At 40.2% G+C, this 132,073-nt stretch overlaps 1 long non-coding RNA gene across 1 annotated transcript; it reads left to right on the plus strand.

The window, feature by feature from the left end:
* The first annotated feature begins 15,668 nt into the window (after positions 1–15,668).
* LOC122803423 lies at positions 15,669–118,766 on the plus strand. The gene is made up of 3 exons (XR_006365117.1): positions 15,669–15,786; positions 25,478–25,593; positions 118,618–118,766. It is a non-coding gene; the product is annotated as an uncharacterized LOC122803423 (long non-coding RNA).
* The last annotated feature ends 13,307 nt before the right edge of the window (positions 118,767–132,073 follow it).

Raw genomic sequence — 132,073 nt, forward strand, 5'->3', positions numbered from 1 at the left:
AAGAATCAATCAGAGGAAGTTTGGAAAGATTGGGAAGTGAGAGTGGAAAAGCAGTTTATAAAAGAAAGATGGTAGGACCTATGTACAGCTCCCTAATATGCATCAAAGTCCAGAAGGTTTAGGATCTTTGCTTGGAAGTGTCTGCATAGGTATTTTTTATACTCCAAGCAGACTTCAAATATTTTTCCTCAGGTAGACAGCAAAGTTTGGAGGAGTGATGGGGAAGAAAATGGTAACTGGGAACATGTGTTTTGGGAGTGCAAGGAGTTGGCAGATTTTAAAAATTCCCCACAGAGTACTCTGTCAGAAATATTGGGTGAGCAAATGTCTGTAACTAAGGAAATGATTTTTTGAGCTGGGGCACAGGATCTGAATTGCCTGGACATAGTAAGGGCCTTGTCAAGTTTAATTCTGTTGGTTGCCAAACAGAAATGACTACAAAATAGAAATCAAAGTCTAAACCAACTGTATTTGAAGTATCTAATATAAAAGAGATAAAAATGGAAGAGGGATCTTTAGAAAAGGGTAGGGGCAAATTAAATAGAAATAAATGGAAACTGTAGAAACAATACATGCAGAATAATGTTCAGGAGGAGGAGTGAGGTTTAAGGGAAGGAAAGAATTGAGCAATTTATGTAATGTTGGAATAAACGAGAGTTATATAAAAAAAGAAAACATACATGTAATGTATAATGTATGTGAAAGAAAAATGTTAATGTGGTTTGTTTTCATTTATATTAATATTTGTCTGTCTTGTCTTAAATGCTAATTTAATAAAAGTGTTTATGAAAAATTTGCTCTGCACCTCTTAAAACCAGAAGCATTTTGAAAAAAAGATGGTGGAATATAGTCAGTAAATAATGGCAGTCATTACATTTATAGACTTGGCTTACTTCAGAAAATACATGTTAGTTCAAATTCTCTTCATCTTTTAAGTTAATGCCAATAGTTCCAGTATTTAAAAAGTGTCCCCGATTTGGGGCTTTTGTCTTGGTTATTTTTGGTTTTGTTCCTGATGTTGGACAAAATAGCCTGAGAGCTTTTGGGCAGCACTGTGCCCACACATTTTGAATACTGTGATTTATGGAGTATATGTTAGGAGCCATGTTTGGCATAGCAGCAGCAGTAGCACAACAGCGTGTGCTGGAAGCAGCCATCAGATTGACTGCTGGCAATGCTGAGCATCATGGCCACCCGCAACAAGGAAATACATAAAAGCAACAACTCACATATCAATGTTTAACAGCTCAGGAGATAATTGACTAGAGTAGACAGGGAGACAGTACAGGTCCTAGATTAACTCTCTTGCCTTTCAGCAGAATCAAGGGGCATTTCTAGTATACACATTCCAATGGACATTAATGTATGTTTGGTGTTGATCATCCTAGCTACATGGACCTTCCAGTGATGTAGGGTGGGGATATTAGTTTTATCACAGGCTTCTGCCTTGCTAATATTTGTTCTTTGACATTATCCTACAACATGTGGCAACCCTTATCTTATAGCCAAGGACAACAGAGGAGTAATGAACACAATACATGCATTATATGAATCTACATGTTTTGTTTAGGTCCTAGGCACCATAGATTGCACCCATGTTGCTACTGATTCCCGACCTGATTCACATACACATACACACACACACACACACACACACACACACACACACACACACACACACACACACACACACACACACACACACACACACACACACACACATTAATAAGAAGGGCTAGCACTCCCTAAACTGCCAGGTAGTCTGCAATAGCCGGGGCATTATGCATAATGTGTCTGTGTGCCACTTGGGCAGTTCATATAATTCATACATTGGTACATATCCAGCCTATAGCAACAGTTCATACAAGGTGACTTCCCATGAGGGCATCCTGTTGGTGCACGCACATTGCAGACAGAATGAGCTATACAGACAGCTATCATGCATGCTGGAAGCAAGCCAGTTATAATGCTTTACCCCATGTGTTACAGATGATGCCAAATATTCCCTTGAGCAGTGAATGATAATCCCTTCCCAAGCTACAGACCATGGATGAAATGACATGCAACATGGCCCAAGTTGAAATCAGAAACACTGTGGAACATGCATTTGGACTTTTGAAAGGTAGATTCCACTGTTTAGAGAGCTCCAGTGGGGGATTAGAATGTAGTCTTGAGATATGCAGCAAAATATTTGTAGTGTGCATCATAATATACAACGTGATCTTCCATAAGCAGGCAGTGCAGCTGGATAACACCACTGCAGAATATGCTGTACATGATGTAGCAGCAGTAGCAGTGTAGCCAGCAGATAACGGTGGAAAGCAATATAGCAGTGCAGCCACAAACAAGGCAGTAATGAAAACAATAAATTCAATAAATTGCTGCACTGACAAAGTTTTGACATCTGGTCCAAAACTATGGACCATGACACAAATAACACAGAATAATATATTGCATGCTGTGACACTCAGGCTATTTAGGGTACAGTATGGACTGACCTCAATGAGCATCAAAATTAGCATACCCACACATTTACAGAGTGGACAAGACACAGCAAACTTCCCTTGTACAGGTCAGAGGGACATACCATCATTTGACTGCAACACTAAAAAGTGAGGTATGCTCACATAATGTGAAGTCAGTGGCCTTGCATTCTGGGTGGCTGTTGAATGCCAGGGATTACATCCTCCAGTAACTATGCTGGGATGCCAATATATGACTGCTGCCGTTGTGTATGGTGCCAGCTGTTAATGATTACATCCTCCAGCAAAAACATTGGGGTACCACTACAAGAACATTGCTGACAGCCAGTGAGCTAACTCAGAATTCCACAGCCAGATCAGTCCTATACAAAGGATGGGTGGGACTACAGAATCTTACTGGAGTGTCCTGAACAGACATCTCATGGGTATTGTCCCACAAACTTTGCCAATGATCAGGGTGCCAGGCAGTGTGCTAATGCAGTTCTGATACTGCATCTGCAGCAGTCTGTGTCCTCTGATGTGAAACATGCTGTGCATGTCCACCTCATGTCTGGACCCTGCCACAGACCACATTACTGGTGGAGGCATTTTGAATGGCAGTTATAATGTGTCATGTGGTTGCACCTATAGATACAACATTTGCCACTGTCACAAATAATTTTATTTATTTATTTAATCAATCATTTATTTATTTATATTAGTTTATTGGGGTAGTGCATTGATCAATGTTGACCATTTCAGACTCAGCCCAGAATTATTCAAATATTGCTCTTATAAACTTAGAAATTTGCTGGAATAACAGGTTATCTGTTGGCATGCATTTTCTGAAGGACATGAAGTTTAAAAATCAAATGTCTGTCATTACTTAGTAACTTCAATACCCAATGGTTTGCCAGAAAAACACAGATTTTATGGGAAACAGACCAAAAATCCGGACAGTCTGTGAAAATCTGGACAGTTGAGAGGTATTTATAAGTCTTCCCATTGTTGTCTTGCAAAATGACTTTCCAGCCTCTCTTCCCAATCTTTTCTACCCTCCTGTGAGTAACTGAGCACTGATCGTGCACCCAATACCTTGGTTCCTTTGCCAGTTTGCTCCAAATTCCAATCCCCTCTTGCCTATTTCTGTGCCCCTTCTTGTATTTATCCCTATTGGCATAGTCTCCTTTCTCCATTTTCATGTTGGCTTAATTATTAGAATACTTTGATAGTTTAAGAATATAATACTTTTAAAACTGTTACTATTTACCTTAAGGATCTGCATCCAAAATCCCAGGCTTTCTTTATTTCTTGAACTTACCCCCACTTCACCATCATCCCTTCCTATATGGAATTATAACCTTATGCTGTGTTTTATATATGAGCCTTAAAAATATCCATTCAAATCAGGTAGTCCTAAACCACCTTGTTCTATTGGAAGGATCAGTTGGTCCCACTTAACTCTTGCCCTCTTCCCCTGCCAGATAAATTCCTTCAATTCTTTATTAATTATTCCCCACAACTTGTCCTCTGGTTGATAAATATGTCTGACCCCTATATAAAACTAAAGGGACTGAAAACATTTTATATCCATACCTATAAACATGTTTCTTAGTTTTTGTATTACCTTTTGTTTAGTCTCTTCCCACATATCCTTAGCTGCCATAACTGAAACATTTTTAATCCATACCCCTAAATACTTCATCTTATCATGTCTCCATAAACATGAGTACTGTTGAACCAATTCATGTGTGGGTATATAATTTATGATTGTAACCTTCATTTTATCATCATTAATTTTATATCCTGAAAGACTTGCGACTGTCCCAAAATGTTCCAAAACACTGACATGTCCTTTTCTGGATTTATCAGATGCAAAATAATATCATCTGCAAATAAAGCCAACTTTTCTTGATTTCAGTACCAATTGTATCCTTGCATTTTGAGTTCCTTATTTTCTTTGCCAATTACTCTAAATATAGAGCAAATGACAAAGGGGAAAGAGGATGTCATGTTCCTCTATTCAAACGCAACCTATCAGAGAAGAACCCTCCCACTTAATTTTTACCTACAATCCTTCATATAGCCTCTTAACTAACCTTATGATTGTATCAGGGAATGCAAATACTTTCATTGCCCTTCTCATAAAATCCCAATTTACTCTACTGAATGCTTTGTTTGCATCAGGACCAACCAAAAACAGCAATATTTTCTTACATTCTACTACTACTTACATACTACTACGGCTTAAATATCAAAATTGCTGTTCATCGAAATCGCTTTTCTGGGGGGCTGCTGCCCCACACACCCCACTAATGATATATACCAAGTCCTAGATCACATTACAGTGAGGAAAGGGCAAAATTCCTGACCTTCACTGTACCACAATCTCACAAAAAACAAATGATGAATGGCAATTTCAATATTAAGCCATTCAAAATGTATTATTTTTGATAATATAATATAGACCCTTTTTAAATTGTGCTGTGGAGGAGCTGGAGATAATGAGGAATGTTAGTTTATTCCAGGATTTAGGGATAACATTTGAGAAGAGTGATTCACCAGCTGTGTTATTGGCTTTTGTGGTATCCAGGAGATGTTTACTGCTGGATCGGAGGACTCTAGAAGTGGAGTATGGCTGTAGGAGATTTTAGAGTGCAGGGATAGTATCATGTTGTTGGAGAATTTTGTGGGCAAAGGTCAATTGTTTATAGTGCAAAAGTTGGGGGAATTCAAGCCAATGAAGTTGTTTAAGAGATGTGCACTGATGAGACCTATGATTGGCATCAGTGGCAAATTTGGCAATTTTATTGTAACAGGATTCAAGCTTGGTTAGATCAGTTTTTCGAAGGTTGGTCAGAACTGGGGAGGTATAGAGGGGGACTGACAAGAGGTGAGTGTGGGCGATATTAGGTTTTGCGGTTCTAGTTAGGAATTGTTTGTTACTATAAAGTAGTCCTAGCTTCTTATGAACCTTTTTAATGGTTTGAGCAATGTGGATATCGAATCTCATGTTATCAATTTCACTGCCTAGCAGTTTGGTGTGGGTTATTGGGTGATAACAGTTTTGTTCCTATACTCTATGATAAAGGAAACATAACATGAGGGAGATCTTGTAGGGTGGAAGACAAGGAGTTTTGTTTTATTGGGGTTGAGGATCAGTTGGGTTGGTGAGCCATGATTTTACAGCTAGGAAAGATTCCTGGGTAATGGTGTTGAGGTGCTGTAATGAGGGGGATGCACATATTAGTGTAGAGTCATCTACATGTTGAATAACAAATGCATGAAGAGTGGAGGTGTGGAGATAGTTAGTGAATAATGAGAAGAGTAGAGGTCCTAGGATGGAGCCTTGAGGGACCCTAAGGACACAGGGAGAAGAGAAGAGAGGTGGTGTTGCCACCATACAGCCTGCTGACATCCTGACAGATAGCTTTGGAACCAAGTGATAGAAGAGCTACAAAAGGTGAAGGAGGAGAGCAAGTTGAGTAGTTTGTTGTGATTTACCATATCAAAGGCCTTGGAAAGGTCAGAAATATGGCAGATACATAATGACCATGGTTTCTGAAGTGGCTAACTGTATTTGTGAAGGTGATTAGGGCTTTAGTGGTGCTGTGATAGGGGCAAAAACCATGTTGTGTGTTTGATAAAAGAATATGTGTGACAATAATCCATGAGTTGAGTATGGATGACTCTCGCAAGGATTTTGGATAAGGGTGACAGGATGGCGATTGGATGATAATTAGTAAATTCTGTGCAGTTGCCTCCTTTGTGTAAAGGAATGATATGGGAGATCTTCCAAATGGTGGGTACTAAGCCCTCGGATAATGATCTATTTATGAGTATGGTTACTGGGTATGCAATAGCATCTGATGCAATTTTGAGAAAGTCGGCTGGGAGGTAGTCTGCAGCTAGGGTGGTTGGTTTGAATTTATGGAGTAGTTTTTTATGGTAGTTACAGACAGTGCTTGTAACTTGAACTGGTTGGGACACTTTTGTGAGCTGCTGCAGGGCTGGGGGACAGAAGTGGCAGGGTCATTGGGAATGTTATGAAATGTTTCAAGGGACTAGATAGTGTCAGTAAAGTATTTATTAAGTTGGGTTGTTATGTTGTCAGAGGAGGTGGCTGAGGTAGGGGGTGGGGGTACTTGATTTACCTGGCGAAAATATGTTATTGACTGTGGCCCATAATTTTTTGGATTATTGTGGTGTTTTTCTTGAATGCTATGATAGTAGCTGATTTCATCTAGTTTTACAAGTTTTTTGCTTTGTTTCTAAGTTTCAGAAATATGTCTTGTGGTTTGTTTTTTTGTTTTTGTGAAATTGTTTTCAGGCCTTATCTCTTGCTTTGAGTATGGATCTACATTATTTACTTAGCCAGGGTGCAAAATTGTTTTTTACTCTAATAGTTCTAGAGGGTGCCTGACAGTTTAATATGTCCTAAGAAGGAGGTATTAAAGGAATGTCTCATCAAGGGGTAGCTCTCTGAGTGTTTCCCAGTTACAGCTCTTCATAGCAGAGATGAAGTTATTTGTGTTAAAGTTTTTTTTTTTCAGAAAGGTAGGCTGATGGGCACTCAGACCATCAGGAAGGAAACCTGCCTGAGGGGAGATGGAGTGGTTATTGAGTAGACACCAATCAAGGATAGATTGGCATTTTGAAGTTTTATCAGTTCTTGAGGGGGATGAGATGAGTTGGGAGAACCCATGCAGGTTAACATGGTCTGTTGGGTTCTCAGAAGAACAATCTAGCCAGTCAATGTTGAAATCACCCATCAGAACTGTCTCCTGTCCAACAAGGTTAAATATCAGGTCAAGATAGTCTCACAGGCTAAAGACAACCACAAGATCTTCAACAGCTATGTCTGATACCTCAATGGCAGCACACATTAGTATGCTAAACTGGCAGTCACTGGTGCCACCTTTCTTTAAGCAGACTGACATAGTGAATTTGCTGACTTACAAATTTAGCTCAGACTTCACCCCTGCATTCTCCCCTACCTCTCTCCCTGAAATACCTACTAGCATATCCCCCAACTATTAACAGGGAGCAGGTGCTGGCAGGGCTTGCTAAGGTGAAAAACGCAGCCTCAATGGGCCCTGACAACATCCGAGGATGCCTTCTAAATATCTTGAAACATGAACTATCAGGAGCACTTGAGTCACTTTTCATCTGTAGCCTCAAAACACGCTTTTTACCACAAGAATGGAGGACCACAATGGTTATCCCACTTCACGAGGATAGACCATCAATCAGCCCCAGAAACTACAGACCTATTAATTTGACTAGTCTAATATGCAAAGTCATGGAAGGAATTATCATGGAAATGATAAACAAAGACACAGGCAACCTTCAGATAGTGGACCCAACCCAGCTTGGAATTGTCAAGGTAAGGTCATATCTACTAAACCTAATGGACTTCTTTGAGAAGGTCACCAAGGCAATGGAATATGGGGAGAAGGGTGCATGCTGTATACTTGGACCTGGCTAAGAAATTCGATACAATATCCCACTCAGGTACAGTTAACAAACTCACCGAACTGGCCATAAACCCCAACATAACTCATTAGATTGACAGCTGGCTCACAGACGGGATCCAGGAAGTCAGGAGTGGTGATACCACCTCCACCTAGAGACCTGTCACCAGCAGGGTACCTCAGAGATCCATGCTGGGATCTCTCCTATTTGACATCTATTTCTCAGAAGTAAAGGCTAATGTCAAGGGCCTTTGGTTGACCAAGTTTGCAGATGACTGGAAATTGGGAATTATCATAGATTCTCCCCCACATGACACAAACATCTTACAAGAATATCTAATACAGACAAATGACTGGTAACAAAATCACAGACTAAAACTCAGTGCCAAGAAATGCATTATAGTGCCTTTAGGGAAAACTGCCACCCAGGCTTATTCCTCCACCAATAAGACACCTCTAAGATTTGACCCTGTAGGCAGGGATCTGGGAATATATGTAGACAGTAATCTGGCTTTTAACCAACATGTGGCCAAAGGTAGTAAGAAAATCATTCTATGTTGCTCAAAGCATAAGTAAGGGCATGGCATCCAGGTCCAAAGAAGTCATAGTGCCACTTTATTTGGCCTTTATCAGTCCCATCATTGAGTATAATGCACCCTTTGGCATGTACCTGACCAGGCATATGCAACAATTGGTATGGTCACACAAAGTTCCTTACCAGGAGAATCCAGGGTATGAACGCATTGTCCTGTATGGATCACCTTAAAGCCCTATTTTTATATTGTGTCTCCTACAGGTTGCTAAGAGGTGATCTATGCCTGGCATACAAGGTATCATCGGATCCAGCTCTGATGGACCTGTTGTCCATCTGCAAAACTAACAGCATCAGAACAACCAGCTCCAAGGATTTAAATTTTGTTTGTGACATAAATAAGACATGCTGGTGAGACAGATATGTGTCTCAGAGGATCCCCATGCTCCGGAACAGGCTCCCCATCCATGTGAATCAGATTTTATCCCTTAGCCTACTTAAGCATAACCTTGACCAATGGGTGAGAAATCGGAAATTCACCCTGGGTCTGGCCCCCATGTTCCAAACCAACATACACCCCTCCACATAACCTCTAGAAACTGCCTAATATACCTCTTCTTAATAAACGCCCAAGATACATAGTGACACAATTTGGTTGGATTGCATGGCTAGGCTTATGAAGGCCTTGTATATACCTTTAAACATATGTGTACATGCTAAAATATGCTTTTCAGTTTAACTAAATGAATGGCTTATTGATATGCCAACATTGATATGAAAAACGGTCTACTTTAACTTTCTGCTACCAAGTTTCCCATGCCCACTATTCAGACTATCAATATCCTACCAATTGTTACACTGTGAAAAGTCTACTTTTTTCATAAGGAAATTCAGCCCTCTGTACCTCCAGTATGGGGGGGGGGGGGGTCTCTGCTCTTGTATCCTCACTTTCTAAATATATTACCTATGAGATAACTCCCAGCTAACTTTTATATCACTGCCAGTATTAATACTAGGATTTTCCCATATTCCCAAAGAAAACTATTAGGAGTCATACTTAACAACAGACTAAAATTTGACCTACACATTTCTAACACAATCAAAAAGGTTTACAAGAAAATGGGAACAATGTATAGAAACAAAACAATTTTAACAGACGCTGCAAGAATAGCCATAGCTAGAACCCAACTTCTCTCCTCACTCTTATATGCATCCTCCATACTTACCAACCTCAAAAAGTCAGAACTAAGTAAATTAGAATCATGTTATAATAAGATCGCCAAATTTTCAACAGATTCCACACATTCAACCCATCACTGTCAATGCGTAAAAAAATCTTTCTTGGTTGAAACTACCTCATATTATGAACAATAACCAGTTAATAATGGCTCACAAAATAATACACAATCCTGACAACATACCTTCCCTAAAAAAATCTTCTACAACCCTACTCTAACATTTGTACTCTTCGATCATCTAACAAAGACTTACTCCAAGTAACCAAAGTATCCAATACAGCAGACAACTCTCTTGACTCTAACTTTGTTTTCAAAAATTGGAATACCCTTCCCTTCCACATAGTATTAAATCCATAAGCAGTCTTAATCATTTTAAAATATCTCTCAAAAGACACTTATTTGAGTCCTGGCTTTGCACATGTAACACTCCAGGTTAATTATTTACTTACTTATACAATTTGGCTGTACGTACTAACTCTGTTAACATATCCCTTCTAACAACACTGTTTCTCTATAAGTAGTTACATTCCCAGCGGCAACTCTCACCATGGAAGTATTACTAACTATGCACTGCTTTGCCTAAGTGATTCTCCCTGCTTAATTTCCTAACTAATGTTATGTTCCTCCACATATATAAATTCAACCATATATTTGTCTATATTCAAGTGTTTAAAGTCTTGTTCTATTTGATAATATGTATACATTTTTGTTTTTACATTTACTTGTTGTGATAATTTGTATGTAAGCTTAGACTGGAGCTTTTCTCCTTGGGCCTCTGCTGAAAATGGGCACTATTCCCAGCTGAACCACCCCAGTAAACAAATGTAAAATAAAATAAATAAATAAATGAGGTCACACAAACTTCAACAAAAGGCCATAAACCTATTTCACTTTTCTCCAAGTTTGTGTGAACGTGATAATACACTATTTATTATTAATTCATTAACCAGCTAAACCTTCTGGACACAAATCCCTTTCCATGTGCGACCAAGGAATACTGTCTGGGTAAATGACTTATTCACAGTCAAACAGTAGTGAAATGGAGGTTGACAACATCAAACTCTAGAAATACATGACGAATCTTGTTAGCAGCTTATAGACTTAATTCTGTAAGCTAATTGTCAAGAGCTGTAGATTCAGAGCTTCTAAATCAGGGACTGTAAGGCTATAGGTTATCTGAGAAAATTAATGTAAACAGATCATTTTACCTAACTTTTTTTGATGCTCATATGGGTGGTAAAATAATGAAGTTAGGATTCTAGGCTGTGGCATGAATTATCAGCAAGTAAAAGCAGCCCCCCATACACTTTTAAGTAAAATAATTCTTCAGCCATTCCTTCATTTTCATAAGTGTACATCTTTTACGTGTTCTCACCACTTTCTACTTGCAACTCTCTTGTTTCCATAACTTTATGAAATATAACTTTTAAAGTCCTAAATGACTAGGGTCAATTTATTATCTAATTTATTATCTACAATAGTTACTAACTTATTATGACTACTCGCTACTCCCCCCCCAAAAAAACTTCAGGGTAGTAACATTCCCATCCATCAAGGATATTTTATTTACAGAAATGTGATCATATGTCTTAATATCTGACCTATTATCGCTCAAGTTTACCTCACTATGAAGAGATTTTTTTTTCATTTTGATTCTTTAAAAGTCCATGTTCCTTGCTGCTCCACGTTGAAGTGATCTGTCACACATTCACTGATAGTAAACTGGCATCAAGGTAAATAATGCTAAATCATATTATTGCTCAGAAACAAGTCTTCATTTGCTATACAGTTAATGATAAGAAATCTTTGTGTAGGCTTAATTCTATTATTTATTTATTTTACATTTGTTAACTGGGAAAGTCCGACTGGATGTAGGTCCATTTTCAGTGGAGGCCCGGGGAGAAAAGCTATAGACATACTTTACATGGATACATACAGTGAAATATTACAAAATGGACATTTGTTCAACAATAGATGCACACATATTCAAGATTTTCTAGAATACACACAGGAAATATTTAGAAATTATTACCTTTTAAGGGAGAACACATACATTTTTAGTAGTTCACATACATTTTAGTAGTACATAGTTGTGCCAAGTTATCATCCTTACTTTAGTACTTTCCAATAGGTAAGAGACATGTAATCAGTTTTCTGATTACAATTATTAAAGTATATACCTTTAAACAGGTTAACTTTATGAAGAAAATCTGGGAAAGGCGGAAGTAAACCAAAGGGAAAAATCATTGCTTTATGCCTTAATCATAGCAGTTGAGAGGTATGAATGTGATTTATTTTTGTAAGGCAATATTTACTCACAAGCAGTGCAAAGAACTGAGTCATACCTCTCAACTGTTCAGATTTTCACAGACTGTCCAGATTTGTGCCTCATATTTTTGGTTCATAGGTAGGTACTAGGCTATTGGCCCTAGAGCCTATATAAGGCTATATAAGCCTAGCCAAAAAAGTACCCTGGCTTTCACCACCCAAGAAAATTATTTTCCTGTGCCCCTGTCGAGCAGAGCCACAGAGGTGATCTCCGGGGTGAATTTCCTATTTCCTATTCAATCATCAAGATTTTTCTTGAGGAGTACTAATGAGGAGCTTTGTTTGATATAGATAAGCAGTTTGTTCCAGAGTATGGGAAGTCTCTGGGACAGGAATCTATCCCTCCAGCATGTTCTGTTTATTTCAGTGACAAGGTTTAGGTCCCTTGAGCGTGTAGCTCGGAGGGATTGGGATTTCTTTAAGAGGAGCATGTCCAACAGCTCTGGGTTTGACATAACTTTGTATGTTAGGCTGAGATCGCCTCTGAGTAGGCAATATGCGACGAAGTAAAGCTAGAGTTTTTTGAGACGGTCTGCATAGGGCATCTGTTTGAGGCCAGTAATCCTCTTTGTGAGGTATTTCTGCAGCCTTTCCAGTTGTTGTAGATGTCTTTTGAGGTACATACCAAAAGGGGCATTGTACTCTATAATGGGTCTAATGAGTGACGAGTAGAGGGAAACAATGACCTCTTTTTTCCTGGATGAGAAACCTTTTCTGATGAGGTGTGCCACATAGAAAGATTTCCTGACTACTGTGGTGATGTGATTATCAAAGGAGAGACTACTGTCCACCTGTGTCCCAAGGTCTCATCACACTTTTGGTATTAAGTAGACCACCACCTATGTGGTAGCTCATGGGTAGAGAGTTTTTACCAAAGGGAATGACAATGCGGTTTTTGGCATTGAGCTTGAGGCCATGGCTTTGACACCAGGCATCTGTCTCCATGAGGCCCTTTTGTAGGATGTCCACATCATTAGGAGTTTCGATTATGGCTCCTAGTTTGCAGTCATCTGCGAACTTCATTAGCCAAAGATCTTCTGTGTTAGCCTGTACTTCAGAAATGTAGATACCAAACAGGAGAGGACCCAGGACTGAACCCTCTGGTACTCTACTTGTCACTGGTTTGAAGTTGGATTTGATGTCTGCTACTTTCATACTGTGGGTTCTGTCAGTGAGCCAGTTGGCAGCCCATCTTGTGACATAGGGCTTTATACCTAGTTTAGTGAGTTTATCTATAATTCCAGAGTGGGGGATGGTGTCAAATGCCTTGGCGAGATCTATATAAGCTGTGTAAACCACCTTACCCTCATCTACGGCTTTGGTGACTGCTTCAAAGAAGTCTATCAGGTTTAGGAGACATGATCTGCCTTTTACAAACCCGAACTGGGTGGGGTCCAGAGTTTGTAGATTACCAATGTCTTTGTGTATAAGATCCATGATGATACGTTCCATAGCCTTGCAGACCAGGCTCGTTAGGCTAATGGGGGCGGTAGTTCCCGGGGTCCATGGTGGCTCCGCCTTTGTGGAGTGGGATAACCATCGCTGTGCGCCATTTAGTGGGCACAAAGCCTGAGGTGAGGCTATGATTGAACATGGTGCTTAGGTGGGGTGCCAGTTCATTCTGCAGTTCGTGTAGAGCGCAGCCTGGGATGTTTTCAAGTCCCATGGATGCTGTGTTCTTGGCTTTATAGAGTGTGGTTTTTACCTGTGCAGCCGTGATTACAGGAACTTTGCATTCTTCCGGTATAGAGATGGGCCCTTTAGGGGGTGAGAGGGGGGTAAAGTTAGCAGTAAGCCTATCTGCCAGGATGGTGGCACTATCAGTTGGTTCTGTATATTTTGTGCCATTGTGCTGTAACTCAGAGCAGATCTGAGTGTTGCCATTGAGATTCTTGACATAGCTATAGAATGCTTTGTGGTTGTCTTTAGAATCAGTGACGATTTTGTTTTTGCAACTAGCTTTAAAGGATTTTATGAGGGATCACAGCTTCTTACTGAGGCTGACCAGGGAGTTCCTCCAATCATGAGGTTTTACTCTTTTTTGCAACAGTTTCTTTCTTCTGTCTGCCCCTCATAAAATTTGTGGTTTTCTGGCAAATCACTGGGATGATCTGAGGACTGAAGTCGCCTAATAATGGCATGCATTTAAGTTTCAGACTTCACATTATTCAGATAATTTATGTTAACACAAACCCTGTTACTCTAGCAACTTTCTAAGTTTATAAGAGCAATATTTAAAATCTGTCCCTATTTTTTGGGCCTTTGTCCCCAATTTTGTCAGGCTTTGTCCAGATTTCTTGCAGTAAGACCTATATTCTGTCGCATATTGTCTACTCAGAGGCAATCTTTGCTTAACATGCAAGGCCATGTCAAACCCAGAGCTGTTGGACATGCTACACTTAAAGAAATCCCAATCCTTGAGGCACACGCTCCGGGATCTAAACCTTGTCATCACAATGAACAAAACAAGCTGGAGGGATAGGTTCCTGACCCAGAGACTCTGGAACAGACTGCCCATACATGTCAAGCAGAGTGCCTCTTTGGCCCTCTTCAAAAGGAACCTTGATGATTGGGTGGGAGATAAGAAATTCACCCTGGGGATTACATCAGTCGCCCTGCTAGAAAGGGGTCTAGGGAAGTAAATACTGTGGGAAGAAATAGCCTGGGAATTGTTATGGCTAGGCTTGTATAGGCCCTAGGGCCGATAGCCTAGTACCAATCTATGAACCTGTAAGAGGTTTAGAGGTATGATGAGATTTATTTATGTTGATTATCAAAGTTTCGCTTTTGGGCGGCCACGGTGGTGCAGTGGTTAGCATTGCTGCCTCACAGCAAGAAGTTCTCCGGTTCGATCCTCAGCTGGGGTGCCTTCTGTGCGGAGTCTGCATGTCCTCCCTGTGGTCGCGTGGATTTCCTCCGGGTGCTCCGGTTTCCTACCACATCCCAAAGACATGCTGCAGGTGGATTGGACACTCTAAATTGGCCCTAGGTGTGCGTGTGAGTGTGCCTTCTGTGGAAGGTTGGGCGCCGGGCTGGCAACTCGACACCGTAAAACTCCACTGCCATTCAATGTGCGGACAAGGCGACCCCTAACCGGGAAAAAGCCGAAAGAAGAAGAAGAAGAATCAAAGTTTCGCTTTTATCATGAAACTTGTAAACTTGTTCCTGTCATATTAAGGTCTTTTGAATCATATATAGGTTCACAGTTTTCTGTATAAGTTAAAGAAATTAAAAAAAAATTATATATATATATTTCTTCAAAAATCGAGGGCCATTTGCCAGTGCTTTTCTGTACGTGTTTGTTCAGGAAGACACACACCTACCCAAACGTGAATTACTTTGGGATAAGAGGGACAGCATGCAACATTAAACCCTGGGATATGCACACGAACAAATGACCACCGGTAACAGTCATCAGCTGCATGCTGATTATGCATAGATCGGTGTGTTTTGGTTGCTGGAGCGCGCACGTCGTCGTCGTGTGGAATACAGGGATCAAGTAACACCGTACTGACAACTATTTTCCTCGTGGCCGACGAAAGCTACTTTCCAACCCGGAAGTGCCTGAGTTGCAGGGCTATCTGGGAATGTGATGGGAAGGAAGCACAGTGACGTCAGCAAAACATCCACCGGGAGGTAAGGGCGGTGATGGGATGTGGGTGATAAACAGTGGGGAAAACGGAAACAGGAATCGGGTGGCTTGTGGGAAGGAGAGGTTTTGTTCCTCACCTTTGCAGGTAGTGTGTCCCGAGGTAAGATGTATTGCGTGGATACGGTCTTTGCTATAGCGGAGATGTGATGCAGTTAGGTACCGTTATTAGGAGAAATAAACAAGTGAGGTATTGGGCGTGCGAGAATCATAAAAGCTTCGATCCAATGTAAATGTGTGTATTTTAAGTTTTAAATACAATATTGCAAACTGTTGGCTTATGGAATGTAGATGCATCGTTTTCTTGCGGATGAGGGAAACTGCAGGATTTTGGAAAGTGCACGGGAAGCTCTGAAGATTGTGGAATAACCTTGCACAACAGTCACTCTTGTGCATTAACACTGTAATTTTAACAAATTTATACAGAGGGTAGTTGTGTCTGTAATTTTAACAAATTTATACAGAGGGTAGTTGTGTGTGTTTTCTTTTACTGTGAACGTTGTGTCGCACATGGAGTTGAGTAAGTGGTGGCATAGTAAGTAGTACAGAGTCATGTTTCGTTATGCAGTGTTATTGCCACAACACACACAGAGTATTTGTTTAGAAGGTCTGGAAGGATGCGCATCATCAGACAAACTTAACTGGCTTGCTGATTTTTTCCTGTGGGTTTTAATAAAATGTGACCTAAATCATTGTCATCGGAGCTCTTGATTTTTTAACCGTTTCTTATGTGTATTTGGATGTTAAGTATACGAGGTAGCCTTTTCTCGTCTGCTGTTGGGTTCCGGGTTGTACGTAGCATGGTTTACAGAATATCGAATAATTCAGCAATTAGGATAATTAGTTGGTTACTACTATTCCTGCTTGACTAAGTTTTCGAACAGTAAATAAAATCGTAATTTATCACTTTCTTGGAATGCATGGTGAGGCATTTGAATGTCTTATAAAGCAAAGACCGAGCTTGCCTTTAAACATCACAGTTGCTGTTTATTTATATTTTAAATGTTGCCAGCAGTCTAAAGGAGTTGATGTGGTCAGCATTTTGGGCTGAGAATAATTTACAGACTTTTTCTAGGTGCTGTACCATACTGTCAGAATAGCCCTCCATTGTCTCTTGAATGCTGCTGCCATAAGACATGGGCTTTGCAACTTGCCCCTAGGTTGTGCTGTGCTCAGTGTAACCCACTGCTTATGTTTCACTTTTTGTAGTTAGCTGTATTTAATTTTAATGCCTGAGCTGATCTGCTCATTTGCTTGCCCTCTCTTAAAATTGTTGCCAAGTGCAATATGTTGTCCTTATTTATTGCTTTTCTGAATTATTGTACATTAAAATGCTTTTTGTTCATGACTGCTCATTGTAATTGAATTCTCATCTGATTTTCTTATGCACTTTATTTGTTGATGTATTTAAATGCAAATACAGTCTCCAAGTTTAGCATTGGTATGTGTTTATAATAAAACTTAGTGTTACACTGACTTTGAATGTAAGTTATGTTTTATTTTTGTGCATGATATGCTTGAGAAATACAATGTAAAACTAATCAGAAATCATATAATCAAAACAATGTATAGCATTCTCATGTTACTATTGTATATATTCTATGTGTTGTTACTACCTATGCTTGGAGCTTTTCTCCCCGGGCCTCTACTGAAAATGGACATATATCTAGTTAGACTAGCCCGGTCAACAAATGTAAAATAAATAAATAAATAAAATCCCTGATTTTTACATGCAATCTGTCTGCAGTATACTTCAGTGGTCAGAATAGTAAACTGCACATTTATGATTGCTGTCTGTGTTTTAGATCGTGCATGCTGTAGTCTCTCTTGTGTTTTCATTTTTAGTTATATATATCAGTGTAGTCTTTGAGATTACTTTACAGTTGCTTTTGTTGATTAGGTTAGTGGTTTCTTTTCAGGGGAGATCCGAGGTGATATTGATACTACTAGAGAAAATGTGGCTATGACATTGGGGAACTTACCCTACCCTTTTTGATCTTTTACATTCACTTGAACTAGCACTAACTCGAACAGATAGGACCTTGGTTTAACATCTCATCAGAAGAAAAACACACTTGAGTACAGCACCCATCTAATGCTGCACTGCAGTGTCAGCAGTCCATCTACCTGGTATGGAAATAGTACATTAACATTTGGTGCAGAAGGCCTTGGGTTTTACCTGTTGAACCGCCAACACTGAATTTCACTCACAGGTACATACCCAAGTTCAAAAATTTGCCACTTGAGTTAATAAGATGTGGCAGCACACATTCAAATTCTCTATTTCATTGACTAGAGAATGACTAAGACATTGCCATTTAAGCAGGAGTAAGGGGAATGGTTCAAACAGTGGATCATTAGAACTAGGTTATGGCAGACTGGCTGCAGTGATGGCTGGGTTCTAAAACATTTAGAATTTTACCTGACAATATTGAAACTTGTCTATTTATTTTATTTTTAGTTTATTCTTTGACTGGGTTAGTATCCTTCTTTTAGGGGAGACCTAGGGTGGTATTTATACTACTGGGGGGTTGGTCAGGATATCCGGGAGCTTCCATTACTTTTTGTTAGTGGGGGACCCGTTTTGCAGGAGAATTTCCTGTTTCCGTTCCAGGTACAGAGGCAGCCCAGAGAGACAGGTGGAGAGAGAAGGAGATGGTAGAGAGGTGAGAGAAATGGAAATATTGAGACAGAAATGGAGGAGAAAGCAAATATTGAGACCACAGTATCTGTGCAGGATTGTGAAGAAACGTTTCTAATAAGTCTGTTTGATGGAGAAGAGTCATGAAATGATGGATGTATAATTACAACCCTCTAGTCTGGAGGGTTGTAATATGATTTCATTAAAGAAATGCACAGTGAAAAGAAATGCACAGTGAAACAGAAAATTGATATGTTTCCTGTGGGAACGCTATGGAGAAAATACAAAAGGGTTATACAGAGACAGTCCTGAAGAGTAGTGGTGAGATGTAAAAGAAAACATATGCAGAGAAAGTAAAAGAGGGCAGAATGGGAGCAGCAGAAAAGAAGGCAGAAGAAAATGAAAAAGGAATACTTGGAAAGGATTCAAACTTAAAAAGAAATGGACAAGTATGAAGTCTGGGACTATTTAATAACTCCTTTGGGTGTAAAAACACATAATAGTATTTATTCTTGTTAACAGAGACCTTTTTATGAAGTTTTGTTTGAAACTTTTTTCAACTGGAAATTTATCTTGGAGATTATGAAAAAAAGAGACTACAATCCATGGAATCTTTATATGATAAAAGTATTTAGCAGGGAAACTAAAAAGAAAACCATTTCGAACAGAGGTAGAAAGAGACTTTGAAAAGCCATTTGAAAGCTTTATGAAAAACAGTACTGGATAGTGCAAAAGTTTGATAAAGGAGTTTATGGACTGATGTTTGGGATTGCAATACTACATTAAAAATGGATAAATATTACTAATGATAAATGTGGAGGGGGAATAGGGGACTCAACTGGGGACAACCCAAAACATGTGTTTTCTTGTAAAAAAAGAAGGATATTTTAATAAGTAACTGTGACAAAAGAAAATGTTATTTGTGGGGAAACAAGACCTGAGGAGGCAAAATGTGAATTGAAATGTTATATAAATGTAGCCCAATTGGACATTTTTGGTTGGATTGCAAAATGAAGTAAAAGAGAAGAAAACGAGCACAGAGTAGAAACTTTAGAAGTAGTATAAATAGAGGAAAGATGAACAAATAAGAGAACATAGAATGTACTGAAATAAGAGATGACAAATTGGGAGGTAGTAAAACAGGAAAAAAGAATTCTGTTGGTAGAGATAGACAGAAAAATAAAATTTAAAGGGTTATGTACAAAAGAAAAAAGTAAATGGATGAAAAAGAATATATACAGCTAATGATTAGGGTTGGTGTTATGGCTAATGTGACTGACAGACCCAAGGTACAGTGTTTGATTCTCACCTATGGGAGGGAAATTGGCCAGCCCAGTAATTAGCTAGGAACTTATAAAGCCACAAATCTAAGGAGAAAGGAAAATGACAATTTTTAGTGCTGTATGTAAATAGTATTAAGAATGTAGTGAGAAGAATAGGTATTTTGGAGTGCTGTCATACATGCGATGTAGATGTAATTATATTACAGGACACAATATTTTTAACAAATGAAATATTACAAATATAGAAACTACGAGGAGGAAAGATGGTCTGGAATTTGGGAAATGAGCGATGTTCTGAATGGCTGTATTCTGTAGAAATAAAGCTATTCAATGTAACTGTAGCAAAAACTGAAAGATTAACCATTGTAGCTAGAGTAAGTGTATAGAATTATAACATTGTGTGCTTATAATCAAATCCACTCTGAAGGAAAACTCGCTGTTAGCCAATAATACATCCTTTATTATAATTCCATAAAAACAACGTTACTACTCGGAAAAAAAAAACAATAAATGTCCAGTGGGTAACAGAAAAAAGTGTTCAGCGTATATCGGATCAAGCGCTTTCATCCACCATACTGTGGATTTCATCAGGATCAATTAATCAATTAAGTAGGTCTTTTTAAATCTTTTTTGGCGCCAAACTCAGTACACACACAACTTAACAATTATCAATTATAATATAATGTAATATAATTATATGCAATACGTAATAACTAATATACATTATAGTCAACCCATACTTGTCCAAAAATGTCTCATTATATCAACTAATATATCATAATAATCTCTATCTCATTGTATAGCAATACATATGTTCTATATGTTAAAATTTTTCACTGGGGATATTTTTACAGAAACAATAACCTACCCGGTCACTTATTTAAAATTGTGTGCTAAAAATATCTTTAATATAAAATTGTACATATATTACAAACAATACTATATGTACAAAAGTATTATTGTATACCAAAATATGTACATAATAAATACATATTGTAATATATATATATATATATATATATATATATATAGATCAATTTAAAAATTCTTTCTAAAAATGTATATACTGAATGTATAATAAATATATAAGAAAAATATGCAAAAATTAATATAAAAAAATCACACTAAAGATTATGAGCAATTTGTGTATATAGCCATTGCATCTAAAAATTCATTTCCAGGGGAAAGAATAATATCAATAAAACCTTATATGCCTTCTGATTATCCCTTTATCTTTACTTGTATCACCTAACTCAGACTGTGCTGGGAAATTGTAAAAACTATAAGTTAACATAAAATTAATATAGTATAATAAAAAGTATAATACAGGAGGTAAAATGGCATACATGGTATAATACAGGAGGTAAAATGGCAAATATTGATGGATGCATCTACCCTACCTGGACTAAATGAATACATAAGCATCAAACCAATTCTACAAAAGATGTTACAACTAGAACTGTCAGTAGAAAATGTATTATACTTTTTATTATACTATATTAATTTTATGTTAACTTATAGTTTTTACAGTTCCCCAGCACAGTTTGAGTTAAGTGAAACAACTAAAGATAAAGGGATAATCAGAAGGCATATAAGGTTTTATTGATATTATTCTTTCCCCTGGAAATGAATTTTTAGATGCAATGGCTATATACACAAATTGCTCATAATCTTTAGTGTGATTTTTTTTTTTTTTATATTTTTGCATATTTTTCTTTTAGTATACATTCAGTATATACATTTTTAGAAATAATTTTTAAATTGATCTATATATATTGCAATATGTATTTATGTACATATTTTGGTATACAATAATACTTTTGTACATATAGTATTGTTTTTGTTTGTAATATATGTACAATTTTATATTATTTTATATTATATTTGAGATATTTTTAGCACACAATTTTAAATAAGTGACCGGGCAGGTTATTGTTTCTGTAAAAATATCCCCAGTGAAAAATTTTAACATATAGAACGTATGTATTGTTATGCAATGAGATAGATTATTATGATATATTAGTTGATTATAATGAGACATTTTTGGACAAGTATGGGTTGACTATAATGTATATTAATTATTATGTATTGCATATAATTATATTACATTATATTATAATTGATAATTGTTACGTTGTGTGTGTACTGAGTTTGGCGCCAAAAAAGATTTAAAAAGACCTAGTTAATTGATCCTGATGAAATCCACATTATGGTGGATGAAAGCGCTTGATCAGATATACGCTGAACACTTTTTTCTGTTATCCACTGGACATTTATTGTTTTTTCTTTCGAGTAGTAACGTTGTTTTTATGGAATTTGCGTGCATTATGGAATTATAATAAAGGACGTATTATTGGCTAACGGAGTTTTCCTTCAGAGTGGATTTGATTATAATTCTGTGTTGCGAGATCTGCATTTTGACATTGTGTGCTTATAGTAATTGTAAAGAAAGGGAGAGCTTATTTCATCAGGTTTTAGATTTAGTGAACATATGGATATAATAATGGGAAACTTGGCAAGCATAAATAGGAAATGGTATCACTTGCTAGTTTTTTTTCTTATAAGTTAAAACTTTGGGACAAAAAATTCATGGGCTTGCAAAAGGAGTATGTGTAGAACTGAAATAGATTTTACAATCTCAGAATGTTTAGTTATAGGAGAAGGGTTGGTACTAACAGGTTTCTGATAATCTAGCAATATGACTAGAGATAAAAGAAAAACAAGGAATATGTAAAAACAGGAATAAAAAGGATAAATGGGAAAACATGGAATTAAGGAAAATGAATAGTAATACATTTATGGAAAGATATTACTTTAAGAACATTTTATAATTTTTTTTCTGAATTGTGGATGATATTTAAATATGAAAAAAATGTTTTTACAGTGAGGAGACCCTGGAGAAGTGGAGATATGCTCTAGAGGAATGAAGGTCAGCAGGACTAACACATAATATGTGTGTGTGAATGAGAGGGAGGATAGAGGAATGGTGAGGATGCAGGGGGTAGAGTTGTTGAAGGTGGATGAGTTTTAAGTACTTGGGATCAACAGTTCAGAGTAATGGTGATTGTGGAAGAGAGGTGAAGAGAGTACAGGCAGGGTGGAATGGGTGGAGAAGAGTGTTGGGAGTGATTTGTGACAGAGGGGTACCAGTAAGAGTGAAAATAAAGGTCTACAAGAGGGTAGTGAGACCAGCTGTGTTGTATGGGTTGGAGATGGTTGCATTGACAAAAAGGCAGGAGTCGGAGCTGGAAGTGGCAGAGTTAAAGATGTTTAAGATTTGCACTGGGTGTGACAAGGATTGGCAGAATTAGGAATCAGTATATTAGAGGGTCAGCTCAGGTTGGATGGTTTGGAGTCAGAGAGGCAAGATTGCGTTGGTTCGGACATGTGCTGAGGAGGGATGATTGGGAAAAGGATGCTAAGGATGGAGCTGCCAGGTAAGAGAAAGGCCTAGGATAAGGTTTATGGATGTGGTGAGAGAGGACATGCAGGCGGTTTGGTGTGACGGAGCAATATGCAGAGGACAGGAAGAAATGGAAACTGACTATCCACTGTGGTGACCCCTAACGGGAATAGCCGAAAGAGAAGTTGTTTTACAGTGACAGTATGATGTAAGAAAAGTAGAGAGAGAAATATAAAAGCGTATGATGCATTGAAAGGTTTAGAACATAATGAGAGGTTTTGGACAAAAGGTTTAGAACATGAGAGGTTTTGGACAAAGAAAATTGTATGAAAAGATCAATAAAAATAAGTATTGTTATATAAGTTAAATTATATTTTTACAAGGAAAATAAGTATCAAGTTACTTAAGCGGATTAGTAAAGGAAGATGGTAGTGTAACGAGAGAAATAAAAGGAAAAATAGAACTCGGCAAAAGATTATGAATAGTGTAGTAAAGTATGTGCAAGAAATGTTTTAAAAGAAAAAAAAAGAAGGTGGTGTAAAAAAAACATGGAAAGTAAAAAGTTAACAGAAAAAAGTTGGAAAAGGTGACTCCTTTTAAATTAGCTAGATAGCATTTTAGGACATGTAACTATAGATTTGGCTGCAGGACCAGATGAGATGAGGAATAAAATGTATAAAAGTTTAAGGGATTGGCGAAAGACATTTGAATGAATGGCTAAATTAAGGTTTTATGTATAAAGAATTTTGTAGTGGAATACTTTAATATGGAAGAAGGGATGGTAAAAGACAATAGAAATTTAGACAGATTAGTATTGAATAATAATGATTATAAGATCTTTATCTATGTGACTGTTGAAGTAACACCTCAACCCTTTGTGGAAAAATGGGCTGTGGATGGATTGAATAATGCGAGAGAGAGAAATGTGAAACTAAAATGGAAAATATTATAGGAGATTATCAAGTGTAAAAGGGAAGGGTTGTCAAGAATTGAGAAATTGTGGATGATTTTATGAGTAGAAAAGAAGCAAAAATCCATGATAGGAGACCATTACTAAGGCACGTGATATTATTTGGATGTGGAATCTTATGGGTATGAAAGTTGGGAAATTGTTTGCCAACACATAGTAATACTAAAATAAAATTACTTGTAAATGGCTAGTTAAGCCAAGAGGTATGTATGAAGAGTCATGTAAGACCAGGATGTCCAATGAGTTGTATACACACTGCATTAGTTATGAATGTGATAGTATGTGAAGTAAATAAAATGAAAGAGGCAGGTTAAATAACACCTGGAAAGTTGAGAATTCCAGTTCTGAAGACATGTACAGATGAAATTATAATAATTGCAAAAAAAATACTTAGGATAAAAGAAGTAGTAATTTACACAAGTGAGTGTCAAAGTGATGGTGTGCCTTTTAAATAAAGAGAAAAGTAAACGTTTAGGTGATGTATTTAACGACAGAGTATATATTTTTACATTGAATTAAATTTATGTGTTGGGTATAACATTTGGGAATAAAGATGCAAGTAGAATTCATTGGGGAAAAACAATGGAAGAACTAAAACAAACCTGTCTTTTCTGAAGAACATTTAATTTATTCAGAAAAAAGGCTTATTTGATATATTCAGTACTGATGGGGAAAATAGCATACTTAGCAAGTGTATTTATGTTGCCAGCGGTATTTGAAAAGTAATTACCACATGTATTTTGTTTTTGTTTGTTTATATGGGGTTCTGGGTTAAGTCCATTAAAAAGAGGAAAGGGGGGGTATGGTGAATTAACCTAGTGGTATATACTGCTTCATTAAATTTGTGCAAAGTGTTAAAAGTGGATATATAAAAAGATGAGAGATTAGTAGTAACATTGTTTAAATGTAAGTATGGTAAAGAAAAAATATGTAAATGAAATATGCTACTATATAAAACCTTGGGAAAAATTAACAGATGAAATCAATTTAAAGGTACAAAATAAGAAGCAAATGTAATCAGAAAGTAGAATCTTTTCTGGAGACTGGTAATAAATAAATCGCTAGTAAAAGGAAATATGCCATATAAATATAAAAGTGCTAAAATGTGTTTATGGTATCAAGAAAAAAACTACAGAACATGTGTTTTTTGAAATGTAAAAGATTAAAAAAGTTATGGGGCAAAATATGGAAAGATTTCTTCAAATATATAAAAGAACTGGGTAAAATAACTATGATTAGATACAAAGTCAAGAATATGTTAATAAAAAGTTATTTTGTTGTATGGAATGATAGAATAAATGAAATTATTTAATGGTAAATGTTTCTTAACAATATTAAGTAAAATCAGATGGTGATTATGGAAAAAGGAGTGAGTGTCTAATAGGGATGAAAATTTAGTATGATTGTAAAGGAAGTTATGAATATGTGTAATTTATATATTTGTAAATATGAGTTCTTTTTGTATGTAAATAAAGGACCTCTACTCTCTTTCAATAGACACTGAGCTTTTTTTTACATTCACCTGAGCTACCACCAAGTCAAGCAGATGGGGCCTTGGTTTAACATCTCATCTGAAGGAGAAGTTAATTCCCCTTTCCACAACTGAGTGAGAGGTAAGAATATTTATTACAGTTACCATTATTATTCTGAGCGTGAAGACTTTGCTCTCCCTTCAGTAGGTTGTTCTAATGTGATGAATGAATTAATATTTCAAACTTGCATTCGTGCAGACTGTTCTGCTGCCGTCAACCTACTTGTTTTGCCTAGACTAAAATCCATGGTGAACATCATGGTCAAGAGTCCAGCAGGAAAAAAGAAAAACACTCTCTTGCAGAGAGACAGGGAGATCTGACATTACATCTCCATTCCCCACTCCCTATTGAACTAGGCTGAAAGACATTACAGATGGGAACTCTGTGGCAATGGGCTGGCTTTAGATGAAAGAATTCCCTCCACCATATCCGTGAGGGGCCCTGCCTGATGGTGCCACTAACTCTATCTTTTGGGCCCATTTGTTCTGTTAGGGTGAAAGTCCTTTAGGGCTTCCCAGGCAGGAACAAATGAGCTATTTGCCCATTCATTCTGCCAGCTGTAGCAGTCACGTAGAAGGGAGCAGGTCAGCTAGTTGATCCCTTGGAGTGGTCTGCCCTTGCACTGCACACAGACTCATTATAGCTGCTTGGGATTTGGGAGGAAAAAGTGATATTCCCTATACACGCCCTGGCTAAGCCAGCGAATAACAGAAGTCTCTGCCCAGTGCAGTAGGAGCCAGAGGAACCACAAGTGTGGGTGCTAACACCTAGTCACCACTAGCTGTCACCAGTGCAGTTGGCCTAGCAGCCTGTCTCCTGTCAGGGATGAGAGAGGTGGTGTCAATTGCTCAAAGTAATCCTCCCCTGCCCACTTCCTCATACATCCATGTCCATACCTGGATATTGGTCATCTAAGTTGTAGTCAGGACTTCATCCTTCTATGCTGTGCAGGTGGGGAAAATATGTGAAGAGTTCTTGATGCCATAGCTAAAGTTGCATGTATGGGTTGGACATTTAATGCACTGCTTTAGGGAATGAAGCTGCTGGATTTATAGTACAGTACAAATGTACTCTGTTTCAAATGTTTACTAAACATGTTTTCTAGTTTAAGAAAAAAAGCTGCTAAGCTTTCACAAAAATTTATTAACAGGAAGACTGTTTACAGAGTAGGAATTGACTAGATTCAAGTACAGTCCTGAATTCAGAACACTATCTGGCATAATAACTACATTAGAAACTGTTTTTTTTTTTATTCAGTCATTAACTGTCAGGAAAGATTAGTTAGGAAGTAACACCAATAATGGAATGATTTTATTTTCCTTGAGTATTCCTGGATTCCCTTGTTCGTCTCTGTAAGATGCTACTGCTATGGAGTAGTAGAGAGATTGCACACTTTACTGAAATGACGGCCTTTTTTGTAACTTTTATGTAGGTGTTGGTCAGGAATAATAGTGATAATAATATAAGTGAGTGCTTCATTACACTGTATCACCCTTTTTAAAATTAGCATTTGAAACACCTGAAAGATTAGAATGGAATTGTGTTAAACTGTGTATGTCCATAAAAATTGTGATATCTTTGTAGTTACATAAAACTGCAAGAACATATGCTGGTGAGTAGGTATGCTGTAAACTTGTCTAATTAGCAGTGTAGAAACTCTGGTAATTTGCAGCATACATTAGTATCAAATGAAATCTCTTGTGTACTGAAGATTGTGATGTCTGCACATTCACTTTGGTAAGACTCCTGATCAAAGCTGTTGACAGTTAAGTCTGTGTTGGGTGGGTGAGTTTCCCTGTGATGCATTTTCCCTGTGTAACAGTTATCACTGTCCGTTTTACATCTGTCTCTCTGAAGTTGATGGGTAGTAGAGGGAGGAACTGTTGCACCTCGGTATTTTAAACAGCAGAGTCCTCTACCTTATGAGTAGCATATGTCCTTTGTGAGTATCGGTGTACCTTCTCATTTTGGGTTTAGCCTGAATGTTAAGGATTAGTGGATTTTCAGTAGTGTTACTTGTCTGTGAATGGTGATATTGTAGTATGCAGAGGAATTTTGTAGAGTAGCTTTGTGTATCTTAAAAAACAGTAAGACTGGTGTAGCTGCATTTGCTGAAGCTGTACAGATTCTGCAGTTTGGTATCTTGTATAGTCATCTACCAGAGTAATACTCACTCACGTAAGGGTAAAGGTCAGGACTTGTGCCTCTGCTGCCATCCTCACCCTGGCTTATGTTTTTTTTGATTGGAGTGTTGCTTGACATGAAAAATAATTTATGCAGAGATTATTCACTTTCAGTGGTAGTTCATTTGCCTTTTGTAATACTTTAAAATGAGTGTTGAGTGTTTGTTTTTGCTGAGTACAGATAAATGTAGATCATTTTCCTTCCCTGCGGCTGATTGGCATCTGTTCCCCTGATAGTCTCCATGTTCATCAACAGGTCTACTGGACCCACCCTAGCCTCTCCTGTGCTTGACCTAACCCTAGTCTAGGGGAAGTGAGGAAATCAAGGATGCTGATGCAGCATCGTGCTGCATGCCAAGGAGTGTGCTCCAACTCCTTTTTCCTTGATAGCTTTGGTAGCTGTTTGAGCACTGATCTTGAGAGATTTATGCATGTTTCTGCAGCCTTCCAGCTGAGTGTCACTGCTTTTGCAACATGGAGCTGCCAGGCCCATGTGCTTTATATTACAGTCAGCTTTTTAGTCTGCCTCCCTTCCACCAGAATGGATTAATGGACTTCGGCTGCTCACTCCCATCCTCTACTTGTGGCCCCTCCAGCTGCTGTGCTGCTGAGTGAGCATGGGTCTGGGGAGCAGTAAGGGCTTTAAGATCCCTCTGTGCCATGGGGCCACCCCTTGTAAATATAGATCTTAACTGTTTTCCTTCTCATGCATTCGTGTCTTATCTGCAAGATCATTTCAGTGGAATGAAATATTTAGGAAGTAGAAACAGGAAAGTGTGTATATAAAACACGCTAAGATTATACTTCACTTAAGAAGCAAAGAAGAATTGGATCCACTTGAATTTTCATTAGAAATCCTTTTTAGTGTCAGTTTATTATGCCAAAGTATATAAAAAGAATTAAAAGTATTAGAAATGCATGTTATTTTTATACTGTAATTGTAGTTAGAAAAGCACTAGATATTGTAGTTAGAAAAGCACTAGATATTTGTTTCAGATAATTACTTTTTACTGTGGCGAGACCTTAGTAACACTTGAATGTTTTACATGTTGCAGTTTCATATTGTGATGGATCTGATATGAATTTCATCTTACCTACATGGCAGTAGTTATCAGTAGTTCATTTCTTTGCTGGAGTGCCTGCTTAGTGAAGTCTACATATTGTCCCTGTTTTTTCTTATAGGTTGTTATGGTCATTTCCTATCTCATGGCAACTTTAAGATTACATCCGTAGTACTGGAGACTGACACATTCATCCATGCATACTGAGGTCTCAGTTGTAGAGAGAGCACACTTCTTGGTGTGCCTGTTAACATCCATAGCTATATACTAGGCTAATAACCACCAGAGCCTTTTTAAGAATAGCCGTGTAATCCAACCCAGTTGTCTCTAAGTATCATGGGCATTTATTAGGAGGGGGAATGTGACTTAGGAAGTTTCTAGAGGTTGTAGAGGTATGTTAGTTTGGGCATTACTGTCTGCCTCTGCCCATTAATCTTAATCACTGAGGCCATCTCCTATCTCTGACATACAAAATTTTGTCTAGGTTGGCTAGGCTAGGTAGGCTAAAGAAAAAAAAAGTTCTGGTACTACTTCCCAATCTTATTCTGTTCAGCACAAGGAGTGCATTTCTATGATTCCTTCCAAACCAGGGACATAGACTTTTTTCTTCCAGATCTCATAGTTTCAGGCGTTAGTCCTAACAGTGTAATTCCCAACCTTTTAAAATAACGAAGCCTGTTCTAGATCGTTTCAGTGGCTGAAACTTCAGCATTGCTGCAGTGTTGTATGTCTCAGTGTTGTCACTCTCTGCCCCTAAGTCTGAGTCAGTGCTGCCAAGAGCTTCGTTGGTACTGATGCTTTCAGGGTGATGTCAACACAGATGCTGGCGATGATTGCTTGAAGAATGATGCCCAGACCAAGGACATTGGTGCCATTGTTGACACTGGATCCTTTGATGCTGTCGTCATTTCTGAAATGCCCCTCTCCTGTATTGGGGCACCTATAAAATAGGTGACTTAAGTAGTCCTCATTTATGTATTTATTTGCTTGTTAACTGGGGTAGAACACTGATCTCCAGGACCTTTTGCAGGTTCAGCTAATGGTTACAAATTGAGATAATGGCTGATGCAAGCACAGAACTCTGTGTTCATCAGAATGTGACATTTGTGCTATTTTACTCGTTTCTGCTGTGTGACCCTATTGACCATGAAAACACTGGATGTGACATTGTAGAGCTCTGTTGTAATGGAGGCCAGCAATGATTAAGACACGACTTCTCTGCAATGTGTTTGTGTGATAATCTGCAGTTTGTAATTGGTAGCAGTCTAGAAGTTTCAGAATGTGTTCCTCACTACTTTGAGAAGGGTTTGACATTGGAATGTAGTGAGAACACTGCCATTCAGAAAACGGCAGGTAACTATAGTAATACCTGTACATAAGTTACCAAACTGGATCCGGTAAATTTGAATTTTGGAACTTTTCATGTTTTTAGAAACTTTCCGTTAGTGGATTTTGCAGTATAAAAAGTCAGTCCAATAATAATTATAGACAGAATCTGAAGGAATAGTTTTGTTGTTGGGCAGTTGCGAACTAACACCACGAGATAGTCAAAAAAATCATAATGAAAAGAAAGAGAACATTGAGGATAAGAAAGCGACTAGCTAAGCTGATTCTTCACCAACAGACGCATGCTAAAATCTAATTTCATGTGAACTGGAAATCTGTATATGTATCTATTTATTTAGAATTAGTATTGGTTTTACAGTGAATATTCAACCAGGAAGTGTGTAACTGCTCTCAGTATACAATTTTAGCCATGCTGATGCAGTTGTGTTGCTCTACTTTGCAAGTTACTTAGTAAAGTATTTTTTTAACTTTTTTATTAATGTTGTCTGGCTATAGCATCCCTTCTTCAGTGGTCTGAAAGTATACCACAGTAAAACTTGGGGTAGACCCACAACAGTCCCAGAGTATATAACGCTGACTGCCTTGGTGTGAAATAACTTTCTGCATCAGACTCCCTGCCAGGTTAGCATTCATCATCGCTATGGTTCACTCCAGTGCTGTTGTCCATTTTGAGACTGGCATCTGCAGTGCAACCAGACACTCTTGCCTATACCTTTAGCTTGCAGCCTGTCATTAAGTAGGATAGAGAGGCCCAGGGCCTTTTGTAGCCTGTAACAATATGTTCAAGTTCAAAACAACTGTCCTCCTTGTCCTCAGTGACTCCCATTCTACACAAATTCTCAGAAAGGAAGCATGTTGAGTCATCTACATGATATCCTGCAGCTCCCCTTTCCCCCAGCTTGCACATCGATGACATCAGAGTTTGGGGAAGTCCTAGTGATAAAACAACTAACAATTCCACTGAAGCCAGTAAAAGAAACTAGTCTCTGAAGAAGTTCAAGGATATATTAAGTGAATGAAAGCACTTAGTTAATGTAGACCAGTTTTGGAGACTGTGTTTATTTCTTTTAGTGGCTTTAGCTGAATTGTTTTGAAGTTCTAATGATGGTGCATCCAAAGGGAGATAGCCAACAGACCTACTGACAGAGGAAGGTCCAGAAGACCTACCGGGCCATCTAGTTTTCCTGGATAGTCCCTTAATTTGTGAACATTAAATTCCTGATCCAGTGGTGTCTGTACTGATTAAAGCAGGCTTTTTTTTTTTTTTTTTTGCTAAATTTTACAGAGTGGAGTTTCTAGTCAAAAACTCTCCAGCCAACCATGCTATAAATGTTCCTCATTAGGATCACTGCTGCAGCTTTATTGGTTATATCCTGGTAAGGAAATACTGTCCTGCAAGTTTGCAAAGCTTTAGGGCACCTTACACATGCCTAAACCATTAGTCAGCTCAAGCTGCGCTAGCTAAAATGACAGGTTTGGGCCTAAAGTTGCTTTCTGAGGGGGGACTTCCATATCTTTTTATGACAGTAACTGAACTTTTGCTGTGAAATATGTATTTTAAGCTACGAAAGTGTTTTTATTGAATGCCAAGTGATTTTAGTAACTTTTAAATAGAGATATTACTTTTTTTACTTTTGTGGAAAAAAGTTGTCAAACTGAAATTTTAAAACTACCTATTCTGAGGTAAAAGTTGTGTTGGCGGTTGGTGTTAGCTTTTGAAGTGCTTTTTACTATTTTTCAACAAAATAACTTTTATTAATTACATGTTTACTGACTACTACCAAGCTTCACTGGGAATATGGCATATTTTTTAAACAAAAAACATCTTTGCCTATGTCATAAGTGATTATAATAATTTTGCATTTATATAAATGAAAAAAATCACATTGACATATTTTAAGTTGCGTTATACATTTTAAAATCTATCCAGTCATTGTTATGCAAACATTGCAAAGCTCATTCAATTTCTGCCTTCTCTTAAATGTCATTCCCCCTCCAAAACATTATTCTGCATGCGTTGCTCCCACAATTCCCATTTTTTCTATGTAATTTTCCCCTACCATTTTCTAAAGATCCTACTTTCAGTTGTTTTATCTCTGTTACTATATTCACTACTACTAGAGCAGTTGGTTTAGATTTTGATTTCCATTTTCTAGGCTTTTTGGGAAGCCACCAGAATAAACTCTGTAAAGCCTTACCAAGTCTAGGCAATTCTGATCCTGTATCATAGCTCAAAAAAATAATTTCCTTAGTTACACTAGTTTGCTCTTCCAGTATTTTTGTTAGAGTAGTCTGCATGGAATTTTAAAAGTCTGCCCACTCATTACACTCCCAAGAATATGTTCTCAGTTACCTCTTTCTTCCCCATAACACCTCCAACATTTGCAAACTATCTGAGGAAAAATTCTTTAGAGATTTAGGGTATAAAATACTTATGCAGATACTTCCAAGCAAATATCCCAAATCTTTTATATTTGTTGCATAATTGGGAGTCATTCATATATCTACCCATTATTTCTTTGTGAACTGCTTATCCAATCTCTATTTTTCCAAATCCTTTCTAACCTCTGATTCCTATAGCTATTATGCATTATTTTGTATGATCTACTAATTATCCCATTAACAGCAGCTTTTTTTCTAAATTCTACTAAACTCTACCAGTGCTGGTCTTTAGTTTCGTATCCACCTATTTCTTTCTGCCAGTATCTGCTATTAGTCCTTGCTAGGGAAGTCCATCTCTAGCCAGCAGTCCAAATGAATTCTTGGCCTCTTCATATTCTATTACCTTTTCCTCTGTAATTATTTGCTCCCAATACCTTGGTTTCTTTGAACATTTACTCCAGTAAATTCCAGCCCCCTCTTGCTTATCTTTGTACCCTTAATTGCAGTCTTCCCTATTGGCAGACTGTCCTTTTTCCATCCCCTTGTTAACGTACTTAGAATGCTTTCTGCTACTTTATGAATATAATTTTCTGTGTGATTATTGTGAAGACTTGATATTTCAGTGTTGGGAAAATTCTGAGAATTTCATTTTCTGGTTTTATTGGGTATAAAATAATATCATCTGCAAACAGACTTTTTTTTTCCTTGACTACACTACCAATTATACCTTTGAATTTTTGAGTCCCTTATTTTGTTTGCCCGTGGTTCTGAATATAATGCAAATAACAAAGGTGAAAAAGGAAATTCCTGCCTGGTTTCTCTGCTCAAGCAGAACTTAGACAAGAACCTCCCCACTTTAATTTTTGTCTTTAATCCCTTATGTATATTTCTTAATCAACCTTATAATTTTATCACGGAATGCAAATGCTTCCATTGCCCTATTTTTAAAATCCCAGTTTATTCTGTCGAATGCTTTCTCTGCATCAAGACCAACCAACAACAGCAGTATTTTCTTATGTTCTGCTTCCCTCTGGGTTTTCCTTGTTCTGTTAATGTTGTCAAATATTTGCATCCACTCCAAAACCATATTGCTCCATATCTATCAATGTTGGAATCACTTTTGCCATTCTTTTAACTGTATAGACATAAACGCTTTATAATAGTGTAGAATCAAAATGGGCCTGTATGAAGCTGGATCCAATGGGTCTTTACCATCTTTAGTTATTACAGCCACTAAAGCTTTCTCTCAGGATGTTGATGCTTCTTGTCCTTTTAAAATACTGTTAAACAAATCTTTCCGGATCACTTTCGTTCCTCTTAGCTTCAAAACTTCCACAGGAATACCATCCATCGGTTATGCATCACCATTTTTATTTCATTTACTCTTGTCCTATTAGTACTTAAGCCTAGTCTATTTCTAACCTTGGCATATTTCATTTTTCAAACACCAAAATTGGAAAAACTGTTGCAGGAAGACCAAAAATGCCACAGGAACGACAGCGTACTGAAGACAACTTTAATAAAAATCCAATAAAACAAAGTTGTAGTAAATTACTACTTCCACGGTAAAACCACAAGAACCAACAAATTCAAATTAAGCGCTTTTCGTCTGTGGTGTACACAGACTTCTTCAGATGAAAACGCAACGTGAATTCAAGAGTATTTAAATATGATGAAGTGGTCACATGATAAATGTAACCCTGTCGTTAACCCTTTAAAAAACAGAACGATTCTGACTGATTTTTGAAGACACGGTGTGTGAGAAAACAGCCACTTACTATGAAATAATGCAACTTGGATAATAATTAAAAAGTAAAAAGTAATATACAACTGTTATTAATAATTCGTACTGAGTGTTGAAAGTTAAAAACCAAAATATATCTATTACTTTAACCAAAAATACTGTGTAGTGCAAAAACTAGAAACATAATAGAACAAGTGAAAATGGAACATACTCGTGAAATGTTAATAATTGTGTGTATGTACACCATCAACTAACTTGTGACTTCTAAACTTGTAGTGGGACAAAAACCCGAATGGTCATATTTGCGTACAAATTACTGTCAAGTAATGTAATCAGTCCACTTATTTGTGGTCCACCAACCTTAGTATTCCATGCGATAGGATCAATATCTAGTCACCAATTGCACTGTTAGTAAAGGTGTTATTACACACCTGCACCTTTCAGTATTTAGTGTTTAGAATAACGTATATCACATATAAATTATAGATTATAAATTGTGCTTCAGTTCTTGCATTATGGCACTTATTTAAATGGCTATTAATTGATATAGCAGGCCTACTCACCCTTGGCTTATGCTTATACTTAGCCAAAGATGACTTTGCGTTACATTTGTACGCAAATATGACCATTCGGACTTTTGTCCCACTACAAGTTTAGAAGTTACAAGTTCGTCGATAGTGTACATACACACAAATTATTAACATTTCACTAGTACGTTCCATTTTCACTTGTTCTATTATGTTTCTAGTTTTTGCACTGCACAGTATTTTTGGTTAAAGTAATAGATATATTTTGGTTTTTAACTTTCAACACTCAGTACGAATTATTAATAACAGCTGTATGTTACTTTTTAATTATTATCCAAGTTGCATTATTTCATAGTAAGTGGCTGTTTTCTCACACACCGTGTCTTCAAAAATCAGTCAGAATCGTTCTGTTTTTTAAAGGGTTAACGACAGGGTTACATTTATCATGTGACGACTTCATTATATTTAAATACTCTTGAATTCACGTTGTGTTTTTCATCTGAAGAAGTCTGTGTACACCACAGACGAAAAGTGCTTAATTTGAATTTGTAGGTTCTTGTGGTTTTTACCGTGGAAGTAGTAATTTACTACAACTTTGTTTTATTGGATTTTATTAAGGTTGTCTTCAGTACGCTGTCGTTGTTCCTGTGGCGTTTTTGCTATTTCATTTTTCCATAGATATTTCCTTTTGTACTTTTTCTTCCATATTTCTCTAGTTTATACATATTTTCATAAAACTTTCGAAATATCTTTATTTATTTTCCTCGTTGTAGGCTGCCTAAGCTTTGCAACAACCCTTTCTACTTTCTGTTGCCTGAGCTGTTGTGCTAAGAGGTTTAAAAAAAAAAAAGTTTAACAGCAGTCTTTCTAAACTCATGCATACTATCAAGGTAGTCCCTTTATTTTCTCTACAATTGTGTTTGTTCTTGTTCTGCGAGCTTCCCCCTATTCTACAATACCTTTTTCAGTCTCTCTGAATAATTTGTTTTACTTCTTAACCATATCTCTTACTTTATTTCCACCCTATCCCACTCCCTGTATATATTTTCAGAAGAAATTTCTGTCCTCTCTAATAATTTCCACTACCCATTCTTTGAATTCATTATCCCCTCCTCTCCCCATCAAGATGGGAGTCCCTCAAGGATCATTACTTGGTTCCTTACCATTCAACTTCTTTACTAATCTCCTATACTTATCCTGTCCATAGTCTTCACTCAATATGCTGATGACTCCACAGTCAACACTACCTCCGACAACCTCTTGGATGTGTACACCCTTAATTCAAATCTGTTGAAAAATGGCTCTCCAATAACCAGCTAATCTTAAATCCAAAAAAGACTATGCTTTTGATATTTCTTCCCAAATCCCTTATCTCATCCCTCAACAATGCCACTATCATAGCTAAATCACATGCTAAGCTTCTGGGAGCCATCCTAGATGACCAACTCAAATTTGACATACATGTGCTCATTTGCATCAAGAAAACCTACCAAAAACTAGGTCTGCTTTACAGAAGTAAAACATTTCTAACCAACAAGTCTCAAATCTCCCTTTCTCATGCATAGCTTCTCCCTCGTCTTTTCTACACCTCAAAAATCCTTACCAGCCTGCAGACCTTCCTCTTAACAAAGCTAGAAATAATCTAATAAAGTTGCCAGATTTGCTGCAAACCAAACCTTTAAATCCCACCACTGTTACTCTCTCATGACCTTAAACTGGTTAGAATTTCTATACCAACTGCTTCTCTCTCAACTACTGATCATGTATTCCATCCTCTAAGCTCTCCTTCTGTCCTGATATCTCCATTTGTCTACCTCTACTCCTTTCCCAGGACACTGAGAAGCACTGACTAAAATCTTAGTAATTTACAAGCCAGAAAGTACAATTGGACAAAATCTCTACAGTTACTCTCCTTCTCTCTCCTGGGGAAAAAAAAAGTTCCCTAGGCTATTAGAAATATAAACCACCCTTCAAGTTTAACAAAGTCAAAAAAGCCCAATATTTTCAGGTTTTCTTGTTCTGTTTTACTTCATAAATGTAGTTAATCATTTGCAGTCCCATATTTATTCTTCAGTTTCCAAGTTGCTGGTTTCTTCCTGTTGATCGACATCTCCCAAATCCAGTCACTGGCTCATTTCCAACATACTCCTGGTTCTTCTAGTCAACAATTGCATTTTTTTCTCTCTCTCAACCATTTTTTTCCTTTGGAAAAAGTTTCAGTGGCCTACTCTCTCTATGAACTTTATAGTCAGTAGAGTAAGAAGCAGAATCCCCTTCTATTTGATAGCTCATTTTTTGTTGGGCAAACTTTTGTATTTCCTCTTTAGCATATTTTGCATCAAAAAAATGAATGCACCCCCCCCCCCCCCCAGGAAAAAATATTCTGAAGCCGGATACAGCAGCTTGAATCTCACAGCTGCTTCACGACAATCCCTGATTGATGGAATACATTTTACTTCTGTTCTGCCTGGTGTACAGTGAGACTTTTCCACAAACACTCTACTGTCTCTTACTTTTAATAGATTCAACTTCCTGCTGGTAGGATTGCATGTTCACTGTTAAAGGTCTTTGGGTGGCGCAGTGGTGCAGCGGTTAATGATGTCGCCTCACAGCAAGAGGTTCTCCGGTTCGATTCTCAGCTGGGGTGCCTTCTGTGTGGAGTTTGCATGTTCTCCCTGCGTTCGCGTAGGTTTCCTCCTGTTACTCCGGTTTCCTTCCACATTCTAAAGACATGCTTCTGGAGCACTTCTCCCCGGGTCTCCGCTGAAAACAGGATCTATGGAACCTAGTCGGACTTTCCCGGTCAGCAAATGTTAAATAAAATAAATAAAATAAAAGGTCTTGGCTGCTTTCTTATGGCCAGGTTTGGAGCATGCACACAATGTACCCTTTCAGTTAACACCTCCTTCCTTGGAATATCAGTCCAGTTGCTTACTTGTGCTTTAATACAGTCTGTCATTTCCAGTTTCTCTGGTACAGCAGAAAATCTGTTTTTCCCTATGTGCTCTGCCCCCTAATTCTGCCATGTTTTTGAAACCTCTCTTCTTGAGTAGTCTTGTACTTGGCCAGCCTTTTCTTCATTTCAGCACCTGACATTTTTACAATTTTTGTCAGCTCATCTGAATAGCTGTTTAAAGCTCTTCCATTTTTTCCAGCCATTTGTTATTTGAGTTGATGGTTTCCTTCAGTGTTTATTTTAATCTGCTCTGAACACATTTGACTTAACATCCAGTAATCTAGAGGAAAAAAATGTCTTGCACCAGAGCTGGAGCTTGAACTGTTTTTTTGCTGAACAACTGCATGATTTTTCCTAGCCAATGTTTTCTCTTCACTTCTTGTGATTAATTTTCTTTCAGATTCTTAGAATTTCTTTTTTGTTAGCATCCAGGCATTGCACTTATTGCCAGTTACTGAAATTTACCCAAAAGACAAGTTTACTGGCCGTCTTGTCCGAGTATTTTATTTCACATTGGAAGAGCTGAAATTAAGCTGTTACTCAGTTTGCAGCCATCTTAGAAGTCAGAATTGGGCATCTTTTTTGGCTTCACTATGGAACAACCTACCAGTTCATCTGTTCTTCCTCTTGGAAGCCAGAAAAAGAAGCAAATTGGTAAATTGCCTTTGCCACCACAGCAGGTTGCAAAAGTGCCACAGCCATAGATATGTAACTGTGCTGTGTCTATTTTTTGGTTCATCGGTCCATTCTTCCTGTTCTTTGATGCCCTCTGGTGTAGTTGCTACAGCTACCCTGTACCAGGGGATAGATGCATCCTCTGAGGTTGTTGGAATGACCTTGGTGGGTAAGGGAGACCCCTCTTGTTGGTCTTGGGAGAAGGAGCAAGGAGTCCCATTTTGCCTAGCCAAAATGTTGTACATATCCATAGGGTGGATTTTCCTGACAAACATGGCTTCTTTAGAAATTCATGTCAAAAGAAGAAAAAAATTATTTCTTCTCCTGTCTCGGTCACTTTTGGACAGGAGTGATTAACTGGGCTTGGCTCAGGCTGTTGACCCTTCCAGTTTAGCTGTTTATGGTAAAAGATTCTTCATTTTCTACAGAGATTCAAGTGAACCACAAAATTATTAAGAACGAGGAGGTTATGTTTTATCTCCTGATGTTTCTGATAGATTCCGAGGAGAGTTTGTCTTGGCAGTCCCTTTAAAGGATTCTGTTTTTCTGTAGCTGTTTCCAGAATAAATCTGTTGATCTAATGGTAACATAATGATATTCCACTGTTCCTGAATTTATTATGATTTATTACAATTTGACTTTCTAGAACCTACCTCAGTTCTTCCTATTCTTTCAGCATTGGAGAATGTTAAGCTGACCCCAAGAAAGCAGATAGATTCTATAACCTTCCTCAGTCTTAACACTCATCCCAGATTTGACCCAGAAGCTATTGCTTTAGTGAAAACAGCTGCTGCTAAGCATCTGATTAATACCAATCCCTGCCATTCTGACAGAGATGGTGAAAGCTTTTGATAGATTTGGGGATGTGTATTCTTTCTGCAACGTTTGTTTTTAGAGTTCTCAGCTGTCGAACTTGTGCATTAAAGTTTGTTTTGCTCTTTTGAGAACATAAGGAATATAATGACATCTGTTTTGTCTTTGGAGGAGGACTGCCTTGTTTAGCTTGCTTATGTTCTTTAATTTAAAGTGTACTTCTTCTGGAAGCCCTTGTGAGGTTTTGCTTGCTTGCATTCTCAAAACCTTCCAGATGTCAAAACTAAAATTCTGAATTCTCCTATGCATAGGGGAATTCGTTTTTGGATAATCTGTTGCAGTGGCCCTTAAAAAGTGTGAGGAGATCTGATTCAAGGTATCTTAGATCTTCCTTCCTTCCTTCCTCAAGTTGAGATTTTATGCTATCCCTACAACCATCTTTACAAAACAAAGTAAACTTAACAAATTGCTAGTAAGCAAACATTTAAAAGAGTGATGACGGGGAGGTTCCAAAGAGAAGTGGAATCCACCTTACAAAGGACAGGGTTACATGTCCAAATGACTGCCTGCAAAACACCCCTCCCCTTCTCACCCTGTTAAAGCCTTAATCCTTCAAGAATGCCTGAACCTCCATTTCTCTGTTTGGCAACAGATGGTTTCAGACAGAAGTAAGAATTTAAAGTTCTGTGACTCGATAAATCCACAGTTTTGTTGTAAATGTAGAATCCCTGACTTAGTGCTTTTACCCATAACATTGGGCTTCTTCAGAGTCAGTTGCACTCAAAAAAAATCAGGACTTTTATAGTCCTAAACAGGCAATCAGCCAATATAAAACAAATCCATTAAAATCAGTGTATGAAATTAACCATTTAACCCAGCCCCTGCTGCAAAGGAAAAAAAAACAGCACAAGAAATACTATGATAAAACCACATCTTAAAACAGAAAAAACAGTTGTTATAACCTGTCTCATGTAAACCCATTTGAATACTTTGTCCAAGGAAAGTTAAACATATAATCATCTGTTAAATAAACTGGGATTTGTGTTTCAAAATATTGCAATAGAAATGTTTTCATTTAATGCCTGGTGTTTTTGTTGCATTCAGGCGCAACTGCCATAGACGTTCTCTCGTCTCTAGTAAGGGTTTAACATCACCTCCCATGTCTTTTTTGGGCACCCTGTCAATGACAAAAAAATGTTAACTTTTTGTAGTTGCCACACTTCTTACTGTGGTTAAATAAAGCACTTGTAGGCTTCTTGTTTTTTATGTCTAAGAAAATACACTGTCCTATACTGTCTGGATAATGTTCTTAATTTTCATATTTGAATCGTTATACTCCAGCACCATTGCCATAGAGTTGTTAGTAGCAAGTGCATTAATCTCAATGGTATTAGATGAACCAACACTTCTACTTGAATCCAAGAGAATAGGTCTAAAATTACTGCTTCTTCTCATTTCGACATCCTTACTGAACTTAGTCAGTAAATCCATTGGGTACCCTCTATTTGTGAACATGTAAATAAGCTTCGGCAGTTCAGAGGGTGGCCGAGGTGGTGCAGTGGTTAACATTGCCGCCTCACAGCAAGAGGCTCTCCTCTGCTAGGGTGCCTTCTGTGTGGAGTCTGCATGTCCTCCCTGTGGTCGTATGGGTTCCCTCCGGTTTCCTCCCACATCCCAAAGACGTGCTGTAGGTGGATTGGATACTCCAAATTGGCCCTAGGTGTGAGTGCATGCGTGCCTTCTGTGGAAGGTTGGGCGCCGGGTTGGCAACTCGACACCATAAAACTCCCCTGCCAATTATGAGTCGACAGGTGATCCACTGTGGCGACCCCTAACCGGAAAAGAAGTTCAAAGTCATCCTGGCTAATGAGCCTTGACAATCGAATCATTTGACCGTTCACCACATTTTTCTTTTGAAACTGAGGGTGGCAACTCTCATAATGTAAAAGAGTTGCTCTGTTTTTTTTTTTTTACGGTAAATGTTCGAATGTATATGGCCATTCTCTTTGTACAAAAGAATATCCAAAAAGTCAATCCTATCTCTGGTTAATTGGATAATTAATTTTAATGGATGTTTGTTTTATATTTGCTGATTGCGTGTTTAGTACAAGTCTTGATTTTTTTGAGTGTAACTGACTCTGAAGAAGTTCGATGTTATGGGTGAAAGTGCTAAGTCAATGATTCTATATTTACAATAAAGCTGTGGTTATATCAAGTCACGGATCGTTTTAGTCTTACTAGTGTTCATTCACCTTAGGAATTTCAGACAAAAGGTTTGTTAAAGTAATCGGTCAAGATTATAAATGGCAGTGGGAGTCTTCCCTCCATTTCATGGGACCCCCCCCCCCAATCCACCAGAATAAACTTCTCTTTCCTCTTGTCATTTGGCATCTGCTGTTTCAGAGGGTGATGGAAGCAGTCCCCCTCCTCTTTTTGGAGAAGGACTTTACTTAAGAATGTTTGTTTCTGGTGATGGAGAGAAGATTCTTGGAGATCGTTTCTGGATCTTTCCTTTCTGAACCTGTTTGTGATAGTGCCCATGTTCAAAATGTTATCCCTTCATAACTTGTCACCCATTATCCCCCATTTGAGTTTTCTGATGACCTTGGATTTAAAAGATACATATGGTTGTCTTCCTGTAGTTATATTTCTTAAGGTTTTCTCTGTCTGGCTCACATTATCACTTCTCTGCAGTACACTTTTGAATGTCCTTGGAAGAATGGATAGACTAAAGTGTCTGGCGCCTGTGATGGCATACTGCAAGATATTCACATTTTTGTTTTATATGTCTTGCTTTTCTTTGCAGATTCTTTTTCATACTGTCTGGTATCTCCCCTATTTAAGGGATCTGCTACACAGACTGGGATTCCAATAGAACATACAAAAGTCTGTTTTACTGGGGTGGCTCCTGGACACCTCAATTCAAAGAGCTTTTCTTCCACAGGAAAAAGTAAATCTGTTACCAAATTTTTCCAAGTTTCTGTCTCAGCCAGGGAATTTTATCAGGATTCTGAATATCATGGCGTCTGTGCTTCTCGTGATCTCTTTTTGTAAAACTACCCATGAGAAAAATCAGTGGTACTTGATATTGCGACTACACAGATTTCAACACCTCCGATAGATTCCAGTCTTAGGAAAAAGTGTGTTTTTGATGGAGATGCAATTTTTTTCAGAATCCTGGTCTCGTTCTCCCTTCCAGCTCCAGCACAGTCTTTTCCCAGCTCAGACTTGGCTTGGGGAGCAGTATCTGTGGGAATGGAAGTGCAGATCTGTGGAACAGAAGATGGACCAAAACACAAACGTAAGAGGTGTTGACACTTATAAATTCTGTCAACTCTGGCCATCATCTGTGGTCTCTGGAACCTTTACAACTGTTTACTGACAGCACCACAGTGATGTGGTATGTAAATGGGGAGGGGGGGCACTGATGATGATCTTTTTGCAGACTAGCCATGATAGCCTGGGATATAGCTTTTCAGCACAATCTCACTCTACAGGCAGTCCAAGCAAAACTGTGTGGCAGACGAGCTGAGCAGGGCCAGGAAAACGCATCTCAAATGTAAATTGAATCCACTGATTTCCTGGGAATTGATCCAGCTGTGGGGAACACCACCCCAAACAGTGCTTTTTACCTCCACTCACAACAATGCAATTAACTGCCTGGATGATAGACTTGTAATGCCTTTTTGCCACCCCCCCCCCCCCCCGGTGTCGTGCAGCAGGTATTAAACGAGACAAGAAAACCTGCTATTTAGAAAATAACATATTGGTAAATGAAAATGTTTGTTTTCTATTTGGTGTCAAAGAACCAGCACCAATTCAACTGTTTTAGTTCTCCAAGGTTCATTCATTGGGCATTTCAACATATCTGCCCATGTGAAAATGTTTTTGAAAGAGGCTTTGCATACCAAAACTCCTGCTGTAAAATTGAACTAGCTCATTAGACTGGCTTGAGGTTCTTAACAGAGCAAAGAGTAACATTGTTTTACATGTTATCTGCAAGGAGATTAATATATTTTGCAAGCTTTTGTAGTGCGTCAGTCTTGTACCGTTTTCCACAAAGATGGTTTCCTTAAGAACTATCAGTTTCTTTGCCTTAAGTTGCATCCGAGTTTACTTTGAGCAAAGCTTTCCAACTTCCTGTTTTTCTTTTGTAGAACATAAAAATGAGGGAGATAGTATACTTCATACCTAGAATGTCTACAAAGAACTCTGGTACTATCTTGACAGAACAGAATCCTTCAGAAAGTGTGATAATTTCATTTCTTGTAAGGTAAGAAAGGAGAACGGCCTGTATCAAAACCAAACCATTTCCAAGTGATTGACTCCGATAGTTACTTTTTGTTACACCGACCACAGCAAGCCACTCCCAGGCAGGGTGAGAAGGCTCATTGTACCAGGGCCTTGTTTTTATTTGTCTTTTTGGAAAGTGTTGGATTATAGAAGTATTCCAGAAATAGCAACTTTGTCCTATGTGTATACTCTTACAAAGCAGTATAAACTAGTTTCCTTCTCCAGATCTAGGACAGGATTTCCTAGGACCATTCTCCAAGGACTCCCTAGTCAGTTTAAGCTGTGGTAATCTACCCATATTAGCTAAGGCTACTACGTCAGCAATCCTGACGAAAAACGCAGTACAGTGTAAACATACCCAAAAAAGATGTTTGAATGGTTACTGTTGCAGTAGCTTCTTTCTCCCTCCTTCCATCCACTTTATTTTTGGATGCCTTTGTTATCAGGGTGAGAGCCCTCCTTTTTTATTTTGTCAGAGTTTTAGCTTCTCCCTCTTTCTGACATAAAAGCTGTGTAGTGCTTTGTCCCCAAACCTGTCTTTAGTCAGCTGTGCTTGAGATGTCATGGTTGTCCTTAGAATTTGTGAGACGGCCGCAGTCCACTTCTAGTTGTCCCTGAGGCTTTGTCCAACTGTCTTCATCTGGTGGCAGTTTGTGGTTATCTGTCCCTCCTCTTGTCCATGTGGAAGTGAATACTAGTTGTAGACATGGGTTACATGATTCCTTTTAATTCAAAGCTGTTCTTATAATCCTTGCCCTTACTGAATGTCCCACCCCATTATAAACAAGCAACAAGAGAAGTGGTCTTAATTTGCCTTCAGGAAAGGGCTGTCTTGACTTTCTGCTTTGGTGAGTATTCTAGAAGTGTATTCCAAGTTTGTTTTCTTGCTGAAAGACTATCAGGCCAGTATTAGATCAGAGTGAGCTTACGTTTGGTCCTTGAGTCTGGATGTGTACTTCGGACATCCTTTGACACATGGATCTACTGGCAATTTATTATGTGTAGCTGTGGGGTTCCTGTAATTTTGAGTGGGATCCAGTCACTTTCAATTCAGGAGTCTTCCATAGAGTTTTACTTCAGATCGCAAGGTTGTTCACAAAGTGCATACCTCCTGTAGCAGCCCTTGGTAGACTGCAGGAAGCCTGAATCCCCCCTTCCCTTGATGACTGGCTCCTACTGTTATTGCACTTCAGCCTCTTGCAACTTTTGTGCAGTGTCTTACTTCATTTTTCCACAACCTAGAGATTATTATCAGCTGTATAAAGTCACAGCTAATACCTTCACAACTGCTGACATTCATCAGCTGCAACCTGAATATCAAAACATGCAGGGCTTGTCTCCTAATGGACAAAATGTAATTGCTGCAGACCAAAATACTGTCACTTCCGATCTTGCCAAATGCAGTGCTTCCACTTTGTCTCAAGGTACTGGGTGTCAGAGCTACCTTTATTGCTATGCTGCCCATGACCAGTACCTTAGAATATTTTAGTGGACCATAAGAGTTTAGTAGTCTTGGATTGCAGAGTTGTATCCAGGCAAATTTGCATTTACAAAGCCAAGTAGAAAAGAAGTACCTACAGAAAGTGAAAGTGAATGAGCAGTCCCTTTTTGTGACCCCCCCCATGGATGTGCTAGTCCTAGGGTGGGTGGGGGTATTACAGTGCGCAGACTTCAAATTATTGGGACATCTTCAGAAGTCTCTACCTATCAACATATAGGAAACCTAAAGTGGTTCTCCTGACTCTTCAGTCCTTCAAATTCTGCCTTCCCCGTGGAGTAATTGCTATCCATTTTTTGACAAAATGACAGTGGTATGATAATTCGACAACAACGGAGAAACGTGTTTGTACCTGTTACTCTGAAAAGCTGTAAAAACTTGAGAATGGACTGTCTCAGACATCCACTTTCTAACATTCTGCTAGAGTTGGTTATTTGGCAGACAAACCCAGCTGGTGCTTGCTGATATCTCACAAATGATTCCTCCGTACATAAGTAGTACAGAAACATTTCTAACTTTGGGTGGAAACCTTGCAGTGATCTCTTTGCCTTTCCTTCCAGCACTATACCCAGTACCTTTTTTTTTATCTTATCCTGGCACTGTGGATACCCCACCAGGGATATCATGGTACAGTAGTATTTCCATAGGAACTTTCCCCCTCCATTTCTTCTGAGAATCAGATTAATACAGAAATCAAAACTTCAAAGTCAAAGATAATTTTCGTAGCTCTATTTTTGGCCTTGGTGGTAGTGCTAGTTCCCCTCCTGCTAAACCCTTTGCCATTGTGCCCAGCAAAAGCACTGCTAAAATACACTTCAAACTACACCTAAACTCTGCTTCTGTGCTGCTAACTGGATGGTTTTACATTTCCAGTAGTGGCTGGTAATAGTTTGCTTTCTGAGTGAGTTCCATATATCATCATCATATTTTCAGAAACTAAATGCATGTAAAACATTTAGGGTTAATAAACTTTTTTTCCTGTCTTAGCCACTGCCAAACAAATGGATTCCATTTCTGCTCCTAGTTCCCTCTACTCGACTGTCTGTCTTCCATAGATCTTTGATTCAGAACTTGTCTGAAGTCCACATCTGCAGTTTCTAACTTTGGGAGATTAAATTCAACCTCCCTGACCTCCTTGCAGGTTTGTAAAACATTTCTTATGAGTATATTCTTTAAGAAACCTAGTACTACCTTGGGACTTTAGTTATGTAGTAGAAAAATTAATCCGGTCTCCATTTATATGTACAGTGTTGGCAGACTGTTTCTTTTTTCTCCCTTGTTTTGCCAAGAGGATATCTGAGGTACTGTATGCATTGAGTGTGTAACCTTCATATTCATTCTTCCTGAAGGACAGTCTTTTTTTTTTATTAAGATAGTGACAGTCTACTCTTCACCAGTATATACATTTGTGCCAGTATTTTTCCTTCTGTATTCCTTTGAACTGGTGTTGAATCTTTTATGTTGCCAAGACTATCAACATTTTGTCTTTTTGGTCCAATAAAAAATTGAGTCTGAAAGTATATCGAAAGCAGCCATAGTCCAATAGTTTTCACTTTTATGATCAGCTTTGTGATACCAGGAACATTAACCACAAAACGGAGTACTGCTACTTCAGTAGCTTTCTTGGTAATATTTTTGCAGTAGTCTTTTAACACATTTGCAAGGCACTATATACCAGATATAATGTCTTTGTCAAGGTCTTTCTTTGGCACTGCTGTAAAATGTATGTTCTCATAAGGAAGATCACTGGAATTGATGCTTACAAATGTACAAGATATACCCTACACCAATCAATTACATTACATTGACCATGAAACAGTGGCAAACCACTTTTCATCTAAGCCATGATAAAGGACAAATTATTATCCCAGGGATAAAAATTCATTGGGTGATATTCCATGGTGAGACTTCACTGCTGCTCTTTTGTCTTGCCCTTAACCCATTAAGCTGTCTACTTAATAGATTAGGTCTTGGTTACAGTTTGTCTTCCAGAAAAAAATGTGTAATGACCTCCTCTTTTTGTGGATGATTTTAAAACTGTGTAGTTTGAGATGAGGAACTGAAAGCACAATTGCAAGTGGTTAAAACGTTCTCAGATGTTATAAGCTTGTCATTTGGTCTTGACAAATGTGCAAAAGCAACCTTTTAAAAGAGGAAAGCTGCAGCACCAAGAAAATGTCAGTCTGGGAAAATGTGATTTTAAAAACTTGAGCAAGAGGGAGTGTATAAATATTTGGGAACTGATGAAGGATCAGCATGAACAAATGTGAATAAAATGTGGTACGGAATTATTTTAGAAGACCAGAATTAGTACTGAAAACTGTTCTTGACATCTAAGAATGAAGTCCAAACTATAAACCAGTTTGTTCTTCCTGTTCTTACAGTTTTGGGGTGATTGGCCCCCAAAAGGTATTGGATCAGTTGGACAGGAAAACAAGACAAATACTGTCATGCTTATCAGATGATTTATAAATATCACTGTATACCAAGATTATCCCTTTCTGAAGGAGGTATGGGTCTTCTCGAAACTGATTACATGTATAGATCTGCAATCGTAGGACTGTATACATATCTGCTGACCTCACAAGATCCAAACATAGAGAAAGTTTTAAAACATGAGGAGAACAAGTCTAAGATGACTTCCCTGCTCAGTTTAGCAGAAGCATATCAGTGTCAATCCAGGAATGGAAATCAAACCAGAAGTAGATAAAAAAAAAAATAGGCGGCAGCAACTAAAGGGGCCAAAAAGCAAAAGAAAGAATACAGGATGAAGGATCAGATGAGAAAACAAAAAATGTGGAAAATTGAATAAATATCGTTGCAAGTACAGAAGACTTCTGCAGCAACCTCATGCCAATCAGGATCTAACACTGGAATTGTTAAGGAGAGGTAAATTTAAACCAAAGTATGAAAGGTTAATATTGGCAGCCCAGGATAGTGACTAAGCACTCCCTTGATTTATAAAATCCGTTAAACATGTTGGAGAAACAGACAAATGCAGGTTTTGTAAAACAGGATTGGAAACAGTTGCACATCTTGTTGCTGGGTGATACACTAATGGTAGGTCTGCATACTAAAAGGGATAGTAATGTAGCAAGACTGTTCATTGCTGATTGTGCAAACAGTATAATACTGAAGTGGCTGAGAAGCATTGGAAACTTGAGCTACAAAGCATTATAGTAAATAATGGAAGTTTACATCACATGGAATCGCTCATTACCAACAGTTCAAAAAATAGATGCAAGAAAACCAGATATAGTAGTCCAGGAAAAGAAGACAGAAGTAACATTGCTACACTCAGTGATTACAGCATTTTATGTAGAGAGAGACCGTCATAAAATATCAGGATTTGCAAGCAGAAACAAGGGCAGTTTGAAAGAAGTATACCCAGACAGCTCCAGTAGTAGTAGGAGCAATGGGTCTCATAAAAACTAATTTACAGTCCTATTTAAATATATTACCAATAAATGTAACTCCATATGAATTGCAGCAGGAATCCGTTCTGGACACATTGCGGATGCTGGGAAGAACAATTTTAGCTAACATCAAAGATTGAAACAAATACTATTTTCCTGAACTTTAATCATACTTTGACTAAGAATGGGGTCCATTCTGGTCATTGTATTAGAACTCGAAAGTCTTGGAGAAATTTAAAAGGAAGATGGTTGGGTCTTTGTCTTGCTGTTACTGATGATGAATCTCTTAACAGTTATGAAAGTGAAGTACTTAAAATAATGATGGATTTGGAAAGGCTAGATCATTCTTTAACATATCTGCTTGCCTTCCTTTCTCACAGATGAAGGTTTCACTTGTCATTTTTCTTTTAATAATCATCTTCATGCAGATCTGAAGAAACTAGGCAACATAGTGCAGTAAGAAAGGGGGATGCTCATGATGGCCCATTTCTAATGCCTGCAGTCTCAGTCTTGCTGTTACAAAGGGTGGACTTGCCCTTCTGGATCTATCATTATGGATAGCTAATAACTTTAATTTTCTAGTGACATAAATTTGCCAGAAGAACGTCAGAGATGGGTGCACTCTGTTACTTTTCCCATAGCTCCCAAGCTCCATTCTCCAGATTGTGGAATACTACCTAACTTATTAACTGCTTCAGCTAAAAAGCTCACAGCATGGTTTAAATGTGCTACTTTATATTTGTTTAAAGGTCTTTTGACAAATTTGATTCACTGGTATTTAGTGTGAATACTTTAAAAAAGATAGCGTTGTCGCCTCACAGCAAGACATTGACCTGTTCGATTCTCAGCTAAAGTGTCTTCTGTGTGGAGACATGCGTGAATGGGCGTACCTTCGTTGAAGGTTGTACGTCAGGGCTGGCAACTCAGTACGTAAAAATCTGCTGCCAGTCATTAGCGGACTGGAGTTCCGCTGTGGTGACCCCTAACTGGGAAAAGCCGAAAGATACAACAACAACTTCTTTAAAAAAAAAAAGAAAAGAAATTTCTTGATATGTGAAGATCTTTTCGGAGTGGGTCAGCAGGGAACATGAAATTTTAAGACTCAAAATGAGGAGTCCTACTTCATACTGTGATACAGTTAGGAGGTATGATTGCTTAATACCTACTGATTCATTAAAGATATAGGGGGTATTTTTCCGTTATCTGGGCAACAGCTGTAATCAGCATTTGGATGGTTAGCCTGCGGTCATAAAGATCACACTGCTGCCGCTGAGGTTTATACCAAAAGTTATACTTCCCTTGCAGGTTGTCACCAAATGTATTATTTATTTAAATAGCAATGTGTATGCATCCCAGCTCTTAAGCCCCTTAAAGGAAAGGATGAATGTGTTCATTTTTACGTTTTGTTCATGTTTCTTTCCAGCTGTGATAGTGAAACACCGGTTAGGAGCACTGTTGATGGACATATACAGTCTGTGACTGAATATTGAAGGAAATCTGCCGTAGATGTTCAGACTGAACCTTTCAGCAGTTCAATGTTGGCATTCCCTTTTTTTTTTTTTGATGTGCTAAACAGGAACTCGGTGCAATCTTTTATTTGTAACAGAAGGCAGCTAGTCAACATGTCAGTGGTACATATTGGAAAATATTTGCATGCTAAACCCTTGTCATACTTATCTAAACAAACATACGTTAGGAGCACAAATAGGCAAATCTTCTGTGGTTACAGTTGTTTCGTCATTAGATTAAGCCAGTATTTTACTTTCATTTCTACACATGTTTTGGGAACAATTCTGTGAAACAATACATCAGACAACAGGTTTCCTGTTTCGGAGAGGATTGCAGCTCTTCACTTCTTTCCTCAACAAGCAGAGACAAAGCCAAACTAATGATGGACCAATGCTCCCTATTATGGAGAAATTTCAAATGTTGAGTTCACTAAGAAAGTCAAGAAAAAGTTGCATCAATGTGCATCTTCTACAGATTTTCAGACACGACATCTTGGTAACATTCTATCTGCTTATGACCTCAGTTGCTTCAGTAACGGAAAGGTACCAAATAGGGTTACTGTCGGAAGTGAATTGCTCTTTTTTTTTTTTTTTTTTTTTACCTAAATAGGCCACAGAGAATAACCTTAATAGTCCATTCAGTAACTTATTTTTTTCTTCATCGGAATATTCTAACCAGGAGGAGCATCCCCATTATATAGACCTGCAATGCCAGTTAAAGTTTTACATTGAGTAGACTGAGGTTATCCACAATGCAGATGCTGCTTCCTTTCACAAGGAGACGTTTGGGCAAAAGTTTACTGAGCTTAATTTTGCCTATTAGCTGACTGACCATGCAGTTTTACCATAATAAGCATAACAGACCTTTCACTATAGTATCTAAGGCATAGTTCACTTAAGCAACCAAATCCACCTGTTTCCTCAAATTATGTTGGCTTTGTTATCTCAAGGAGTGATGTAAGTAGATGTCCTTCTGTGTTATTGTTGCAGTATTCTTTGCTATAGAGATCTCCTGCCTAGGGCAACCTGATGTTTGATCAGCATACCAAAGCCTTATGACCTTGTATGCAATGTACATCACACATATGCACCATGCAGAAGATGTAGGGCATAAAAGTGACATACAGATACATTTACCCAGAACCACTTTGCCACCAGGCAAACTCCATTATTGCTGGTTGATCTGAATGCCTTGTTGCTGTGCTGAATACCTAGCCATCAGATAAGTGCCCTGTTGAAGTTGTCCCCCCCCCACTTTTATTTCATGTTAACTAAGAAGGGAAAATGTCAGTGTGCGAGACAGATTCCCCATAAGGATCTTTACAAACAGTGTATATTTTGTTTGGGTCCCAAGGCCATACCTCTTGTAGTAGCTGTAAGGCAGTTGTGTATATGATACTCGGAAGCTGTTTGTCTTCCCAGGTTATTTGTCTTGAAAACCAACGGCTTAAACAGTTAACCCAGGGTAGCATGGTGAAATCCAATAACCCTGAAATACTCCCGCTAGGTAAGAAGGACATGTAGTTTTGGCAGGATTCCTTAGCAGTCCAGCCTCCACCCGACATCTGCCTGGAAGCGGGTAATAGCTCTGTAGACCATTCGGCATCTACATGGGATTCCTCTACCATGACCCCATCAGAGGGAGGCTTCCATAATCTGCTGTTATGGTAAGATTTACCACAACTGTACTTTCCACCTCCCCAACAAGACGGTCATGAATTCAAGAAAGTTTGCTCTCCATGTGCCTTCTTTTACTGGAAACAGTTTTGGACATTTCAAAGATAATTACTTTTCTGGTGGTAACAGGATTCGCAATTCTCACTCTTTTTCCCTGTTGTATTTTCCAGGGCTTTTCTGGTTATTGTAGGCCTTAAGGATGTTTGTCTGTATATTCCAGTTCAGAAAAATCACAGGTGTTGCTGAAGATTCTTTGCCTTGGGATTGACTTTTAGTTAACACTGTTGCCTTTTGAGCTTTCCACTGCTTTGAGTTTTCAAACATTACCTTCTACAGACTACAAGATGTTCGCATTTACCCCTTTTGGATTATTGCCTCTGTCCAAAACACCCTTGCAGCTGTTCAGTTCATAGCTCATCTTTTCAGTGGCCAGGGTTTTGAACTAAACTTGATCGTGTTTAAAGCCTTGTGACAGGTTGGTGATTCCTAGGGTGTTCTCTGGAAATTTGATTTTGTCTTCAGCTTTCCTTACTCTGGACAAAGTATCATCTTACCTGTCTTAACTTAAAATATCCTTTAAAAAGTATGTCCCACAGTAAGAATTTTCTATTTGCAACATGCAAAATATCTTAAGTGGTACCTGAAATCTCTCTGGGTCCAGCACATCCATCCCTTATCTTTCCAAATTCCAGTACTCCGTCTCCTCAAGAAGACGCTCCCTATTGTGGACCAATCAAATCTTGAAAATCCAGGACACCCCCCACTCGCAACAGATATATTGACTGACACACAGACACACACACACACACACACACACACACACACACACACACACACACACACACACACACACACACACACACACACACACACACTTCTACCTGTTTTGCCAAGGTAAGCAAATTTCTGTTAACCTTCCCTGTAAATAAACCCATACTGGTCTTAAAGATGGTTAAGTCTCTCTGACTACTGTTGAGCTAAAATGTAAGTGTGTGTGTGTGTATCTGTATTTTACATATATGTATGCATATCTATGTGGTTTACTATCAAAATTTCGACAATGTTTTTGCGAGTAATCACTTGCTCGAAAAATGTTGGACCGTGTTGTTAATTTCGACAATCACAGTAACGAAACATGAAAAATGTCAACAAGTCGACGACTTGTTGACTTTTTGAACTTGCCGGGAGATATGTTGATGTCCAACACACATTTTGCAGGGGAGCAAGCCCCCTGCACCCCCCACACCCCCTGCTATTTATATATTACAACTCCAGATCACACTACAGTGAGGAAAAGGGCAAAGTTCCCATCCCTACTGTAGTGCGATCTCCAATCAATATGTCTGTCTCGCAACAGTGAATGCAGACTAGCATTCGCTGTTGCGGGTTCGACATTTCGAATCGCTGTTTTGCAACTTTGAAAACTTGTTTTTCGACATTCGAAGTTCACAAAACGGCATTCGAAATTTTCAATGTAAACCTATTTATGCTTATATATTTCTAGATATACATGTGTGGGTTCCTTTGATTTGATCGACGTCTTTTTAATGGACCGCATTTGGTCATCTGTGCAGAGAGTTGGCAGGTATGTGAGACAAACAATCCCCTGGGTAGAGGAATACTCCTTTCCACAGGGATTGTGCGAGCTCAGTTAGTATATATAGTCAGCAGAGTGTTTTTTTTTTTTTTTTTTTTTTTTTTTTTTGAAGTAGTAGTTGCATATGTAGAGAAGCAACCTTGGTGCATGCATAGTTTCCATTTTTGACGCAGAGTGGTTTACCTTCAGGATGCTGTCATTCGTGTTAGTTGAACAATTGAAAAGATGGATGTTAAAGTGTCTGTGACCAATATTGAACTAAAATACATTTGGCCCCCTTGAAAAAGATATACATATAATTCAGCAGTTTTGAGTCAATGATTGCAAGACTAGTGTTTATTTTCTGTGACCTGCATGTGTGACATTTTTTTTAGATCTTAAGAAAAATATATTTCAGTCTGTAATCATTCACTGATTTATGTTGGCAAGATCTGGTTCATGCAAATACGGTTTGTACAGTATCATTTTCTCCAGTCTTTGAAGGGTGCAATGACTTCCCTCAGAGCAGAAATCATTGCTCCTCAGTCATTGCCTTTTGCTGAAAATTTTCTCTCCTTTGCAGACCACTGATAACACCCTGCTGTCAGGTTCATGGTCAATAAATCTCATAATTTTTTTACCTGTTTTAAGACATAGGTATCGCCATCCTAAAGCATAAAGAATACTTTTGTAAGTAGTGGCCAGATTCCTAATCTTAACTGTTTTATGGTAGCACAAGAAATGAGCACAATGGCTTCTTTGCTGGGTTTTTCCCACCAGATGACTTTGGATTCTTACTTGTTTCAAGGGCATAGATTTCCATGAGGTACAAGGAGGGCTTTACTTGCTTTTGTTTCTGTGCATCCTGGCATTTAGTAATCTGATGAGAGGTCCGTCTTTGGTAATTTCTATTTTTTTGTGCCACAGACATTAGGATCTTTTGACAAATTAAACTTTCCCAGCCTACCTTCACATCTTCCCCCATCATACACATCACCAGTGTCTCTCTCCAGCTCGTTCTTACCATAATAACACTTTGGGTAGGGAAGGAAGTGACTCTAGGCTGTTCTGGTGTTTCTGTGGTTTTGAGCACCGATACAAATACATAAGTACCCTGTTTTTATGGCTTTCTTTTTCTTACATTAATCTCATTGAGTGTTACTTGTGTTGACATCTGAGTAGTGGGAAATTTAGCTGTTTACATTTCTCCTCCTTGCTGGGCATTGACCAATCATTTCCTTGGCTTCTGACACCTGATGGACATATTAAGTGCCTTTTTTTAATCCTCAGCAAGACATTCACAGCTGTTCTATTTGTATTAAGTAGTGGTACTAAATGTCAATACAGGGATGCTACAGAGAATTTTCCTCTTTCAAGGAAACTCCACTCTTTAAAAAGAAAATCTGTTGCTTTCCTTTTCTGTTATTATGTCCTTTATTCCAAAAAGAATATTTTGTATAAGGAAAGGATGGGCTTAGCTAGAGTTTATATTAAAAAGGAGCCTGTTTATAGGTCACACAGGCACTGACCTTTAGCCGTCAAGTCAAGTCATCTGTGGTGAAGAGCCTTGTGTGAGGCAGTCCTCACCTAAGTTCATAGGTAGGTACTAGGCTATTGGCCCTAGGGCCTATACAAGCCTAGCCAAAAAGGTACCCTGGCTTTCGCCATCCACGAAAATTATTTTCCTGTGCCCCTGTCAAGCAGAACCAGATTTTTCTTGAGTGCTAATGAGGAGCACTGTTTGACATAGATAGGTAGTCTGTTCCAGAGTATGGGAAGTCTCTGGGACAGGAATCTATCCCTCTAGCATGTTCTGTTTATTGTGGTGACAAGGTTTAGGTCCGGATTAGGATTTCTTTAAGTGGAGAATGCCCAACAGCTCTGGGTTTGACATAGCTTTGTAAGTTAGGCTGCGATCGCCTCTGAGTAGGCGATATGCGACGGAATAAAGCTGGAGTTTTTTGAGTCTGTCTGCATAAGGCATTTGCTTGAGGCCAGTAATCCTCTTTGTGAGGTATTTTTGCGGCCTTTCCAGTTGTTGTAGATGTCTTGTGAGGTACATGCCAAAAGGGGCATTTTACTCTATAATGGGTCTAATGAGTGAGTAGAGGGGAACAATGACCTCTTTTTTTTTTTTTTTTTTTTTTTCTGTATAAGAAACCTTTTGTGATGTGTACATCAAAGGAGAGACTACTGTCCACCTGTGTCCCAAGGTCTCATCACATTTTCGGTGTTAAGTAGACTACCACCTATGTGGTAGTTCATGGGTACAGAGTTTTTACCAAAGGGGATGATAGTGCACTTTGTGGCATTGAGCTTGAGACCATGGCTTTGACACCAGGCATATGTCTCAGTGAGGCCCTTTTGTAGGATGTCCACATCGTTGGGAGTTTCGATTATGGCTCCTAGTTTGCAGTCATCTGCTAATTTAGTTAGCCAAAGACCTTCTGTGTTAGCCTGTACGTCAGAGAAGTAGATACCAAACAGGAGAGGACCCAGGACTGAACCCTGTGGTACTCCCACTTGTCACTGGTCTGAAGTTTGATTTGGAGTCTGCTACTTTCACAGTGTGAGTTCTGTCAGTAAGTCAGTTGGCAAACCATCTTGTGACATAAACTCACTAAACTAGGTATAAATCCTTATCTATAATTTCAGAGTGGGGGATGGTGTTGAATGCCTTGGCGAGATCTAGCTAGGTTATGTTAACCACCTTACCCTCATCTATGGCTTTGGTGACTACTTCAAAGAAGTCCATCAGGTTTAGGAGACACAATCTGCCTTTTACAAAACCGAACTGTGTGCGGTCCAGAGTTTGGAGATCTCCAATGTCTTTGTTTATGAGTTCCATGATGATACGTTCCATGGCCTTGCAGACCAGGCTTGTCAGGCTAATGGGGTGGTAGTTCCGGGGTCTGTTGTGGCCCCCTTTTGTGGAGTGGGATAACCATCGAGGTCTGCCATTCAATGGGCACAAAGCCTGAGGTGTGGCTATGATTGAACATGGTCCTTAGGTGGGGTGCCAGTTCATTCTGTAGTTCGTGTAGAATGCAACCTGGGATGTTGTCAGATCCCATGGATGCTGTGTTCTTGGCTTTGGAGAGTGAGGTTTTTACCTGTGCAGCCGTGATTACAGGAACATTGCATTCTTCCGGTATAAAGATGGGCTTTTTAGGGGGTGAGAGGGGGGTAAAGTTAGCACTGAACCTATCTGCCAGGATGTTGACAATATCAGTTGGTTCTGTATATTTAGTGTCATTGTGTTGCAACTCAGAGCAGATCTGAGTTTGCCATTGAGATTCTTGACATAGCTATAGAATGCTTTGTGGTTGTCTTTAGAATCAGTGGCAGTTTTGTTTTCATAACTGGCTTTGGAGGATTTTGTGAGGGATCTCAGCTTCTTACTGAGGCTGACCAGGGAGTTCCTCCAATCATGGGATTTTACTCCTTTTTTTTTTTTTGTGCAACACTTTCTTTCTTCTGTTGTAGAGTTTGTTTATGGCAGAAGACCACCAGATTGGCTTCCTTTCTTTGGAGGATAGCATCTTGGATGTCCTTCATGGATGCATCTGCAGTCATAACAAGTGGGTTGTCCTGTCGTCAGGCAGCCCTGGATGTCGCACTCCACCCGGCGTCATCTCTGTTGGTCTTAAAGCATCAGCCCGATGTCAGAAAAAGTTAACAATTGTTTAACCTGTGGGAAACAAATACCTCATAAAGATTTCCACTCTTACTGTCTGCCTTGTTTAGGCCCAGCCGCAGCCTGTTCAGAACAGTTTTCGGTTCTGATTTTGGATCCTCCCCAATCTAAAACTGATCAAAGTACAGCTGAACCTATTCTTACAACTGAGGCCCCTGCTACAACTCTTGAATCGACCTCAGAAATTTTACCCACTACGGTGGTTGACTTATCAGACACCATCCCCTTGGATGTCTCTACCCCAGCACGTGGTGCTGCCAGCAGCCATGTCCATTAAGGCCTTAGCAGCCAAGACTACCAAAACAGTGCCTGTTAAACCCCCACATCCAGGCCCTCTTCTAGTTCTCAAATGCTTTCTTTGGCAGAAGATTTAATTTCTTTAATTAGAGGATCTCAATCTCACCCAGACAGGGCCTCTCAGCCCCAGAGAAGAGACCTAGGGCAGAGCCCCTGAGCCAGTGTCTTCTGATGATTCTGCTGATGAATCAGACATAACTGACCAGCCAGAGGCTCCCTTCTCCAATTTTGAAGATTCTGATGCTGAAGAATCCATTCCAGCTGCTTCCCCACCAGAAGAATTCTCCTTTGAAACCTTGCATGCCATGCGAGAACAGTTCAATGGCAGCAACAGGATTTTTCAGACTCCAGAAAAGACTTGGGACCTTTCTGCACCTCCCACAGCACAGGCCCTTAGCTATACCTCCTGTTCTCTCTGTGGTGGATGATGCTTTCAATGATGTTTGCCAGATTCTTTACCCCAGCCCCTGCCAAACCAGACAGATTTTACAGGGTGCCAGATACTCATCACCACCTTTACAAGGCCCCACTTGCAGACCCAGAAACTATATCCCAGGGTCCCAAGGCAGTAGCCACAGCTAAAAACCCTATTTCTTCTGAAAGGGAAGCAAGGTCATTAGACGGATGGGGTAAAAAGGTCTACACTTCAGCTACTCTCTCAGCTAGAGCTTTAAACTGTCAGTTTCACATGATACAATACCAAGAGTTTATGCTTGATCAGTTAACTAAAAAACTAACCACTGATGAATCTCTTGATAAGAAATATGTATTAGAGATGGTAAATAACATACAACAGGTTAGCAACCATTCCTTAAAATGTGGCTATGATGCACTGGAGGCTTCATTTAGATCAGCCATGACAGGCACAGTGATAAGAAGGCATGCATGGCTAAAGGAACAAGCTTTACCGGATCATGTTAAAGCTAAGTTGCTAGATGCTCCTATGGACAAGACAAGTTTGTTTGGTACACCTGCCCAGCAGGTTATGAAGAAAATGGAAGAAAAGGCAAAATCTGTTCAAACTGTTAAAGATTTCTTGCAGGTTCAACCCCAAGGTTTAGCAGGAACTGGCCTGCCAAAATTGGTCCTTTCCTGACTCCACAAAATTTCAAAGGGGCAGGAATAGACGTTCCAGAGGCAGAAACCAATCCAGAGGAGGTGCCCAGTGGCAAGGTAACAACAGAGGCACAGACACAGCCACTGCCACTACATCAGCACAACCACAGTGACTTAATCCTAAAACCAGGGAACAAATAGCAGCTCCTCTAGGCGGAAAGTTAACCTTATTTTCAAAGAACTGGCACTACATAACAAAAGACAAGTGGATTTTACAAACCATAGATCAAGGTTACCGGTTTCACTTCCACTCTTTACCAGTCAAAAGAGGAATGCCAAATCTACCTCCAAATCAAAAACAGAGGCTCATAATGGAGTTAGCAAACATGAGAGCTGTGGAAAGAGTGCCAACAGCAGAACAAGGAAAGGGGTTCTATTCCAGACTATTCCTAGTTCCAAGAAAGGAAAAAAGTTGGAGACCAATTCTCGACCTGTCCACCTTAAATACATACATCATTGTCCCAAAATTCAAAAATGCTGACCCTACAGCAACTTCTTCCCATGCTGGGCAAGGAGTCTTGGCTGGTAACTCTAGATCTCAAGGAGGCATACCTGCACCCATTCGACCAATCTGCAGAAGATACCTCAGATTTCTTGCAGGATCAGAGCACTATCAATTCTCAGCATTGCCCTTTGTCTTATCTAAGTATTCACAAAATGCCTGGCATCAGTAATCGCCATTGCAGACTACAGGAATTCAAATTTACCCATACCTGGACGACTGCCTGCTACAAGGGACAACAAAAGCAAGCTGACAACAGATTTACAAAGGGTCATTTACTTGCTACAAGGACTGGGATACACAGTCAATTTACAAAAGTCAAGGCTGATACCATCCCAAACAAGGACATTCTTATTGGACACAGTACAACAAATGGCATTCCTGACTACAGAAAAACAAAAGAACTTCCTCTTTACTTCTTGGCACTAACAAAACTGAACAAGTTAACAGCAAGAAAAGTTCTGCAGGCCTTGGGCTTCATGGCATCATGCATAATCTTGGTCCCATTTGCCAGACTACATATGAGGAAACTACAGTGGTACCTAAAGAATTTATGGTCCCAACACAGACACAGTCTAGAAACAGAAATCCCACTAATTCCATGCTTAAAACAGGAGTTCCTATGGTGGGCTCAGGCATGCCAGTCAAACCCAGGCCTACCCTTTCGCAGATGTCAACCAAGCCAGACCATCACAACAGACGCTTCAGACCTAGGATGGGGGCCCACATGCTGGACAAATGCGTGCAAGGATTGTGGACACAGGATCAACTTCACCTGCACATCAATCTAAAAGAAATGCTGGCAGTAAAACTGGCAATCCAAAAGTTCAAACCATTTCTCAAAGAGGGCCAGTTGATGATAAGGACAGACAACACCACAGTCATGTGGTACATCAACAAACAGGGAGGCACTCATTCATACCCCTATGCAGAATGACCTTGGAGCTGTGGACCCTGGCACTCAGCTACAACATTCAGTTACAGGCAATATTTGTACCGGGAAAGACAATACTCTAGCAGACATATTAAGCAGAACCACTTGGATGCCATGGAAGCTGCACCGGACATCTTCAAGACCATCTCAAAGAAATGGGGAATGCCACAGATAGACCTATTATCACCTCTCAATCACCAGCTCAAAAATTCTGCACAAGGACATTCCACCCACTAGCATGGAAAGTGGACTCACTCTCCTTCAACTGGAAAGGCCTAACAGCATATGCATTCCCACCTCTTCTTTTGATACACAAGGTACTACTAAAAATCAAGGAAGAACGTCCAAGGATAATCCTGATAGCTCCAAACTGGCCAAGACAACACTGGTACCCACTACTGAAGAGCATGTCTCGAACAATATGTCCTGATGCCTTTGATGTTAACTGAGAACAACTACAGCATCATACATCCAAACCTAAAAACGCTGCAACTGACTGCATGGAACATCACATAGCAGCAGCTAATCCAGAACTTTCCCAAAGAGTTAAAGACATTATTCTTGAAGAGACCTTCAACAAGAAGGAACTATGCTGGAAAATGGAAAAGGTTTGTCATTTGGAGTACGGAAAGAGGAAAAGATGTGTCAAACATAGATATGCCTAACATTCTGGAGTATCTGGCGAACTTCTTCATTCAGGCCTGTCCTACTCCTCCATCAAGATACATGCATCAGCTATTTCAGCAGAATACAGCTTTGATCCACCTGTTTTTCGCACCCTTTGCTCAGGCAGTTCCTCAGAGGAATCAAGAATGTAAAACCTCCAAGGAAACCACCATTACCAGCTTGGGATTTAAACTTTGTGCTAGAAAAGTTGACACTATCACCCTTTGAACCAGCAGCAACAGCAGACCTACAACACCTGTCATGGAAAACTGCTTTCCTACTGGCAATTACTTCAGCAAGGAGGGTTTCAGAACTACAGGCCTTAATGGCAGTGCAACCCTTCCTAATCTTCCACCAAGATAGAGTGTCCATGAGGACTAATCCTACATTTATGCCCAAGGTGGTATCCAGAGTGTCTTTAAACCAGGCAATCCACCTACCTACCTTCTTTCCCAACCCACAAAACAGAGGGGAAAGAATACTGCATACCTTGGATGTACATAGACAGCTACGCTACTACTTGGACAGAACAAAAATAGCAGAAAGACTGACCAACTTTTGTAGCCTATGCAACAGGAAGGGAAGGAAAAGCTATTTCCAAACAGACAATCTCCAAATGGATAGGAAATTGCATACGATACTGTTACTCCTTCCATGGAAAACCAATTCCACAGAACATAACTCATTCTACAAGGGCAACAGCCACTACCACAGCCTTCTTGTGGCAACCAAAGACATTATTGAGGCGGCTACTTGGACCTCCGTGCATACATTTGCCAAGCATTATAATTTGCCTCTATATTCCAGATCCCGAGCAGGGTTTGCCACTGCTGTACTGCGATTTTATCCTCCTCCCTAGTTGGCTATGGTATTCTACCCACTTGTTATGACTGCAGATGCATCCATGAAGGACATAGTACAGTTTTGTACCTACCATAAATGTAGATGTCCGAACTGGATAGCATCTGCAGTCAGGATTACCCTCCCTCCTTCTGTGGTACTCCTAGGGTGTTTACCCTCCTAATAGCTAGCTGTTGGGGAGTCTTTTATGGTGTATTTGTTTGTATATATGTACATACATGCTTGTGTTTATTTGGAAACATTGGCATCTATCCAAATTTTAGCCTGCAAGAGGGCTACTGGCATCTGGGGCAAGAAACACTGAGGAAAATGGCGTCGGCTGATGCTTTTATACCCGAAGACCAACAGAGATGACGACAGGACAACCCAGTTGTTATGACTGCAGATGCTATCCAGTTCGGACATCTACATTTATGGTAGGTACAAAACTGTACTTTCTGTTAGGGATAGCACGATCCATGCACTCGTGTAAGTGCTTATAAAGTGCATTTGTGTAGGATTCAACAGTCATACCTCTATTGTCCATCTGCATGGGTGTCATGACATTTGCCACTTCTGTCTTAAGAAGTGTGAAGTTGGCTTTGGAGAATTTTTTTACAGTTTTCCTAATGGGGTGGGGGGTGGGAGCGGGATGTGGATGTCTAGGGTGATTAGCTTGTGGTTGGATCTGACCAATGAGGAGCTGACCTTTGGTGTGGAACACCGGTCACCCAAGTTGGTGATGACCAGGTCTAGGATATTGCTGCCCCTGGTGGGGTTGTGGATAAGTTGATCCAAGGCGTTGGAATTGATGATTTCCAGAAAACGTTGAGCAAAAGCGTTGGTAAACGAGTTTTCCCAGTTAATGGTAGGGTAGTTGAAATCACCCATTATTAGAGTGTTGGGTTGCACCTTGATATTTTCCAGTGTATCAAGAAAAGAGGAGTGGGAATCCTGGGGCATGGTGGGGCGGTCTGTAGCAAGCTACAATCTAGATTCCGGTTTTGCTCAGAGTTAGTTGAACTTTGATTAATCTCTGATGCATTATGCTGAGCAACTAGCTTGGAGGTGTGGATATCCCTTAATGAATACGGACTCTCCTCCACCTTTAGTGTTTCGCTCCAGGTTTGGTGGCCGAAAGGTGTGGTATGATTTATAGCCTGGTAATGCAGGGGTACTCTCTGGAGCTTTGAACCAGGTCTCTGTCACTGCACAGATGTCAATGTTCTCCATTTTACGGAGGGTCTCGAGTTAGTGCATTTTGAGGTTTAGACTTCTAGCATTGAGTAGCATTACCCTCTGATTTTGCTTGCTTGTACCTGTTACGGTGGTGAATTTGTCATTTGAATCTTGCCTAAAAATGTCACTATAGGGGGTGGCAAGAGCCTTTGCCAGTATCCGGAATCCCCAGGGCGACAGGTGCAGGCCATCACTGGCAAAGCAGCGTGGTCTGTAGATCATGTCATCCCAGGCAGACAGATACTGGATTCCCTTAGAATGACACCAGAAGCTTAGCCAGTTAAGTTTAATAGTTAAAAGATACTATTGGTCTGTTTGGGTTGGGAGGGTGGCCTAATGGTTAAGGTGTTTGCCTTACAAACACTAGGTGCAGGGTTTGAGTCTCACAAGGGATAATTGGCTAGGCTTAAAATGGCTCGCAAGGGCAGTTAGCTTAGTACTAATCTATGATCCTATGATTGTGAGCCTGTAAAAATCCCCTTGGTAATTGCAGTTGTCTGCCACTTCAGCTTTCCCTGGGGATCAGCCTGCCACTCTCTTCCCACAGGCCTTTTGTCCACACAGACAGCTTTTTCAGCTTTTCTGCCATTTAACTCCAATTTGTTAACGTGTGTGCATCAGACACTGGACGCTTGGTTGTAAACTCAATTACCACTGCCCCATGGCTTGGTGTGCAAAGGCTCCTCACATTATTTCCTTCCTGCACTACTTTTTCTCTGGTGCAGCATTCAGACTCCAGTAGTTTCGTTGCCATCTGCAATGTCCATCTTTGTGGTGCTAGCTTGTGCTTGTCAGCTGCTGTTAATGCTGAATTTACCCAACATCAGCCTCCCTGGCCTCTGTGGATTGGATGTCTTCTTCCGTGGTTTTCCAAACATGCTTTTTGACATGGGGTTTCAAAGTGGTCTCCCGTTTCAGACACCATGCAGGACACTTCTAGTAGTGGCAACCTGGCATTGGTTTTCCCCATGGCTCTGTCACATACCTTTTGCACTGTAGTGGAAGAAAACCTGTTTGTACTTTGGGCCTTATGGCTACTTTGCCAAGCTGGTACCCCTAGTCTGCAGCTCACATAGCATTTCACCCTTCTGGTCCCTTTACGTTTTTCATTCCCTGCTCCAGATCATAAAAGATTGCTAGAGTCCTAAAGAGTCCAAGCCCGTCCAAAGAGATACAAGAAATGAGTCATCAAAACCAAGCACTTAGAGCCTGATTTAGACTTGACTGCAGATTTAGATGATGAAGGGACCAGTTACCCCATCTAGTGACCTATGCTTAAAGGTTTCCTGCAGCTGATGCAGTAAAAAAGGGATTGACCCATGACCCACTCAAGTGGCTTCTCATCTTGTGGACATTTTCCTGGATACCACAAAAATAGAACAAGAAAATACAACACTGCAGCGCTGTCTTAAAGAAAGCAAACTGGCCATTCTAGCCTCTGAGGAATTTTTTTTTTTTTTTTGGAAAAGGACTTCAAAGCCGGGTGTTACCATATTCGTGATTGTGTAGGCCTGCTGGGGCCGCATTGAGTGAACAGAAATGGTCTTGGGGTCGCATATAAAATATATCATATAGTTAACTCTTTCGTTGCTCCGGAAGACCACAGTCGACGACCTGGCTGTACTGTAGGTGCATTTGAACAATGAATAAATGTAATAAATGTCTAATATTTGCCTTAAAATTCTAATTCTCATTCTGATTCTCTAATCTAACAGTTAACTCTAACATCTTAGTTAAAATATATATATATATATATATATATATATATATATATATATATATATATATACACACACATATTTTTTTTTTTTTTTTTTTTTTACAAATAAACAGATATTCACTACAGCACTAGCATTTATCACTGGGAAAACCATTCAAGCAGTCCCAACTACGTAAAATGTCAACATCAGCAGTCCTACAATACTATAATCCACAAAAATAACCCAACAAATTTGCAATAAAGTAAAGAATTCACATTACTGACTTAATAAAACAATTCTGAATAAGCTACAAGAGGGTCTCATCCAAACAAATAACTGGTGCCAGAAATATGGCCTCAAGCTAAATGCCAAAAAATGCATCATCATCCCCTTTGAGGAGAGTGATGTCCCCACAAATTATCACATTAATAACAATGTTGTAAGCATGCAATAAGTCATATGGTACTTGGGCACCCAGGTTGATAGAAACCTGACTTTTGACCACCAAGTTGTCTCCGTTGTAAGGAAAAGCTTTTTACATGGCCCACTTCATTAGTAAGGGTATCTCATCCAGGGACAAGGAGGTCATAACATCCCTGTATTCTTCCTTTACAAGAGACATTATTGAGTGCAATGCCCCTTTTGGCATGTGCCTCAGCAAAACGCCCTGCCAAAAGAAAGACTACAACCATTTCTGACAAAAAAGGTCAAAGGACTAAGTTCACTTAGTTATCCAAACAGACTAAAAAGCTTCTTTCTTTCCTCTGTCTCTCACTGGCCCCTATAAATTTCATCATTGGCTTGCTTTCCAGGCTAAGAAAGATCCTGCCTTAAGAGACGTCCTCTACCTCAGAAATACTGGTTATACTTAAAACACTCACTACAAAGACCACAGCCTTCACTGCAACATAAACAAGCCACTTCTTATGGACAGGTTCTTGACACACAAACCTTCAACTTCTGTAAAAAGCTCCTCTCGTTATCAAACAGTGTAGTTCAGCAACACAATGGCTGGATGGATAGCCATAAATGTAGTCCTTGGTTAAGTAGCATAGCCTTCATCAAACCAGATGGAAAATCCACATACTAACCTTTCCCAGCTGGATGGCTAAGATCTAATACTGGTTACTGAAGTCTAGTTGCCCAAGAAGAGGGGCATGTTTACCTAAGAATTCCATTTTCAAAATTATATTCAGTATACATATTAAATATCTCTGTCTCTTATACACACACACACACACACACAAAAAAGCCCCTACTTGTAAAATAGGCGACCTCCGTTATCATATGACACCCACTCACTGAATGAAATTGTCGAAGTCAAAATATCTGGAAAAAAAAATCATAATAGAGATGGATTTATCCATGCAATTTCCAACCACCAAAAGGACCATCAATAAATCAACAAACAACTGTTCAGCAAAAAGTAAATCAATAAGAAAGCCATAAACTATAATGCTACATACTGGTGTAAACATATAACTTGTGTCAATCCCCAGGTTAATCCATACCAAAAGATTGTTTCAGAGCTTCAGCTATGTACAAACAGCTTTCTCCTAAAAACTTAACTCATTGATATTTGCCTTGCTGTAATTATAACTGTAAAAAAAAAGATGTTTTTAAGTTTATTCTGTACCTCAATGATTCTCACTGTTACGAGATGTAATCTCTGCCATATTGTATGAGTACTACATCCATAATTTGCTCTCTGTCTCTCTCATGTATTGTATTATATTGTTTTGTGTTATTTTTGGAGCTTTTCTCCCCGGGCCTCCGCTAAAAATGGACCTGTGTCCAGTCGGACTTTCCCAGTAAACAAACGTAAAATAAAATAAATAAAAATAAACTTCCCTCCAATCTAAAGCCATTTGACATTCAGACATTTTAATTTGTGCAGAAGTTACTCACAGACTGACAGTTTACTGAGCTATAATGCTGACCTTCGCTTTTGAAAAAAAACAATTCCCAGGCTTTGTCAATGGCTCAAAGTGTAGAGGATTATTTATTTATTTATTATATATTTATTTATTTTTGGAAAACCTCTTTAAAACTGTTAAATTGATTACACACCCAGCAACACAGAAAAGTTATTGTGATTATGTAAACCACAGGCTGCTGCAAGAAATCAGTCACATTAGCACTCTATGCTTATGTCCGAACAGGTGAATCATACCTGTCAATTCCAAAAGAAGTAAAATAGCTTAATAAGAAGGTTATTTGCAAGTTTACATGGCAGTTTATATGATAGATAGAGATATTAAAAAGGCTCTGTTTTTATAATTATGCTGAAAAGTCTTCCAAGGTAAATACAACTTCTGATTTAGTATGGAACCATACCTTTCAACCTTAGAGCAAGAAATCTGGACAAAGCAAAAAATAAAAGTGGGACACAGACCCAAAAATAGTTATGCATCACAGACACCATTGAAACAACTGTAGCTGCAAACATTATACATCACTTATAATCCTTCTATCCCATTATTGTCAGTTAAACATTATATGGCTCATTCAGTCCTGCCTTCTTTTGCATCAAAGAAAACCATGCTTTGAAATGATAAATGCATTAAAAGTAATACATAAAACAAACTGCATCAACATCCTGCAACTTCCTACCTGCAAGCAACCACAGAGCTTTCACTGAAACTAGGGCTGCTTGTTTCCACAGAATGACAGCTCTCCCTAATTAAGTCTAATGGTATTCAATCTACCAGTATCTGGACTACCTGAAATAAATTAAATTATGGCCTGTAAATTGAAAGTACACTTTGTTTAATTAAACTATATTTCTAAGCCCACTTACTATATTTTTTTAGTAACATCCCAATATCCATTTCCAGGTCACTTTACAAGACATTTGCAGTGGTAGACTTGGCATCCTTCAGAACCCCACAGGACCACGCTAATACATTGTCCATTAAATGTAAATATCCATCCAGTGTAAATGGCAAGAAGCTAGGTCTTAAAAAATCTACTACTGGCATGCGTACCCAAGTATTAGGTTTTGAAACAAAGAAACATATTCTCCACAGTCCGTAAGTCTCTATCTTTAATAATCTACTGTTGCAGCACTCCCAACACATAAGCGCACACATACACACTAAAATCCCCAACATTTAAAAAATGACATTGTGCCCACTTGATTTGCCAGTATTGATGATCCGCCAAAGCTATGCTTACTGTTGTCCAATCTACCACTGCTTAGAACCCACCAATGAAAAAACAGTACTAGGTGCTTTTTTTGTCTGATAAAACAATACAACTTTATATGCTACAGTCCCACAAAGTCAGTCCACTACTGACCCATTAACCCTAGGCTGCTGTCTCATTCTTACTCCCTGGAACTGCATTACCTTGGATGACTACTTTTATTTCCTAAGCAAAAGACACAAATTGGAAGATGAGGCAAAAATCCAGACATTCTTTGAAAATCCATGCAGTTAAGAAGTTGTGTTCATGTTCAATACAACACTCTCCCTGTCAGGAAAGCCGCAATTTAATGAAAGTGTACTCTTAGTGTATGATGTATTTGTGAGCTAACTTGTTTTGTGTTCAGTACGTAGACTGATCATTGTTAGCCTCTTTGTGCATGCATCTCTCTCTGTCATGCACACATATACACACACACTCTTCTTCTACTTTCACGCACACAATTCTACTTTCATGCATGCACTCACTCACTCTGTACTTGCCTATTAACACAGGTAATTGCTGTCCCTTTCAAAGGCAACAGCGGCAAATCCATACATGAGTCCCTCTTCCGCGAGAACACACACACACACACACACACACACACACACTGATTGTTCAGTGCAAAATAATGGCGTAAACGCACTGACCCTTTTTTGGCTCAAAAACGAAACTAGAAGGGTGCTTTGACGCATGCGCACACCGACATTAGCATTACAGGTCACGGGAGTGAAAAACACAAAACAAGTGTTTTGGGGCATGCGTACATCGAGCTTGCAGTTAGAGGTTGAGGGCCGCATGGAAGAGCTCTGAGGGCCGCATGCGGCCCGCGGGCCGCAGGTTGGACATGTCTAGGGTGTAGTTGCTGATTTTTCAGACAGTACTGGGCAGTGGAGACGTTCAAAAAGCATATGTTCAAGTTCTCCATCTTATCCTTAACAGAGCTAAGCTGTCTTACACACACTTAGTTTGTCTGAATCTGAATTTATGAAAAAAAATTAAAATTATGAAATCTCTGAAACTACAGTATCTCGAATATTTGCCCACTCACTCCTTGAAAAGAATCCTTGAAGTCCAGGCTTCTCCTGCTGAGAGTCCTAGCAATGCCACAATCCATATAGCCTATAATATGAAAAAAAAAAGGTACTAGGGCATTCAGTTCTTGTATAGATATTCACTTGTACTCCTGGCTGTATCTAACCGTGTTTATCAAGGACACTAGGGCACTTAGTATAAACTTTCACTTCAGGAGTACCATCTTGTTCAGTTTGGAAGATGAGGTTTTGAAAGGTGTGAAAGAAACGGGACAAATTCCAGACAGCTGTAGGTGGTAGTGTCACCATTCAGAAAGTTATTTCACAAATGCAGATGCGGCAGTACCAGATGTGAGAGACAGCAATAGGTGGATGTTGGAAGGAGGCATCAGTGGCGGCTGGTGACTTCAAATCAAAGGGGGGCTGCAGGAGACATCTGAATGGGTGGGGTCAATGGGAAGGGGTGCAGCCAACTAGAAAGGGGAGGAGCTATGCTCAAAACCACAAAAACTAAATGTACTGCCCTGGGTGCCAAACAGTCATTATTAGAGTCCAATCAAGACAAAATGAAGTGTAGAAGAATAAAAATATTTCAATGCATTGGCTGCATGACGGCTTAATGTCTAGACAGAAACAAAAAAGGTTGTGAGGCATGAAAAAATAAATAACTTTTTTTTAAATACATTAATGGAATGCCAGTCAAAATCAAGTATAAGAAAAACAAGCAGCACTCCACTCAAACCACTTCTTGCACTGCAGTTCTAATTATAATTTATATTAGGGTTGCCACCTTTCTACTGTGCCATTTCCTGACAAACAAGCCCCGCCCCATGCACAATCAAGCCACACCCATTCCTTTTAATAGCCACACCCCAGCATAATCACAGTGATGACAGACTAGAAAGACAGATCTACAGTCCAAGCATCTTATACAAATCATGTAATCATATATTCACTGTAACATCAAATGAGCTAAGCTTTGGTATAGACGGTATACCCTAGAAAACACAGATAAAAGGTAAACAGTTGTGATGACAAACTAGACAAAAAGCTACATTTAAGCCTCACTATACTACGAAGACTGTACACCCTAGAAAGACACCCTAGGAAGAAACACAGGTCAAGGTAAACATCACGGTGATGACAGACTAGAAAGACAGATCTACAGTCCAAGCATCTTATACAAATCATGTAATCATATATTCACTGTAACATCAAATGAGCTAAGCTTTGGTATAGTATACCCTAGAAAACACAGATAAAAGGTAAACAGTTGTGATGACAAACTAGACAAAAAGCTACATTTAAGCCTCACTGAAAGACACCCTAGGAAGAAACACAGGTCAAGGTAAACATCACGGTGATGACAGACTAGAAAGACAGATCTACAGTCCAAGCATCTTATACAAATCATGAAGTCATTATACATTCACTGCAACCAAGTCCAAAACCAGATTAGAAACTGTTCTAGTTAATCACCACATGTTGAACATCTAGATAGTTACACACATCTTGTCACCATCAATGAATGAGATAGTGCCAGCACAGCTAGTGAATTAATATAAATTTAATATTTAAAAAATTCACTAGTAGTTGTGCTGGCTACTAATCTTTGAAAATCTACCTTAATTCCAAAGAATCCATTAAAAAAAAAATCCACTTACCTCCAGAAAAATCAGCAGCAGGGCTACTAAAACAAGCTCTCAGCAGCAGAGAACAGGCAGCTAGAGGGCCAGCAAGCAGGGGAACACACCACCACCCAGTCCACAGCACTTCTCCTCCAGCAAGCAAGGCAAGCAGCAGGGCTAAGGTAATCCTTCCAGGCAGCAGGGCTTCCAGGCAGGGCTTCCAGGCAGGCAGGGCTTCCAGGCAGGCAGGGCTTCCAGGCAGGCAGGGCTTCCAAGCAGGTAGGGCTTCCAGGCAGGCAGGGCTTCCAGGCAGGGCAGGCAATCCACTGAAGATGTCCAAGGCTCCAAGCAAGAATTTCAGATCTTAAGCAGCACCCTTTGTACTACAAAAGTAAGGTAATGCTGTATTCTTAAATTTTCGCGGGCTTTGCAGGGCTTTTACTACTAACTCTACGTGTTGATTGGCTGCTTGTAATTTATATTCAGCTTTATTAAAGTACCAAATAACATGCTGAAAGTAGAAATCTCTGATGCCCCCACTTGTAAAAATGTTCCTTATCCAAAAAAAGACCTGCTGCCTGACATCTACTTGTTTCATGGGGAAAACATGATCAAAGTAAAAAATGAAAAGCTCAAGATACATTGCTTAAAAGGATTACTGTACAGGTTATGGACCACACTAAAAGGATTACTGTACAGGTTATGGACCACACGATTGGCATTCTGTTTACGGGTAAAGTCTGCAGAGATGACTGGAAGTCTCCAAGTGTAATGAGACTCTTAAAATAATGTAATCCTGTCCTTTGTTACAAATACTGGCATATGCATTCAATACCCAAGGCTTATACATTATCTAGTTAAGTATTCTCTACATGGCAACAGAAAGCCTTTCAATGTTGGCAATTCTTTAACAGTATGCTTATTAAAGCTTACTTGCATCTTGCAATCTCAGACAAGCTTACCTAATGGTCATTAAAGTATTGCTACTTAAACACAGAACAACAGGCACTTTGAGTAATGAGCATAAATCAACAGTACAAAAAATACGACAGAAACTAGACCATTCTGTAAAAATCAAGGACAGATGAAAAGCCACTCTAGTACTTGTGTCTACCTTGGATGGGGGGATACTCTGCACATTTACACTGCATAACTACTCCTTGCCTTGCTTCAACACATCCAGAGTCACTACATGGGGGAGTGGGGTGCAACAAGTATGTCACAGTTTGAAATGTCTCTGGCTGACTTGTGATGGCCCTGACACATTTGTCATACCTCTCAACCACAGAGCAAGAAATCTGGACAAAGCCATACAAAGAAATGGGACAAAGGCCCAAAAATAAGGACAATTTTTAATATATTGCTCTTATAAACTTAGAAAGATAATAGAGGTCTTGCATTAGTATGAATTTTCTGAATGGTATAAAATCTGAAACTCAAATGTCTGTCATTATTTTCTAACTTCAGTCTTTAATGATTTGTCACTAATTTGCCAAAAAACACAATTTTATGAAAAATGGACCAAAAATGTGATGTAAAAATATAAAATAGCAACACAATACAGCTGGGAACCTGTCAAAGAAGGGATACTTTAATATTATTACTGCTAATTTGAGCAGCTGACAAAATAAAATAATCTACATGCATTTCTGAAATAAAAGTAATCTAACGGATTATTACAGTTATTTCTTAATTATAAACCCTCTATGTTTTCTTCCAAAATTGCTATTTTGTGGAGGGATCATTAGGGGAAGAGCAACATTTTGAGCCAAAGTCAGGGACAGTTGAGTGGTTTGGCTATGCCTAATTCTATAAAGCAATTTATTTGCATGTACCTCTCAACCTGTTAATGCAATAAATCTGGACAAGGCCAAATATATTGGGGGAACATATAAACAGTACTAAAAATTGCTCTTGTATAAGCTGAGACAGTTGATAGAACAGGTCTTACTTTAGCATGCATTTTTCTGAAGGTTATGAAGTCTGAAACTCAGTGTGTCATTATTTAGTGACTTAATTCCTAAATGATTTGCCAGAAAAACACAAATTTTATGAGGAACAAACCAAAAATAAGAAGCAAAAAATCTATTCATTCTTTGAAAATCTGGACAGTTGGGAGGCATGGTTCAGCTGGGGCTGCCTAAGTTTGCCGCCCTTCCCCCTCAAAAAACCATGGTCGAATAGAGTCTCCCCCTGCAGCCATTCCAATGATCCATTACTTGGCTGTTTCACTCCATTTACCATAAACACTAACGTGCATACTGATTTACTTCTATGATGATTTGAACTTCATTTGAAAGTTTTATTTTGCATTTTACAGCACAAACACTAAGACATCTGCTAAACAAACTTGGCATTAAAACTTTTCTGCCATTGAAACTCACATTCATTGAAACAACATTGAAACCCACATTCAAAGAAAATACATTTTACCCGTGGCAGATAAAGATTAATTCTGGGCTGTTTTCAAATCATAGGCCCCTTGCATATGAAACATACATGTGCTCTTTGATACACCTTCCTATTGCTTTGAACATTTTTCCAGTAAACAATGAAACAAAACGCATGCACCAATGACAAAATTGCCCAATTCAGAACATTTCCATCATAAAAGTCTACTCAAACTTCTACAGTCCACTATTATCAGTAAATATGCACAATTCTATAGTCCACCATTATCAGTAAATATGCACAATCTCTGAAGTAGTAAAAAAAGTAATCTAAATAATTCCACATTAAATAAATCTGAAATGAAGAGGTTGCTGCTAGCAATCACCTTTATATTTCATGGTTTCATCGAAAAATAAAGTGTCTGATGCCCCTGAGGAATAAATTGCCTAAATTACATTAAAAATAAGCTAGTAATATTGCATTAGGAAATGGATGGCAAACTGATAACAGGCTCATAGTTAGTATCTTAACTTTCAGTATGGCAGCATTTACCCCTTATAGGAGTAGAACCAGCAACCTTCTGCATCAAAAGCAAGTACACAACCTGTTGTGCTGTTAGCAATGCGAGCTGACTTAGCATAATCAGCACCAAACTTCTCTTCCCCTGCAGCTCTTAGCTCCTTGTAAAATCTACTCAATACTCAACTGCATCTCAACTTCGCAGCACAAGAAATCTGGAAAAAGCTAAATTTATTGGGGTGGGTCAAAAGGGCAAAAAACAGGGACACATTAAACATTGCTTGTATAATCTTGGAAATCTGCTAGAATAAAATGTTCTGTTACCACCATACATTTTACTGCCAAGGTCCCTGTGAAAAAGAGTCAGAACAACATACCACTATGCCAAATCACCTGCTTTGTGAAAGAAAAATGCTGTGTTACCACCATGCATTTTACTGCCAAGGTCCCTGTGCAAAACAGAGCAACATACCACTACGCCAAATCAACTGCTTTGTGAAAGAGAGGAAGACTGAAACTTAAATGGCTATCATTTAATGAATTCAGTTCTCACCATAGCTGTCAACCTCTTAGCACAAAACACCTGGACAAACCCAGTAATGAGGGAATACAGCCCTCAAACATATTCAGTGAATTCAGTTCTTGCCATAGCTGTCAACCTTAGCACAACAAACCTGGACAAAGCCAATAACAGGGTAATACAGTCCCAAAAATAAGGGCAAATTTCAAATAGTCATCTTATAAACTTTTGCTATAATAAAAGGTTGTGTTACTATATATTTATTGCTAGAATAAAAAGTTGTTTTACTGTGCATTTTCTGAAGAATATGAAGTCTGAAATTCAAATGCCTGTCAATTTTACTTCTGATGGAACAAAAACAATTTTCAGCAGAAGCCCAGGGAGAAATACTGTAGACACATGTCTTTGTAAAATGGCAGGACTCCAGAGCAAATCCACACAAACACAGGGATAAGCTGCAGACTCCACACAGAAGGCACCCCAGCCAAGAATCAGACCAGAAAACCTATAGCTGTGAGGCAACAATACTGCCACTGCACCATCAAATATGTAAGGAATTAAACATTCAGAAACCTGAAGTCTGAAATTCAAATGCCTGTCAATTTTATTTAACATTTGTTAATCAGGACAGTCTGACTTGGAACAAAAAAACAATTTTCAGCAGAGGCCCAGGAAGAAATAATGCAGACATGTCTTTGTAACATGGGAGGACACAAAGCAAACCCACACAAACACAGGGAGAAAATACAGACCCCACAAAGATGGCACCCCAGCCAAGAATCAAACCTGAGAACCTGCAGCTGTGAGACAACAATGCTACCACTGCACCACAAACCACAGATATGAGGAACAGATCAGATCAAATATGAGGCAAAAATCTACATTTTTTTTTACAAAAGGTGGTGGGTAGGGAATTCACCTCTTTAACACCTGCATACAAGGTACAGGGTTCAAGCCTGAGGTATTCCCTACCACACCACCATGAGTCTAACCACCAGTATATTGCACCTGGGGCACACACACACACACACACACACACACACACACACACACACACACACACACACACACACACACACACACACACACACACACACACTCCCTGTAGCATAAATCCAAATCCCAGTATGAAAACCCACCCGTGCACATTCCCGTCGCGAGATCTTCCCCCGACAAGACTGCAGCAACCTCCAATCCACACCAGACTCTGCCCGCCGCGGGATCGACGAGACTGCAGCAAATTCCAGACTGCTGACGTTGCAGTCAGAACCCGATGCATTTTCCCAGCGAGTTCCAGGACAGTCTATGCAGTTTAAAACTGCATAGACTTCTGGGAGCTCCGTTCTTCATGTTTCCCAGTCAAGACTGCTGCTGAGACAATCTGCGCATGCTCCAGACTGTCTCAGCAGCAGTCCGGACTAGTGCACATGCGCGAAAGTCCGCGATTTTTTTAATTTTTGTTTTTCTTTTTATTTCTTTATTTTTCTTTATTGTAAGTTGAGGGGGCTGCAGTCCGGCAGTCCAATAGCACGGGCCACCCCTGGGAGGCATTGACCCAAGACTACATCCCAACAGAGTTGTGGTTGTGAAGTCCAGGGTCTGTGGTGACCCCAAAGAGTTTTTTTTAACCCCAGCAGTCCTGACTCTTTGCCTGTCTCCCACAGGAGGCATTTGGGAAGATTATATGAGTATGTACTAACATGGAAAAATCTCCATGAACGCTTGCTAAGAGAGGTTTGTTTCAAAGGGACAATGGATTACCTTCATCCCACTATGATTCTTTGTTATTGTCTGTACCCCCCCCCCACACACACACACACACACACACACACACACACACACACTAAAGGTACTGACAGAGATGGAGGTGATGGAGGCTTCTTAACTTCAGAGGGAGGGGCAATTGGTAATATTTTTCAGATTCTTCCACTTGAGTTACCTAAGCCCATAAGTTGTCAAAGGCAAGTGTTTGACCATCTTTCCTTCAGCTGTGGGTGTCCAGGATTTTTCCCCACTTGTATGACTGGCCACTCTGACTTGGGATGAGCTCATTCAGTAAAGGGAGTTAATCTGTTATTCCTTGGAGTTTCAGTCAGCCGTGTAAAGTCTTATTGTCCCATTGATGATGTTAACATTTATTGCATATACTTTCAGTAGAGGGAGATGTCACGTGTGTTTGCTCCAATACAGACTGATATTTTTAACCAGGTGCACTGTCATACAGTGTCTTCCCAAACAGTGTGTGTGGAATTCTCTCTCAAGGCTGTGGGATTAGTGGCTGCATCAGTTTCCATAGACCTTTGTACCAAATGCAACATGACTTTGTTTCCCACACATTTCTAATTGAGTCTCCAGGATGTGTCACTATGGTGGCTAGATCTTTCAAGCTTCCACATAGGAAGTTCCTCCCAACTGTAAACTAGTTGTGCATTTGCCTTAGGGTGAGGATAAGGGGTATTAAGATGGGCAGAAAGTTCAAGGAACCTGGTTACCCTTGGATCTCATCTTCCAATATCTGCTTTCAGTAGATAACAGTTTCTATCCTAACGTGTCAGAACTTCCACAAAGGATATATATCCATTCAGGCAGACAGCATGTCAGTGGCCAAATGCATTAACAAGCAAGCAAGGGAGGACTGTAATCCTAGCCAATGTGCTGTATGGCCATGAGGATTGGCAGTTGGCGATCCAGTCAGAAAGCTGTCTAAGAGCAGTGTGCTGTCCTCAGTATGCAAAATGATTGAACAAGTTAACTTGCTGCTTCCCCAAGTCCCCTGAATAGCTGCTCAGTTCACAAATTGGCCAGGACAATCTCATTATTGAGACTTGTGACCTCTTTGGCTTTCCAGCTGTCATCAAGTGGCCAAGTTCTTTTCCCTAACACCGTCTATGGGAAGTGTTGTTGGATGGATATAATGAAAGTAAGTCAAGGAAGCAATTATTTGTAGTACAGACTTAATGCTTTGAAGTAACATTTACAACATTATTAATGACTGATTATGGATAGGGCCTCCATAGAATGGAGTTAGGCTTCAGAGTCTTAGTTTTCTCCTGTTTAATAAAAGTATGGAGAGACTGATCTAGGAATGTACTATCTTCTCAGCTTTGTGACAGCATGCAGGGTGACTTTCTGAAGGGTACTTTCAAATTTAAAGTTCTGAGTTGGACTGGGCTCTTGATCAAATGAGGCTTGTTATTCTGTGAATGTCTTGTTCACAGCAAATCAAAGCTTAAGTTAGCCATTACTGCACGGTATTCAGTAATTTGTGTTGTACTGTAAGCAGTTTGGTACTAGTTTTTCTGTTCCAAGGCATTTTTTTCTAGTATCTCAATTATAATGGTAGCTGCCTTTTCTAAACCCGAGGCAGCTGCATCTTACAAATACACTATTATGTAAAATATTGTACCAGAAACTCTGTCCATCAGTAAGCCTTTGACTGCCCATATGCCTTTCTGTGGAAACCATTTGTTAATGTCTGGCTGCAGCTCCACAGCCATTTCTTCACTGGTGGGCAGTAAAGCATTTTCAGTACAGACCTAGAACTACAGAACTTGCTACTGCCTGCCTTAAGAAAACTGCCATTCCTTTTTTGTGTGCTGCCTTGGGGAAGTATCCAGCATTTCATCTGCCAAATTTGGGACATTTCTTAATGAAATGTGGCAGTTTACAAGATAAACTATACCTCCCACCAGCGCAGACAACAATTGAGTGCTTATTTTGGTAGTAAAGTGAAAACAAGTTAAGATTCTACTTATACTTCATATAGTAATCTGTTGTAGGTATGTTTGTTTATTTATTTATTTTTACATTTAAGGCAAAATAAAGCAGTATTTTTTTTTCTAAAAATCTCAGAGCAGTTATTTTATAACTTCTCCGAACACCAAAGATCAACTCCACTGATAGTCCGGTTCCAAGTGCCAAAAGTAGTAAGTTGCAATAATCACGAAAATGTCCTCCTTTCAAGGCAAACTCCTTTATTTTACTTTGAACTTTAAATGCGATCACTTTACATGCATTTTTCTTCAGGGCGCCTGCCCCAACTTCATCAGAAAACCAAAGCGCCACAAGCTGAAATTCATTTATATATATATACTTTAATTAATTAATTGATTAATTAAAATTTAAAATAAAACAGTCTAAACCTAAAAGCAACACCATAAAATACTATGTATGTGTCATTCTATGTGCTGTTTGATACTCGACACTATTTAAAATGTATGCACATAATGAATTCGATGTGTGCATTTATAAATTGACTTAAAATATATCTTAATATATTTGAATGTGTTTCAATGTGTTTTTATTGCCATTGATGCAGCCTATAACACACTACTGTTTGCTGTTTCATCTAACTTTGTGTGAATGGTCTATTTTAAAAACATTTCTGACCTACACTCGATGTTAACTATAATAATAATACACCACATAAGAATGTTAAAAACTAAAAGTCCTTGTGCCTGTACACACATTTCATGAATACCCCTCCCTACTTGTAGTGTGATTGAAATCTGGTTTGTTTGTTTACAAACACATCTTTTAAATAATAATAATGAATTTTAATGAAATTTAATATAATTTTAATACATACATACTCCCAATATGATGTATAAAGGTATGTGTGTGGGACGAATGTCTGTTAGAAGGTTACGAAGAAATATAAAATAATATAAATTAAATTAAAATAAAATAAAATAATTAGAATTTCTATTCATTGATTTAATTCATCAATTTCAAACAATAAAAAAACACAATAATTAAACAATAATATATACAAAAAATGTTTTAGGTGTATGTACCTTCACATAAGCTATTTTAAAAAATGCACATATACATAAGCATTATTTATTATTTATTACACATATATATTTATTATACAACGATTTTATATTTTTATACACACACACTTTTATACATCATATTGGGAGTATGTATGTATTAAAATTATATTAAATTTAATATTAATTTTAATTAAAATTCATTATTATTATTTAAAAGATGTGTTTGTAAACAAACAAACCAGATTTCAATCACACTACAAGAAGGGAGGGGTATTCATGAAATGTGTGTACAGGCACAAGGACTTTTAGTTTTTAACATTCTTATGTGGTGTATTATTATTATAGTTAACATCGAGTGTAGGTCAGAAATGTTTTTAAAATAGACCATTCACACAAAGTTAGATGAAACAGCAAACAGTAGTGTGTTATAGGCTGCATCAATGGCAATAAAAACACATTGAAACACATTCAAATATATCAAGATATATTTTAAGTAAATTTATAAATGCACATATCAAATTCATTTTAAATAGTGTCGAGTATCAAATAGCACATAGACTGACACATATATAGTATTTTATGGGGTTACTTTTAGGTTTAGACTGTGTTTTATTTTAAATTTTAATTAATCAATTAATTAATTAAAGTATATATATAAATGAATTTCAGCTTGTGGCGCTTTGGTTTTCTGATGAAGTTGGGGCAGGCGCCCTGACGAAAAATGCATGTAAAGTGATCGCATTTAAAGTTCAAAGTAAAATAAAGGAGTTTGCCTTGAAAGAAGGACATTTTCGTGATTATTGCAACTTACTACTTTTGGCACTTGGAACTGGACTATCAGTGGAGTTGATCTTTGGTGTTCGGAGAAGTTTAAACATATTCGTCAGTTGTTTTTTTTTTTTTTTAGTACAGCTTTCCAAATTGAGATTTAGTAAGACAGACAGGTGATAACACAGTGCAGCAGGTGCTGCCATAACCTGAAAGAAAGCATGGCTCATTGTATGCGGTTTTGTTAACTCTTCCACTAGTTCCTGTACTGGAATAGTTTCTAGTTGTAAGAATCCATAACAGTTGCTCTCTACCACCTCCTAAGCAATGAACTTTCTCTAGGGTTGGTCAGTCTGTGTATTGCTCCACTAATTAGGGAAATGTGTAAGCACATGGAGTTGAAAACTTTATCTTCAGATGATGGCCTCCAGGGAAGACTGGGATTAGCATGCATGCATGTGTGTGTGTGTTTGCATGAATATGTGAGTATACATTCGCACCTGCCCTTACTGTGGATGTTGCATGCTCACTGCACAGTCTAAATATTTGCGCTCACACAATTAAGACAGAACTGTGTCAAAACGAGTAGTTGTAGTGAAATTAAAACAGTTAACTTGCATATTCCTCAGAAGTCACTTTGCTTGTCTTGGAATGTTTTTCAGTTTAGGGACCAGAATTCTGGAATTCTCTTCTTAACAGTTTGAAGGTAGTGCCTCACTTGTCTAATTTTTTAAGAGATTAAAAGGTTGTTGGTAGCAGAAGCCAGATGCAGATGCCTGTGTGCGGTCTACTTGCCAAGCTTACATGGGACATTGGTCAGTAGGCATTTGTTACTTATAGTTGTTAGGCATTGCTCATTTGCGTACGTTGTGCGCCTTCTGTGCGGAGTCTGCATGTCCTCCCCGCAGTCAAGTGAATTTAAAGACAGGCAGGTAGGTGCGAGCGTGTGTGGGTAAAGAACCAGCTCCTCCAACAACACTTAAATTTTGTGCCTCTTGAATGGGATGGAGGGGGTAGGGAGTTGCAGAGAAGCATTACCTTGGCTGCGTGGTCCAAAAGGAATCCTACATTCACATCACTTCATTAAATTGGAGTTGAGGCCATTTTAATTCCCTTATTGAAAGTTGGATCCTACAAGGTTCCATCTTTTTTCAGATGGAAAATATGTAAATGGTAGTGTAATTTAGAAAACAAGGAGGAGCTTGTTCATATCCACTTTTCAGAGAGATTGTGTAGGTCTGGAAGTGGGCCTCACGTAAGTATTTTTAGCAGTACATTCCAAGAGAATGCAACTGTCTAGTGGTGAGGTTAGGTGGCAAATCCTTTTGTCATACAAATGGCCCTTAAATCCTTCTGTGGTAGAAATATTCTTTGTTTTTTCTGCAGTTATTTCACTTTCCTCACCAATACCAAGTGCTGCATTTTGTTTTCCCCATTTCCCACTCTGGTGGCAAGTGTAGGGTTGCTTTGTTGCAGACGTTGCCAAAATAAATAACTGGTGCTAAAATCATGGACTGAACTAAATGCCAAAAAATGCATTAGTACATCCTTTAGGAAGTGGTTTCGGGGGTAGCAATGGGGGTACCCTCTGTAGCCAATACCTATGCCACTTTGGTTTTAAGTGGATGGGAGAATGAGAAGGTTTGTTTTTAATGGTCCTGAATGTTATGTGAATAAGGTATCTTTTATAAAGGTTTGTGGATGATGTATTTTTTTTTTTTAATTTGGGAGAGTGAGGATGTTGACTTGGTAGAATTTGTAAACCATTTGACCAATAGTACTGAAATTCTAAAATTTTCCATGCATAACTATCCTAATAGAATATAATTTTTAGATGTTGACATCAATTATGATAGGACTGACATACAGACAGTGTTTAGGAAGGATGTGCATAGAAATAAGTATTTACATAGAAAAAGCATGCACTCTTCTCATGTATTTAAAGCTATCGCTAAAGCCCAAATGACACATGTTAGTAGACTTAATACTCAAACTACTGAGTCTATACAACAGGCTGATGAAACAATAGAGGAGTTTGTCGATAGGGGTTATGAACTGGGGATGCTGACTAGTATTAAACAGGATGATGTTGCATCCAGGAGTTCCGTAGCTAAACCATACTTTGGTGATACCATAGTAGAACCAGCACCAGCTCCAACTATTAAGAAGAAAAATATTGTACGATGTACAAGTACTTTTAGTAGGTGTAGTGATGGGATTAGGAAAATAATTATGGAAAACTAGGGAATATTAAGAGCTATGCCAGAATTATATCTGCTTATTGGTGATAAAGCCCATGTTTCCCCATCTTAAGTGTTTAATAGAGTTACTAAATGTGGTACCCATCCTTGTTAATTGTTACTGTGATTTTACTGAAAGGGATACCAATTTTATACACCCTTTAGGTTCATAGGATGATACTGGGCTGTTGGCCCGGAGGCCCTTATAAGCCTAGCCAAGAATTTTGCCCATGTTCCCTCAAAGTTAGCACCTGCTTCCCCTGTCCAGCAGGGACACAGGTGGGATCCCAGGGGGTATGTTTTGTGTTTCCCATCCAGTCGTCTAGGTTCCTCTTAAAGAGGGCTAGAGAGGTGCTCTGCTTGACATGGAGAGGGAGTCTATTCCAAAGACGGGGAAGTCTTTGGGACGCAAATCTGGCCTGCCAACACGTTCTATTACTGTCACAGACTAGGCTAAGGCCTTGTGTGTGGGTTGCGCGAGTGGAGTTTCTCTTATGGATATGCAGCAACTCTGTCAAGGCTGGGTTTGAAATAGCCTTGTATGCCAGACACAGGTCATCTCTGAACAGTCTGTATGAGACTGAGTAGAGGGACAGGGCTAAGCCCATCTGTATAGGATAGGTGTTTGAGACCGTGGTCTCTCTAACTGCTGCATGTGCTTGGCAAGGTGCATACCGAAGGGGGTATTGTACTCGATAATGGGTCTTTAAGGGAGGAGTACAGGGATGTTATGACCTCCTTGTTCCTGGATGAAATATCCTTGTTTATGAGGTGGGCCATGTAGAAAGACTTCCGTACAACGGAGGCAATGTGGTGCTCAAAAGTCAGGTTGTTATCAACCTGGGTGCCCAAGTCCCTCACGACTGATTTCATGCTTAGTACATTGTTGTTAATGTGATAATTAGTGGGGATGACATTTTCCCCAAAAGGGATAATGATACATTTCTTAGCATTCAGTTTGAGGCCAAAAAGATATCACTCCCAAGTCTCAAACCCAGGACTTTATGCACTAGAGTCAGAGCAGTGTACCTCTACACTAGATTTAACTAATATGACTTATTCTTTTAGATGTTTTGCCACTTGTACCACTAGTTATAATGTGTATCTTACTACTTGTAAAAAAAGGTTAAAGTTTTTATGTTGGAAAATCTGTACAAAGTTTGAAAGAAAGAATTGCTAAACATAATTCTGATATTAGGAGGGGATGTAATGAATAACTCTCCAGCTAAGCATGTTTGCCAAAACTGATTCTTCACATCGTTTTAAATTTAGGGTGATTGATTTTGTCAATAAATCCATTAGAAGTGGCGATATGAATAATAAGTTTGAAACTAAGGAATATAGGTGGATTTTACAGTTGCAAGCTGACGGATCACCCGGTTTAAATCGGACTGTTTCAGTTAAGCCTATACTTAGAAATCAGTTTTGAAATTATATTCCTTTAAATTTTCTGATTGTTATAACTGATCGGCTGTGTGTGTTATACAATTGTTTAAATTGTGTTTTTTAGAATGTTGCTAGCACCGAGAAATGGTATATGTTACCTGAAAGCTTTGCACATTAAAAGGCGTTTTTCGATACGTTGGAGTGACTATTTTTTGTTTTCAGTTTACTTATTTTATTAGTTGCGCCTTTCCTTTGACCTTGCTTTTGCTTTATTAATCCTTTAGGAAGTCCAATATCCCAAGGAACTACCACAATAACAATATGCTCCTAAGAGTTGACCCATTTGTTCAAGATTTGAACTTATGTGGACAGTGACGTAACATGCCTCTCAAGTGTACCTCATTACGAGGAATGTACCTCATTTGGGGTCTTAAAAAGTGCATGTTCCTTGAAGTTCCACAAAGGTCCAGATTGAAAGGGTCTGTAACACATTCAGTGTTGGGAATTTATCATAGGTTCATACTAGGCTATCTGCCCGAGGGCATTTACAAGCCTAGCCCATAGTTTTGTGGCTTACGCCACCCCTTTAGTTTGGAGAAACTATGCCCATTATTTTGCTGTGCCTCTGTCGAGCAGTGACACTGAGGTAACCCCTGGGGTGTATCTGCGATCTCCCATCCATTGGTCAAGATTCCTCTTGAACAAGGCCAGCGAGGTGCTCTGCCTGACATATACTGGGATTTTGTTCCACAGCATAGGGAGTCTTTGGGTGATGAATCTATCCCTCCAGCACGTCCTATTAATATCCGTGTCGAGGTTTAAGTCTCCCGCCCTTGTGGCTCTGAGGGATCTAGATTTTTTTGAGATGAAGCATGTTCATCAAATCTGGGTTTGACATGGCCTTGTATGTCAGGCACAGGTCACCTCTGAGCAAGCGGTAAGCAACTGAATATAGCTAGAGTTCTTTCAGTCGGGCAGCATAAGACAGATTTTTGAGACCCTTTATCCTTTTGGTGAGGAACCTTTGTGGCCTCTCCAGCTGCTCCAAGTGAAATCCGTAGTAAATAGAAATAAATCATATTAATTCGTTAAAATATCTTCTTTATAAGTAAAACCAGCATATTTTAACCATCCTATGACCTTCCTAGCTGAAGTTGTTAGTAAGCCATTAGTACGTGTTCCACATTTTGCCCATTTGTTCCATATTATGAGGGCTAGTGTTCCTCATTTTGGAGATAGAAGGTTGAGAGCTATGTCAGATGTGATTTTTACCCAACAGCCTATAAACAAAGGGACTGCATGTAAATTTAAGGATGTTATTATCCTCCTTTACTTAGCCCTCATTAGGCAAGTTATTGAATGTAATGCCCCCTTTGGCATGTATCTGTTCAGATACCTACAACTGGAACACCCACAGAGATATCTTACTAAAAGGATATAAGGTTTAAACGTATCTTGTTTTCCATGTAAGCCCATAGTTTGCACTAAGCTCTCTCTGCACAGCGGTGGTTAGCAGTGCCCTCTATAGATGCAAACTCTTCCAAGTAAATAATTTCCCTTAAAATAACTTATTTCTGCAACCTTCTCCAGTCCCCCTGCTGCTCTAGGAGCATCTGAGTTGCATGCAGAGCATCACTGCCTTATTGGTTAGCTGCAGCTCACATCGAGTATAGCACCCATTCTTCATCTGTGTGCTGTTATTCCAGTCCAGTAAATCTACCCATTATTCTCCCTGGTTAAACCCATAGTAAAAAAACCTGATACCATGAATAGGACTTTCCTGCCAACTCTTTGGTCAGCCTGGTGGACGTGGGCATCCTGAAGCATTGTAGCAATTGTCTCATATATACTGACAACCATGTAATCCTGAAGCAAACAGTATGCGAGAGATTGTTACTCTGAAAACTGACCTAACTCTCACATACTGACAAATCAAATGACAGGCATGGTCCGATGTGCAAGCAGTTTTGCGAAAAAGTGCAGGTTGGCGCTCTGAAATTTTCAGTCGGAGTTTTTCACCCCGAAAGATCCCTTTACTCCATCAACTATCTCTATCAATAGTCCGCAAGCGAAAAGGACAGTCCTTCAGCATTAGGGGTTCTGGCATGGCATCTTTATTCGGTGCCCAAATGCCAAACTGCATATGAGGAAGGTAAGCAATGGTCAAAAAAAATGTATGGACACAGCACTGCCAGGATTTGTCATTCATCTCAAATAATACCTGTCTTCAAAAAAGAATTTTTGTGGTGGTGGAAGGAATGTCAACACCTAAACAAGGGGACTCCTGTGACCGCCAGAGGCTAGTCAGATTTAATAGATGCCTGATCGACATTGGAGTCTATCTAAATGGAAAGTGGATTTGCCAGCACATGCACATCATTTCCCTCACTAAACAAGGTCTCAACACATAAATCATATATGCGGAGATACTCAAACCTCAGAGGCCTCCTGTACGCTGTCCACAGAAATAACTTGCAAACGGAACCAAGTCAACACCAACTACTACACACAAAACTACACATCAGTATCTCCACAAGCAAGCCCCTAAGTTAAAATACACATTCGGACATCTTGGTCATAGGAGACTTCATCATGAGACACATACACTAGGTTGGATAATGAGAGGGTTACAGTCAGTTGCCTTTCGGAGCCAGGATTCACCAGATCACACAGCACTCAGGTCACTCAAACACAAGTGCCAGTATGACTCCGTTGTGGTCCATGTGGGGATAAATGACCTGAGACGTACCTCCCTGGTTATATGAAGAGAGAAATGATGGACCTGTTTGAGTATGTATCTCAGGTAAGTACGAGCCTCACATTGATCACTATTCTACCCTCACCAAAAGGTTTATCCCATCACAAACAGACAACTGACTTCAGTAATTATCTTAACTACTGGTGTCATTCCAAGGGGATCCAATATTTGTCAGGCTGAGATGACATGATCCACAAACCGCACTGCTTTTCCAGAGATGGTCTGCACCTGTAGCCACTAGCCTTTTGAATACTGGCCAAGGCATTAGCCAGCTCCCCCCAGTCCCTTTTTTAGGTAGTACCAAACCTACCAAAGTTTATAGGGTCACAGAAAGTTACTAAGCTAATGGCCCTAGATCCCTTACAGGCCTTTCCATATTTATCCTGAATTGTCCCAGTTGTCAGTGGTTAGAGGAGTAGTTCGCAGAGGTAAAGATTTATGGTAGTTAATACTGACTTCCTCTGTCCAGGAGGGTCGTGGTCACCCATCCATTGCTCTAGGTTGCGTTTGAAGAGGATAAGGGAGGGGCTCTATTTCAAGTGAATTGGAAGCTTGTTCCAGAGAAGAGGCAGTCTCTGGGAGATGTATCTAGCTCTCTAGTGTGACCTTGTTATGTCAGAGGCTATGGTAAGATTCCTGGAGTGAGTGACCCTCATGCAGTTTAATTTATGAATGTGTAACATTTCCATCAGGGCTGGGTCAGAGACTGTCCTGTAAGCCAAGCACAGATCACCCCTTAGCAACCTGTAGGAGACTGAATACAGTTGTAAGACTTGTTTTGTGCATGCTGTAATATCTTGGTGATCAACCTCTGTGGGTCTCTCCAGTTGTTGCAAGTGTCTGGTGAGGTACATGCAAAAGGGAACCTTGTACTCAATTTGGTCCGAGTGCCAAGTATAATGGAATTATGACATCCTTGGATCTAGATGCGATGCCTTTACTTATAAGATGTGCCTCAAAGAAAGATTTCCTTACTGCCATGGGTACGTGGTGGTCAAAGTTCAGATTGCTGTCAACCTGAGTACCCAGATCATGTACCACTGGGTCTACAGTTAGGGGGGGCTGCTGTCTATAATGTAATTAGCAGGAATGTCAGCTTTCCCAAAGAGAATAATAATGCATTTTTTTTTACATTTTAGCTTTAATCCATAACTTTGGCATCATTCATTTGTCTGCATTAACCCTGTCTACAGTAAATTAACATAGGTGGGGGACCTGGTGATTGCTCCCAGTTTGCAATAGTCAGCGAACTTGCTCAGCCACAGGCCATCCAAGTTTGCCTGGACATCTGAGAAATAAATCCCAAACAGTAAGGGTCCAGCACAGAACCTTGTGGCACGCCACTGGTGATTGTTTTTTTGCTAGAGGCGAAGTCATCAACTTTGTCAGTGTGTCCTGTTTGTGAGCCAGTTGGCTACCCATCTGGTAATCTAGAGGTTAATTGTGTGTAATACCCGAGTGGAATATTGTGTCCAATGCCTTGCCTAGGTTAAGATAGGTGGTATTGACGGTCTTTCCCTTGCCCAGGGCCTTGGTAACTTTCTGGAAGAAGTCAACCATGTTTAACAGGCATAATCTACTTTTAACGAATCCAAACTGGGTTGGGTCCAGAGTTTGGAGATTATATATGTCCTTGTGAATAAGGTCCATAATGATTCTTTCCATGGCCTTGAAGGTGAGACTAACCAAGCAGGGCTGGTTGATAGTCCGCCTTTCTGTAGAGGGATTACTGTTGATGCCCTCCATTCCACTGGAACTTATCCAGTTCTCGGGCAGTGATTGAACAGGGATCCAAGTGGGTCTGCTAGGTCATGTTTTACATTGTTTAAAAGGCACCCGGGTGTTGTCTGGTCTCATCAATGCCATTTTTTTGGCCTTGGATAGCTCCGAGATGACTTTTGATGTCTTGAGATAATAGGCTGAGGAATGGTGGCAAGTATATTTTGGGGTGATGACTGGAGGGGACAAAAGTTTGAAGTTTTCTCCATGTCTGTCAGCTAGCAGTTTGGCTTCTGCCTCCAGTTTGAGTATGGGTGATGCCATCCACAACAAGTTCATCTCATATCTGGGTATTTTCCTTTTAGATTTCAGATGTAGTTAAAGAATTCCTTGTGATTATCCTTAGCTGGGGAGGCTATTTTTGCTTCACAATTGGCTTTGGAGGACTTGACTATCTCTAAATTATTTGTTTTAAGCTAGAGAGGGATTTCTTCCTCATTTTTTCCTCTGTTGAGCCAGATGTTCTTCATCTCACATTGCTGCAGTCCTTACACTTGGGTAGTCAGCTGTCCTCGGTCGGCCCGAATATCAAAGTATAAGGCTGACGTCGGTCCTTGGTCTTGGCCTTGGCCTACTAAGGGGTGGACGTATCCTTCTTATGATTCCCAGTCTAGGGGCAGATCTAGACGTGGTAGGGGCAGAGCTCAGGGCTCTTTCAGGCCTAGAACAGGGAGTTCTCCTGCACAGTCTTCGGGTGAGGGCAGGGGTCAGTCCTTTCGTAAACAGACCCAATGACCTACCTTTTCAACTGCCAGAGCCTTCTCGTCTGGCAGCACCTTTGGGAGGAAGGTTGGCACTTTTCAAAGAAAATTGGAGTTTAATTACCCAAGACAGATGGGTATTGGATATCATACACCACAGTTACAGGTTTTATTTCCATACCTTGCCTCCTTTCAAAGGCATGCCAGGCGTTCCTCCTCAACAAAGAATAGAGGCTCACAAGCAAGTTTCTCTGTTACTCCAAATAGGGGCCATACAGCCGGTCCCTATGCCAGAAGTGGGCCTAGGATTTTATTCTCGCCTGTTCCTAGTACCAAAGAAGGGGAACACGTGGAGACCAATTTTGGATTTGTCTACCCTCAACACTTATCTGGACATTCGCAAGTTCAAAATGTTCGGGTTACAGCAGCTTTTACCTCTGCTGGGCAAAGATCATTGGATGGTAACTTTGGATCTCAAGGAGGCTTACCTTCATGTTCCTATCAGACTAAGTTGCAGGAAGTATCTGCGTTTTTAGCTGGGACTTCTCACTATCAGTTCTCTGCATTGCCCTTTGGCTTATCTACTACCCAGAGTGTTCACGAAGTTCTGGCTCCAGCGAGAGCTTTCTTCAGGCTAAAAGGAATACAGACCTATCCTTATTTGGCCGACTGCCTGATTCTGGCTCAAGGAAGGAAGAGCTTCTTCCTCATTTGGAATATGTGATACCAGTGCTAAGATGCCTGGGGTATTCTGTGAACGAAATAAAGTCCAGTCTAGTACCCTCTCAGGACATGTGCTTTCTGGGTGTGAGACTGAATACAGCATCCCAGATGGCCTTTTTAACCCGGGACAAACAAAAGAGTCTATCCCTTTACTTCCATCAGCTATCTCATCAGTCCGGGCTGACTGCAAGGACAGTCCTTCAAGCCTTAGGGTTCATGGCATCTTGTATTCTGGTGCTTCCCAATGCCAAACTGCATATGAGGAAGCTGCAATGGTATCTCAAAAATGTATGGACACAGCACTGCCAGGATCTAGACACTGTCATTCAAATAATACCTTGCATTCAAAAGGAATTTTTGTGGTGGGCTCAGGAATGTCACCTAAACAAGGGACTCTCTGTGACCCGGCCAGGCGAGTCAGATTTTAACGACAGATGCCTCAGACAAAGCTTGGGGAGCTCATCTAAATGGAAAGTGGATACAAGACAAGTGGCCTGCCAGACTACAACATCTACATATCAACCTGAAGGAGATGTTAGCAGTCCAGTTTGCATTAATAGCTTTCAAGGATTTACTTCTTCCAGGGCAGGTGTTGATTCTAACAGACAACACAACTGTCATGTGGTACATCAACAAGCAAGGGGGCAGCATTCTTATCCACTATGCAGGCAAGCAATGATTTTGTGGGAGACTGCTCTCAGTTTACAGCTCAATCTTCAGGCAAGGTTTCAGCCAGGAGCACAGAACTCCTTAGCAGATGTGTTGAGCAGGCAATTATGGATCCCCAGTGGAAATTGGATCCTCATGTATTTCAGAAATTGACAGTGTCATGGGGAACTCCAGACATAGATCTGTTAAGCTTCTCCACTAAACCATCAGCTGCCAAAGTTTTGCACAAAAGGTTTCATCCCACAGCTTGGAAAGTGGATGCTCTTTCTTTCAATTGGAGCAATCTTCATGTGTATGCCTTTCCTCCTCTGCCTCTCCTCCCAAAGGTACTTCTAAAGGTCAGACAGGACAAGCCAAGGATGATTTTAATAGCTCCAGATTGGCCTCGACAGCACTGGTACCCATTATTGAGAAGTCTGGTGCGGAAGCCTCCATGGCCTTTGCCTTGATTCCACACCTGTTGTCACAGGAGGACAGCCATTTGCTGAATGTCAAACTTCACTCTCTTCACCTAACAGCCTGGCATATTCTGTTTTGAATCATAGAGGGTCTCAACTTCCACAACAAGTTTTGAATGTGATTTTGGAAGCTAGAAGGCCTAGTACAAGGAAAGTGTCACGAGATAAATCGAAGAGATTTTTATTTTGGAGTGCAGCAAAAGATTTTGATGTTTCTGAGCCTAATTTGAGTGTGGCTCTTCAATATCTTACTGAGTTATTGGACAAGGTTTGTCTTTCTCTTCTATTAAGATTCATGCTGCAGCAATTTGGCTCACTATGATTGTGACCCACCATTGTTTTCTCATCCTTTGTTCAAGCAATTTCTTAGAGGGCAAAGAATATAAGACCCCCGAAGAGCTCCTACTCCTGCTTGGGATCTCAGTTTTGTGTTGGAGAAACTCACTCTACAACCTTTTGAGCCTGCAGCTACTTCTGAGTTGAAATATTTATCATGGAAGACTGCTTTTTTGTTGGCAATTACCTCTGCAAGAAGGGTTTCTGAATTGCAGGCCCTTATGGCGGTTGAGCCTTTCTTGATTTTCCATAAGGATAGGGTATCATTACGTACTAATCCTTCCTTTATGCCTAAGGTGGTTTCTAGTGTAGCTTTAAACCAAACTATTAATTTGCCTACTTTTTATGCAAATCCCCAAAATAAAGGGGAAAAGATTTTGCACACTTTAGATGTACACAGGCAGTTGCGTTATTATTTGGACAGAACTAAAGGGTTCAGGCAGTCTCAGCAGTTTGTTTCTTTTGCTTTGAGTTCTCAGGGCAAGCCTGTGTCAAAACAAACTATTTATAAGTGGATTGGGTTTTGCATTGCTTTCTGTTATTCCCATCATGGCAAGGAAGTTCCAGCTGGGATTAGGCCTCATTCCACTAGGGCTACTGCGACTTCAACAGCTTTTTGAGGGAGTGGCAACCAAGGATATTTTGGAGGCAGCTACTTGGAGTTCAGAAGGAAAAATGGCATTTTACTTTCAAGGATTTATTTTGAAAGAAGGGGAACACGTGGAGACCAATTTTGGATTTGTCTACCCTCAACACTTATCTGGACATTCCCAAGTTCAAAATGTTGACGTTACAGCAGCTTTTACCTCTGCTGGGCAAAGATCATTGGATGGTAACTTTGGATCTCAAGGAGGCTTACCTTCATGTTCCTATCAGACTAAGTTGCAGGAAGTATCTGCGTTTTAGGTGCTGGGACTTCTCACTATCAGTTCTCTGCATTGCCCTTTGGCTTATCTACTGCCCAGAGTGTTCACGAAAGTTCTGGCTCCAGTGATAGCTTTCTTCAGGCTAAAAGGAATACAGATCTATCCTTATTTGGACGACTGCCTGATTCTGGCTCAAGGAAGGGAAGAGCTTCTTCATCATTTGGAATATGTGATAGCAGTGCTAAGATGCCTGGGGTATTCTGTGAATGAAATAAAGTCCAGTCTAGTACCCTCTCAGGACATGTGCTTTCTGGGTTTGAGACTGAATACAGCATCCCAGATGGCCTTTTTAACCCCGGACAAACAAAAGAGTCTATCCCTTTACTTCCATCAGCTATCTCATCAGTCCGGGCTGACTGCAAGGACAGTCCTTCAAGCCTTAGGGTTCATGGCATCTTGTATTCTGGTGCTTCCCAATGCCAAACTGCATATGAGGAAGCTGCAATGGTATCTCAAAAATGTATGGACACAGCACTGCCAGGATCTAGACACTGTCATTCAAATAATACCTTGCATTCAAAAGGAATTTTTGTGGTGGGCTCAGGAATGTCACCTAAACAAGGGACTCTCTGTGACCCGGCCAGAGGCGAGTCAGATTTTAACGACAGATGCCTCAGACAAAGCTTGGGGAGCTCATCTAAATGGAAAGTGGATACAAGACAAGTGGCCTGCCAGACTACAACATCTACATATCAACCTGAAGGAGATGTTAGCAGTCCAGTTTGCATTAATAGCTTTCAAGGATTTACTTCTTCCAGGGCAGGTGTTGATTCTAACAGACAACACAACTGTCATGTGGTACATCAACAAGCAAGGGGAACGATTCTTATCCTCTATGCAGGCAAGCAATGATTTTGTGGGAGACTGCTCTCAGTTTACAGCTCAATCTTCAGGCAAGGTTTCTGCCAGGAGCACAGAACTCCTTAGCAGATGTGTTGAGCAGGCAATTATGGATCCCCACGAGTGGAAATTGGATCCTCATGTATTTCAGAAATTGACAGTGTCATGGGGAACTCCAGACATAGATCTGTTCGCTTCTCCACTAAACCATCAGCTGCCAAAGTTTTGCACAAAAAGGTTTCATCCCACAGCTTGGAAAGTGGATGCTCTTTCTTTCAATTGGAGCAATCTTCATGTGTATGCCTTTCCTCTGCCTCTCCTCCCAAAGGTACTTCTAAAGGTCAGACAGGACAAGCCAAGGATGATTTTAATAGCTCCAGATTGGCCTCGACAGCACTGGTACCCATTATTGAGAAGTCTGGTACGGAAGCCTCCATGGCCTTTGCCTTGATTCCACACCTGTTGTCACAGGAGGACAGCCATTTGCTGAATGTCAAACTTCACTCTCTTCACCTAACAGCCTGGCATATTCTGTTTTGAATCATAGAGGGTCTCAACTTCCACAACAAGTTTTGAATGTGATTTTGGAAGCTAGAAGGCCTAGTACAAGGAAAGTGTACGCAGATAAATGGAAGAGATTTTTATTTTGGAGTGCAGCAAAAGATTTTGATGTTTCTGAGCCTAATTTGAGTGTGGCTCTTCAATATCTTACTGAGTTATTGGACAAAGGTTTGTCTTTCTCTTCTATTAAGATTCATGCTGCAGCAATTTCGGCTCACTATGATTGTGACCCACCATTGTTTTCTCATCCTTTGTTCAAGCAATTTCTTAGAGGGGCAAAGAATATAAGACCCCCACGAAGAGCTCCTACTCCTGCTTGGGATCTCAATTTTGTGTTGGAGAAACTCACTCTACAACCTTTTGAGCCTGCAGCTACTTCTGAGTTGAAATATTTATCATGGAAGACTGCTTTTTTGTTGGCAATTACCTCTGCAAGAAGGGTTTCTGAATTGCAGGCCCTTATGGCGGTTGAGCCTTTCTTGATTTTCCATAAGGATAGGGTATCATTACGTACTAATCCTTCCTTTATGCCTAAGGTGGTTTCTAGTGTAGCTTTAAACCAAACTATTCATTTGCCTACTTTTTATGCAAATCCCCAAAATAAAGGGGAAAAGATTTTGCACACTTTAGATGTACACAGGCAGTTGCGTTATTATTTGGACAGAACTAAAGGGTTCAGGCAGTCTCAGCAGTTGTTTGTTTCTTTTGCTTTGAGTTCTCAGGGCAAGCCTGTGTCAAAACAAACTATTTATAAGTGGATTGGGTTTTGCATTGCTTTCTGTTATTCCCATCATGGCAAGGAAGTTCCAGCTGGGATTAGGCCTCATTCCACTAGGGCTACTGCCACTTCAACAGCTTTTGAGGAGTGGCATCCAAGGATATTTTGGAGGCAGCTACTTGGAGTTCAGTGCATACTTTCTCTAGGCATTATCACCTGCCACTTTACTCTAAATCCAGGGCTGGTTTTGCCACTGCTGTTTTGCAGGGCATTTTGGCAGCTCCTGCTTCCTTGTAGTTAGCCATCCTCCCTTACCTCTGCTTTGGGATTCTACCCAAGTGTAAGGACTGCAGCAATGTGAGATGAAGAACATAGTACAGTTTTGTACCTACGATAAATGTAGATGTTCAAGATCCACATTGCTGCAGTCAATTTACCTCCCTCCTTCCCTCTGCTGTTAGCGGTGGTTGTGTGGGTTGGGTTGTACATATTGTGTATATTGTATATATTGTACATATAGTTAGTGCAAGGGTGGTTGGTTGGTTGTTTGCTGTCTTTTGGTTTTGACCTTTATTTTTAGGGTCTTCTGACATCTGGGGCAAGAAAAGACTGAGGATATGACGTCGGTCATGCGCATTTGTACCCTGACGTCCTGATGTCAGTCAAATGCGCCTTGACCGACGTCAGCCTTATACTTTGATATTCGGGCCGACCGAGGACAGCGGACTACCCAAGTGTAAGGACTGCAGCAATGTGGATCTTCGAACATCTACATTTATGGTAGGTACAAAACTGTACTTTCTGTCATGTTCTTGGACATTTGTTTATTTCTCTTGTTGTATAGACTGTTTTATAGTAGGGGTCCAGCAGGATGACTTGTTCTTTCGGCAAGATCTGGTTTTAATATTATTTATTTATTGACATATGTTTACCGGGAAGGTCCACTGGGCCAGGCTAGCCCATTTTCAGTGGAGGCCCGGGGTGAAAAGCTCCAGGGAATTTACATAGAAAACAAAACTAAAAATCTAAACAAAAGTTAAAACATGTTTTACAAAGAAGTATTTTAGGATATAAAGATTAAAATTACAGAAGATACAAAACCTTTACTGGAAAAATAAAAAGAAAACTTTCATATTATAAATTAAGATTCAATAAAGAAATCTTGTATGTCTACATAGTACGAGACAAAATACAGTGATGATTGGCAGTAGAGTGTAACCAGCTATTGTACTCAAAGGTAAAGGAGTGTATCAATTGAGTCTTTATTTGCTTAATATGGTGAGGCACAGCCGATTCTATACAACTACATAAGTGGTTGTACAGGGCATTGGTGTACACCTCTGTCTGCGTTACCTGCATTCGAGGGGGCTTTAAGACTTCTTATACCACCACTTAGTAAAAGGTAATTTGTCTTAGAAAAGTTGTTAAGCATTTTTGAGCTTGATGGGGGCGCAGTGTGAGTAGTATTTTCAGGACATTTGTGCCTCTTGTGGGTTTCCTGACTTACTGTTCCAGAGCATTTGCATTAACAAAGTCCAAGAACCTCAGAGCCAGCATGTTTGTGGTCGTGTATGTTTCCCAGTCAGTGATAGGATAATTAAACTCACCCATGAGTAAGGTGTTGGGCTGCATTGCAAGTAACTCGAGTAAGTCCAGGTATGTGGTATGCTTTTCCTGTTTCATGGTGGGGGGGGACCTATAGCTAGCTGTGATGTGGTAGGGGGCTTTGCCTATAGTTAATTCGACAGCTATTGCTGCTCAATGCTAGGAGTGTAAACAAAAAACTCCACTCCCTAGAAGGTCTTTATCCTAGAGAATGCTGATGTCTGTGCGGTCACTGAGACATGGTTTAGGGCTTGTGGAGAGTACACCAACAGTGCAAGGTTATAGTGCCTTCCACACATTTAGGCCAGCTACTTCACAGGCAGGGACTAAGGGTGGAGGAGGTGTCTCTGTTTACATTGAAAATAAGTATACTTCAAGGCTGGTCAAACGGGACAATGCACTTGAGCTGCTCCATGTTCAAATCACCATAGGTAAAATCCAGTACCACTTCCTTGCAAGCTATAGGTCCCCCTCTATGAAACAGGAAACCCATACCAATTTTTTTAACTTACTAGAAACGCTAACCATCCAGCACAATACCATATTCATATGTGACTTTAATTACCCTGCTATTAACTGGGAATCCTATCTGACACCAAACTTGCATGCACAGAGATTCCTGGATTTTGTAAACACAAACTCCCTGGACCAGATAGTCCGTACACGAATCAGGGTGCAACCATACTAGATCTGGTCCTCACTAATATGGGAGACTGCTGCACACCCCCTACAGTATTGCCTTCCCTGGTAAGGTCAGACCACAAAATGGTCTCCTTTGAAGTAAAAATAAAGTCTGGACCACCACCTAAACCTGGAATATTCAGGAACTATTCTAAGGCTAACCTCCTGCTATTAAGTGAGAACCTGGCAAAGCTTCAAGTCTCCAGAAACTCTGAGAACACGTCTGCCTATGCAGGAGGAAGAAAACTGTGGCAAAAAAGCACCCAGCAGAATAAAAACACTCATCAAATAAACAAGCAACTTAGAGGGCAAATAAAGTCTACCAAAGACAAATTTGAGGCAATTTTGACCTCCCAGGTCAAGGACAACCACAAAACATTCTTTAGCTATGTGCTCAACCTCAAAGGCATTACACAATTGTGTGCAGAACTCATTGTAAATGGAGCCACCTATACTGAGCCAGAAGATGTCAAACCTCCTGGCTGATAAATTTACCTCCAACTTTATCCCTCTCTCTCCCCCTCAAACTTCCCGCAGGCAATACCATTGAGTATAACTCCCCCTACTATTACTAGGGGAACAGGTCCTTGGTGCTCTTTCTAAGACCAAGAACACTGCATCAGTGGCCCCAGATAATATCCCAGGATGCCTTCTAAATAGTATGAAATATGACCTATCAGGGCCTCTGGAATTGCTATTCAGCTGTAGCCTCCAAACACAAAAATGGAGAAAGGCAACAGTCATCCCTCTGCACAAAGGTCGGCCATCTACAGACCCATAAGTCTCACTAGTCTTGTATGTAAAGCCGTGGAAAGAGTTCTGAAGGAGATGATCAGTAGAGATATAGTAAACTGCCAGACACTGGACCCAACCCAGTTTGATTTCGTCAAGGGCAGATCAGGCTTACTCAACCTGGTGGACTTCTTTGAGAAGGTCACAGGTCACCAAAGCAATGGATGAGGTCAAAATCGTTCACACTGCCTACCTTGACCTGACTAAGGCATTTGACACAATACCCCACTCGGGCATTATTGACAAACTCAAGAGGTTAGATACAAACCCGTATGTCACCAGGTGGATAGCCAACTGGCTCATAGGCAGGACCCAGGAAGTTAGAATTGGGGAGTCCACCTATACAAAGAGGCCAGTCACAAGTGGAGTCCCTTAGGGATCAGTCCTTGGACCACTTCTTTTTGGCATTTACTTCTCAGAAGTCAAGGCCAATGTCTGTGGTCTCTGGCTGACTAAATTTGCAGAAGATTGCAAATTAGGAGCTGTCATTGAATCACACACTGACTCATGTTCTCCAGGAGGGGGCTGACACAGACAAAACAACTGGTGTCAGAGCCATGGACTAAAACTAAATGCCAGGCAATGCATAACAGTACAAGTCATCCATCCCTGGTAACTATCATATTGACAACGCACCCCTTAGAGTTGACCCAGTAGTCAGGGACTTAGGAATACACATAGATAGTAATCTAGCCTTTGATCATTACATGTCTACAGTGGTGAAGAAATTCTATATTGCGCAACTTCTAAACAAGGGTATGACATCTAAATCCAAGGAAGTCCTTGTTCCACTGTATTCTGTATTCATCAGACCTATCATTGAGTACAGTGCCCTCTTTGGTATGTACCTAACCAGGTATATCCAACAATTGGAATGTCCACAGAGGTTCCTCACTAAAAGTATAAGTAATATGTCCTATGCAGACCACCTCAAGACCCTATCCCTGTGTTCTTTCTCCTACAGGCTTTTGAGGGGAGATGTATGCCTGGCATACAGGGCATTTTCAGACCCCACTCTGATGGACCTCCTGCATGTCCACAAAACAAGTAGCACCAGAATTACCCATTCTAAAGACTAAAACCTTGCCTGTGATATAAATAGGACCTGCTGGAGAGAGCGGTATGTATCCCAGACTACCCCGTCTATGGAACAGGCTCCCCATCCATGTTAATCAGAGTTCCTACCTAACCCAATTCAAGTGCAACTTAGACAATTGGATGGGAAACTGGAAATTCATCTCTATTTTGGCACCTATGTCTCTAATGGACACAGATGACCTGTAAATGGTTAATCTCCCAGTCCCATGCTTACACTTATCAAGGGTATCAGAACTTGTCAGAGATTTGGGATGCATGGCTAGGTTTAAAAAGGCTGTTGTGGTAGTTAGCCTAGTAAACACCTTTGACTATGACATGGAGTAGCTCAAGAGAGTCGCACTGTTTGATCAGTCTTGAGGTGTCCTTATCCTTAATGAAGATGGATACACCTCCTCCTTTGGTTCTTTCACACTCTGTTTGTGGTCTGAACTTATGGAAGGCATTTTAACCCTGCATGGCTGGGGTACATTCCATGTCTTTGAGCTATGTGTCGGTGACTGCACAGACGTCAGCATCTTCCAAAGTCAGGAGTGCAGTTTCTTATCTAGACTCCTAGCATTAAGCAGCAGTGCCTTGAGTTTATCTAGAGAGGGTTTTGTTACGTAGGGAGGTTGGTTATTTTGACACTGCCTAAAAAAGGCACAAGGGGTGGCTATTGCCTTTGCCAGTATCTGAAAGCCTAGAGGAGACGGATGCAGACCATCTCTGGTAAAGTAGCATGGCCTGTCAACCAAACTGATAGATACAGGATCCCCTTGTACTGACACCAGAAACTAAGCCAATTATTTGTCAATCATTTTTTGTTTGTATTTTGGCATTATCCTTTGAGAAGGTGGAATCATGTTTAAGGCTAGGCTTATACCCGAGTGTGACACATATTCTAAGAGCTCAGTCATGTCTCTCTTCATATAGTCCAGTAAGGTAAGTCTTGTATCATTCACCACCACATGGGCTACGATGGAGTCATACTGGTACTTGCAGTTGGTTGACTTGAGTGCTTGAGTGACATAACAGATCCTGGTACCGTTATCCTGCCTGGTGGGGGGAACATCCATGTGTCTCACAATGAAGTCACTTATGACCAGTACATTAGGTTTTTGTGATTCTACGCCTTATGGGCTTTTGTTGAGATGCTAGTGTGTATTATCTGTTGCATTGTTGTTTGTGTAAGTGGTTTCCTTTTGAAAGCCTTTGATCTTTTGATAAGTTACTTGTGAGTACCTCCACATATGTGGGTTTGTCGTGTCCAGTCCTTATTTAGTGTGTGTGTGTGTGTGTGTGTGTGTGTGTGTGTGTGTGTGTGTGTGTGTGTGTGTGTGTGTGTGTGTGTGTGTGTGCACGCACGCACTGACAACCTGTTTGGTTTGGCATTCAGTTTGTCCTTATGTGAGAGTATTTCCTCCAATTTCACAGTGTAACTACATCTCTTGACATAAAGCATTTGTTTGTTTCAGGAACAAATGGTTCAGTATACATGAGACAGCTGCTACATTGCCTCAGGATGCTCATGTCTGTCAGGCTGGCCAGAGATGATGGGAAGCTGCTCATTCATGATAGCAGGCTCTTAGAGAAAAAATGGCTTAATTTGAAAGGACTATGCTGATTGCGCTGAGACTACATGAGGGATCTATACTGTTGTGTAGGCTAAGGTTCATCAGTAAAGCAGTGCTGCTCAGTGTGCTCCTACAGCAGTAGCAAAGCATGAAAAGGTTTCACTGACCGCTCTTTAGGGAAGAACTGAGCTTCTAGGCTTTTGCATCTATACAAGGACACTGTTAACTATTGCTGTGTGAAGAGCAGCACCACTCAAGGAAAAAAAAGTTTTAAGCTAACTACCAACCAGGAAAGCACGCAATAAGTCTTCCATCAGCAATCCTCGACTCAGGCATGTTAGATCAGCACACTTCTGCCACAAGGGTACAGAAAACACATTCTTAATGTAGAATAGCTGGTTTGGAGCCCAATTGTAACAAGACTATGCAAACTATACAGCTAACAGATGTAGTGTAATACAGTGCAATTAACTACTTAAAGCAGCAGAAAATACATTTTTGAAACTGCTAAAGTACAGTCACAGCATATAAGAGAAGTGCAAAAACATACTTAGAGCCATTTTGTGTGCTTCATAGCTCAGACATACCAGATAAACATCTGCTGCTACTAGACGAATAATCCCATTCTTCGTAATGTAAAAGCCTAGTAAAGGAGTGTCTGGAGTGAAATGCTACCACAAGCAAACTTAAAGATATGTATATAGCAGTGTACTTTAAACAGCTTGTAAATGTGTGATTATTCCGTAGAGGTTTTCACTGTGTATAAAAGAACCAAGAGCCACTCAATTGTACAAAATTTATAAAGGCACTGAAAACAAGTTAAGCTGATTAATAAGTCCTCCAGCCAGTAAAACTACATGCAAAAATCTGAGATGTTTCCCTAACCTAAACAGACCAGGCCATCTTCCAGTGCACTGGATGGAAAATCCACTGACCTTTTGATGTAAAAACAAGTGTTTGCTAGAGTGTAAAAATACAGTACTTTATCCAAGAGATAGCTAGAAAATGAATTCAGAGCAAGTAAGTCAGTAGAACAGACAATGAGAGGCAGTTGCACTTTTTCAATATAAGCACAAGGCAGTTGCACTTTTTCAATATAAGCACAAGGAAAGGAAGATGAATAATTACAGGTAGCAGCAGCAGTGTAGAAAGGGAGGAGCTTATTAAGCTCAATTTACAGTAGGGGTTGGAAGCTTAAAATTACCAGGTTTAAAAAAACAGATTCATGAAGGGAATTTTGGGTGGGAAAAACTAGTAGGGAATCACCAGCAGTGCTTTAGTTTACGCAGACTTGATTTTTTTTTCAGAAAACGACAAAGACCCAGAAATATACTGCACATTTTTAAGTATCGCTCAAACAATTTAAACAATGAAAAAACCTGTAAATTGTGCAGCCTAGCTAATTAAGTGAAAACAGTACCATCGTAATCAACAGGATTCAAATCCTGTGCAAGGAAAACCCAGTGGATTTCTAGTCCATCGCTTTAAGCACTTCGCCATGATTACAACAGATCAAATTCTAATGCCAAGCTGAAGTTAAAACTCCTGCCATTGAGCAGTATTAACAAGAAACTGCACTCCCTAGAAGCTGTCTGTGCTCTGGAGAATGCTGACATCTGTGCAGTTAGAGATATGATTCAAGGCTGCGGAAAGCATCCCAGCAGTGGAAGGCTACAGTGCCTATCACACATTCAGACAACCCTCTGAAAAGAAAAAAACTGAGAGGAAGAGGGGTTTCCATTTACATAAACAATCATGCTGCAAGATTGGTCTAGCAGGATGACTAACTGCAGGTACTCTGTGCTCAGCTGACCATAGGTAAAATCCCCTATCTTATCCTCGCTATCTACAGGTCTGCAACCATGAACCATGAAAACCACTCTGCATACCTGAAGTTACTATAATCAGTTATCATTCAGCCTAACACTAAAGTAATTAATTTTAAAGCTCCCTCTAACCCCAAAAACACAAAAGCCTATGCAAAAGTATACACGAATGCCCTGTACAACTACTTAACTAACTGCATCTGTCTTGGGATCTCTACTGTTTGGGATATACTTTTCTAAGGTGCAAACCAAAACTAATGGTCTGTGGCTGACAAGCTTGCAGATGACTGCAAGCTGGGCACTGTCATAAATTCCCGTAGTGATGTGAACATTCTCCAAGAGGGCCTTAAGCAAACTGACTGGTGCCAGAAGCATGGCTTCAAACCGAATGCCAAGAAATGCATCATTATCCCCTTTAGAGAAAATGGTGTCTCCTCTAAGTATCACATTAATAATGTACTAAGCATGCAAGCAGTCGTGAGGGACTTGGGCACCCAGGTTGATAGTAACCTGACTTTTGACCCCCATGTTGCCTCCATTGTATGGAAGGCTTTCTGCATGGCCCACCTCATAAGTAAGGGTATTTCATCCCGGAACAAGGAGGTCATAACATCCCTGTACTCCTCCCTTATCAGACCCATTATTGAGTACAATGCCCCCTTCGCCATGTACCTTGCCAAGCACATGCAGCAGTTGGTGAGACCACAGAGGTTCCTGACCAGGATCTCAAACACCTATCGTATAGAGATAAGCTGAAAGCCCTGTCCCTCTACTCAGTCTCATACAGACTACACAGAGGTGACCTGTGTCTGGCATCTCAGACTCAGCCTTGATGGAGTTACTGCACATCCTCAAGTCAAACTCCACTCGCGCAACCTGCACACAAGGTCTCTACCTGGTCTGTGACATTAATAGAACTTGTTGGTGGGATAGATTTGTGTCCCAACAACTCCCCAATATGTGGAATAAACTTTCTCTCCATGTCAAGCAGAGTACCTCTCCAGCCCTCTTTTAAGAGGAACCTGGACGACTGGAAGAGAAACAGAAAATATACCCCTGGGATCCCACCTGTGTCCCCTGCTGGACAGGGAAAACAGATGTTGACTTTGTGGGAACATGGGTAAATTCTTGGCTAGGCTTATAAGGGCCTTCAGGCCAATAGCCTAATATCGTCCTATGAACCTATGCATAGAAACAGCAGAAGCGTGCTGGCCCCATAACTCAGAGGTCAATGGATCAAAACCATCCTCTGCTATGGAATGGTTATTCTGCTCCACAAAGGAGGAGCCACAACTGACCCTGGTAACGATCGCCCCATAAGCCTGACTAGCCTGGTCTGCAAGGCTATGGAGCGCATCATCATGGAACTCATTAACAAAGACATTGGGAACCTCCAAACACTAGACCCGACCCAGTTCGGCTTTGTTGAGGGCAGATCATGCCTACTAAACCTGGTTGACTTCTTTGAGACAGTTACCAAGGTCATAGACGAGGGAAAGGTGGTTTGCACAGTGTACCTTGATCTCGGCAAGGCGTTCAACACCATTCCTCACTCTGGTATTATAGAAAAACTCACCAGCCTGAACATAAACCCCTACATCACAAGATGGGTTGCCAACTGGCTTACAGACAGAACTCTCACGGTAAGAATAGCAGGCTTCAGGTCTGACTCTAAACCAGTCACAAGTGGTGTCCCGCAAGGCTCAGTTCTGGGACCCCTACTGTTCGGCATATATTTCTCAGAAGTACAGGCAAACACAGGAGGACTATGGCTAACCAAGTTCGCCGATGACTGCAAACTGGGAGCCATAATTGACTCTCCGGCTGACACGGACATCCTCCAAAAAGGCCTTACTGAGACAGACACCTGGTGTCAAAGTCGTGGCCTCAAGCTAAATGCCATAAAATGCATAGTCATCTCGTTTGGGGAAAAACAAAATACCCACAAATTACCACATAGGCGGCAGCCCCCTTAATACAGAAGAGGTAATAAGAGATCTGGGGACCCAGGTAGATAGTAATCTCTCCTTTGACAATCATATTGCTAAAGTAGTTAGGAAATCCTTCTATGTGGCCCATCTAATTACTAAGGGGTTCGCATCTAGAAATAGAGGTTATAGTGCCCCTCTACTCGTCACTCATCAGACCCATCATGGAGTACAATGCCCCATTTGGGATGTATCTCACAAGGCACTTCCAACAGCTTGAAAGACCACAAAAGCACCTCGCCAAGAGGATTACTGGCCTCAAACATATGTCCTATGCAGCCCGACTGAAAAAACTCCGGCTGTACTCAGTGGCATATTGCTTACTCAGAGGTGATCTCTGCCTGACTTACAAAGCCATGCCCAACTCAGAACACAAAGCCATGTCCACCTCAGAACTGATGGACATGCTCCACCTAAAGAAATCCAAGTCACTACGAGCCACGCACTGAGCTAAACCTTGCCACAACAATAAATAGCACATGCTGGAGGGATAGATTCTTGTCACAGAGACTCTCCATGCTTTGGAACAAAATTCCTAACTACATTAGGCAGAGCCCCTCACTAACGCTCTTCAGGAGAAGCCTTGAGTGGATGGGTAACAGAAAGTACACCCCTGGGATCACTTCATTGGCTCTGCTTGACAGAGGCTCAGTTAATTAATCAACAGGGCGGAGAAAGCCGACATACTCTGGCTAGGCTTATAAATGCCCTCTGGCAGATAGGCCTAGTACCTACCTATGAACCTATGGAAAGGGAAGAAAGCTTTTAGGGAAGGGGTTTGGCATAATAAGGTCTTCACCTCATAGATGTAAGGTACAGAGTTTGATTCTGACTTCAGGTTATTGGCTAGGCTTAAAATGTCCCCTCAGTGCAGTTGGCTTAATATTTTAAAGGGTTTGGAGGTTGGCATGATGGTTAAGGTGTTTACCTTACAGACACAAGGTGCAGGGCTTCATTCTCACATGGGGTAATTGGCTAGGCTTAAAATGTCCCACAAGGCCATTAGCCTAGTAGTGGTCTATGAACCTATGAAACGGCAGTACCTGTTTGAACAAAACCCGAACAAAACCCAGGTCTAGCCGGAAAAACAAGTCACCCTGTTAGACTCCTGGCATAAATAAATTGTACAATATAAGGAAGAAATTCCGGTCTAGAAGCAAATGGGAGGGAGGACAGACAAATAAAGGAACTAGTCAAGTCCTCAAAAGCTAAATACGAGGCTAAAATAGCCTACACAAAACACACTGCAATAGGAGACGCAGCCACAGTCACTGCCCAAAATAAAGAGAAAATGAAGGAATTTCAGGTAACACAGGATACCATAAAGTATAAAGATAATTCTTGTGTTCAATACAAGTTGTCCAAAATGCCTCTAGGACCTTCATCAGAACTATTTACAAACCTTACCTGGTTCCAAATTTGGTTTACGATTAAAATTAAGAATGGCAATTCATTTGTTCAAAACATCGAAAAATAACATCGGAAATAAAATGTTTCCTACAGTAAGTCGAACATCAGTTGTCCAACATGCGCATTCAGCGTAATTTGAAATAGCTTTAGGTGATGTCAGACACCTAGGCTATTCAGCGTAACTTGCCATTAGACTTTCATGTCAAAGGCACAAGTTTCTTGTTGTTTATCAGGTGGGATAAGCCCACCTCCACCCCCATGTGGTGGCTGCCCACCTCACACACCCCTGCAAATTATATAGAGATTGCACTACAGTGAGGATGGGTAAATTCCTTGGTCCTCACTGTTCTGCAATCTCCATTCACATTGATAAACTCATAATAACGAATCACGCTGTACATTCATTATTATGAGGTCGTACTATTTTGGTTCTGGATTCTGCACTTTTTTTAAAGTGTACTTTTTTAGAACTGATGTTCGATCAACCGCACTTCCAAGTTTTGATAATAAACCTCCAAATTTGTATAACAACCAAAGAAAAAGCAATTAGTAAAACAGTTAATAAAATGAGTACTTTTCATGAGACAGTGATGTTGATTTAGAATCCCAAACCTTCAGAAAGAATAATAAAATACTGTACAAAACTGAAATAAATATTTGGAGTCAACACCTAAAATTATGTATTATGGAAAAAACAAATGTAATTAATACAAACATCTAAATATACAGTAAATATTTTGTGATTTTATTTTCTTAGAAAACTCATGTAAATGTATATAAATAGATATAACATAATTTTATCTGAAATCCATTAAAGTTTTGACGGACCTCCAATTTAAAACAGAGGTGATGGTGATGTTTTCATTTAAACCAGGATGTTATTTAGTCCTATCTCGCCTACATTCTTACCCGTGGGTTCGGAGCCGAATATCGGCTCCGACTCGGCCTATTTTACTAGCTCAAAAGTCTCTGATTGGCTGGTCTAAGAGGGTACCCCATGGTACACTGCTCCATATCCCCAGATCTTGTTTGCCGCTTGTAGAGCTCGGACGTGGTCTCTCTTGGCTGTGGCTAAGTACCTTATTTTGACTTGTCTCTCTTGAGAAATTGGTTACTTTTTACCAAAAAGCTATTTTAATAGCTATATCTTGCTGCTGTCGCTGTGATTGTGTGTTTTCTTGGTGTTTTGTGGTATCCCTAACTGTTCCCACAGGCTAGGCCAGTTTTAGTTGGAGGACCTAGTCCGCCCGTTTTGGAAAAGTTTTCTTAACTGTTCTCTAGAGTTAGCAGGTCATGTCTAAGGATCAGAAGGAACATGAGCCTTCTGGCTTTAAAAAATGTTCTAAATGCGGATATAAAATGTCCATCACAGATGGACACTGTGTGTGTGTGTGTGTGTGTGTGTGTGTGTGTGTGTGTGTGTGTGTGTGTGTGTGTGTGTGTGTCTACTGCCTTGGAGCCATCCATTTACAGGAATCCTGTAACTTTTGCCACGCGTTCAGTCCTAGGGTGCTCCAAGAGAGGAAAAACAAATTGATTTTAAAAGGACTGCTTAAACCGTCTTTTGAGGAAGCTATAGATTCAGCTTCCAGTTCTCAGTCGAAATCTAAAGCCTCCAAGTCCAAGAAAAGGTCTCCGTCTCCATCTGCATCTTCGGAGCCTCCGGAGAAGATTACTATATTGGACTCTGCTTCCTCGGCTCCACTGTCCTCGGGGCTGCAGGAGGTATCTGTGTTAAGTGAATCGGCGTCCACTCCGATTATTCTCAAACCCATTCGGAGCCGGGTCGCCTAGTGTGAGGCATGGTTCACCAGATAAGAGATCCCATTCTCCATCCATCTCCTCCAAATCCTCCAGGCTTTCTGATTTGGATGTTGATAAGGTAGTGCAGAGGCTCCTGCAGTCGCCGGTGTTGGCCAAATTGTTTTCTGTTCCGACCCAGTCTGCTCCGGAGCCAGTTCCTATGACTGTTTCATTGATTCCTCCTCCGAGCACATCTTTGTCGTCGGAGCCGGTATGTTTCACTCCGAGTGATGTTCCTGCGCCGGCTCAGATACCTCTTTTGAGTTTATCGGTGCTGACCTCTGCTCTGACCATGTCGGTTCCGTCCACAGGGTTCGAAACTCGGGTCTCCTCGGTCGGGCCCGAAGGGGATACTTTGAGACATCTTTCAGTTCCGAGTCTCCCACTCGGTGCATCGGCTCGGGGGACTCCGGTCATGGCCTTGGAGGTCGGTCCCCGGATTCGGGGGGGGGGGGTGACCTGCCTTCAAGGCCATGCGGAGCGCACTGGCCAGATCGTCAGCATCATCACTCGGGTTGGTCATTCCATCCGCTACCACCCCGGTGAGAGCTTCTGACGCTCACCTATCCTTGGACAGTAGAGTGCCAGGCCCTAAGGACACCCCCATGAGTGGTCCCCCACTTTCTGAAGGTCTCTGAGCCAGTGCCTGAGGAATCTAACAGAAAGAAATTGTGCAAGAGGAAGCACATGGACTCCCAGGACGAGTCTCTCACTTCCGATACTGACCTTGCGGAATCGGAAGGATTCCCCAAGTCTTCCTCTGAGGTTTCCTTCTCCGATATCCTGGAGATACTGAAATAAAGAGGAGACTGGCCTTCCAAAACTCCTTCCGAGGAGGAGTCAGTATTCCTTAAGGCATTTGGCGCTCAACCCTCCACCTCCTGGGTGTCTCCACCCTTCGATGAACTTCTTGACCTTATTTGTCGAAGGGTGTGGGAAAACCCTGATTCTGTGGAGCCCGTACCTAGGCGTCCCAACAAATTTCTCTCCGCCCCTCAGGGAAAAGAGTTTCTGTCAAAGGGAGTCCCTGTAAATGCCATGGTGGTGGCGGCAGCCACCCAGAAGGAAGTTGCAGAGTCTTCCTCGTCGGTCCATCCTCCTAACAAAGAGTCTAGGATGATGGACTGGTACGGGAAGTGTACCCTGTCTTCAGCAACCTTCACTTTACGGTCACTGAATTACTGGTCTCATTTCACTCGGCTCCAGAGAGATCTCCCCAAAGAGCTGGGAGATACTCTTGCAGGTAACATATCTGCGGCTGTGGCTCAGACAGGAACGCACAGGTTTCTACCCTCAACTCCATCGCCAACTCGTCCATGCGACTCATTTCGTATGCAGCCGTGGGAGCGAGTAGGGTGGCCTGCTCAGGGGTCGCCCTTAGAAGGCAAGCCTGGCTGCGCCTGTGTCACTTTGTGGAGGCCTTCAAGTCTTCCTTCACTGATGCCCCATTTGATGGTTCCTCCTTGTTTGGGACCAAAGTGAAAGACACCCTCACCAGGTGCGAGCAAGAGGGAAAGACCCTGTCTGCCGTAGGGGTCCATTTTTCCCCTTCCGTCTAGGCCTTATCCCAAGGCCCAGTGGGGGGGGGGTGTGGTTCAAGAAATCACAAAGGTTTTTTTCCTGCCGCACAAGGTGAACCCCCCCCCCTCTAGAGGCAGGGGAGGAGGGAGTTATTCAGGGAGACGTCGCCTCAGAGGCAGAGGGGGCCCCCGCAATTCCGGAGACAGCAACTCTTTCCGTGGCTTCCCATACTCTCATTCCTGAGGGTGTGCCCGACTGTGCTTATTCGGTGCCAGTCGGAGGTCGAATTTCCTTGTATTCGGAAGCCTGGGAAAACATTACCCAGGACCGATGGATATTAAGGATAATCTCCTGAGGTTACCTTATTCCATTCTCTTCAGTAGCCCCTCCAATAAGAAAAATCCCGGACGTTCCACCCAGTCAAAGGGATCATGTAGCCTCAGAGATATCTCAGCTGCTAGAAAAAGGAGCCATCCAACCAGTCCCCTCAGACCAAATCGGATTAGGGACTTACTCAAGATTCTTTTTGGTGCCGAAAAGAACAGGGGACCTGGGACCCATACTAGATCTCAGTCAACTCAACAATTACATACACAAGTCCAAATTCCATATGGTCACTCTACAATCGATTCTCCCATTGTTGGGAGAGGAAGTATGGATGTGCTCCATCGACCTCAGGGATGCTTACTACCATATCAAAATGGACAGGGCATCCAGGGGTCACCTACACTTCCGGTTGGGAGCCAGTCACTTCCAGGTTTGAGCCCTGCCCTTTTGTCTCACCACAGCCCCCATGGTATTCACCAAGTGTATGGCAGTGGTGACGGCTCACTTGAGATGTCAAGGAATCCAGGTGTTTCTGTACCTGGACGACTGGCTCCTTACCGTCCCCACCAGGCATCAACTAATTCAGACCAGGGACGCTACCATCAGTCTATGTCACCGATTAGGCATCACAATAAACTGGAAAAAATCTGCCTTATTGCCCTTGCAGCGTGTCACCTTTATAGGAGCAGAGTTGGACACCATTCGAATGTGAGCATTCTTACCACAAGAAAGGATCACAGGTTTGCAACAACAAATACTCACGCTGATGCCCCTGAGACATGCGAAGGCAAGACTGATTCTACAACTCCTAAGTACCATGGTGGCGACTATCATGTTGGTCCCCCTAGCGAGATTACACATGAGACTTCTTCAATGGCTCCTCTTTGTCCAATGGTCTCCTCTTTGTCCAATGGTCTCTCCAAAGACTTCGGCTGTCCCATCCCATCTTAATCATAGACAGATGCAAGCAGGACCTCCGTTGGTGGCTGTGCACCAACAACTTGAACGGGGGAAAGCCCTTTGTTCCACCCATCCCTGTTGCCACGATGACCATGGACGCCTCCCAGATGGGGTGGGGGTGGGGGGGCATTATCTCGGCAGGACGGTCCAAGGCACGTGGCAGGAGCACGAGATACATTTGCACATAAACGTCCTGGAGATGAGAGCAGTGCTTCTTGCGTTGCAGGCACTTCAAGAAGTTCTTCCTCTAGGGACTATTGCGATACCACACTACTGACATGTTGTCTGAGTGTATCTCAACAAGCAAGGGGGAACCCGATCTTACCCACTATGCAGAGAGGCTATGTGTGTGTGTGGTATTGGGCAGTAGCTTCCCAACGGTTTCTGGTGGCAACGCACATTCTGGGGAAGACCAGTGTAATAGCGGACAAGCTAAGCAGGGCGATTCTTATGCCCTACGAGTGGTCCCTGAATCACCTGGTTGCAGAGCGAATCTTCGGCAGATGGGGTCAGCCTTGCTGCGACTTTTTTGCCAGCCCTCTCAATGTGAAATGCAGCAACTATTTCTCGCTGACCCCCCCCCCCCCCACCGGGGGAATCGCCCAGGGACGCTCTGGCTCACAATTGGCCCTCCTGTCTGCTTTATGCTTTCCCTCAGTTTCCCCTTCTCTCGAGGGTGATTCAGAAAGCACAATCCTTGGGAAGCAGAATGATTCTGATTGCCCCACACTGGCCTCGTCAGGTATGGTTCCCCTTCCTTCAACCTTACATTGTGGACAATACTTGGATTCTGGAACCTCTTCCAGATTTTCTGACGCACATGTCGGGACAGTTCCACCCCTCTCTGAGGACACTCCAGTTGACAGCCTGGCTACTCCACTTCCATCGTTAGTCAGACGTCACAATTTTTCACCAGACGTGGTCCATATATTATTGTCCTCTCATAAACCATCCACTAGAAAAATCTACTCTAGCAAATGTAAAAGGTTCTCTATCTGGGCTTATTCTAGAGGCATTGATCCTTACACAGCTCCAATTGATTCGATTCTGAAGTTTTTGTCTATGCTGTTCTATCAAGGGTTCAGCTGGCGGCTATATCAAACTTTCACATGGCCAATGAGAACCTAGCCTTATGGCACACAAACTATGTAAAGCATTCCTTAAAGGTACTCCGTTACTTCGTCCCCCATTATCCCAACCTGTCATGCCCTGGGACCTCAATTTTGTTCTTCAAGCCCTCACTCTTCCACCATTCGAGCCTGCAGCTACCTGTGAGTTAAAATTTTTAACATGGAAAACAGCATTTTTAACAGCAGTCACTTCAGCGAGGCAGGTCTCTGAAATTCAAGCCCTCTCCATCAAACCCCCATATTTGATCTTCCATAAAGATAGGGTCTCTCTTAGGCCAAACCCATCATTCCTTCCCAAAGTGGCTTCTATGTCTAATATGAATCAGTCTATTGAGCTGCCGGTTTTCTTCCCCAACTTTTCTAACCAGGCAGAATTCAGATTTCACCAATTGGATGTACATAGACAGTTACGCTTCTATCAACACCGGACAAAAGATAACCGGAAATCTGACCAACTCTTCGTCTCCTTTTCAGAAAACCGGTTTGGTTCTCCAGTATCCAAGGTCACGCTCTCTAGATGGATAGCCAGCTGTATCTCCTTCATCTATCAGACAGCAGGTAAAAATTTGCCTTTTCCAGTAAAAGCCCATTCCACAAGAGCGGTCTCCACATCCACAGCCTATCAAGCTAGATTGTCAATGGATGATGTATGTGCTGTAGCCACTTGGGCTTCTTCTCACACCTTTGTTTCTCATTACAAATTGGACGTGGTTTCCAGGGGCAGATCTTCATTTGGCTCCCACAGTTCTCAGGAGTATTTTCCTATGAGCCACCCAGGATGTAGGTGCTAGGGACACTGTCCCACGGGTAAGAATGTAGGCGAGATAGGACTACATAACATCAAGAAGTTATGTACTCACCATAACGTTCGATGTATATAGTTCATCTCGCCTCACATTCTTACTTACCCTCCCGCCTTCCCCCTGCCTGGAGGATTTGGAAGTTAGGTAGTCTCCTGCAGAGTTCCTTTGAATAGTTTTTTGTTTGTATGGATGCGAGGTATGTATGAAGTAATTATGTTGTTGGCAGCAAACTAGATCTGGGGATATGGAGCAGTGTACCATGGGATACCCTCTTAGCCCAGCCAATCAGAGACTTTTGAGCTAGTAAAATAGGCAGAGTCGGAGCCGATATTGACTCCGAACCCTGAGTAAGAATGTGAGGCGAGATGGACTACATACATCGAACGTTATGGTGAGTACATAACTTCTTGTTCTCTATTAGCTTGTAAAGCCAGTTGCGAATATAATTCTCTGGATATTAGGAGGTACTCCCATTGTCCTCTTTTAGGATTTTTGTACCTGTTCTAATACATAAAATTTTATCTTGTTATTGTTTGCATGTTCTGGTGCGTTAAAATAGTGAATTGATTTCAGTTTTATGTAATATATTGTATGTGTTCATAAATGGGTTTTTAATGCCCTTTCCATTTTTCCTCTATATAGAGGCACATTTTTCACATAGACTTATGTAGACCACCCCTGTACTATTACAGTTTAAAATATTGTGCTATTTTAATTTGTCTATTTGGATTTTTAATATCTGTAATGTCACCGTTTCCCATATAAGGGCATTGCTTATTGGCACTGCACTTAAATGTACCAATTTTTTACCCGGTGTTGTACTTATTGAAGTTGTGCGACTCAGGTTCTTTAAACTTCTACCTTTTTCGTATGTAAATTTTAATGTTTTTTTTTTTAATATACTAAGGGCTCCTGGTATCTGACCAAAAATGTTCCAGTATTCTGTTGTGATGTTCTTAACAGTTTTATAGACCCTATTACATTCTAAAAACAACACTGAAGAAAATGAACCATTTCTACTTTGTCCAATGTTTTTGGCACTAACAGCCATAGAAGTTAATGTGTTGTTACCCTTACCATTCTCCTCAACCAGACACCACTCGTGAAATGTTTTCCAAGAAGGGTAATGGATATCCTTAGCACAACAGCATAACGATACACCAGATAAATAGCCTGCTCCATAAGACAACCAACTGGAAAAGCATAAAATGGAGCAGAATAAAACGATGGCCAGCAGTTATAAAAGTAAAACGTCTTTAATGGAATCCAAATGTAAGCACTTTCACAGTTACAAAGACTGCTTCTTCAGACAATACTATTAGTCAAGAACCTTCATCACTTATATACAGTGCTTAACATTCAAATGCACACCCTTCCTGATTGCTTGGTACACATTTAAAGAAACACCATCATTGCTACTGAAAAAACAGCTAGTAATAAATACATTTACTAAAACTAGTAGCATGCAAGGCTGTATAATAAAATATGCAGTTATAACCACATTAGTTATTTAGTATATGTATCTGTACAATATGTAAATTGCATATAAACAACCTATAAAAAAATATTTTTTTTGTAATGACAAAGTCCCCATCAAAGAATTACAAAAACATGGTAGAGCCAGCAAACAGTGGACCAAAATCTGTTTATTAAAGGAAGGAGGAAAAAAAACATAGTGGTTTCGGCCCTTAGGCCTTCCTCAGCGTTTGTAACGGTTACAAATTTCACAAAATAAATAAATATATATATATATATATATATCTATATATATATCTATATATATATATATATATATATATATATATATATATATATATAAAATGTATTATGTATATGTAGAGAGAGAGTGGTCCAGTGCCACGTGCAGTCCAAAAGCAGAATTGCATACATTTAAACATTCCTTTTTATTTTTATATGTATTCATTCAACCCAGAGGAAAAAAGTGCACCTAATTTAATAATCCATTTCTTTTCCATTTTGTTTAATATTGCATGCCAACCAGATTTATTAACTGTATTCTGTTGTATAATATCAATCACAGTAAAACTGAACTTGGCATTTTGCCGTTTAATTGTATGTTTGTACAGTGCATTCGTAGGTTTACAAGTCCTAATATCACTAAAGTCCCCATCAAACCCATGCTGACAGACCTCTGCGTAGATATTATAGTTTTAATAGGATGTTAAACAATGTGTGTATACTGGTGGGGTAGCAGGTTAAGACGTGTTTTTCTTTGCGTTTAGTTTGAAGCCATGTCTCTAGTACCAATCATAAGTCTGCGTCAGTCCTTTCTGTAGGATATCAAAATTGTTTAGGTTAATTAAATTTTGTTAAATGTGTACCAAGCAGTCAGGAAGGTTGTGTGCTTAGGAGGTTGCCGTTGATGTGGTAATCTGTAGGGGCCGTGTTTTTGCTGAATGATATGATTGTACATTTTTTTTTTGCATTTAGCTTGAGGCCATGACATTGGTACCAGTCATTAGTTGCTGTGGGACCCTCTTGCAATATGTTAACATCATTTTGGAGGGTCACTGACAGCACCCAACTTACAATCGTCCACAAACTTGGTCAGCCACAGGCGTTTTGTCTTTGCCTGGACCTCGGAGAAATAGATGACAAACAGTAGGGGTCCTAGGACAGATCCCTGGGGAACTCCACTAGTGATAGGTCTGCTATAGGAGGTAGAGGCACCGATTTTGACCTTGAAGGTCTTGTCGGTGAGCCAGTTGGCCACCCACCTGCCGAGATAGTGATTTTATAATTAATACATTTTGATACGAAGGGCTGTAGGGCCTAACAAAAACACACTGATGTCCAAAAATCTGTTATACATGTAACAGTGCTTATGATGTGGGGAATTGAATAGAAATTTTTGTTCTCATATAAATAATACAAAATTCGCAAACGTAGCAGCGCAAGATGTGCTCATAGCTACTCCACTATTCTCTTTAAAGATTTGTCCTTCATAAAATACATAATTCTACATTACTACTAGTTCTCTCAAATCACATATAGTATGACATTCAGAATGTGTCAAAAAGTCACGTTCACTGAGTGCTTCCTCAAACCACTCCATACCTTTATTGTGAGGTATAATAGTGTATAAATCTGTCACATCAGTAGCAGCAAGTAACACCTCCTCATTGTAGGATACTTGGTTTATTCTATCTAAAAGGTCCCAAGAATTGCGTAGTATGAGAGTTTTTTAAATGTAAAATGGTTTTAACTTTGGATCAATGTACACTGCCAAGGGGTATGTTTTGAGCCTTTGGCCAAGACGGTCAGTCACGGGGTGGGGGTCATCACTGTTCTTGTGAACTTTTAGAATGCCAAACACATTAGGAATACGTGGTTGGTTGTTAGTTAAAAAAATTGTAGGAAACATCATCAGTGAATTTTTGCATTAACATATTGTGTAACACAATGTCAGTTTTTTGATAAAATGTAAACCCTTCATTCTTAGAAACCAAAGTATATATGTCTTCCTGATGTAAAATATTAAACATCTTACCAGGGTATTCCACTGTGTCCATAATCATCAAACCACCCCTTTGGTCAGGTCTCATAGTACATAATTTGGGATTGTGTTATGTCTTTTAAAATGTTTTTCTTCTCTGGTAAGGTTGTGTGTACCGCTACTTTTATGTAAGTATAAAGTTCTGTTTCCACCATACTCATATTTCTGTAAAGTGGGGGTGTAATGGCTGATTGAACGTACTCTTTTTTTTACTCCAATTTTGCTCATGCAAGGATGTATGAGTCAAACAAAATGTCAGTTAACTTTCCTTAAGAATGTTCTAAAATCTATTAATGTCCTGCTAATTTTAAAATGTTCTTATGGTACATACGGTAAACCTCTTTTAAAAAAGAATGAGTCATATTGTTTAGTATTGCTGTAATTAAGTATTTTAAAAATGTCTTGTTTTAATGTTATCCCATTTTGTACAATATCAGTTGTGTTGGTGGTCCTGTCAAAAAAAACGTAGTAGGTACAGTTATTTTCTTCCTCTTCCTTTTCCCTCTGTTTGGATTTGTTTGAACACCCCTCATCACCTCTGGTCAGTCCCTATGAAGTACCCCTTACCATTTCTTTGCATGTAATCACAAAAGAACAAGTTGTCACTGCTCTCTCTAAAGCTAGAAACACTGCATCACTGGGCCCTGACAGAATCCCAGTATACCTATTAAATAGCTTGAAACATGACCTAGTGGACCAACTTGGATCTCTGTTTAACCACAGTCTCTAAACAGACTTTGTCCTAGTAGGGTGGAGAACAGCAAGTCATAAATCTACACAAGGGAAGGACCATCAATGGACCCAGGAAACTGCCAAAACCATAAGTCTGACTAGCCTCATATGCAAGACTATGGAAAGGATAATCTTGGACCCGATTAACAACGGCATAGGAACTTTTCAGACTCCAGACCCAACCGAATTCAGCTTCACCAAGTGTAGGTCCTACCTGCTCAGTCTGGTGGACTTCTTTGAGAAGGTCACCAAGGTCATGCAAGAGGGTAAGATAGTGTGTACTGCTTACTTTGACCTGACCAAGACTTTTGGCACAATTCCCCTACTTGGGTATTGTAGATAAATTCCCACAATTGGGCCTAAACCTCTACATCACCAAATGGATAACCATATGGCTCACGGATAGGATACGTTTTATTAGAGTGGGGGACTCTGCATCCAGCAAGAGGCCAGTTACCATTGTAGTACCCACAGTGCTCAGTGTTGGGCCACCTCCGGTTTGGAATATACTTCCCAGATGTCAAGGCAAATGTAGGAGGCCTTTGGCTGATGAAATTCGTTAATGATTGTAAGCTGGGGGAAGTCCTAGGCTCCCTAAATAATTTTGATATCCTACAGAAAGGACTAATGCAGATTTATGATTGGTACTTGAGCCATGGCTTCAAACTAAATGCAAAGAAATGCATAATAATACCCTTTGGGAAATGAAATACATCTGCTTTTTACAACATATGTATCACCTCCCTTAGGGTGGACCCAGTGGTGAGAGGTCTGAGTACTCAGATAATCTGAACTTTGACTACCATGTGTCCATGCTGGTGAGGAAATCCTTCTAATGTGGCTAATATGTCTCATCTTATAAGGGCATGGCATTCAGATCCAAGGAAGTCATAATACCACTGTACTCGGCTCTCATTAGGTCAGTGATTGAGTACTGTGCACCTTTTGGCATATCCCTCGTCTGGCACCTGAAACAGTTGGAGTGTCCTCAGTGGTTTCTCACCAAAGAAAATATAGGGTATAGCCAACATGATATATGCAGACCATTTAAAAGCCCTATCACTGTAGTTCATTTCTTACAAGTTACTGAGTGAGGATGATCTGTGCCTGACTTGTAGTGCAGTCTCTGACCCAGTCCTGATGGATGTTGCATATTCGCAAAACTAACTGCACAAAGGTTATTCGCTCCAAGGATCTAAACCTGATGTCTGCTGTAAATAGATCGTGCTGGACAGACAGATGTGTCCTAGAGATTGCCCCTCCTGTGGAATAGGATTTCTGTTCATGTGAAGCAGAAACCTTCCCTGACCATCTTCAAGTACAGTCTGGACCAGTAGATGGGGAATCACAAATTCAGTCCTGGGGTGGCACCTATGTTCCTTATGGACAGAGAGGCAGTCTGTAAAAATTATCAAAACCCCACTTGCTGACCCTTGTTATCTTTGATAGAAAATTGGGTGAAACTGGCTAGGTTGTTTGCAAGAGCACTTGAGCCATTAGCGTAGTAATCTCCTATGAAGCTCTGAACATGGACAAACTCAAAGCCCTGTCACTATACTCTGTATCCTACAGACTGCTAAGAGATGACTTCTACCTGTCATACAGGGCATCCTACAGCCCTGTTCTGATGGATTTACTGCACATCAAGTCAGGTGCCGTCAGAAGTACTTGATCTAGGGAGCTAAACCTCTTCTGCAACATTAAGAGAATAGTTTGGAGGGAAAGATGGCTCTCACAATGGAGGCCACTGCTCTGAAACAGACTTTCCATCCTCGTAAAACAAAATTCATCCCTGTCCATATTCAAGCACAACTTGGATCTATGGATGGGAAACAGAAAATTTACTCTAGGACTTTCCTCTATACTACTGATGGACAGAGGCAGCTCCAAAATGCTTTATCCTATGCATGGTCCCCCTTCAAATTGTCTGTGGTGTGATCCCAGTTGTTCTCATTAAGGGCAATATATACTACGGATGGGCAAGGCCAATCTCTAACCAAATGGGATAGTTTAATTCGAGCACAAAAAGGTAAATTGGCAAGGATTAAAGTATCCCTCAATGGCCACTATCCTAGTACTTACCTGTGAAACCTATAAAAGGCCAACTCTGTGCCTCTCCTCCTCTTCTAACAGTTTTGTTTTCATGTCCAAAGAAACAGTAATGTTTAATTACACCTTACTAACTTGGACTAGTTTGGCTTCCTCTGCTTTAGCCCAGGCTTCCCCATAACTTCCATTTCATCGATTTAATCTCTGTAGAAAAGGACATCCATATCTCCACTTCATTTGACATTCTGGCTGTTCCAGTTCACCATTTTCTAAGTCTGAGGAAACTTTGTCTAGAAACCAATTGATTTGTATTTTCCCAAAAGGTAGTTTTGTAGTTTTTAGATGACTTACTGGGACAAATTTGAAGGATTTTCAGGAGCCCTAGTCCATTTTTTTATGCCTATTTCACTTGTCCTTCAGTACTTTTCAGAGCATTTAGCTGGTCCTCTTTCTTTCACCAAGTGGCAGTTGTAGCTGCTTTCCATTTGGTTCGCATTGTATGCAGTACTGTTACTCTTCCACCTCAGGTTGGAGAGCTTGTTCTTCTGTGGGCTATATACTGTATGGTTGAAAAACTTTTCCTTCCATTTTGCCCGCTGCTTCATCAGATTTAATTTTCTGTTTGGTAAACCTTTTTCATAATGGCTGCAAGAGATGACTGTTGGGCAGGTGAATTTTAGAGTTGCAAGCTCTGTTAGTATTCCCTCCTTGCCTTGTATTTCTTAAGGCTAGAGTATCATGGCATAACAAGTGTCATTGAATTGAACAGTCCTCCTTTTAGGTTTACAGGTAGCCTCTAAGACTAATTTTAAAGCAGCCATTGCTTGTGCCATTTTTTCTCTTCACAATAATCTGATCAAGTTGAATATCCTCTTCACCGCATGGATGTGAGGAAGAATCCGGAGTACCATAAAGAAAGGATCAAAGTCAATGGAGTAGAATGCCCATCCATTTCCCCTTTCATCAAGGGGCACAAAGGCAAACCGGTTAATAAGCAGTGCCTGTTCATATAGCCTAACTGTATTTTCTGTTATGATAAATAGGTTAGGATTTTGCAAGCTGTCCAAGAGCACATTCCACCTGTCATCCCTATAGCCACAGCTTTCTTCAGTAATGCACATTTGGATGACATTTGTACCACTGCTACATCCTTGAAAGCCTTTGCCAAACATTTCAAGTTGGCCATGACTTCTAAGCCCAGGTCTTTCTTCAGGCTGTGGTTATCCAGAGCATGTTTCTATAGGATGGCCACTCTGGTAAATTGAACTTGGTGCACTGTCTTAATCTCTCCTTTCAGATTAAGAGCTAAGGTGAGTACCTGTAACTGTGGAAAAGCTCTGACTGTAAGGTGAATTTTCCCCCTCTAGCACCCTATCTTTTTTTCTCTGTGCGTCTTTCTCTTTTACTTTGGTCCAGAACAACAGTCTTTCACTTGGCAGCCTGGGATGCTTTTGTGTGATGAGTAGTCCTAACATGTACAGTGTTAGTGCCTGCTATTCTATATGTAGAACTCTTATCCAGCATTATGTAAGTTCAAGTAAGTTTTATAACCCCTTTAATGGTAATGTGCAAATCTTTGTAACTAGACTTCATTACTCTCTTAATACATCTGCAGTGTAACTTATGATTAGCTTGTTGTACAAAATGTTTTTCGCAGTTAATATAACTATGATTTATGGCCGTCATTATGATGCTACCAAATCTGATTTTGTGTCATGCAGCATTTTTTTCTTATTTTCTTTAGGAGCCTATCTCTACCAGTGGATCTTCCTCTCTCTCCACCTAGCAACACTGACTACAAATGATAGAGGCATGTAGGGCCATACTGAATGGTTGTATCATCTGAAGGCAAGAGTGGCTTTGGGACATGAATGAAAATTCACTGCAGTAACTTAGAGGTATGTGTTTTTTTTTTTTTTAGTTTTTTTTTTTTTTACATAAACTACATATAGCTTATATTGACTCCTCAATTTGAACTTGTGAGGTTCCTGAACTCAACGGCAAGTACAGAAGTGAAAAATATTGAAAATTAGAACTGTGGCCTTGGTCCAGGGGCATACATGTCTTGCAACATCTAGTGAGCTCTGTGCTGTAAATTCATGGTTCTTAACATGGGAATAAGCAGTGTTTTTGGATTTCTCTGAGCTCCACATACTCTGTGTCTGACCATCTCTGGTAGGTCCTGTGAATGTATAATGTGCTGTACCTGCTCCTGATTACATCCTAGTCATTGTGCCATTATTTCTGCTCAGGGCCCTTTTTCATGGACAAACCATTAGCCACTTTAAATTATTTTAGTTGAGTTGTTCATGCATTACTACTGTCTGTTAGTGTTTCGTAATGCAATTCTCAAGCTTCTTGTGGCAGAAAAAAGGAAAGATCATTAGAGCATGAATTAGATTTGTATTTCTGTCTTTCTAGAGCTGACTTGCTGATGTTTTCAGTTAGACCACCATCACTGATCACAGTCTCTCTCTCTTTTTTTTGTTGTTATATAACATGGTATCCACATCCCATGGAAATCGAAGTACAGATGACAAGCTCCTTTTTTGGCTTCTGGATCAAAAACATGCTCTTCAGTGTCACCATTTCAGCGCTTTAGATGTAGCCTCTATAGGAAGTATGTGTCATTGACAGGGTACTTAATAACTGTAGCATACCCAGCAAACAGTGAAAAAGCCGGGCTTCCTCTCATTTCAGAATAGATATTTTGCTTTGCTTTAATGGAATTTTGTTCAGGTAAAGCGCATGCATTGTGTCCCACATGACTGAAATGAGTATTTAATTGTTGGCCTTATAAACTGTTCTAAATGTCACCAGAATGCTTAGGAGCCATGTTAATGTGGTATTGATTAAAAGTAGCCCCCCCAAACAGTATATCTCAACTGCTATACTTTTTTTTGTACCTCTGTCCTTCTCGATTAAGTGAGTTTTTTCAGATTTTTGTCATAAAGATAGGCTTGTTCATGATTATATACAGTGTTAAATAACTGAAGTATGGGGTCTAGTATCGAAACACCTTCTATTCCAAACAATAAGAAATTGCTCATTTTTTGAGTCCTCTGCTTTGATTTATAAAGGCGAGTGGCATGATTTTTAATGTTGAGAGGTATGCCTTGAACATGGTCTAAATTTCATAAACTCTTTGTGACCCTTTTAGCAAGTGCCCCCAAACATGCTGTTTTTTTTTTAACAGACTTCCTGGAGCTCTTGTGGCTAACCAAGTCTTTTAGGTGCCTTTTTTCTCTGACTTAATGGCTTTCAACAAAGCCAATACATCAAACAAACTATATGAAAACAGCTGTATTATCTTCCAACTGTTGATGTTCTTCGTGTTTAACTGTTGCAGTCATATTACATTTCGGTTATCTGCCTGCAGGTAGCCCTCAGTCGGCCTCAATACCAGAGTCTTCGGATTTCTGCGTTGGATGCTGTCTCTTCTTCCATGACGTCAGGTGTGTAAAACATGCAGCCGACGCAATTACATCAGTCTTTCTTGCCGTGCGGTGCCCGAAGCAGAAGCAGTTGGCAAATTTTCGTTTTCAAGTTTCACACCTGAAGTCTTCAAAAAAGCTAAGTACCCCGTTGGGGATCCTTTTTCTTGCTCTAACTGATGGCAGTAAAAGTTAATTGTCTTACCTGTGGAATGCAAATACCTCATATAGATTTTCATTCTTACTACATCCCCTGCTTAGGCCCAGACCACGACGTCCCTTGTCGGTTTTGTGCCTTATTCAACACCCGAACTATCTGTCGTTGGGCTATTTTTGCAGCTAATTATTTTCGTACTCCTTCTGTGTACTGGGAAATGGCTTCATCAAGCCATCCAACTACCGATCTTCCTAAAAAATGTAAGGAAAAAGACAGAGACAGTCCACATAGGTCCAAAACTGCCGACAACGCTTCCGTTAAGCTAGTCACCAGTCCATCGGTACTCAGTGAGGCGCTTTCGCAGCCCCTGATACCCGCTACTTCTGATTTACAGGCCTCTACTGAGACCCATTCAGAGTCTGGTATGCCTGTAGATGCTTCTTCGACTGTGGAACCTGCGGTTGTCTCTACCTTGGATGGGTCCGGAGCCGCTGTGCAGGCACCGGCTTCTGAGGGTGTATTCAGGCCTACAGACATTCATATTAAACCAAAGCCATCATTTTCATCCAGGCCCAAAACTCGTACCACGCCTAGAAAACCGACCAAACCGCAGGCCCAGGCCCATATGCCTAAAAAAACAAATGCTTAGAATGGCTGAAGACCTCATTACCTTGATTAGGGGAAGCAAGCCTAGAACTGAGTTCCTTTCTGATTCTTCTGATCAGGAATCTGATTTTTCTGCTCCTTCTGATTTACCAGGATTTGCTCTTACCTATTTATGAGGATTCTGATGCAGAGGATTCCACTCCCTCTGCTTCCCTTCCAGAAGATTTTTCTTTCGGTGAAACCTTGCACACTCTCTTAGGGAGCATTTCTGCTGGGAAAGCCAGTATTACTCTGACTCCAAAAAGAGGCTTAGGAAATTCTTACTCCTACTTCAACACAGGCCTTTAACTATCCCTCCTGTTGTGGACATTGTAGATGATGATTTCTTGGAATCTAGCCGTTCCCCAGACACTTTACCTCCATTTCCCAGAAAACCTGACCGGTATTGCAGAGTACCTGACTCTCGCATGTTCCTCTTCAAGAATCCTTCTGTCGATCCAGAGACCATTTCCCAAGGACCAAAAGGCATTAAGGCTACTGCTGCCAAAAATCCTACCCCTTCTGATAGAGATTCTAGAGCCTTAGACAGATTGGGTAAGAAGGTATACACTTCTGCTACTTTGGCCATCCGGGCTTTAAATTGCCATTTTCATATGTTAAAGTATCAGCAGCATGTTATGGGGCTACTTAAACAGAAAATGATGTTGATTCCTGACTGTACTGAATACACAGAATTACAAGATTTAATGCATTCTGCAGAACAAGTTGGTAAACATACTTTGCAATGTGGTTTTGACGCTTTAGAAGCATCTTGCAGGGCTGCTGTCACCGGGTCTGGACTTAGAAGGCATGCTTGGCTTAAGGAACAAAACTTAAAACTCCAAGCACAAAGGACTTTTAAAAGACAAACTGGTTTAACTAGAAAACTGGTTTAACTAGAAACGATAGGAGCAGGAAGGCGCTTTGTCTTTTAAGGAACAAAACTTGCCAGATCCTGTAAAAGCTAAATTACTGGATGCTCCCTTAAACCAAGACTACCTTTTTGGCAACAAAGCAGAAGTCGTCCTCAAAAGGCTGGAGGAAATCGCTAAATCTATGCAAACTGTTAAAGATTTCCTACAAGTACAGCCTCCCAGATTCAGTAGGCATTTGGCCTTCTAAGAACTGGTCCTTTCCAGTCCCTTCTAGGCCTTTTCAGTCCAAACCCAGGAACAGCAGATGACCTAAGCTACAGTCTCAGGCTTCACACAAACCTAAGCAGTGGGGGGTTCCCACTTCCAAAGCAGGGAGTAGTAAGCCACCCCCCTACGGAAAAATGGCACAATGACTTAACTTTAACCCTTCCAAGCCCTGCTCTACTACCTGCTCCATTAGGATGAAAGCTTGCCCTGCATGCAGAAAACTGGGAACTCATTACCCAGGACAAATGGGTTTTGAACATAGTTTCCCAAGGATACAGATTCCACTTCCACACCCTACCAACACCAAATGGTTGGCCAGACCTTCCCCCCTAATCAGTGGGCGGAGGCCCAACAGCAGGTTCTCTCTCTCTCTCCTCAATATCAGGGCTGTACAGCCTGTCCCAGCAGAACAGAGGGGACCGGGCTTTTATTCAAGACTTTTTCTGGTACCCGAAAAGACAACTCCTGGCATCCTGTCCTGGACCTCTCTATTCTCAACACCTATTTCCAAAATTCAAAATGCTAACTCTGCAACAGTTTCTTCCCATGCTAACCAAGGATGCCTGGCTGGCAACTCTAGATTTAAAAGAAGCTTACCTGCACATCCCAATAAGGGAATCTTGCAGGAAATACCTACGCTTCAGGGCAGGCTCCATGCACTATCTACTGTGCCCAGGGTATTCACAAAGTGCCTAGCTCCAGCCATTGCATTTTGCTGGCAGAGAAATATACAAATTTACCCATATTTGGACGATGGTCTGATTCAGGCAGAAAGCCAGGACTTGCTATTACAACACCTGGCATTCTTAAAGAAACTTCTAACCTCACTGGGGTACACCATCAACGAAAAGAAATCTCACCTAGTACCCTGCCAACAGATTGTATTCCTGGGAGCAAGTTTGAACACAACTTCCCAGATGGCATTCCTCACTCCAGAGAAACAAGTTTACTTGACAACTTACTTCAAATTATTGGTCACAAAACCCCAGCTATCTGCAAGGAAAATATTGCAAGCCCTGGGGTTCATGGCCTCTTGCATTCCACTAATTCCATATGCAAGACTGCATATGAGGAAACTCCAATGGTACCTAAAAAGCCTATGGTGTCAACATTCTCAGGACCTGGAAACAATGATTTCTGTCATTCCTTGTATCAAAGCCAGTAAACCATGGGATGAGTTCCGAACCAAAAAACACAAATGAAACAAAAAGGTCCGGTTACACGAAGCAGTCAATGAAGGCAGCCACTAACAAGATGCAAACCAAATAATTCGACAGGTTCAAAAATGTAAAAAAATATGTTCTTTATTATACAAACACACCGATTAAGAGCTTTCTTTTCCAAGCAGGAAACTTCATCAGAATCTGTTGCATCACATCCCTTCATCATTTAAATAGTTTTCCTCTGTTTGTCATTGGATGGACACCAATAATTTCAATTAAATAAAATAATACATATAAATTGCATTTAAATAGTCCATATACATTATTATAAATAATATTATAAAAAGCTAATATGTAAAGTGCTTGTTATATAAATAGGCCATTAAAAGACTTTTCTATAAATAAGCCTATATATAAAACAATGCAAATATATGAATGAAGTAAATGTTAATAGTTACATATTGTAATTGATACATAGATATGTCTCATACCTAAATACATAAATATATACAAAAAACATTGTATACAAAAATGCAGTAGTGCTTCATCATAAAAACGTGTTGTCACAAAAAACTTTGTGTCATAAAAAACATTTTTCTATCCCAGTTCATTATCAATTACTAACAAATGGCTTTTAGTTTCAATGCTGATGTTATATTAACATGGTCATTTAGACCAGGAAAAACACATGCATCAAGCCTCAACTGCCACATCAAGTTCCTTATAATCAAGCTTATTCTGCCAGTCACCCCCTCTTTCTGTAATTTGAACCTTCTCCAATATCCAAAATTTGAAGTCAGCGTTCACACAATTTAAAGCAGGTCCATACACAATGCATTGCTTTCTTTCTTCTTACTGATTTTATACATGTGCTCATAGATACGTTGTTTTAAACTACATTCTGTCTTGCCTATATAAAATCCCCAACATACCAAACAGTATGCTATATACACCACTCCTTTGGTCCGACAGTTGTATAGTTCATTCACACGGCATCTGTATTGTGGTACAGGTATAGATAATTTTTCTTTATTGGCTATAAAAATACATTGATTACAATGCCCACATTTAAAAGTACCTGTCTTGCCTACAGCCCTCACCCCCAACATCTTCCTCAGATAATTCTTTTAGGTTATCATTTTTCTTATAACCAGATTTTAGTGACTGATTAAAAACTTCCAACTTACTGGGCATTCTTACTGGGCATTTTCCTATACACATCCCAATATTTTATCAAAATGTCACGTATCTTTTTAGTATGTTCATTGAATACCATGTATAATATGTTCTCATCCTTCTTTACTAAGATGTTGTTCAATGTATCATCTCCACTATAAAAAAGCGGTTTAAATTTTGTCCCCCATCCTAATAAAATCTCATTCTTCGTACTATTGACCATGTCTATGAGGTAACCCCTATCATGGAACAACCCACCTATAAATTCCAATTCCTTCTCCAAATCCAATCTTACAGATGTCATACAGGCAGGTTCTGACCATCTGTCTTTTTAAAATGTTTTTCTTCTGAATATTGGGATGACTGCTTTTAAAATGCAGATAAGTATTTGAAAAGCAATTTTTCCTGTAAGTACAGGATGTATATCTTAGGTTAGATAAATCTTTTTTAATGTTTACATCCAAGTAGTGTACTTCCTGGTCACCAACTTCATAAGTAAAAGAAAGAAAAGTAGTAGAAGAATTAATATAATTCATAAATTCCAAGATAACCTCTGTCGGACCTTGCCACACAACAAAAATATCATCCAGGTATCTGTAATACTTTTTTATGTATGTCATAAATTTACTCTTATAGACAAAACGATTCCGTGTATCAAGACAGAGTTCCTTTGGTGGGCAGAGGCCTGCTACCACAACAAAGGACTCCCTTTCACTCTACCCCTGCCACCCATAACCTAACAGACTCATCAGACTATGCATGGGGGGCTCATATGGCAGGGCAGTGCATTCAGGTCAAATGGAACCCCAGACAGATGCACCTGCATATCAATCAAAAAGAAATGTTAGCTGTACAGAATGCTCTGACAGCCTTCAAAGACCGTATTCTTCCAGGACAACTATTGGTAAAGACAGACAACAGCACAGTTATGTGGTACATAAACAAGCAGGGGTGAACCCACTCGTACCCTCTCTGCTAACTAGACATGGCTGTTGTGGAACACAGCCTTGAGCTACCAAGTACACCTGCATTTCTCAGAGATGTCCCTACAAGGGACATCCTAGAAGCTGCTACCTGGAGCTCTGTACATACCTTCACTAAGCATTACCATTTGCCTATCTTTTCTAAATTCAGAGCTGGATTTGCCATTGCAGTCTTGCAGGGATGAATAGCTGGCCCTAATGCTCTTTAACTTCCTCCTCCCTTCCTTAGCTTTGGGAATCAACCCAAATGTGATGGCTGCAACAGTGAAACACGAAGAACATAGTACAGTTGTGTACACTTACCATAAATGTAGATGTTCGAGTGTATTCACTATTGCCGTTCTGGTTACCCTCCCTCCAGCCACCTGACTTCTCTTGGCTCTACCTTTCCTTCTTGTTTGGTAGATTTATTTTTTCTTGATGTATTTGCTTTTTGATGGGTACCACCATATAATTGTTCCTGTTGTGGGGGTACCTCACATCTGGGGCAAGAAAAACTGATGTAATGGCATTGGCTGCATGTTTTATACCCCTGACGACCTGTCCTCATGGAAGAAGAGGCAGCATCCGACGCAGAAATCCGAAGACTCTGGTATTCAGGCCGGCTGAGGGCTACCTGCAGGCAGATAGCCTAAATGTGATGACTGTAACAGTGAATACACTCTAACATCTACATTTATGGTAAGTGTACACAACTGTAGGTTCATAGGTAGGTACTAGGCTATCGGCCCTGGGACCTATACAAGCACAGCCAAAAAGGTACCCTGGCTTTTGCCACCCAAGAAAATTATTTTCCTGTGCCACTGTCAAGCAGAGCCACAGAGGTGATCCCCGGGGTGAATTTCCTATTTCTCATCCAATCGTCAAGATTTTTCTTGAGTGCTAATGAGGAGCTTTGTTTGATATATATAGGTAGTTTATTCCAAAGTATGGGAAGTCTCTGGGACAGGAATCTGTCCCTCCGGCATGTTATGTTTATTGTGGTGACAAGGTTTAGGTCTCTAGAGCGTGTAGCTCTGAGGGATTGGGATTTCTTTAAGTGGAGCATGTCCAACAGCTCTGGGTTTGACATAGCTTTGTATGTTAGGCAGAGATCACCTCTGAGTAGGTGATATGTGACAGAGTAAAGCTGGAGTTTTTTGAGACAGGTCTGCGTAGGGCATCTGTTTGAGGCTGGTAATCCTCTTTTTGTGAGGTATTTCTGCGACCTTTCCAGTTGTTGTAGATGTCTTGTGAGGTACATACCAAAAGGGGCGTTGTACTCTGTAATGGGTCTAATGAGTGATGAGTAGAGGGGAACAATGACCCCTTTTTTTTTCTGGATGAGAAACCTTTTGTGATGAGATGTGCCCTGTAGAAGGATTTCATAACTACCGTGGCAATGTGATTATCAAAGGAGAGACTACTGTCCACCTGTGTCCCAAGGTCTCTTATCACACTTTCGGTGTCAAGTATATTACCGCCTATGTTGTAGTTCATAGGTGCAGAGTTTTTACCAAAAGGATGACTTTGCACTTTTTGACATTGAGCTTGAGGCCATGGCTTTGACACCAGGCATCTGTCTCAGTGACGCCCTTTTGTAGGATGTCCACATCGTTAGGAGTTTTGATTATGGCTTCTAGTTTGCAGTCATCTGCGAACTTCGTTAGCCAAAGACATTCTTTGTTAGCCTGTACTTCAGAGAAGTAGATACCAAACAGGAGAGGACCCAGGACTGAACCCTGTGGTACTCCACTTGTCACTGATCTGAAGTCAGATTTGGTGTCTGCTACTTTCACAGTGTGGGTTCTGTCAGTGAGCCAGTTGGCAACCGATCTTGTGACATAGGGATTTATACCTAGTTTTATGAGTTTATCTATAATTCCAGAGTGGGGGATGCTGTTGAAAGCCTTGGCACAGTCCAGATAGGCTGTGTGAACCACCTTACCCTTGTCTACGGCTTTGATGACTGCTTCAAAGAAGTCTATCAGGTTTAGGAGACATGATCTGCCTTTTACAAACCCAAACTGGGTGGGGTCCAGAGTTTGGAGATTACCAATGTCTTTGTTTATAAGTTCCATGGCTCCCCCCTTGTGGAGTAGGATAACCGTCGCTGTGCGCCATTCAGCAGGCAGAAAAACTGAGGTTGAGGCTATGATTGAACATGGTACTTAAGTGGGGTGCCAGTTTGTTCTGTAGTTCGTGTAGAACGCAGCCTGGGATGTTGTCTGGTCCCATGGATGCTGTGTTCTTGGCTTTGGAGAGTGTGGTTTTTACCTGTGTAGCTGTGATTACAGGAACTTTGCATTCTTCTGGTATAGAGATGGACTCTTTAGGTGGTGAGAGGGGGGCTCTTTAGGGGGTGAGAGGGGGGGGTAAAGTTAGCACTGAACCTATCTGCCAGGATGTTGGCAATATCAGTTGGGTCTGTATATTTAGTGCCCTTGTGCTGTAACTCAGAGCAGATCTGAGTGTTGCCATTGAGATTCTTGACATAGCTATAGAATGCTTTGTGGTTGTCTTTAGAATCAGTGGCAATTTTGTTTTCGTAACTAGCTTTGGAGGATTTTATCAGGGATCTCAGCTTCTTACTGAGGCTGACCAGGGAGCTCCTCCACTCATGGGATTTTACTCTTTTGCAACAGTTTCTTCCTTCTGTTGTATGGCGAGGGACCACCAGATTGGCTTCCTTTTTTTGGAGGATAGCGTCTTGGTTCTGTTTGGGATAGCACGATCCATGCACTCATGTAAGTGCTTATAAAGTGCAGTTGTGTAGGATTCAGTAGTCGTAACTGTATTGTCCATCTGCATGGGTGTCATGAAGTTCACCACTTCTCTCTTAAGAAGCATGAAGTTGGCTTAGGAGAAATTTTTTACCATGGTTTCCTTAATGGGGGGTGGGGGCAGGATGTGGATATCTAGGGTAATTAGCTTATGGTCGGATCGGACCAATGAGGCGTTGACTTCAGGTGTGGAACACCAGTCACTCATGTTGGTAATGACTAGATCTAGGATATTGTTGCCCCTGGTGGGAGTGTGGATAAGTTGATCCAGGACACTGGAATTTATGAATTCCAAAAAGCGTTGAGCAAAGGAGTTGGTACACGAGTAGTTTTCCCAGTTAATGGTGGGTAGTTGAAATCGCCCATTATTAGGGTGTTTGGTTGAACCCTAATATTTTCCAGTACATCAAGAAAAGAGGAGTCGGAATCCTGGGGCATGGTGGGTGATCTGTAGCAAGCTACAATTTGGATTGCAGTTTTGCCCAGAGTTAGTTGCACTTGGATAACATCGGCTGCATTATGCTGAGCAACTAGCCTGGAGGTGTGGATATCATTAATGAATATGGACACACCTCCGCCTTTGGTACTCTGGTCCAGGTTACATGGCTGAAAAGTGTGGTATAAGTTATAGCCTGGTAGTGCAGGGGTGCTCTCTGGAGCCTTGAACCAGGTCTCAGTCACTGCACAGATATTGATGTTCTCCATTTTAAGGAGTGCCTCGAGTGAGTGCATTTTGAGATTTAAACTTCTAGCATTGAGTAGCAACACCCTCAGTTTTTGCTTACCTGTTCCTGTTACGGTGGTGAATTTGTCATTTGAACCTTGCCTAAAAAAGCCACTATAGTGGTGGCAAGAACCTTAGCCAGTATCCGGAATCCCAGAGGTGACAGGTGCAGGCCATCTGTGGCAACGTGGTCTGTAGACCATGTCATCCCAGGTAGACAGATACTGGGTCCCTTTAGAATGGCAGCAGAAGCTTAGCCAATTGTTGAAGTCAATCATTTTGTCCTTGTACTGCGGCATCATTCTGGGTGATGGCAGAATGCTACTCAGGACTTGGGTCATACCTGCCAGGGCTACAAGATCGGAGAGCTCTTCTATGTATCTTTTCATGTAGTCCAGGGAGGTACGTCTCAGGTCATTCACACCAACATGGACAATGATAGTCATATTTGTACTTGTGGAGTGACCTGAGTGCATGGGTTATGTGGCGGATCCTGCACCCGACAGGCAGCTGACAGTTACCTTCTCCTTGCTTAGCCTGGAGAGTGGGACATCAGTGTGCCTGACTATAGGGGTCACTTATGACTAGTGTGTTGGGAACGTTGTTTTGCCTTACTGGCTGTGGTTGAATGGAGCACTGAGTCTGCGGGCTATGTGTCATTTGGGTTGTGTTGGGGGTGGAGATTGCTTGCATTTCTGCTTTGGAGGTCTCTGTTGCTTGAGCAGATTATTATTGAGAGCCTCCGCGAATTTTGCGTTTCTATGTGTGGGTTTTGGTGGTGTAGATTTAGTGAGACTATGTGATGTGTGGTGTGGTGCAAGTGTTTACCTTCTCCTCTTGACTGTCAAGTTCAGTCTTGATTGGAGAGAGCTTTACCTCCAGTTTGGCTAGATAAGTGCATCTCTCATAGGTTATAATGTTGGGTGGTAGGAGGAGAGGGTTGTCCGTGTACATGAGGCAATTTCTACATTGCCCCAAGATGCCCAGATTCATCGGATAGATAGGAGAGAACACTGGGAGCTGACCTTTGGACATGCCTGAATAAAAAACTATTTTCTTCTAGATAAGTGAGGAAAGTGAGTACAAGAGCTGTTTTTCTCTAAGCAAGTGAGGAAAGTAAGTACCAAAACTGTTTTCCTCTAGGTAATGAGGAAGATTGAGTGCTGTAGTATTTGGTAGGTTGTTTAGTGCTCTGAACAAGTGCTGATCATGAATAAGCAAATTCAAGTGCTAAAACTAATAATCTGTATCTGGACTAAACTAGTTACAGGAAAGGGGGAAAACAGGTGCAAATGTGGGCTTTTAAATCAGAAAGTTGAGAGAGATGGAAAAACTGCCCAAACGGCTAATAACTACAATTTCTGGGCCAGAACCACCCATATGTGGTAGATAAGTTACCTAGTGCTTACCACTCCCATTGATAAGCTAGAAGGCTTCCCTCCAACACAGAAAGCTTGGGGGGGAGCTTACATACAGTCCTGGATACAGCAAATCTGAATCTGGACTACACTAGTTATAGGAAAGGTGTGTATATATTTTTATATGTGTGTGTGTGTGTGTGTGTGTGTGTGTGTGTGTGTGTGTGTATATATATATATATATGTATGTATAATGTGTGTGTGTGTGTATATATATATATATATATATATATATATATATATATATATATATAATGTGTGTGTGTATATATATATATATATATATATATATGTATATGTATATATATATATATATATATGTATGTATAAATGTGTATATATATATATATATATATATATATATATATGTATGTATAATGTGTGTGTGTGTGTGTGTGTGTGTGTGTGTATATATATATATATATATATATATATATATATATATATATATATATACACATATATATATATATATATATATATATATATATATATATATATATATATATATATATATATTACATATATATATATATATATATATATATATATGTAATATATATATATATATATATATATATATATATATACATATATGTATATATATATATATATATATATATATATATATATATATATATATATATGTATATATATGTATATATATATATATATATATATATATATATATATATATATATATATATATATATATATATACATACAGAAAAGTAGCTAAAACAGCAGTAAAAACTATTCAAATGCAGTGCAAGCTAGCACACTTGAGTATGTAGCAATGTTAGACCAAACAGTTTAAAAAATGCAATTAAATTAAAAATGACTAAAAACAGGTGCAGAAGGAGTCTATTAGGTAGAATGAGGTAAAGAGATGGGACTGGGGGGAGTGTCCCAGATCAGATCTACAGTGGGGGTGGGCAACTGCAAAAGCCTCCAAATGTAAACAACAATGCAGGAATAGGGAGGATGGGTATGGGAAAACCAACACCTTCAGCAGAGATCTGAAAAACTATACAGTGAAGCAAAAATAACAGTGCACAACTCTGAAGTCAGCCAGCAATGGTATAAAATTAGTCAAACAACAATTATCAGTACCCAACTCTGAAGTGCCAGAAAAATATACTCTGCTCTGTGTATCTCCAGATGGTTTGAAGAGCACTCTGTCAGGACACAGGAAGGCTCCAGCAATGATACTCTTCTTATTTGCCTGTTGATGCTCAGGAGGGTGCTTTTCCATTGTTGGGGGGCCTCACCTTTAGTTTTGTTGACAGCAACATTTTGTGTTTGTTGTAAAGTTTGTTGATGCTGGATGCCCGCCAGGGTGACTTTTTTTTTTTTTTTTTTTTTTTTTTTTTACTTGGGGCTCTGGCTTTGATTCTCTCTGGAACAGCCGAGTCTATACACATAGACAACTGATTTATACAGGGCTTCAGTGTAAGCTTTGGTGTAGATATTCTTCATGTTTCACTGTTGCAGTCATTACATTTGGGTAATCTGCTGGCAGGTTACCCTCAGTCGGCCTGAATACCAAAGTCTTGGGTCCTGTGTCGGTTTCTGTCTCCCTCTGCTCGGGCAGCC

This window comes from Protopterus annectens, chromosome 5.part1 (genome assembly GCF_019279795.1).
Source record: "Protopterus annectens isolate FY-2018-M chromosome 5.part1, PAN1.0, whole genome shotgun sequence".
Lineage (NCBI taxonomy): Eukaryota > Metazoa > Chordata > Ceratodontiformes > Protopteridae > Protopterus > Protopterus annectens.